The sequence below is a fragment of the Aedes albopictus genome, chromosome 3, assembly GCF_035046485.1.
Source record: "Aedes albopictus strain Foshan chromosome 3, AalbF5, whole genome shotgun sequence".
Classification (NCBI taxonomy): Eukaryota; Metazoa; Arthropoda; class Insecta; order Diptera; family Culicidae; genus Aedes; species Aedes albopictus.
Window position 1 is genome coordinate 264,338,961 of NC_085138.1, and position 144,179 is coordinate 264,483,139.

Consider the following 144,179-nt stretch of genomic DNA (forward strand, 5'->3'; position numbering starts at 1 on the left):
TTTTCGCCCACCCACTGGATTTTTTAAATTTTAAACACATTAAATCTGTTTTTGAAAGGTCAATTTTAATGACAATCAATAGTTTTACATTATTCCTCATCAAAAACCTAAAATTGTAGCATTATATTCTGAAATTGATTCGTAAATCGTATGCTTAAACAAACCATGCTTGACCAAGCCCTCAGCATATGTTGAATCACTAGAAATGCCATAAATGAAAATAGGCATAAATGTATGTATTAAAAGTTTTTCTTGATATTTTTTCGCTTATAACGTTGAATATCAATTAAATTATGTTTTAAAAGCTTTTTTAAGCGGAAATATTGTGATTTACTTCGCGAAATTCCATTTAAATCAGATGGCGAAAACTGGTACTCGAATTAAGACGCTGATCCATAATTTGTCCTGGGCGAATTTTCATATATTGTACTTCTCATATCCGCTGAGCCAGTTTTCGACCCTCTTGGGCGAATATTATCGAAAAGCTGTCATTTTTTTTTATAAAAGCAGTGAGAATGCCTAAAATTGCTTACAGAGCCCATACAGTCAAAGCGATAAATAAAAGCATTGGTATTCAACAAGACCATGCTGAGGGTGACGGGTTCGATTCCTGGTCAATACAAGAACTCTTCGGAATGGAGATTTCCTTGACATCCTTTAACAAAGGATATCCTTGTATCTGCCACTCGATTCAGAAATGCAAAATGATCATTGTCAGACAAAAGCTCTCAGTTAGTCAATAACTGTGGAAGAGCATTATACAAGCTAATAAACAGGCTTTGTAAATCATCCAGAAATATTGATACATATCAAACAGCTTGAAGTTTATTCAATGCAATGAAGAATTAAGTTCTCTTGGGGGCTATAACAGCCTTTTTTAATGCAACCTAAGCAACATCTGTAGGTAGAAAACGTCTGTATAGATAATTCATGTTGGCTCCGAATCAGAATAGGTTGTTATTCTGAAGTTGTATACCTATATGTCGGTGTTGTGTATGTATAACAAGACAAGGAGTTTTACCAAATGCCATATAGCGGAAAGTCATCTGGCCAAAAGGGTCGTTTAGCTGAATGCCGTTTGAACGAGTTATGATCAACAAAATTAAGAAGCGCTGACAAAATTTGGATAACATTCTAGTTGGAAATAATGACACATCCCACGCACTTAAACACCGCGGATTTTCAACTTCATCAAACGATATTTCCAGGCTCTTGCTATCGATTTTGATTCTTTCTGCACCAAAATGAACATTATTTTTCTAGTAGTATTCAAAACTTAAAAAAAAAACAGTTTCGAGAAAGTAGCAAATTTATTGCCGTTCAGCCAAAATTTGTATTTTTTTGTGCGATGGTGTTCCGCTACGCCGTATTTCTTGATTTCTTTTGAAATAAAAAGATCCAATTCCCAAAGCATAAATTGAATCTTCTAGTCAAATCTGATTGCTTGATGCGCTTTTTAGCATACTTTTAACATCATAAAAAAATTTTAAGCAAAAGTTTGATTCGCAAAAAAATAACGCGTGGAATGTGTTCAATATGATAATCAAAAATATTTCCTTCTTTGAATCATACGCTATTATTTTTAGTTTTGTCATTAAGGGATTAGTAGGCGTTGAAATGGTAAATATTTATGTCAGTTTTTTTCGTCTTTTCTGTTCTTTCGAATTTTACTGATAGTGAAAACAGTGACATGATCACTCAAGCTCATCATTTCCTTTTCGGCCAAACGGCATTCGGCCAAATGGCAATCGGCGAAATGATCCTTTCGATTAAATGACGTTAGGATAAATGGCATTCGGCCAAAAAGTACGAAACCGGGCCACTGTGTGGTATAAGAGGCAAGACATGGAGAATATAACAATTTAAAATTCAGCTCACTACTTCTGATCTAGTATTCCATTGATTGTGCCCTATTTTTGAACAAAAAAGTTGCTTCACTGGTTCAATGGAAGAAAAGTTTCTGTAGCAAATGAGGTCAAATCTGATTGAAAAAAATTAAAATTGGCGAAAATATGAGAATTTCTGTCATATGGGTACCCCGCCGACTATTCATGGTATATTTTTTTTAACAGGCAACACAATAGATAATAGTTATTTATGTAACGAGTTGCAAAAAGTTGATTTTTCAGCACGAGTCGTATATTTATCCAACGAGGCTTGCCGAGTGAAGAGTGCTGAAAAAATCGAGTTTTGCAACGAGTACATTAATATTTTAGTTCTCCTGCATAGAAATGCCATTATCTTAAGCATCAAAACATATATAGTGGGCGAAAATAGGATCAAGGGGGTCGAAATTAGGGACCTTGAGGTCGTTTTTAATTAAACCATTTAATCAAGATTACACGACATTATTTGTAATTTTTAGTTCCGTAATATAAAGAATACATGCGTTTTTACATATTATCGGAAAAATGTGTGATAGACTTGTTTTAGAAGTATGATTTTCTAGCTGTGGAAGATAAATTTACGCATAAACTGGGCGATTTCTGGGTGCGCTACCCTATTCACTCGCGCACTAAAACCCCAGGTCTGTTGGCGATGTGGCGATGCAAAGACCGACGACTCAGCCACAGTGGTTGGTTGGTTGGTTGGGTGGAAAGTTGCTCGTACGTTGGGTTTAAACCGGATGGACGCAGCAGGATGGAGAAAATTCCATTCAGCGTTGAAATGAGAGTTAGGAATAATAAGAAATCGCTGCCAGCGAGTAAGGAAACCCATTCTTTCGAGATCAGCACAAATGTTCTTTGTGCATCCATCGGATCTCCTGGATGAGCGGAAAAATTCTTCTCTCTGTCTAAAGTTCAATCTGTCGATGCTTGACTCGAACGTGACAAGTCTCCTGAAACAGGAAGATGAACCCATAGTGCACGGGCCATTAATTTTGCGAGAATACTGTTTCTTTGTTTCAGAGAGAGGTTTTATGCGATAAATGAAGGTTTTCATCTTTTTGGTGATTTCGTTAAGAAGCATGTCATCAAATACTAGACAGTTTATTGAATATACAAAACTGGATTCGTTCTTAACTCTAGGCAAAACCTATCAGAAGGCCGGCTCCAGAGGCACGTTATCCTCCATTTGGGACATTTGTGCCATCGCCATACATATGAGCCTATTTCATCATTTACCTGAGGGAGAATGGGACAAGGGATGGGAATTGGGAAAGGGAAAGGTGATGAAATAGGATGGGGTGCCCTAGAAGAGGGAATGAACGCATAAGCGCAACGAGAGCTCATAGCTCTTACCACAACGGGGTTAATCAGTGCCCTGAAAAGGACACTGTAAAACGCATAAGCGTAAAAAGAGCCTATAGCTCATTGGAGGTAGCTTGCGACGTCATGCGACATTCAATATGACATAGAAAGGCACGTCATCAAAAGCATCCTCAATATTCAAGAAATCACAAAAAACAAAAACTACGTTTGAGCGAGTGCTTTCTTGAAAACGTATACAACTTTATGTAAAAGAGTCACTGTGGACATCCCAAATTGGGAGACATGTGAGTTCACATGAACAGGCATGTTAGCCAGACGAACATCACAGATGTGATAATTGACAATGCGTTTCGAGCATTTCAGAAAGAACGACGTAACCAGATAAATCTGGAACTTATTCCTTCTTTTTACAACGCACGCACCCTTTCGGGATAAAACTACAGAGTAATTTCATGCCATGAAAATACCCAATAGAAAACTACAAGAGTTCAAAACATGTTTGAAAAACTCAAATCCCTCTGGAGAAAAATAGGACAAAGCCCCATTTGCTCCAGGAGATTTGAAGTAAGCAGAGCTTTTTAGTGCTCAATAAATCGATTCTATAGCTACAATCCTCGGGGTAGAAGCTAAAGATTCGTAGCTATACAAAAGACTGGTTTATACGAAGATATGTAGAACTTGAACAGGTCCGAGTTCCATTCAGGAATACCTCTTGCGGTCCGCACAGACCGCAGAGGACAAGCTTCTTTCAAAGCAGTAGCTATGGTATACCATAATGAAGGGCGTTGTAATAACAAAACCATAATGAAACTCTCTTGGAGCAGCAATGGAAGCGAGTTATCCATAAAATGTGATCGCAACCAATTATTACAGGTTCCCTAGCTTGTTGAGCAGGGACGCCTGAATACGCAAAGTTTGCGAAGGAACACTCCAAAGTGCAAAAAGGTCAAATGGAGAGTCCATGAACTGCACTACCTAAGTATTCCATCAAACTGAAGCATCTCAAATCAATGTTTGAGCTACTTCAGATCCCAAGTAACAATCAGCATGCCTTGAAGGTTTATTCATGTTTTATCCTGGTTTTATACGAGCATGTCAAAAAGCTAGTTGTTCTAAATTAGTTTTATGTGGTAGTTTTTTACTTTGAATTTTTGGCGTTCCATAAAACTATCATATAACTTCTGCTATAAACATCTTCAGTTAAAGACTTGCAAGTAGACATGAATTGGTTTTATCACTTATTATATACCATTTCAATAAAACTTGCATTTGCGGTTTGTTGTCGGAGAGATTTTTTTGTAAACAAATACACAAAACTGTGAGGCAATGCATAAAACCAACAAAAGATTTCGTGGCCGTATCATAAACCAAAAAAATGCTGTGATAAAACCGCTAGTTCTATCATGAGCTCAGTTATGACTACCTCAGGAGGGTTAGCCCTATTGGAGGAATCATCAGGAACACAGAGTTTCATCAGAAAAATATGTCGCCTAGCCGAGATAATTCATGTAAATACAGAAAAATTATTACTCCATTTTATGATTTCACGTACAGCATAAGATCAAATTAAACCATACAACACGTTTCCGTTATTTTATTTTGTCAAAAAATTACATAATGTCTTTTAAACTCCGCTGTGTTGAAAAAACCTTTTTTTGCACCCAATTCCACCGAGTAAATTAAATGCATTTAATTTCCAAATTATGCATAGTTTGTGTGGCGCACTTAGTTTTTGTCATTATCACAGTCACATTCACCACAAATTTTCCATGGCATGTCTCCTGACACGTATTAAATAGGAAAACAAATCTGAATTCCATATCTGCATCTTTCCAATTGATGGCTGGATAAACAACCGAGCATCATTTATTCTGATGATCGAACATTGAGAGTGAAAAATAATCAAAACAATTATCGCTACCGACACTACGGATGGACGCAGCAGGATGGAGAAAATTCCATTCAGCGTTGAAATGAGAGTTAGGAATAATAAGAAATCGCTGCCAGCGAGTAAGGAAACCCATTCTTTCGAGATCAGCACAAATGTTCTTTGTGCATCTATCGGATCTCCTGGATGAGCGGAAAAATTCTTCTCTCCGTCAAAAGTTCAATCTGTCGATGCTTGACTTGAACGTGACAAGTCTCCTGAAACAGGAAGATGAACCCATAGTGCACGGGTCATTAATTTTGCGAGAATACTGTTTCTTTGTTTCAGAGAGAGGTTTTATGAGATAAATGAATGTTTTCATCTTTTTGGTGATTTTGTTAAGAAGCATGCCATCAAATACTAGACAGTTGATTGAATATACAAAACTGGATTCGTTCTTAACTCTAGGAAAAACCTAAGAAATAAGGAACGCTAGGCAGCTCCGACTACGTAGCACAGCTTTTAGTGTTTTATATAAGGATGTATTTTTTTAATATTCGTGCTAAGTATGCCCCCATATTTATACCATTTTTTTTTAACAGGCATGTATTAGGAAAAGGATGTTGCCGAGCTAATACAACATGAGAGGCTGAGTTGGGCTGATCACACGGCAAAAATGCCGGAAAATATTCCGGCCGGATATCTGTTTAAGTACGACGTATTTTCAGCCGTTCCAACTCCTATTCGATTACAAACTGATGAACATACATACCTATCCTGTGATACTCAACTGTAGAGAAAAAACTTCATATGCATATATGGTTGTTTTGCTATTTGCAATTATGCAATCCATTTGCAATCACATATTGGTCGAAGCAGCATTTTACTATGCAACTATTCAGAACTCAACTATTGCACATCGAGCAATAATGAAAACGCCTTCTGCATCCTCACATCCTTCCTTCTAATCTGGATTCCTACCGTCTTCATGTACGCTCGCTCTCAAAAGCCAAAAGAGCCTTATCTTGTTACACACAATTTCGGAAAAACCAACCCGTAATACGATTAGTCCTTTCTCCGATTTGCAAGCAGCTTGGCTCCCCGGCATTCTGCCTCATACCGGCGTTGTCAGAGCTATGCTTCGATTCACATTGTTGCAGACATCGAAAAGTCCTCCCGCTTTTTGTGCACTCCTTTCCTCGCCTACGCTCTCCAGATACACATAGGTACATATTGTCACACAAATAGGTTTTTGCAACCTGGGGCAACTTTGTCGGTTTCGGGTCCCTCCGTCTATAGGTACGGGTTGCACAATTTGTTTGAGCAACAAGGAAACCGAGACTACTTTTCCGGACGAGAAATCTAATTGGTATCATAATCAAAATAGTTTATTGTTTGGATGGATTTTCAACAATGAAATTCTAATATTTATATGAGAAAAGTTTGGTATACAATAGAAAGGTAGGATTTTTGGCCACGAAAGTAATTAAAAGCTGGATTATATCCATCTAGGAGTAGGAAGGCGCTTGTGAAACGGAACATCTGTTTAGTTATGAACGTTTCGGACGATGTGATTTCTATTATTAGTGAACGCGAGAAAAAGCATACTCTTCTTCTACTTGATGTTATGTGATGCCACCAAGGATAGAAATCTAGTGATCATGATCAGATTTCGAATGTGTCGCGGTTGAACGGCATCGCGCAATCATAGCAAAAACGATAACATTTTGTCGTCAAGCATGATAACAAACTACGGTCCGAGAAGAATGATTCGCTCGGCATGTGCGGGCGCGATGCATTCGCTATCATGAAGTCGAAATGATAAATTCGCGATTTAATTCACTTTTTGAGTATTCTTACTTCTTTAACTTGAAAATATGCGTACGAATGTATTATTTCTAATAATGAATGCGGTTTACGGGTGCACAAGTGGCCTAAATTGTGATGAATAATATTTATCACGACTTGTAACATGATCCGATAACGGGTCATCACGCGATAAAGCGTGCATCAGATGCTTTGATTGCACGGCGATACGAGCACGGTGTGAGGCGTCGGCATCATGTTACAGCAAGAACAAGGCTATCTTGGATTATTCGTATCCTGTATCATTTATCGCTTGAAGTGATTTTCTTCCATCCTTGGATGCCACTACACATGACAAATATTTGGCCAAACAAGTCCAACAAACGACCAACACAACGTGAATCATGGCAATCTTGGATAAATGGCAAAAAGGGTCTTACACTATTTGGGCAGGAGCCAGGAGGACCTATTTTGACTTCAATTTTTGTTCAAAAATATATAGGGCACTGCATGGAATTCTTTCCTTCTCTTTCACTCTTACAGAAATTTTGTAAACAACAAGGCCAAGAAACTTCAAAATCCCATACAAATTCAAAACAGTGCAGTGCCCTATACTGCACGAATCTTACCGTGTTCCAAAAATCAAATTAATTGGTTCAAAATTGACTGAGCAAAAAGTGCCCAAAATAGTTCCCCGTGCCCAAATGATCCCACGCCCTATTTGGCATTATAACAAACAGTGAAATGGGGTTCCGGGTCATTTGGCCGAATGTCGTTTAGCCGAAAGGGGTTTCTGGTCAAACGCCGTTTGGCCGTATGCCGTTTGGTCGAAAAATGAATGATGAACTGAGCATGCCACTGTTCTCCACATCAGTATAACTCGAAAGAAAAACACATGATTCGAAGAAGGAAAAACCTCTGCCAAAAAATCACAATTTCAATGCCAACTGATTCCTCAATGGTCAAATTAAAAACAACAGTCTATGATTAAAAGAAAAAATATTTCCGATAATCATTGCGGCAGCTAGAATGTACTCGGAGTGTGCCATCACCTCTGTTTTTATTTAATCATAATTCGGTCAAACGGTGTTTGGCCAAACGGCATTCGGCCAAATGGCCGACACCTTTAGTGTTCAATGTACACTTTCACAGTTAATTACTGAGATCATTCTGTTCCAATGACCAGTTAGCTCAATATATGTCAAACAGAAGGATTTTATATTTTGAAGGAAGTCAAGAAAATGTTCATTGTGAAAAGTATTGCGGGTAACCAGTAATGGAAAATGATGAAGATTGCAGCTGAGCAGACACAAACCAAAACAAACCTACTCGAGAACAAAAGGGGCTCGAGAATACGCGCGCTTCTTTACTCGTGAGTAAACGAAGCTGGCAAGCACTCGCCTGTGATTCGCGAAGCTTCTCTGAGTTTTTTTGCATTTTGACGAAAAACGCACTTTTACTACAGGCAGTGCTGCTTTTCTGGAACAATGAAGCATAAAGCATTAGTGCGGGATAACCACCGCTAGTTCTTCACGAATAAAAACTCATGAGTGTTTTTGTTTTCGTTTTGCTTCTTACTCACAAAGCAGCCGGATGCGAATAAACTCACTCACTGTTTACTCTCGGAATCGTGAGTAAGCTTTGTGATAGAATGTTAGATTTTCACTCGCGAATTGCTTCATGATGAGAACAAATCCATCACTGCGGGTATCAGTAGGCCGTTAGTTATTTTGCAAAAAATTGATATGTTAAAAGTTAGTTATTGGAAAATGATTGTTTTGGCTTAAAAATGATCATGTCACAATTAAAAGTCCTTATGTCATTTCAAAGTAGTCGCTCAGTAATTCATTTTCGGCTGAAAAACATGCACTGAGACAGTCACGGGTAAAATTCTGCTCCCAAAAATCATAAAAACGGCTCATGATTTCATGAGCCTAGTGCATTTTCGTTTTATAAAAATTGTAACGATTTTGTACTTAAATTCAACCAATGTAATCATTTGCCATCTGATTGGCTGCAGTTTTAATTAACCGGCATCAGATTGGCTGATAATGATGTCATATGTTAAAGTTTTCTAGCCATTCACAATCTATTGCGTAGTAGATTAGTAGGGAAGCCTCCGCGCAAGTAATATAAATAGGGGCTTTAGACGCGCAAACGAGATCAGTTTCTGTGCAAACCTTTGGACCTGACGACAACGACCCAACAAGCAGTCTCCACAGTGGATAGCAGTTCCTCTACCTTCGAGATGAACCCTACTGTGCTTGTGTGTCCAGCAACACAGTACTATTCGACGGATGTTGCGCACAGCCTAACCCGAGAGCCACAACTTTTCGAAGCCGACGGCACCTAGCAAAAAGAGTTATTTTATATTTTCCTATATCGAGCTGGTGCCCGTCGAGCAATCTATTGTTTTCTGCCGGCTCAGTGAGATGTGTAATGGATCGAACCGACTGCTCAACAGCAGTCGGTTTTATTGCCAAGCTTATGAAGATCTCTCCATCTGGTGGTCCCGGACACCGTAGTTCCTGACGCATGCATGAAAATTGGTGAAACTACTAGTGTTTGCACGAAGATTAGAATGATTTTACATTTCTAGTATTTGCGCGTCAGTAGGTTATCAAATTGAACAATAGCCTTAAGAAATGAAGTAATGTGCTGAAATGGCCAAAATACATTATGTGTTAACATAGCAAAAGCATGTGATGGTGTGAACACTTAGCGAAGATTAAAGTTTTATGTTTGTGTGTCTATTTTGTTATTTATCATTTGTTTATTTTTCTTTTATTTTTTTTTACCTTTTTTTATTTTTTTCAACATAGTGCTTCCAACAATATCTTCTATTGAAAAGTGTTGGGATCGGCCTCACGACTGACCGACAGCAAGCTGGGCAACCTAAATTGGATTCTTGGCATTCCTACTTTGGGAATGGCGCATAAGCTGAGAGTATTAGAACGAAGAATTGTTGGAAACATTTTTGTGATTTTTTTCTATTGGCACACCGGGAGAAAACGTTACAAAATACACCATGATTTATGATCATGATAGTATGCTTTATTGTCTCGTAACGCTATCAATGCGTTACTTTTTTTCAATGATCATAAAGCCAAATAATATTTTTGAGATTTTGAATCATGGTGTCGGATGCGCATCGCTTATGACCCTAGTAGATTTTCTAGGACCATGAAACTAAATCATGTTGTTAAGATTTCGAATCATGGTTTCTGGTGCGCATCGCATATGAATCTGATGCATTTTTTAGGACCATGAAGCTAAATCATGTTATTAAGATTTCGAATCATGGTTTCGAGTGCGCATCGCTTATGAGTCCGGTGGATTTCTCGGACCATGAAGCTAAATCATGTTGTTGAGATTTCGAATCATGGTTTCGGGTGCGCATCGCCAATGAGACTGGGGGATTTTCTCAATCAAATCAGCTCGTAAAATGGACTATTGGCTAACATATTTTAGTTTTAATTTCGCAAAAATGGAATTATAAATAATGCACTTACTACGAAGCAAATACTTTCTTCGGAGACTGCGGAGTCAGAATAGGGTCGGTGCTATTCTGAAGTTTGGCCAAGCCGGAACGGGATCGAGCAGATACGGGACGAATAATGAAGAGGCCCGGGTGTAAGCAATTGGTACAGACACTGTCGAAACGGTGCTTGCGTCGTTTGTTGCTGCCGAAACAAGAGCAGAAAGATGCGGTCGGGATGGTGCTGGTGTCAGAACAGGAACGAAGCCGGAACGGGATTGGACGGATCCGGGGCGAGAATTGACAGCCGCAGCCGTTTGAGCTGGAATAAGAACGATGGCGTACAATCGGATATGAGTTAGAAATGATTTTGCACTCTCATTTGGATGAAATTTTTAACACGTTTTTGTTTACTCACGCGTCGCTAAACGGAGCCGAAACAAGTGTTGAATCGGACGCTGTCGGGATGGGGCTGGTGTCGTTTGACGGCGGTGAAACTCGAACACCGAAGCCGGAACGGAATTGGGCGGAGCTGAAACAAGAACGATGGCGTGCAATCGACTTAAGGAATGAGTAAAAAAAAGTACGTAAGAAAACATTTTCGGTTTTATTTTTACTTACCAGTTGCTTTGGAAGAAACGAGGAACACACTAGATCGCTAAAAACACAGAAAAAGTAACGATATAATAATTATTCCAAACTATATTCCCATTGAAATAATGGCTTTTTGCAATTTTTTTCACCATTCACTAGCGATGCCACACACTGAATGACCACGTTTTGACAGGTGTGCGGAGTGCGCGTAACGCTTGATAATTTACATGAGTTTGAGTTCATAAAAATGGTTGCAACAAATCATGGTATTAGTTGCTCGGATAATAATCATGAGCTCGAGCTCAGAAAAATGGTTGCAACGAATCATGATATTAGTGGCTCAGCAGGCATGGAATCCTCCTCAGTGCAAAACAAGAGAACAAAAAATCTGCTCCGCGCTCCCGCATTCAAAGCTAGAGCGTTTTCTCTCGTTTTGTTTCAGCTTCCTGCTTGTAGCTTGTGACTCCGAAAAACGTGCGGATTGATTGCTCAAAAAAGTGCGTTTCCTCAAAATTGAGGCACTTTGTGTACGCCGGGAGTAAACATGAATATGTTTGTGATAACAAATCATTTATTAACAATTACACAAGTATTTATATGTGCAATTATGACATACCACCCGATCGGCGAGCTCATACTGCGAACAACACCATAAAAATAGTCCACCAACTTACCGGGTTCCTCAAAAATGAGGCACAAAAAAGTTACACTTTGTGTTAATTCAAGTGGCTCGAAGTTTCTCTTTGTCTCGCTCCCGTTCTCTCTTTGTGCATCGCTCCCGCGCAAACGACTTCGGTAGGAACGCACAAAGCTAAAGAGAGCAAAAACGTTCATTTGAGGCACATTGTGGGAGCAAATAACAAGCCTGTGGCTCAGTTTATGAAATTGTGATTCGTGATCATGATTTCATAAAATGTCAAACTTCAATGTTTTATGATTTGTGAATCATAAAAACTGGATCAGATTTGTTTCCGTGTTTCTTATCAGCCTACGATCAAAGTTCCCACCGGGGATATTTACCCGGTTTACCCGATCTACCCTAAGGTTGCTCGCAACCCGGTTGGTGCCACGTGGATGCAGGGATAGGAGTTGCTGGGCAGAGGCTAATGATCTCAATGAGATATGTATTGCGCGAATTACCCAGCCTTTAGCGTGTACACTAGAATGGATACTCACTAGAGTGGGTCATCGTTTGTATGGAAAAATGAAAAATTCAATCGTATCCCATCAGATCAAAGCTTTTTTGATCCCATTTCAGGACCCAGATAAGTGTGCAAAATTTGAGCTCGATCGGTTACGTTTACGTTTTGCGCATCGCGTTTGAAGTTTGTATGGAGTTTTACATGAGAAAACATACTTTTTTGCATTTTTCTCATAACAAGCTCGAATTTTTCTAAAACCGTGTAACCGATAAAGTGAAAACATAGCCTAGGGTGTCCTGAAAAACTTTGTCGAAGACCTCGAAGTGATCTGATGCTTATGAAAAAAGTTATAGCGTTGGCATTGCTTGGCGAAACAGCATGATTTTGTTGCTATTGTTATTCCTTTACATGTTAAAACATAAACACATGCATGTGGTTCGTTGGTTATAACTATTTTCACAAGCATCGGATCGCTTTGCGGTCTTCAACAAAGTTTTTCAGAACATCCTAGGCTATCATTTTACAGTATCGGTTAAAAAGCTTCAGACAAACTTTTTCAACGTATGGCAAGAATGCAAAAAAGTATGTTTTCCCATACAAAATCCCATACAAATTTCAATTGCAATGCGCAAAGTGTAGACGCAACCGATCGAGCTCAAATTTTGCACAGATACTCAGGACCCGAAACGGGACCTAAAAAGCTTTGATCTGAGAAAACGGTTCCGATGACCCACACTAATACTCACTCATGAATGACTGTGCTTGTGAGGACCAGAGCTATGTTGAACGCTGCTTCTAGGTTGTTGACTCACCATTTTGTAACCCCCTAGCCAATTGGAGCCAGATTTTTTCACCGCTGTTGTCGCACCTCGTAGGCCTCGAACACGTTTATCATGCTCGGTTGTATCGTCGAAATCATGGAAATGTGACCCCTCGAGCACCTGAGGGTTTAATTGGGGGGGGGGGGGCTGATTTTTTTTTATTACGTGGAATGCCGGCAGGGTACCCGAGTACCCACGAAACTGAAATGATCATATTTCCGACAATTTTTCACCGATTTCAATTTTTTTGGCTCATTTAACTCAGAAACTCATTATATATCTAGAAAAAATGTGGTTGCGCCACATGATGACTGTAGTTTTCGGAAAATCTGGATTTTCGGGAGCATGTCCTTATATCATATTAAATCCCACATTGTTGAGCCTAAGATACCGTATAGTGGCCATTGCTAGCCATGACCCCACGGGAAGCCTGATCCGAAATCGCAGCTATAAAGTCAACACGTTTTATGATCGCAGGCTGGTCAGATACTATATGCTGAAGCAATTTTAGGATGATTGATACCGATATTGCCACTAACCTACCGAAAATTCCAAGCATTGTTTTGTATAAAAACATGAGCCCGGAAATCCGGATTTCCCGGCACCGACGGTGACCAGACCGGTCTAACCAAATACTATATCGATAGATAATAAGTTTGTGAGTTGAATGAGGCAAAAAAAAAATTAAAATCGGTGGAAAATTAACGGAGATATGATCATTTCAGTTTCGTGGGTACCCGGGTACCCTGCCGGCATTCTACGGGTGTTTTTTTTTTGCTGGCCACACTACGGTTAATTGTAATTGAAGTTTTTCGATCAAGCAGATTACACTTTGAAAAATCTGTATGATTATCTCGTATGTACTAGCATTTCGTATTATAGAGCTTCAATATCACGTCTCTTGAATTACAATTGTGCCAATCAAAACCTAAACAACAAGCAATCAACAATCAATTGAAAACTATAGTACGTACTATCAATCCTCACTCACCTCCTCAAATCCTTAGTTTCCGTGACGTGCACTAGATTACATGAGAATTGCATTCACTTCGTCAGTATATCCAATGATCCATGATTTCGAAACGGAAAGCAAATCGAATCCAAATGACTCACTTCGATCGGCTTAAATGTTTAAAGAATGGGGATTTCAACTACGAAAGAAAGCTTTGTTTCACCGCCCGACCCGGAACTTTGCGGCCGAAATAGCTGCTGTAGTATGGGTCGGTTGCGGTGGGTTCGGTCCGTTTGAAGCAGAACTTGGGTCATAATTTACAGGAAGAGCCCAGCGCGCGCGGTAGCGTGACTGGGACTGCAAACATTCGCCTTTCTCCATTGATTGCGCGCCTATCTTCGCTGTGTTGGCACAATGTTTATGTGAGTTTGTCACGGAATGGGAACTCTCGGAGCGACCGGTGGTGGTACCATTCGGAAAATCTGCTCCAAAAAAATTGTTAGGGTTACGATGACGGCGTGGGAGGAGGAAGCAGCCGCTGGCGGCAAAAGTCAGATGCCGAAAACGAAAACAATTTATGGGTTGAGCACTCAAATGGAACAGTTTGTCGGCTAGATGATCCATACGGAACTGACAATTTGATTTGGTGCTAGAAACACAATTTGTCCCCGGGAATCGGCCTGGATCCAACCCCCATCATCATATCAATCAAGCGACTATAACTAACGTTTTTTTTTCGTTTGGTTTCATTTTCCTCTTTCAGTATGTGCGGCGGTGAAGATTACGAGCCTTAAAGTGCCCTCCACATATCTGCTGGACAAAAATTCCAAGAATCCTGACCCGCTGATACTGGACTGTGAGTACGATGTGGACGAAAACGAGAAAGGATTCGTGCTGAAGTGGTTCCTGGACGGACAGCCGGTGTACCAATGGATACCGACGAAAAACCCTTTTCCATTTGTGAGTATAGTGCTGGAGATTTTGGACCAGAATATCTTTAAATTGAATTGAATGTGTTTTCTGGCAAAGAATTAATGAAAAATGGTTACTTTGCAAACGGTATTTTTTCACTAATTTAAAATACCCTCTTCAAATGAGTGTAATTAGTTTTGTTCCTTTTAATTTCTACCTATGTTGCTTATCCTTTGACAGATACGCGTATTTCGACTACCACATTTAATCCTCCTTAGTGGATAACTGACACTGAGGAAGATTACAAGTGGTAGTCGAAATACGCGTATCTGTCAAAAGATAAGCAACAAAGGGCGGAATTAAAAGGAACAAAAACTGATTACACTCATTCGAAGACTCCACAGTTGTTTTGCAATCCATGAGCTAACACTTAAACGAACACGCAAAATGTCTTTTTTGTTATTACACTTTTTGTAAGTGTGGGGTAAAGTCCCAGCAAACCAGAGATCACATAAGAATGGCAACTTCAAATCCTTTTTATGTACAGATCAAGTTGAAATTATAAAAGATGCAATAACTAATCAACTGCAATCGTTGACGAAGTCAGCAATTTCATCCGATTATGTTCTACGTCTTGTAAAACTTCAACTTCAAATGGACAATAATGTAATTTCAAATTAGCATTCTAATACAATCTCTTCTGCAGTTGTTGCGATTATAGTGCAATCTATAGAGTTTGATTGTTTATAAGTTCATATTTGTAAATCTGAAATTATAAAAGGGGAATCTGATTGCGGTGGCAGTGGAAAGTGAATGTTTTGATGTTTGCAAAAATTTGAACCTGAAAACGAAGAGAACTCAGGTGTTATTGTTCGTGCAGTTGAAAATCGGAATTTTTGACACGCGAAAATCGATGTTTCTCTTAAACCATGTATCGGACGTACGTCGGGCACAAAGCGCTGGATAGAGGGCCAGGTCCGCTGTCCAGCGCATTACGTCCGACGTTATGTTTCACGTATAGATTTTGAGAAAATTCGGCTGTCGGGTGTGAGGAAACTTCGGGTTTCAACCGCGACGACAATATTTCATTTTCCTACCTGGGTTTCCATTTTACTTCGACGCTGAACCAGGACCGTGCTGGCCGTATCGTGGAATTCCATTAGTGCTGATGTTGGGTAAGGTTTTCTTCTCCCGGACGGTCGTCAACATCAATTTTTCCATCACCTTCCGCCGGCAGCGTCAACTTCGGTTCGGTCATGTATTTATGTTTTAAGATCGCCCGTCTGCTGGCCTACTGGCCAGTCCATACAATACTTTTATTTGCCAAAATTCTGCATCCTACAACATCAAATGAACGGCTCAGTGGTAGAGTATCTGAATATAAAGCTATTGGTCAAAATATCAAGACTCGCAAATCGCTTCGCTTTCGTTTTTTATTTTTTGTTGTTTGTAAAAAGAAAATCATATTGATATCCAAACACAGTTTTAATCGAAGTTATATATCGCGACAGATCAATTCATCTGCAGTTATATATGACGGAATGATTTCAGGGAAATGTACGTATATGGCCTCCAGATTTGTGCGAATAGCGCAAATCTGTGCATTTTAAACAATCTTCCTTAATCGAGTAAGGGCTCACTTAGCAGAGTTGTAGTTGAGTAATGTGAACCAGTTTGTTGGCTGGGGTTCGAATCTAGTCATTTAGCAAGCTCCCAAACTGTATCATAATATTTTAACACTTAAGTGATAGAAATACATACTTTAAACCAGTTAACATTTGAAGTTGGACATGCACGTTTAAATTCGATCTAAATTTTACCCAAATTAATTAGCTACAACCCTAATACACCAGTTAGGGTGAAAATTAACAAACCGAAATTAAGTTGTTTTTTGGCAAAGTTCAGGTGAGAGGTAAATTGTTACAAGTTTGATCACCTGCTCTCACAAGCTCCGTTGCACACCTTTAAGAGTTTTTGGTTTTACATGAATCGAACTCTTCCCGGGTAGAGGAAGCACGTGATAGGGGCTGTCCATAAACCACGTGGTCATTTTTTTGGGACTTCTCAACCGCCCCCCCCCCCCCCCCCCCCGCGTGGTCATTACTCCATACAAAATTTTTTATTCGTCCATACAAAATGGTCATCGGCCGAACCCCCCCCCACATGACCACGTGGTTTATGGACAGCCCCATATTGGTTTGATTGATATAAGCGAATAAAGATCTGAAAATAATATCTGAAAAATGTTCCTGGAACATCTAAACAATATCAAAAGTTGATATTTAAATATTAAACGAATAAGGCCGGAACAAATCTCATTTTCTTCTTTTGTCACAATACTCCTTGGCTCGCTAAGGGGGAGGGCAATAAATAATAAATGTATTTGATGAAGAAATACCCAGACAATTCGGCAAAATCTATGAACTTATCGGATTTATTAAGAAATTTTATGTGCAACTCTAATTTCACCTTAAAATTTTGAAATTTCTTGAATAATTTATTGGTGTCCCCCCTCAAAATGTTGAATTTCGACCAAAATTTTCCGAGGGGGCGGTGACATAAGAGAAAATTAAAATTTGTGTCAGCCTAACTTGCTGCTATTGGTTAGATCTCACAAGATCTAAATATGATCTGATGATGATGTTCCAGGAGTGAATTTTAGATATTATTTTTAGATCTTTTATCTCTTAGATCAATTAAACCAATATCACATTTTGATTTCAATATTAAAATATGCTATTATTGAGCTCTTCTCCTCTACCAGTCAGTGGTCCCTCTGTGTGTTAACTTTTGCCCCACTTTGTGTAAAATATAATGTCCGTCCATATCTATTTTACAAAAAGTTATACATTTCAAAGCACCTTCAAAATAAACGTAGTTACGCCCCATAATAAAATACTGAATTCAAATTAATTGCAATTCAAATACATGTGCTAGATGCCACTTTAAAGACTTCAATTTTTTGGTCAACAACCAACATTTTGTCATAGCTTTCCAAAATATGATTAAATTCTCCTAATTTTTGGATTGATGGGCTCTTTTTTTTTCAGCTCAACGTGTCCTGCGACTTCTTAGGTAGTACCATTGGCGTAGCTAGAGGGGGGGGGGGGCTGGTGGGCCAGGCTCCCCCTCAGAATCCGCCAGCCCCCCCCCCCCTGAAAACCACTGTCGTGGTGACAAATATAAATCTATAATAGACATTTATTTGGCATGTTTAAATTGACAGTTATTGGAGACTATTCTCAACTTGTCACTCTTTGCAAGATCATTGTTCAAAATGGTCTATGTAATTATATATTTTTGTTTATAAATATTATATAACCAGAATTACATAAATAACATTGCTTTGTACATCTTCTTTTTTAAATCGCTGAAGCGTAAACGCGAGTGTATTCATTAAAACCATGCTTGAGGTGATTTCTAGTCGGTCACTATTAATTTCTTTTATTTCGTGGGCCAGGGGTATTTGTGTTTCTATAAAACAATGCACAAATTCAAATGGTCATTGAGGAAGTTTTAATATATTTAAAAGCTGGTGCTGCAAGGGGTAATCTTGAAGGTATCCATGATTGGACTCCTTGAAGATTTCTCGGAGATAATTGTGAAAGAATTCCTGGATGACTTCTTGGAGAATTTTTTGGCTTCTGTGTCCTTTTAAAATTATCTAAAAGAATTCTAACAACCGACCTGAATGACCTTAACGGTTAAAGAGTCGTTAAATAAAAAAAAATCTAACACAAATCCTCTAGAAATCCTTCAAATTATTAAAAAATCTACAAGTAATCCTAAAAAAAAACCAGGGATGAATCTCTGAAAAGATTATGAACGGATTACTGAAATTTTTGAACTAACGAAATTTTGGAAGAAATCATTATAAGAATTCTAGGAGCAATACCTGCAGGAACCCCTGGAGAAATTTCTGAAAGTATACCTGGAATCCTAAGAGGAATCCCTGGATAAAATTCCTGGAGGAATTCAAAGAGCAATTGGCTTCTTTAGCGGTGTTGAGATAATTCCATATTCGGAATCTGCATGCCAAACTGAGCCGAAATCCAAATTTTCATGAATTTTGGTGCCCGGGAACCAACTTAAAAATCAATTTGAAGTTTGTATGGGAGCGATTTGTCGGATCACCCCTCGTCACATTTTGTACTGGGCTGAGCTGTCAAGCAGTTACCCAGCTGTCAAAAGGTGATTTCAAAAACTATCTTTGAAATTGATTTTAGGCACCAAAATAAAGTTCTAAAAATCTGAAAAAAATCATAGTGGCTCAGAAAAAGTTGCTCTTTCGTATAAAATCGAAAAATCAATACATTTTTCTTAATTTAAAAACCCAATTATGCGAGGAATTTCAAGAAAAAAAATCTAAAGAATCCGCATCAGAAAATTTTAGATGAATTCCAAGATGTATTTCTGGAGGAAATCCTGGAGAATTTTCTGGACAAATTCCATGCGGAATCCCTGGAGATGTTCCTGGACTAATGCCTGGAGCATTAGGGGATTTTTTTATTATCGTACAAATTGTTACAATGGTTCTGAAGGTTGCAATTTTTTTCATAGGTAGGGATCATATATAAATGAACAAAAACTAAATTGAAAAAAAAAAAATCAGAGTCGCCTAATTTTCCGGAAAACTCCAGTGGAAAACAAACATTTTCCACAGGCACCACTTACTTTGAAAAATCATAACTCAAGAACGAAGCATCGAAGACACATTTTTTTTGTGAAATCATAAGCAAATTTTCTCAGAAATTCCTAGATGTATTTCTGGAGGAAATCCTGGAGAATTTTCTGGACAAATTCCTGGCGGAATCCCTAGCGAAGTTACTGGAGTAATGCCTAAAGCATTAGAGAAATTTCTGATGAAATTTCAAAATAAATTTTTAGAAGAATTCTCAGAGTAATTTCTGGAGGAATTACTGGAGGATTCTCACGAAAAAATCCTTAGAGGAATCCCTGAAGGAATTTCTGGTATATTCCTGGAGGAATTCCTGGTGGAATTTCTGGAGGAATCCGTGAAATAACTGCTGGACGGATTTCTAGAGGAATCCCTGGAGTTGAAATTCATGGAATAATTCCTGGAGGATACCTGCAAGAATTTCCGAAAGAATCCCTTGGAAAAAATCCTATAGAATTTCCTGAAGAATCTCCTGAAAGAATATCAGAAGCAATCTCTGAAGGATTTCCTGCAGAAATTGCTGGAGGAATGCTGTAGGAATTTCGGAAGAAATTCCTGGAGGGATTCCTGGATCAATTTCTGAAGAAATTCCTGTAATTATTTCTGAAGAAATACTTAGGGTAAATCTTGGTGGAATTCCTGGAGGAGTACCTGGAGATATGCCTGGATTAAATCCTGGTGGAATAACTGGAATAATTCCTGGATAAATTCCCAGAGAAATTTCTGGAATAATTTCTGAAGGAATCATTGGAGGATTTCCTGGAGGATTCCTGAAGAAATCCTTAAAAGAATTCCTAGAGGAATCTCAGGAGGAATTCTTGGAATAATTCCTGGAAAAACTACGGGATGAATTGCTGGGGGAATTTTTTAAGGAGCTCTGGAGAAATTCCTAGAAAAATTGCGGTAGTTATTTCTGAAGGAATTCCTATAGGGAATCCTGAAGGAATTCCTATATGAATTACTGGATGACTTTCTGAAGGAATTCCAGTGGTTTTTCTGAAGAAATCTCTTAGGGAATTCCTGGAAAAATTCTTAGAGAAATTTCTACAGAAATTCTTGGAAGAATCCCTGGGGGAATTCTTGGAAAGAACCCTGGAGGAATCCCTGAAACAAATTTCTGGAGGAACCTCAGGAGGAATTCCTGGAGGAACTTCCGAACAAGTTCCAGGCGAAAGCCCAGGAAGAATTTCTGGGATCCAGGAGGAATCCCTTAATCAGTTCTTCGAGGAATCCTTCAATGAATTCCTGGAAGAGTCTCTAGAGGAGTTCTGGAAGGAATCAATGGAGAAATTTTTGAAGAAATTCCTAGAGAAATTCTGAGAGGAAATTCTGGTGGAGTTGCAGGAGAAATTTCCAGCGGAATTTCTGGAGTAATTCCAGGAGCTATTTCAGCAGGAATTTCTGGAAGAAGTACTTGAGAAATCATCGGTAGAATTTCTGGAGAAATCCATGAAATAATTCCTGGAGGAATGTGTAGAGGAAACCGTGATGAAGAAATTTCTTGATTAATTCTTGGAAGGATTTCTGGAGGAATTCCTCGGAGGATTTCTGATGGAATTACTATACGAATTTCCGAAGAAATTCCTGGAGGAATTCCTGGATACATTCCTGAATGAATTCCCGGGAGTTTTCCTAAAGAAATACTTGAGGTAATTCCTGGTGAAATTCATGGTAGAACTCCTGGAGAAGTCCCTGGAGAAATGCCTGGATGAAATCCTTGAAGAATGCCTGGAATAATTCTTGAATAAATTCCGGAAAGAATTTCTGGGGAAATTAAAAAAAAAATCCCTTGAGGATTTCCTGGAGGATTCCTGAAAAAATATTTGAAGGAATTCCTAGAAAAATCTCAGGAGGAATTCATGCAGGAATCCCAGGAAGAGTTGTTGGAATAATTCGTGGATAAACTCCGGGATGAATTCTTGGGGAAATTTCTTAATGAATCCCTGGAGGATGTTCTAGATAAATTCTTGGAGAAATTGCGGTAGTAATTTCTAAAGGAATTCTGGAGGAATCCCTATAGAAATCTTTGGAGTTACTTCTGGAGGAATGCATGGAGGAACCCCTGGATAAATTCCTGGAGACATGCTTGTATTAATTCCTGGAGGAATCTCTCGAGAAATTTCTTAAGAAATCTCTGGAGAAAACTCTGGAGAATTTCCTTAAAGAATCCCTGGAAAACATTCTGGACTAATGCTTGGAGCAATCTCTGGATAAATTCTCAGATAAATTTTTGGTGGAGTTTTTAGAAGAATTCTGGGAGGGATCTCTAGAAGAACTCCCGGAGCAATCTCCAGATGAATTTCTAGAGAAATCCCGGGTAGAGTCCATGGAGAAACTCAAAGAAGAAAATTTCTGAAGAAACCTCTTGAAAAATTCATAGAGGAATCTAGAAAGAAATTTCTAGAGAAATTCTTGGAAGAATCCCTGGGAAAATTCTTGGAAAAATCCCTGGAGGAATCCCTGAAGCAATTTCTGGAGGAGCCTCAGGAGGAATGCCTGGAAAGTTCTGGACAAATTCCTGCAGGAAATTCTGGGAAGAATTCCTGGATAAATTTGTAAAGGAATTTTTGGGGAAATTTCGGGGAACTATCCCTGGAACAATTCCTGGAGGAATTCTTGAATGAATTTCTGGAGGCATCTCGAGAGAAATTCTGGAAGCAATAACTGGAGGAATTTCTGAAGAAATTCCAAAGGAAATTTCTAGAGGAACTTTGAAGGAATTCCAGGAGGAATTGCTGGAGGAGTTGCGGTAGTAACTTCTGAGGAAATTCCTATGGGAGTTCCTAGATCAATTCATGGAGGACTTTCTGAAGGGATTTTTGGGGTAATTCTTAAGAAACCACTTGAGGAATTCCTGGAGGCATCCATACAGGAATTTCTAGAGAATTACTTGGAAGAATCCCTGGGGGAATAATTCTTGGAAAAAATCCGGGAGGAATTTCCGATGGAATCCCTTGAGGAATTCCTGGAGGAATCTCAAGATTTATTCCTGATAAAATACAAATTTCGATTTCTGAGGGAAATCCAGGTGGAGTTTCTGGAGAATTCTCAGGGAAATACTGAAGAAATCGCTGAAATTCCTGAGGAAAACCTGAAATCCTGGATTAATTCCTGGGGAGTTTCTGAAGGAATCCCAACAAGAGTTCTTGCAGGCATTTTTTAAATAATCCCGGAATTTGTTTTTGAAAGAATAACAGATGAAATTTCCGGTGAATCCCTGGAGGAACTCTTGAAGTAATTTCTGAAGAAACACGATGAGGATTCCCTGGAATCAAAGGAGAGCTGTCTTAGCGAATACCTGGAAGAATTTTTGTTGGAATATTCCTGGATGAAAAAAAAAATTGAAGAAATCAATATTTGCAGTAATTGTTAAAGGAATACTAGGATCCCTAAAGGTTTTTTTGTACAATTTTTTCAAGCAATTCTTGGAGTATTTTTTTATAATCTCCAAGTAAAATTTTCTAAAAGAATTTCTGGAATTCATTCCTGCAGCAATTCAGATGTAATTATTGGAGCAATCTCGAGTGAAATTCTGGAAGGCATATATGGAGATAGCCCTGTAGATATCTTTGAATACCTGCAAAAATACCTCACAGGATCTCTGGAGAAATTCCTGAAGGAAATTTTGAAAAAAGCATTGGAACAATTACTGGAGGAACCTCTAAAGATATCCTAGGACAAATCCCCGAAAAAATGTCTAGATTCCTAGAATCCGTAGATGAATTCTTGATTGAATTTCTGGAAGAAGCCATGATGGAATCACTATGGAAAAAATCTTGGAATAATTGTTCGTACTCATATAGTTTACTAAACAATGAACAAATCTAAAACAGTCATTTTGATTACTCAAACCAACAATACCGATTTACATATTCACATATTGGGTGCCCATCCCGCTTAAAATCCATCTCAAGTCAGGCCCCCCCTGGGCCCCCTCCAGGAAAAAATCCTAGCTACGCCAATGGGTAGTACAGCAAGAATATTGTTCTGTACAACATTTAGTACATTTAGTAAATCTTACCTAAATTCTTCGAAATAATGTTCTCATTTCCAAAAATCATGATACTGAATTTCTACCCAGCAGTATCTTTGGGGATTTCAATTCTGAGATTAACATCATGCGTTAATGTATTACAACAGAATCATACAATAAAACATAAGCTGCTTCTATTTCCAAAAGAGATGTTTCGAAATGTACAAATTAATCTGTGGGAAATGGGAATTGAACTCGGACCTCCTGATGTATAGTCTCTCACCTTAGCACCTACACTACATGCAATTGTATACGTATACTCGAAAACTAGAGCATTACTTGTTGTGTTGGAATAGTCAAGAACATAAGTTGAACTAAGCCAGTATTGAGGCTGAAGAAGTATTGTGCACTTCACGAAAACATGCTTGGTTTAGCTGTCAAAAATTATTTGATTAAAGGTTGAACAACAGATGATTAATTCTGCATGTTGGTGTATGTTTTGAAGCTGGTTACACCATGGGTTACACAGATGAATAATATTCTATTCAACTTGATATTCAGCCATCTATTAATTTCTGATTCAAGAGGTAGAACTAGCCATACTTCAGACCAATATTCAGCTGTCATTGTGTTCAGCCACTGACAGCATTAACCAGTCACTGTTCAGCTAATACTCTCACTGTTCAGCATTCATTGTTACTTGGGTAGGCTGATGCAGTAAAAAGATCTAGGTAGCATCCAAATGAATATTGGAATAACTCGGAAGATTTAAAAAGGGCTTAAATTACAGTTGGCTATGTAATGTTATGAAATACCTAACATGTACTGTCACAGCTTTAGATGACATGAACTGGATTACATAACAGTTTGGATGACCCTAAAATACTGGCAAATGTATGTACAACAATGTTGATTTGCCTTCATGAAGGTTTAACAAATACATATGGTTGATAGTGTAACGCTGCTCATTGTAGCAAAAATGGCGTTAGGGGTCCATCCATTAAGTACGTCACGGTCCTCGCCTTTTTTATAAGCCTAAAAAGGACTTTTGTTTGGCCAATAAAGAACACGGCGGTTTTAAAGAACTCTATTAGCACGTGAGTCGTGTCTCATGGTTACTTGGGTCGTATGTTAAGAACTATAACTTTTACCGAACGGTGTCGATTGACCAGAGAAATCAAGAAGATCTTTTGATATATTTTGGATACGCTACATTTATCGAAAAATTTGTATCTTCATGTTCATACTAAACCAATTCTAAAATGTTCCCAGCACAACTAATAGTATTCCATCAATTTCAGCAATCTTTCAAAAACCGGGTGGACACCAGCTACGTAGTGTCACAGGAGCGCTTACACAAACACCGGGCGATGGCTATCATCAAGCCGCTGGCCAACTTCACCGGCGAGTACGCCTGCATGGTGCAAACGTTCGCTTCGATAGACCGGAAATCGGCCAAGCTGAAAATCATCGGTAAGCATAAGCGGCTAAAGCTGAACTCACCCTGCACCCCAATGCATGATGCCATAATACCTGCCGAAAGGTCGAAAGCATCCTATGGTTAATCTATTTCGTCTCTAATTGATTTCACAGTTCAGGAGTCAAAGTTTGATCTCAACTACTACCTGAACGGGGACGGTTACATAACGGTTGATTGCCACGCACGGGACATTTCACCAGAGCCAGAGCTGCAGATTCGGTGAGTATTACCTACACACACGCCCGGTCGCCCACATCAGCCCGGAAAAACTCCCATCCCAATCCGATTCCAATGCCCGCAGCAGCAATAGCAAGTAGTTGGCCGAACGGTTCCCAGTCCCAGTCAGTGCGGTGGTGCTCTGCAATGCAAATTGGAACCGACACAGTTTAACCAAGCGGAAGGCAGGACCTGTTTTGGAAAATGAGCGCAGAAAATTTGATGTCGTGATCCATTACAGGGGAAGGTCGTCGTAGCTTTCCATGCTCCAGCAAAGGTACGGGAACGTTCGGGTCCAACCCGACGACGATGCCATTGGGATAGGAGGCCGGCCCGGCCGTTGCGTTCCGGTTGACGTTGATGGATAGGCGTTCGCTTATCTCCGCTGATGGGCTGGAAAATGTAATTTTTTAAAGTTATTTTTTCACGCGAAATAAGGTTCACCCACGCTGAAAACCCAATGGATACCGGCGGTGGTGAGAGCTGAAGCATGTTATTGTAATTTCATGGAAGCAATAATAAACATGCTAAGTGAACGAAAACTGATAGCGGTTTGGTTGATGAACTATAGGCTGCATTTTGGGGTGGTGTTTCACCAAGCTATAGGTCTGAACCTTCGAAAATTCATAAAGCGTTGGTAAAGTGGATCAGTTTGTTAAATTGATCAATTTTGAAATGTTATTTATGAAAAGTCGTCGGAAACACCTGCGTTTGCTGAACAAGAGCCTAGCTAAACTACAGTTTTATCTTCCTTTTTGTCAACCTCTTCAGAGAACGCCGTAGTAGTGACGTAGTTTGGATATAAGTTTCTAGCAGTTCGTTTAGTTAAGCGATGCAAATACGTGACTCTCAAAAAAAACCTAACAAGGACCTAAAATAACATGTATTGGATTAAATTCGAACAAATCTTCAATTCACTTGCTAATATCAGCGATCACCTATAAATAACCTTGACTTAATTAAATTGGATCGAACTACAGAAATAATAAAACAACGGAGCAAATTTAGAAAGATTCTAAATTCGATTGCTGTATCAGGATGACGTGCCAAAATGCTGCCAGATGAGTAACAACTCCACCCGTTAAGGATTATAATACATAAGGTCAGAGTGCCCTTAATAATCTCACGCTCCCAAATTCATCCCATTCGAAAACAAGCGATTACGACACCGATTTATTACGTTCTTTTTGTTTTCATGCGTGGTCACTTTTAACAAGAATAAGAAACAAAGCAAATAGCGCTGCAATCCTTTATTTTGAGCTAGATGGAAATGGGAGCCACATGCTTAATAAGGGAACCAATACCCTCTTCATAGTTATTCTAATTAGTGTGGGAAGAATTTGTACTTGAAACTTTGTACTTAGTTCACGACCCGACCTCTGATCCACCCATTACACAGATTCTCGTTCAATACTATCACTATATATTTTGCTTCCACAACACAGCGTCGGCTTTGTTGAGTAATTCGGTCCGTTTGGCAGTCGGCGGTTTTCAAAATCGATCAACAAGCAAACCGATTTATCACGCAACTTGTTAGCTTTACCTTCGTCGACTCTGCTATCTTCTTGGGAGGTTGGGCAACCCCACTGGAACCAGCAGTATGAAGTGGTTGAATGTAGGGCTTCCATCTCTGAATGTTCCTGTGAGTATAATAAATGTCGGCAGGCGTGAATTAGCTGTGGACTCAGGTTCATGAATCACGGTTTTTAAGGTTCTCTCATCCGGGTGTCGTTCTGAGTTGTTAACCGATAAATTATCGGCAGTTAACTCAACGCAAACTCGATAACGATTAAGGTTGCTTGATAATCTCTCGATAACAATAATCAAACGATGAATCAACGCGGAGATCAACGTAACTTCGATAATTTTACGATAAATCTAGTTACCCTAGTGATATCACTATGCCATATGGCATCAACTACACCGTTCAGATCGCGAAGAAAAATATTCGGAGACGTTATCGAGTCGATAATCTCCACAGCTAACTATATCGCCGATGATGTTTCAGCCTGAAGTCGTTATCGACGATAAACGATAACAGACGTTAACTTTATCGGCGATATCGATAATTTATCGATCAAAAACCTTACTGGATATAGAGCTCCGAGCGCAAGGTTATAAATCGAAAAATTATCGTTATCAGTTCACAACTTCTCTTCGACCCACTAAACACTTTCCTATGGTCGCCAAACCCTTCGTCTCTCCGGAGCCACCAAGAAGGCATTAACACAGAAAAAAATAATTAAATTTAAACGACATGTAAATGGCAAACGCTGTGAATTTAAACGAATTTAAACTAAAAAATGATTGAAAATTGAGTCGAATTTGATGCACATAATGAGAGCATAGAAAAACATACAATTTTCCACTTTTATGAACTTAAAATTCAATGGCACATCAATTTTATGTTCAAATTGAAAAGTGAATTGAATAACATTTGATTTTCTGTTAATTAAACTATAAATTTCAATTGGCGTGTAAATTTACAGCGACACTCGCTTATCATCAATACAAATGGCGTCTTTGTTTCAGTTTTGTTCTGCCGACGACCGGAGGGAGTTGTTCATATGAGAAGCACCGGAAGACGCCCTGGTAGTTTGTTTTGTGCCGCGAATATCTGTTATTTGTAACACCTTATACGTACCCGAGTTATCATTGATACATGTGCAATCTTCCAACTAGAGAATGAAGATAAAAATCTATCGAGTTCCTTAAAAATCCCTCATCAGCAGCAGCACCTCGCAGTGCGTCTCCCGGTGCTCCATTTTGCGATGCTGTTGCCTCGAGAGCAATTGCCCAACGTTGATGAGGAAACATTTGCATGGCCGAACATCTGATTTATGTACGCTAAGTACCACATCGTCGCAATGATTGTCCTCACAAGACGCTTTTTCGAAAGTCGAAAATCAAATGCGTAAACAAACATTCATGTCAACATACAGAAGCGTTCGTAATTAATCGTTTAAATTTAAACGATGTTTAATTTTACACGACTATCACACGAGACATGAATCGTGTAAAATTAAAATCGTGTAATTTTTATGTCTAACTCAATTTTGCGTTTATTTCGATGCTCCAAATATGTGCATCGAAATAAACGCAAATTCACACGAAATTTTTAAGTGTGAATTGCATCAGAGAAGGGCTAGTGCACATCGCACCCTCAAGGTTAGCTACGTAGCCTGCAGCAACGAAAATCGATGACTAGCTTTGGAGAGTCCATCACGGTAGCATGCTAGCCAGTTACCCGAGTGGTCCTCACCACTCCCTTTGTCCTCGGAAGGCGGGCAGCGTCAACCCCGTCCACGCCTTACTGTTTTGCAGACATCAAGAACTAATGCCTAACTAACGTGCAACCCGATCTGACCTGCCCGCAGGGAAGGGTATTACTACCCATCAGGCCCTATCAGATGCACCAGAAGGTTGCTGACAGCAGGGTCCTCACCTGACCCGGCCCTTGCGGTGGACCCCTTTCCAACCGCGGGCTCGGATCTAACCCGGTAGACCTAGCGTAGGGGTACGTAGGGGCAGCAGGGACGAAAGTCCTGGGACCTGACGCACCCCCCCGCTTGCGAGTCAGCCGCGTAGTCGCCGGCTAAGAATAGGATTACTAACCCCAATTCAAGGTGTCAAGCGACCCGTGCTGAGGAATGAGTGATCGAGGGGGTGAAAAAGATGCTCGATCTTTAACGGAGCCTGTGGGGTACCTGGGCACCCCCCACAGTAAGCTGTCCCTTACCGCGTTAATGCAGGGCTCTGGCGTGGTGGACATTCTTTCCCGTGCTACTCGTGGGATTTAATCATGAAGTCAAATAAAAATCAGAATCTAGGTGGAAATAGTGGTGGGATCAACCCTTTCGCAAGAAGCGGGTTGATGAGATCTCCGACAAGGAGAAGTGAGGAGATAGGCGCTGGGAGTTGCGTACGCAGCTCAAGCGTGGGTGCTCCAGTCCACTTCCCGGCAAGCCAGCCGGTGGAGGTTATGGACGGAGCGTGGTTGTTGAGGGCCGTCAACCGAGGATCCAAAGGACGGTCCGCAATAGAGGTGGCTGAGCAGCAGCTTGGCAAAATCATCGACTTTGCGTCCACTAAGTCGAACATAAGCAAGGACCTGAAAACGGCCTTGCTTCGACTTAGGGCGTCGATCGACGATGCCAAGCAGGAGCACGCGGCACTCGCGTTGCTGACTGCTGCAGCAGCGGAGCCTGCAAATGAGAAAGTGCCGAAGTTTACCCAAACGGAGGCCTTCTCCTTCGCAGGAAGTCCGAATAAGGCGGAAGCGACTGCTCGCGACAAACGGGGCAAGCAATCGCAGAAGCGGGCGAGGCAACCGTCAGGCGAGGAGCTGTCTGGCGGTGCCCGCAAGGCCAGGCGAATCATTACCCCGAAAGTCGGTAATAATGCCGGAAGGTCGGACCCCAGCCAGGGTTCCCGGAAAGCTGGGAAGGGTGGGCCTGAAAAGGCTGGCCCGTTCCGGAACGATGGGAACAAGGGGTTGCGACCGCTAGTGGGCCCTCAACAGCCACAGAGTAGGGCGATCCAAGGGGAGGACCCCCCTTGGACGAAGGTAGAGCGGAAGAGGAAGAAGAAGGCGAATCCGCAGGTAGTAGCGCAGGACGCCAAGCCAAGGCGTAGGAAGGCAGGTGCCAGGCGCGAGAAAGGCGACGCTATCGTCATCAAGACGGAACAGTCCAAGTACTCGGACGTCTTGAAGATGATGCGAAGCGACGCCAAGCTTGAGGGTCTTGGAGCCGACGTACGCAGTATTAGACGTACTCGTACGGGCGAGATGATCCTGGAGCTGAAGCGCCAGAAGGAGCACAAGGGCGCCGCCTATAAAAGGCTGGCAGAAGAGGTCCTTGGTGAGGGTGTGCAGGTGAGGGCACTGACACATGAGGCGACTCTGAAGGTCAAGGACATCGATGAGATCACCGAAGTGGAAGAGCTCGTCACGGCACTGCGGCAACAGTGCGATGTGCAGGTGGCCGCCGCAGCCGTTAAGCTACGGAAAGGGCCAGCAGGGACACAGATAGCTTTGGTTCAGCTACCTGTGGCGGACGTCAAAAAGTCCGTTAAAGTAGGGAGCATAAAGGTGGGTTGGTGTGTATGTCACCTGACATTCCACGAGCCACCAGAGGTTTGCTTCAGGTGTCTGGAACCAGGACACAAGTCATGGGACTGCAAAGGCCCCGACAGGCGCAAACTGTGCAGGCGATGCGGCGCTGAAGGTCATAAGGCCCAAAGCTGCACGAGTCCGCCCATCTGCATGATCTGTACCGGGAAATCCTCGAACAACAGACATCCGATGGGTGGTCCAAGGTGCCCGGCCTTCAAGAAAGCCGCAGTGAGCAACAAATCACAGTGCAGGTAACGCAGCTGAACCTGAACCACTGTGATGCGGCTCAGCAACTGCTTTGTCAGGCAGTTTCTGAGTGGGAGACGGATATCGCCATCATATCGGACCCATACCGAGTACCCGCCGGCAACGGCAACTGGGTCGCGGATGGAACCAGAAAAATGGCGGCGATATGGACGACGGGTAAATACCCCGTTCAGGAGTTGGTGTCTACTACCTATGAGGGCTTCGTGGTCGCCAAAGTAAACGGGGTCTTCTTCTGTAGCTGTTATGCGCCTCCGCGGTGGCCGATCGAGCAGTTCACGCAAATGCTGGACCGCTTAACGACCGTGCTAACAGGGCGAAGGCCGGTGGTAATAGCGGGCGACTTTAATGCCTGGGCCGTGGAATGGGGAAGCCGTTTCACGAACCAGCGGGGTCAGATCCTGCTAGAAACACTGGCCATCTTAGATGTCGACTTGGCTAATGTCGGTACCAAGAGTACCTTTAGTCGAAACGGAGCGGAGTCAATTATTGACGTGACCTTTTGTAGTCCTGGCCTAACAAGTAGTTCGAACTGGAGAGTAGATGATGGCTACACTCACAGCGACCACCTGGCGGTTCGCTACAGTATCGACTACAATAACAGCAGACAGCGGATAGAAGAAGAGGCGGCTAGGCCAAGGCCAAGCCCTCGCAGGTGGAAGACATCATACTTCGACGAAGGGGTATTTAGGGAGGCGCTCCGCCGTGAGCGAAACTTAATCGGTTTAGACGGCGACGAGCTGGTAGCGGTGCTCTCACGTGCGTGTGATGCGACCATGCCTAGGCGAGTCCACCCTAGAAATGGGAGGCCACCGGCTTACTGGTGGACCGACGCGATTGCGGACCTGCGCCGCGCCTGCCTACGGGCTAGGCGGCGGATGCAGCGAGCACGATCAGAGGAAGAGCGAAACGAACGGCGGGTGGTGTTCGCCGCTGCAAAAGCCGCGCTTAAGACCGAGATAAGAGCAAGCAAAAAGGCCTGCTTTGAGGGTCTCTGTCAGAGTGCCAATACGAACCCGTGGGGTGACGCCTACAGGATCGTTATGGCCAAGACGAGAGGTGTGATGGCTCCTACAGAGCAATCTCCAGAGATGTTGGAGGGGATCATTGGAGGACTTTTTCCGCGTCATGATCCTAGTCCTTGGCCTCCTTTCGTAGGACAGCCGGGGACTGGGGCTGGCGATGAGGAGAGGGTCACCGATGTGGAACTTGCGGGGATAGCTAAGTCCCTTAGCGTAGGTAAGGCCCCAGGTCCGGACGGAGTTCCGAACTTGGCCTTAAAAGTAGCTATTGCAGAGGCTCCCGAGATGTTCAGGTCTGCTATGCAGAAATGCCTGGGCGAGGGAGTTTTCCCAGAAGCTTGGAAGAGGCAGAGCCTGGTACTATTGCCAAAGGCGGGGAAACCACCCGGAGACCCGTCGGCATATAGACCAATATGCTTGATTGACACGGCGGGGAAGGTGCTCGAAAAGATCATCCTCAATAGAATGTTGCGGTTCACCGAGGGCGAAAATGGTCTTTCGAGTAACCAGTACGGCTTCCGGAAGGGGAGGTCCACCGTAGACGCTATCTTGTCGGTTACAAAAACCGCCGAGAAAGCACTCGAGCCTAAGAGGAGGGGGATTCGCTTTTGCGCGGTAGTGACTCTGGATGTAAGGAATGCGTTTAATAGCGCCAGCTGGTCTGCTATTGCCGATGCGCTCTTGCGTCTGGGGATACCGGAGTACCTGTACAAGATTCTCGGAAGTTACTTTTAGAATCGTGTACTAGTCTACGACACGGAGGTGGGTCGGAAGTGCTTTCACATAACCTCAGGAGTCCCGCAAGGTTCCATCCTGGGTCCGGTGTTATGGAATGTCATGTACGACGAGGTGTTGAGGTTAGAGTATCCAGTGGGAGTGGTGATTGTCGGATTTGCCGACGACATTACGCTCGAAGTCTACGGTGAAACGATCGAGGAGGTAAAGTTGACTACCAACCACTCGATTAAGGTTGTGGAGGCGTGGATGCGGTCCAGGAAACTGGAGCTGGCTCACCACAAGACAGAGGTGACGGTTGTTAACAACCTGAAGTCGGAGCAGCAGACGGAGATTAGTGTAGGAGACTGTACTATCCTGTCAAAGCGCTCCGTCAAACACTTGGGCGTGATGATCGACGATAAGCTTACTTCGGTAGCCACGTCGATTATGCCTGTAAAAGAGCCTCCACAGCTATTGCGGCACTGTCCCGGATGATGTCCAATAGCTCTGCGGTGTACGCCAGTAAGCGCAAGCTTCTGGCTAGTGTTGCTACATCCATACTTAGGTATGGCGGCCCGGCGTGGGGCACCGCGCTAAGTACTAAATGCTACCGACGGAAGCTGGAAAGTACTTACAGGCTTATGTGCTTGAGGGTTGCGAGCGCGTACCGTACCGTGTCACACGACGCTCTCTGCGTCATTACTGGTATGGTGCCTATCAGCATTCTTATCAGTGAGGACATGGAGTGCTTCGAAATGCGCGGCACAAGAGGCATACGCAGGACTGTCAGGATGGCCTCTATGGTCAAATGGCAGCGCGCGTGGGACAGTTCCACCAAAGGAAGGTGGACCTATAGGTTGATACCGAGGGTAGATAGTTGGATTAATAGGCGCCATGGGGAAGTCACATTCCACCTGACACAGGTCCTTACAGGTCATGGTTGCTACCGACAGTATCTACACCGTTTCGGGCATGCGGATTCTCCAGAATGCCCAGTGTGCAATGGTTCAGAGGAAACGGCGGAACACGTTTTGTTCGTGTGCCCGCGTTTTCGCACAATGCGTGACCGCATGCTTGCCACATGCGGGGAGGACACAACTCCGGACAACTTGGTCCAGAGGATGTGTAGGGATGAGTTTGGCTGGAACGCCGTTTCAACGGCTATTACCCACATCGTCTGGGAGCTACAGAGGAGGTGGCGCGTGGACTCGGAGAATGGCTAGTCCAGATGCAGTACAAGAGGTGGTCCAGGGGTTCGGAGTCGGCTTCGTAGGTCATACCGGTGCCCTGCGGTCGAGATCGACCCTTACAACGATTAAGTGGCCGCGGAGAGGAAGTCCCGGTAGCGGTGCTGTCGTGGCGTCGGTCTACTGGGTTGGATCCAAGCCCGCGGTTGGAAAGGGGTCCCCGGCAAGGGTCGGGGCAGGTGGAGACCCTGCCGTCAGCAACCTACGGATGCATCTGATAGGGCCTGAAGGGTAGTGATACCCTTCCTTTGCGGGCAGGTCAGATCGGGTTGCATGTGGGCATCAGTTCTTGATGTCCGCTCAGCAGTAGGGCGCGGGCGGGGTTGACTCTGCCCGCCTTCCGAGGACAAAGGGAGTGGCGAGGACCACTCGGGAAACTGGCTAAGCGCCAGCATGCTACCGTGATGGACTCTCCAAAGCGAGTCATCGATGTTCGTTGCTGCAGGCTACGCAGCTAACCTTGTGGGTGCGATGTGCACTAGCCCCTCTCTGAAGCAATACCTTCTTGGTGGTTCCGGAGAGACGTAGGGTTTGGCGACCATAGGAATGGTTTAGTGGGTACGAGGAGAGAGTAGTCCTGGATTTTACTTTTGTTGTAGAAGACGGCCTGTCAGACCTACACTACCCTAACCTTCTGTTAGGGTGTCTGTTGAGCAGATTATCCCCCTATGGTTTAGAAGGAAAAAAAAAAAAGACCTAGCGGTAGACCGACACCACGACAGCAACACCTCCAGGACTACCTCTCCGTGGCCACTTAATCGCTGTAAGGGTTGATTTCGGCCGTAGGGCACCGGTATGACCTACGAAGCCGACTCCGAACCCCCGGATCATCTCTTGTACCGCATCTCTAGCCATTCTCCGAGTCCACGCGCCACTTCCTCTGTAGCTTCCAGACGATATGGGTGACAGCCGTTGAAACGGCTATTTGCACTCATCCCTACACATCCTCTGGACAAGATTGTCCAGAGTATTTTCCATCCCGGATGTGCCAAGCATTCGGTCACGCATTGTGTGAAAACGCGGGCACACGAACAAACCGTGTTCTGTCGATTGCTCTAAATCAACACAAACAGGGCATTCGGGAGAATCAGCATGCCCGAAATGGTGTAGATACTGTCGGAAGCAAGCATGGCCTGAAAGGACCTGTGTCAGGTGGAATGTAACTTCCCCTTGGCACCTATTAATCCAACTATCTACCCTCGGTATCCACCTATGAGTCCACCTTCCTTTGGTGGAACTATTCCACGCGCGCTGCCATTTGACCATAGAGGCCATCCTAGCAGTCCTGCGTATGCCTCTTGTGCTGTGCATTTCGAAGCACTCCATGTCCTCCCTGATAGTAATGCCGATAGACACCATACGAGTCAGTGATGACGCAGAGAGCGTCGTGTGACACGGTACGGTACGCGCTCGCAACCGTCAGGCACATCAGCCTGTAAGTACTTTCCGGCTTTCGCCGGTAGCATTCGGTACTTAGCGCAGTGCCCCACGCCGGGCCGTTATTCCTTAGTATGAACGTAGCGGCACTCGCTAAAAGCTTCCCAGCCAGCAATTTGATTGCTATATCGAAATTGCAACTGAAATAGTCACACATATGTAGCACCAAAGAAATCGTTTTCAATGCCCGAAACAGGCATATACATATTAAAGTGGAGGCCATATCGGAACATATGTATATACGATTACTGCGATTCCATCCAACATAATTTACGATTTCCCGAAAAATTTCTACGATTTCGCCGATTTTATCCGTCTATATATACGATTATTCATGATCTTATTACGATTGAGAGTACCAATATACGACTCAAGATTTTCAAATAAAAAAAAAAACCAATTGGTGATCAGTGGGAATCGAACTTAGGTCCTTTGATTGAGAACTGCGCGTTATCTCTTTTGGCTATATTGCCAAGTTGAAAATAGGGAGTTCAAAGTGAATGGCACGAAACGAATGAAAATTAGCATGATACGGTGCGAGACTTGTGGTGGGAGCGTTGTTGTTGTGCATTGAGTGGCACCAAAAGTAGTGCCGTGCAAGAGGCCCGGAATTCACATCGTTGTTGGAATCTACACATCACTTTTTGTAAGTCATCTATTAGTATGAAAATCTATATATTTGGTTGAAATTATTGCTCCCATGGTTGGAATGTGTCAACAACAACAAAAATACAAATTTGTGATAAATACCATTTTTTTTCTTTTTCTCCATCATACAAATATGTAAACAAAACCATTGACGATTTCCGAGATTAAGATTCAACTATTACAAGTGCAGTAGCAATCATATGCGACTGTAAAAATGAAAATACGATTTCTACGATCATTCTCTTCGTATGCGACGCAAGTGTGTCGCAAACGCCTGGCCAAGGGCTGAAAGTCTCTCTAATAAAGACAAATCAATCAATCAATGTGTCGCAAACGATCAATATACAACATTGTTATAGTTGTATACAATTTCATCGATTTTCATCATATCTTTAGGTAGCAAGCTCGATTTAGCAGATTCATATACGATGTGAAGCGACAATTTTCACGATTTAAAGCAATCATATATACGATGCTAGCGAACTTGCAGCTTGACACTAAGAATGTATGTTTTTTTTTTCACGATTCTATCCGATTCTGTGCGATCGAGATGGGAAAACTGATTCAATTTTGAGAGTGAATCGCTACCGATTCACTCTCAAAAAAGAGTCGACTCTTTTGATCGATTCAGTAACTCATTTCCGGGATTTGAAGAAAATGACGATTTTCGATGTGAGCCAACTTCTTTTCATACAAAATTCACTTACATGGCATGCTATGTTGACGATTTGCACAAACGTCTGAGCATAACGTAGTAAAATACAGGATTCGCAGGTGTTCGATAATCTCTCCGAAGAATCGAATCGCTGGTGCGAGCCGGCCATATAATATAAGTATGGAAACAAAATTAATTGTTAAAGATTGCAATGTTCTGCGTCGAATCATCATGAAGTGCGTAGTCATACTAACTCTTTTCGCAATCGTAATGAATATCAGCGAATCGTGACTCTTTTGAAGAGAGTCATGGCTCACTCACTCGATTTTGCGAATCGATTCTTTGAGTCGATTCGCGAGTGAGTTACTCATCTCTACTACCGATAGTATCTCGCACCTTTTATGATCGGAGACGACTATATGAAACAAAATCGCAATTGAAATTTAATTTAACATAAAATGCACTTTTACGCAATCATTGTCAACAAATATACATATTATTATACAATTCTGATTCAATATATGATAATATACGATTTTTTCCACACAATGATTTACGATATGTGGTTGGCTGGGTTGCGCTTTCTGGCGTACACCGCAGAGCTACTGGACATCATCCGGGACAGTGCCGCAATATGTAGTTATGGAGGCTGTTCTACAGGCATAATTAACGTAGCTAACAAAGGTAAGCTTATCGTCGATCAACACGCCCAAGTGTTTGACGGAGCGCTTCGATGTGATAGTGCAATCAAATACACTGATCACCGCCTGCTACTCCAACTTCCGGTTATTCACAACCGTCACCTTAGTTTTGTGGTGAGCCAACTCCAGTTTCCTGGACCTCATCCACGCCTCCACTACCTGTATCGAGTGGTCGGTAGTCAACTTCACCTCTTCGAACGTCTCACCGTAGACTTCCAGCGTAATGTCGTCGTCAAAGCCGACAATCTTCACTCCCACTGGGTTCTCTAACCTCAACACCTCGTCGTACATGACATTCCATAACACCGGACCAAGGATGGAACCTTGCGGTACTCCTGAGGTTGTGTGAAAGCACTTCCGAGAATCTTGTACAGGTACCCGGGTATCCCCGTTGCAACGTCGAAAGAAACCATCATCTCATTCACCTCGATGCATCACGATGTTTTCTGATTCCATCAGCTTTTGGGTGAACTCCTGAGTGTTTTTGTTCGAACTGGTGGGGAAGGGTTTTGGCATACTTTGGAACACTTTGTCTAACCATTTAGCCAATTTGTGGGTAGGGTAGGGTGATCCTTCAGCTGAAATAATCTCTTGTATCTCTTGACCGGGTTCGTGAATTTTAGGAATACCTTTGATCCGCGGAAGAATGAGATTTGCTTCCTTCAAACGAGCCTTTCCGATGATGGCTTCACTTTACAATCTTTCAAGGCCTTATCTGGCAGTCCGGGTAGTGGGTCTATTCGTAGATGTCCTTATGATCCTTCGTTTATCTTCTTCGCCATATGTTCGTTGTAGTCCTTCTTGTCCATAACAACCATCGCGTTAACTTTGTCTGCCTTCATGTAGTATAGTGGTTTCTTTTTAAGTTTCGTTAAAACCCTTGTCTCGTCTGTCCTTCCTGTTTTGGTGGCGTCTGCTACGGTGTTCCTGGCTGTATGATGGTCTTTGATGGCAATGTTTTGTGTGATCGCTGTTTCTATTCCACAATGATCTGTTTCACGTCTGGCTTCGAAGTAACCGCATATCCTAACCCCTTATTGAGGTGTGTCAATTGTTCCACTGAGAACTAATGCGTCGAACGGTTTACTACGAATCCTTCAATGGGTTGAACCCCCAGAATAAGTGGATGCTCTTCACTGCTCTGGTCTCGTTTCGTAGATTCGTCAGCTTCTCTGTGTGTAGTCGTCTCTTCCTGACTGCTTCACATTCCTCCGCTCGCTTTACCTTGGTGAGGAACAATGCGAAGCCTTCCGTATAGTCGTTAGCCAACTTTGTCCAACTTAGCGTAGTGGCGCTTGATGGTGTCTGCGGTGAACCAACAATCAATACGAAACTGGCGAATTTTTTGTGACGCCAGTCGTTCCCCCAGTAAATTCGTCCAATACTGTTGATTTGGGCGCAACGCTTTTAATGTCGGTTGGGTGACCATGACAACGAGAAAAAAGTGTGTTTATTTACTCATTACGTTCCGAGGGAGGAAAAAAAACCAACGCCAAACGAGAGAAATGGAGAAAGGTCACTGCTGTTGCAGTTGACCCACACGGCTGCTCCTTCACTACCGTGCGGCCGGAATCTCCTCGCCGGGCCAGCTCGCGATCGGTAGGTTTGGGACCGTACTCGGTCAATGGGAACCAGCGAGCCTAACCGGGTGCGATTCAGGTCTATCGGTCGATTACCAACACTGGCAACGGAGATGGATGGGAGAGCTTGTACACTCGATCGGTCGCAGTTGTCAGTACCTGACCGCCACGGGTGGCTTGGGCTGATGGGATGATTGCTCACCGTTTCCTCCAACGTGATAATATCCCGAGTTTTCCGACGTGGTTATCGGTCCCTGACCGAATACTCTGAATTAGGATAAATGGTGTTTGAGAATCTGAAGTTGTAGTCCGATCATTCATTAGGCCCACTTCCTGATGGTGTCCGGGGCTCTGCAGGGCCTCAGAGGGTCTGAATTCCATAAGGGGTCGTGCACAAATTACGTCACGCTTTTAGGGGGAGGGGAGGTTTTGCTGAACGTGACGACTCATACAAAAAATATTGTGGTCCCATACAAAAAGTGTGACATAGGGGGGAGGTGGGGTTGAAAAAGGTCGATTTTTGCGTGACATAATTTGTGCATTACCCCTAAGGATACCTTATGATAATTGACTGGGCAAGTTATGACTAAGTTTTATAACATAAATTTATAAAAAAAAATGCCAAACTGTGCAGACAACTTATCAAAATGATCCGTGCAAAAAGATTGTACAACTATGCAGACTGGAATCGAACCATAAACGTCGAGATCACTGAGCTCTTGTTTAACCCACACGGTTATCAACGCTTGAAGATATGGTGTTGCTAAATATGTATAAAAACCAATCTCTCTCGTTGTCATGGTCACTAAATTGGCGAACTCAGCCTTGCTTTGATGAAAACGGGCGGAGCCAACTGACATTGAAAGCGTCGCTTTAAGAAAACCAGTATTGGGCGATTTTACTGGGGGAAACATGGGGGAAAACTGGCGTCAGAAATCGAACTGAATTTGTTCCTGACATTTATGTCTTAGTATTAAGTCTATGGGTGAACTCTGCTTCGGCCTTCCTGGTGGCGCTGGGTGGGGTATGCTTCTTAACCTTAATCCTATGGCTAACGGGTGTTAGTTTCTCCTTTTGACAAATCTTCAGAAATGCCACGTCTTTCTGAATGCTTACGATGGATCTCTTCAAATCGATAAAATAGCTCTGCTCCGTCCGCTTGATTTGCAATACCATTTTTACTGCCTCATTGTTTTTGAACTGTTGAATGGTATCAATAATTCCACTAACCGATAGAGTGCTGACGTAGTCATTTCTTTCGTTGCCTTGATCTTTAATGTCTGCGTTCTCTGCACCATTCAAGTGTTCGTTGAAGTGCTGTTTCCACCCCGTCCATATCCTGGCATTCTGAATGCATTGGGCCTTCGTGATTCTTGGAAACGGCTCACAAATCCCTTTCCTCGCTCTCTTTTTGATCCTTCTACGTTGCACACCTCCTGCATTGCTACGATGCGGAACCCGCAGTAGTTCAGTAGATCAGCCGAGTATAATGGTGCTACCCGAGCAGGAGAAAATAGCTGAAGAATGCCAAACTCAGGTATGGAAAACCGAATACCTACAACCTGAATAAGGTATTAAGAAGCCCTGCATAAGAGGTAAAATACCTAAAATAATAACTGGTATATGTTCTGCGCATATCACATGAATAATGACATCAGGCATACAATACATACCTAAATAATAATCGGCGATTTTTCCATACAAATAGCTATTTTTACATAATTGAATAATACCTCAAGGAGTCCTCAACACCGAACCGATAACTCGTTGAGGTATTTTATCAATACTTACAAAATACCAAAATAAGTTATATTCAATACCAGGGTTACCGACCAATACCTTGTTTTGGTATGATACCTGACTGACTGCTACAGTTATGAGTCAGTTATTTATTCCTGCTCGGGTACCGATGAAGCTTAGCGATTGGACGTACCGACCCAAGCAGCACACAAGTCACAAAGGAGTGTCGACAGCGCAGGTTTATGGTTGTACAGGAGCTACATTCATGTAATTCTAACTCAAAGACAGAATAACTTGAAAATGACTCGTGTCCAACCAAAAACTTGCGCTGTCGACACTCCGTTGTGACTTGTTTGCTGCTTGAAGAGCTTCCTGGAATCAATCTCCTAACTTAGCGGAAGACCATGGTGCAAAGTTGAGCTTATAGTCTTGCTAGAAATGCCCATTGCAGATTATAGCTTCCCTATGTAGGATATATAATTGATACAAAAATTGTCTTCAAATGAGCAACGATTGGAATGTGAATTATAGGAACTAATTCGAGCTCCGCTATAAACAGGTTCTTTATGGCCCATGGCTCAACTTCATCATTGCAAACGAGCGAAACAAGACACATCTCTGCCCTTCATCACCATCTGTGACACCGACCGAGGTCTTGTCCGTTGACAGTTGAAACGGGGAAATTGAAACTGTTCTTCCGTGCTAACGTCCCACCCTCCTAACCTCATTCAGTCACCTCCGTTGCCATTTCAGTACATTTCCAGTGAAAGGTCATAAAATTGATAGTGATAGAATCCAATAAATCCTAATATTTTCATCACATTTCCTTTTGGTCCGGACACAAAAGCTCAGCAACAGACTCGGTCAGACATACTCCTTCTTCTTAGCATAATAGAAGAGGCCTACAATAAGGCCCAGTCAGTCGGATGCGGTTGCCATACTGTTGCCTGCCATTGCTGGAGGGACAGCTCCATAACGAGCCCCGAACCCACATCAAGAAAATGCTGTGTGATGATAATTTATTTCCATACCCCCGTGAACTGTTCGGACAGGACAAACCCATGAGCAATGCCCTAAATCAGGCAGTTTTTTTTTTCCGAATCGGAAAGTTGATAGCGTTGGTAGTGTGAAGGGGAGGAACTAAATCCCTAAAAAACATTTTGAGGTTGTAGTGGCATGATTATTTTCAGTTGTTCGCCAAAACAAAAATTTCTAGGAGAAAAAAACTTGTAAGACTCACATAAAAAACATTTGAAGTTATTTTTCGATAAAATATATGAAAGCGTAACGTGACAGGTTGGCTGTACCGTATTGTGAAGTGTTTGCAACGAAATTATTTTTTTTTTTTAGGAAAGTTATGAATAGATCCTGGACGCAGTGGACCGTCATTTGAAGTGAAGTTAATGAATGATTTGACAGTAAGGTACACCGGGGCAAGTTGAAACGGGTGGGGAAAAATGAAACACGAAGTTTTGAAATAGTTTTCAATACAATTTTAATTTTTTTCTTTCGCTGAAAGATTGTTTGAATCAAAAGCTATATGTTATGGCATTCAAGCTGTTTACCATCATAAGATAACATCATGTTAACCCGCTGTTTCATCTTGCCCCACCCGTTTCAACTTGCCCCGGTGTACCTTATGTAAAATATTGTCATATCTAAGACTCCTCCAGGAAAACTAGCTACACCAATGCACAGATAGAGTTTCTACCAGGAGTTTACAATTGGATCAATCCTAGCCACACCAGTGTGGAAAGTGGGTCTCCACTTCCATGGCCTGTCAACCCTCCCAAATGGGAAAAGACAGAAAATCGATCTAGATAATTGGAACTTCTTCCGCTTGAGGTTAATGTGTTGTTTTTCTCTCTCTCCCATCGCCATTCGTCCGGCTCCGGCGGCAGGCATCACTGGATTTCTTGCGAAGTGTTCGAAATAACAAATAGAAAAGATAACAAAAAACAAACTGATCACAGCATTTCCGCATCTGACTTTTCCGTTTTTTTTTTCTCTCTCTCTTCTTTCCGGCCATCGCACAACCACCGACGGAATCGGAATGCGACGCATCTGGCTGCCACCGTGCTTCCCGACTCAACTCGACTCGACCACCGCCGACAGAATCAACGATAAAATATTCGAAACGCCAAAGCCGAGGTCCGTGCTGGGTGAGAATAATTTGTACAACGTGTCCATCAGCGGCAGCATACCGAAGGAGGAGCTCGAAAGCCCCACCATGATCGAGTGCTACCTCACGGTGCCGGAGACGAACTACACCAAGAAGCGTTCGACGATTTATTACGGTAAGTGCCAGACATCACGGAAAGCTTGTTATTGTAAACGATTTTTTTCGCCGCCTCTTTTTGCTTGCTTTTTTCGTTTTTGCTGTTCCTGGTGTCGAAGAATGTTGTTGCGTGGGTATGTGACTTATGCTTTTCTTGTTGTTGTGTATGATGGAGTGTTTTTTGGGATTGTTTATCTATGATCATTTTTTACACTGTTTCAGTTACTCAATAGAACACAGTGCTGTGACCCAGTCCTGTTACATTTTATTCGTTTAAATCACGGATTCGTAAATTTTTCATGTGTAAAAATTCCAAATTTCAGAACCATAAGTATAAACGCTCTACATTTTTTTCATATTCATTTTTTTTTAATAATTCACTATAGAAACAAAAGTGTCGCAAACCAGATCACAAACTATCTTTAATATATTTCATCTTGAATAACAGGTTCAAGTTCTTTTCGTCAGTGCCGCAATTTGGGGTAACTTGGGACATGAGACACTGTTAAACGAACCCATCTATTTTCTTTTTTGTGCACCTATAACAACTTTATATAATAGAAGTTTACTTCGTCATATACGCTCATATCAGAAGGAAAATTGCACATAGTTGCAGATATTCGAACTTACCTTTGCCAATGGCTCATCAGATGGGATCAAAAAGATGTAGACTATCAATGATCAGCCTGGAAATCAAATAATTACGCGAAATTTCACGTTTCAATTTCACTCCACTTACTTCTCGTTTTGCGCACGACGAAGGCAATCACACCAAAGTAGCACAAAAACACACACAAAAGCTCTGTGGCATTTCAAAGTTAAATTGTATTGCTGCAAAATACAGCAAAAGCTGCTCAATTTTTGAAATAAATTGAATTTCCCCATCGGAAAATTGTAAAGTGAAAAGAGTTGCCTTCATGAAGATACAGCCAAATCAGGCCAAACATGTCTAAAGGTCCTATCTGCAGAAAAGAGACTCTGTTTGGTTTCCCTCTCTTTCGTTAATATCTCAGTTGTTTATTTGTATTATGATTGTCTCCTTGCATTGAACGATGGTCAAAACAATCGTCTTTTGATTTGTACTGCAAAAATAGTTGAAGAGTGTATCATTACATTACAATAATTGAAAGAGAAAGTGAACAAAGAAAGCCTCTCATATGCAGATAGGAGCTATTGAAATGTTTGGCCTGAAATGTGTGCGTGGATATTCTGTATACGAGACATCGTATTTCACAACCAAAGAGAAAGATTTCTTCGTTATATTGTGATGGCGTATCATGATATGATGGGCAAAAATATTAAATGAAATATTTTGGTCGATATTCCACAGATGCATCCATCTCAATTTAAAAGCTTTTTGCTCAAAAGTTCTTTGTACACCTACGGTAAATTCACATTTTTTGACCAACCTATGTACCAGAGTGTCACGTAGAAGGGGTTCCGGGAATTGAATTCAGGCTGTGCCCCAAAATAAACGTGGACCTTGACGTGGACTAGACGGAAACAGGATTCGAGGGAAAATTATTTTAAGAAAATTATGGTTCTTTCACAATATTTTTAAATAACATGGAAGCTAAATTACAAATTAGTGATTGATACCAAATTGGTCATGAGAGACCTTCAGTATTTCGGCTCTAGAGGAACGTTCTCCTCCATTCGGGAAATTTGTGCCGAGACCTTAGGCGAAGTGAAAGAATAAACTGAATCATTATTGGTCGGCGCTTAGTTAGGCGTGAACTAGATGAAAACCATATGTGGGATTGTTGTCCCACACTCCAACATTATGGTCTTTGTTGCGTACAGTTTCAGTACGCTTGCTGTTGAGTGGAACTGGTAACTCAAAAGCAAGAGAAGCGGCGGTGCGAAGGCCGACGGTGGTGATAATTTTACAACTCGGCAGTGTCGTTTGGTTCGTCAGGAAGATAGGAACTGCACTCCGGTTAGGAGATTCGTTTGTCCCGTGAACATTTACTACATTTATTGGAGCTGCTTGAAGTAGAAGCTGCTATCGATGTGTGGTTTTTGTTCCGCGACAAGTCGTCCTAACAATCTTCAATAAATGTGATACATCAGCCAGCAGCATCCCGCCATGGAAAGTACGATGAGAGAACTTTCCCTTCTAGAAGAGAAGAGCAAGCTATGGCGGAAGCATCACGAGGAGCAGAAAGATTTTTGGCGAAAGTATTATGAAGAGGAAGAACGCCGCCTCGAAGAAGAATACCAGCGAGAACTGGTGAAAATGGAGGAAGAATTCGAGAAGGCAGCACAGAAAATGAGGGCAGATTTCAGCGCGAAGAGGGAAGCAGTGTTACGGCAATACGATGGGAGCAACGTCAGCGAGGGAACGGCGGAGGAGCCGATTCCAAAATGTGACAAAACCCAGCCACAAAATGACTGCAGTAAAACATCGTGTTCGAAAAAAGTAGCCTCTTCATCTTCTGTGCAGCAAAGCGTCATCAGCGGTGATCGAGTGTGTACGACTCACACAAAGCGCAGCAAAACAATATCAGCTGATTCTACAGCTGTTTCGTTCATCAGCACCCGATATCTGACGTCATCGACCCACAGCAGCAATCGAATGTATATTAAAATTCAAGAGAGTGAGTCAAAATACGAAACTGAAGCCGTGGAAACAATGGTCTTTGTGATGTGTGATGCGTACGGGACCTGTGCAAAACAAAACGACTCGGATCAGCACGCTCGCCGCCGCCGCGGTAGAATGCGAGGCGATCGTCATCAATTAAAAACAATGCTGTTTGATCCCGGTGGGTATTGTGGTGAAGCAGTGGAACGAGTTGGCTCGATTTGGGTGTATGTACTACCGCAATGCGCATCACCGGCGGTACGGTGCTGCCATCTAGATCGAAGATGCTGAGTAGCAAAATGCTTTGCAAATTCAAGGGAGCATCAAACGAAAACTGGACCGCATTAAATAATTTGGAGATCTAGTTCGTCACCAGTTCCACGGGGGGGAATGTTGCGTACAGTTTCAGTACGCTTGCTGTTGAGTGGAACTGGTAACTCAAAAGCAAGAGAAGCGGCGGTGCGAAGGCCGACGGTGGTGATAATTTTACAACTCGGCAGTGTCGTTCGGTTAGTGAACGAGAAAGGGCACTGCAGTTAGGAGATACGTTTGTCCCGAGAGCGAATACCACATTGTAAGATTTAATACCTAGTAATGTAAAAATGTAATAATAATCGAATAAATAAATTGCAGTATTGAAGCTGCTTGGAGTAAGAAGCTGCTGTCGATGGGTGGTTTTAGTTCTGCGGCAAAGCGTCCCTAACAGTCTTCTTGCTGAATTCTCCCCCTCCATGGTTGCGTTCCCAGCCAACACAAAATCGTTTATAATGTGAAATAGGATGCTAACGTGGAGGCCATATGCGTACTTCCTTCAATTTAACTGTGTGTAAGGTGCACGCATATCGCCTCTCCACACTAGTATCCTATTCAATAGCATAGGCGATCGTGTGTTGGCCAGGGTCTCTGTAGAGTGCAGCATTCTCGCCGTCACAGACCGCCATAGTTCGTCATTTGCACTCGTTACACGAATTCTTCAAGTTCATCAATACTTCTTGTGAATCGAACTTGGACCAGCTCTCATGATCGTAGCGTTTTGTACGTAGTATATGTAGAGCTGGCCTAAAAATGAAAATGTAACAAGCCACACCCACAATTTCCAAGAGCACAAATTTGAAGACCCAAATGATGGTTTAAGATGAACAGTTCATCGATTGGAAACTCACTGGAAGCTGTCAGCCGTTGGCACCTTAAAGGTATCCTGGTCATCGTATGACACAAGTCGTTGGCGTGTAAAGACCCCGACAGAAGCAAACTCTGCAGGAAATGTGGAGTGAAAGGCCATATCGCCAGGGAGTGCAACTCGGCACCAAATTGCCTGATTTGCACGACCAACAAGAGACACACGACCGGTGAGCCTAAATGTCCAGACACGCAAGAAGGTTGAAACAACCGACGATAACACAGGTTGCACAACTAAAGCTGAACCCAAGGATGGGAACACTCACTTGCAGAGAGTTTCACTCACTTGCTATTTTCTCAGCTCAGAAGCGTGCAATCAAGAAACGATGTATGGACAACTTATGCCTCGTGATTTTGTCTAAAAGTTTGATGAATAGAGTAAGGGTTGCACACGAATCCTAAACTCGTGACAGAGCTGTGAAAGCGACTCTCCACGAGGTGAGTGTAATTTACATTCACCTCGTGGAGAGTTGCCTCCGCAGCTCCCTCACGACTTCTGTATGCGTGTGCGACCCTTACTCTATTCAGCAAACTTTTAGACAAAATCACGAGGCAAAAGTCGTCCATACATCGTTTTTCGATTGCACGCTTCTGAGCTGAGAAAACTGCAAGTGAGTGTAACTTTTTGCAAGTGAGTGTTCCCATCCTTGGCTGAACCACTGTGAAGCCGCACATCAGTTGCTGTGGAAGTCAGTATCGGAGTCAAGTACAAACATCGCCCTACTATCGGACCCATACCGCATCCCACCCGATAACGGGAACTGGGTAGCGAATAAGACCAAGCGGCGATCTGTACAACCGAACGTTTTCCGGTCCAGGAAGTAATCCTTATCAAGCGCACTAGAGGGTTTGAGTCCCGTGGTCATCAATGGAGACTTCAACGCCTGGGTGATTGAGTGGGGTAGCCGCTTGACTGACCCGGTGACGAACGAAGAACTCATTGCAATAGCGCTTAAGTTGCTTAAGTTGAACAAGGGTCCCGGGTCCGGACGGTATCCCGAGAGTAGTCATCAAAACGGCCATCGAGGCTAGCCCTGACATGTTCAGAATGGCTATGCGGATATGTCTACCCAAGTAACATTTTAAGTTTTGTTCGGCTCTACCAAAGATCTTCATGACCAATTTTATAAAACTTGCAATAAAACTGAATCATACATCAAAACCTCTTGATAATCTCTTTAAGAGCATCTTCCGGCTAAGTGGACCACTCTCGGAGAGGTTTTGCAAACCGCATTAAGAGTAGCAACAAACCCGTTTTAAAACCTAGCTGAAAAACTTTCCATTCTCGATTGTTGTTGTTGTTTTTTCAACAACAACTATGACAACTCAAGATGCAGAGAAGCTTCTTCGATGGCACATAAAGTTCAGGAGGATACATCATTCGTAAGTAAAAAGCGATCATTTCAAAGTAATATTTTAGTAGTTATTGTGCTGGTAGGCTTATGCGCATTCGAATTTACCGTGAATATTGGGGTTTCAGAATCATAAAATTAATGCGCTTAGAAAACAGTGAATATTATCATCTTGGAATAAAACAAACTGATTTGAATTTAGTAAAACTATCTCGAATCAGAAGAAAACTCAGCAGAGAGAGTTTATTTATGTGAGCATGTTATGAAAATGGTGGCAAACTATCAATTCATTGCTAATTTAAGAAAAAATAACTATTGTCCATTCACGTAAGCTTATTCTTCAATATGACCATAATCAGCGAAAATTAAACGACAGCAAGTCTACTTTTAAGATGACCGCAATAAACGTAGCAGTGTCGTAGTTTCTGCTTTTCAACAGATGTCGTTACTAATCGAACGGATCGCCATCTGTTGAGAGTTTTAACAATTTTATTGTGGTAATAATGATTGCTAGCAGTTTTACATATCGGAGGATTTTGTTTACTCTTAAAATCTGTCTTTATGAATATCTTCAAGTATATTATAAAACAAGTTTTAATTATTGATGTAATAAAATCTTAATAAAAATCAAACAAAACCAATTAACAATGGAATTGTTACTTGGGTAGACAGAGGCATATTTTCGCAGAAGTGGAAAAGATAAAGATTGATTTCACTGCTCAAATCCGGGAAGCCACCTGCCGACCCATCAACATACAGCCTTCTGGACTTCTTCTGTAGCTGTTATGCGCCTCCGCGGTGGCCGATCGAGCAGTTCACGCAAATGCTGGACCGCTTAACGACCGTGCTAACAGGGCGAAGGCCGGTGGTAATAGCGGGCGACTTTAATGCCTGAGCCGTGGAATGGGGAAGCCGTTTCACGAACCAGCGGGGTCAGATCCTGCTAGAAACACTGGCCATCTTAGATGTCGACTTGGCTAATGTCGGTACCAAGAGTACCTTTAGTCGAAACGGAGCGGAGTCAATTATTGACGTGACCTTTTGTAGTCCTGGCCTAACAAGTAGTTCGAACTGGAGAGTAGATGATGGCTACACTCACAGCGACCACCTGGCGGTTCGCTACAGTATCGACTACAATAACAGCAGACAGCGGATAGAAGAAGAGGCGGCTAGGCCAAGGCCAAGCCCTCGCAGGTGGAAGACATCATACTTCGACGAAGGGGTATTTAGGGAGGCGCTCCGCCGTGAGCGAAACTTAATCGGTTTAGACGGCGACGAGCTGGTAGCGGTGCTCTCACGTGCGTGTGATGCGACCATGCCTAGGCGAGTCCACCCTAGAAATGGGAGGCCACCGGCTTACTGGTGGACCGACGCGATTGTGGACCTGCGCCGCGCCTGCCTACGGGCTAGGCGGCGGATGCAGCGAGCACGATCAGAGGAAGAGCGAAACGAACGGCGGGTGGTGTTCGCCGCTGCAAAAGCCGCGCTTAAGACCGAGATAAGAGCAAGCAAAAAGGCCTGTTTTGAGGGTCTCTGTCAGAGTGCCAATACGAACCCGTGGGGTGACGCCTACAGGATCGTTATGGCCAAGACGAGAGGTGTGATGGCTCCTACAGAGCAATCTCCAGAGATGTTGGAGGGGATCATTGGAGGACTTTTTCCGCGTCATGATCCTAGTCCTTGGCCTCCTTTCGTAGGACAGCCGGGGACTGGGGCTGGCGATGAGGAGAGGGTCACCGATGTGGAACTTGCGGGGATAGCTAAGTCCCTTAGCGTAGGTAAGGCCCCAGGTCTGGACGGAGTTCCGAACCTGGCCTTAAAAGTAGCTATTGCAGAGGCTCCCGAGATGTTCAGGTCTGCTATGCAGAAATGCCTGGACGAGGGAGTTTTCCCAGAAGCTTGGAAGAGGCAGAGCCTGGTACTATTGCCAAAGGCGGGGAAACCACCCGGAGACCCGTCGGCATATAGACCAATATGCTTGATTGACACGGCGGGGAAGGTGCTCGAAAAGATCATCCTCAATAGAATGTTGCGGTTCACCGAGGGCGAAAATGGTCTTTCGAGTAACCAGTACGGCTTCCGGAAGGGGAGGTCCACCGTAGACGCTATCTTGTCGGTTACAAAAACCGCCGAGAAAGCACTCGAGCCTAAGAGGAGGGGGATTCGCTTTTGCGCGGTAGTGACTCTGGATGTAAGGAATGCGTTTAATAGCGCCAGCTGGTCTGCTATTGCCGATGCGCTCTTGCGTCTGGGGATACCGGAGTACCTGTACAAGATTCTCGGAAGTTACTTTCAGAATCGTGTACTAGTCTACGACACGGAGGTGGGTCGGAAGTGCTTTCACATAACCTCAGGAGTCCCGCAAGGTTCCATCCTGGGTCCGGTGTTATGGAATGTCATGTACGACGAGGTGTTGAGGTTAGAGTATCCAGTGGGAGTGGTGATTGTCGGATTTGCCGACGACATTACGCTCGAAGTCTACGGTGAAACGATCGAGGAGGTAAAGTTGACTACCAACCACTCGATCAAGGTTGTGGAGGCGTGGATGCGGTCCAGGAAACTGGAGCTGGCTCACCACAAGACAGAGGTGACGGTTGTTAACAACCTGAAGTCGGAGCAGCAGACGGAGATCAGTGTAGGAGACTGTATTATCCTGTCAAAGCGCTCCGTCAAACACTTGGGCGTGATGATCGACGATAAGCTTACTTCGGTAGCCACGTCGATTATGCCTGTAAAAGAGCCTCCACAGCTATTGCGGCACTGTCCCGGATGATGTCCAATAGCTCTGCGGTGTACGCCAGTAAGCGCAAGCTTCTGGCTAGTGTTGCTACATCCATACTTAGGTATGGCGGCCCGGCGTGGGGCACCGCGCTAAGTACTAAATGCTACCGACGGAAGCTGGAAAGTACTTACAGGCTTATGTGCCTGAGGGTTGCGAGCGCGTACCGTACCGTGTCACACGACGCTCTCTGCGTCATTACTGGTATGGTGCCTATCAGCATTCTTATCAGTGAGGACATGGAGTGCTTCGAAATGCGCGGCACAAGAGGCATACGCAGGACTGTCAGGATGGCCTCTATGGTCAAATGGCAGCGCGCGTGGGACAGTTCCACCAAAGGAAGGTGGACCTATAGGTTGATACCGAGGGTAGATAGTTGGATTAATAGGCGCCATGGGGAAGTCACATTCCACCTGACACAGGTCCTTACAGGTCATGGTTGCTTCCGACAGTATCTACACCGTTTCGGGCATGCGGATTCTCCCGAATGCCCAGTGTGCAATGGTTTAGAGGAAACGGCGGAACACGTTTTGTTCGTGTGCCCGCGTTTTCGCACAATGCGTGACCGCATGCTTGCCACATGCGGGGAGGACACAACTCCGGACAACTTGGTCCAGAGGATGTGTAGGGATGAGTTTGGCTGGAACGCCGTTTCAACGGCTATTACCCACATCGTCTGGGAGTTACAGAGGAGGTGGCGCGTGGACTCGGAGAATGGCTAGTCCAGATGCAGTACAAGAGGTGGTCCAGGAGATCGACCCTTACAACGATTAAGTGGCCGCGGAGAGGAAGTCCCGGTAGTGGTGCTGTCGTGGCGTCGGTCTACTGGGTTGGATCCGAGCCCGCGGTTGGAAAGGGGTCCCCGGCAAGGGTCGGGGTAGGTGAGATCCTGCTGTCTGCAACCTACGGGTGCATCTGATAGGGCCTGAAGGGTAGTGATATCCTTCCTTACGGGCAGGTCAGATCGGGTTGCACGTGGGCATCAGTTCATGATGTCCGCTCAGCAGTAGGGCGCGGGCGGGGTTGACCCTGCCCGCCTTCCGAGGACAAAGGGAGTGGCGAGGACCACTCGGGAAACTGGCTAAGCGCCAGCATGCTACCGTGATGGACTCTCCAAAGCGAGTCATCGATGTTCGTTGCTGCAGGCTACGCAGCTAACCTTGTGGGTGCGATGTGCACTAGCCCCTCTCTGAAGCAATACCTTCTTGGTGGTTCCGGAGAGACGTAGGGTTTGGCGACCATAGGAATGGTTTAGTGGGTACGAGGAGAGAGTAGTCCTGGATTTTACTTTTGTTGTAGAAGACGGCCTGTCAGACCTACACTACCCTAACCTTCTGTTAGGGTGTCTGTTGAGCAGATTATCCCCCTATGGTTTAGAAAAAAAAAAAAAAAAACACCGCCGGAAAACTGAGATAGCAGGAATCTGCTATTGCGCTATCAAGATCTACCAGCAGATATACTGGAAGAGGAAAAGGTACAACCAGTCGATAGCCAGAGAAGTAGCGATGCCGAAAAAGGCGACGGAAAGAATGTCTGAAAATGTTGGAGGAGGTAACGATAGCGATTCAGGAGGCGATGAAGAACCCACAGGCCAATTAACGGCGGGCTCAATATGCATCTTCAGCTTCCAGTTCAAGTACAAGCCTTCTATACTCTTGTACTAGAGTAACCCATTTTTGTTGAAGAAACACGGCTCTGTAAAGTTTTTAATGGAACAGTTGAGCCAACTAAATAAATTAACTGAAAAAAACATCCCTTGCAAGTATTTCTATATCAAATACCGCGCCACGTCCAGTGCTTGTAGCCATAAAGCCACGGCCAAAACTGCACTAGGAAGTTGGGGTGATGAAATCGCGACAATTTCCTCGTTGTGGTGATGTTGGGGTAAGAGTTTAAAAGAAGTGTGAGTGCTTCCGGACCATGTTTGTGGTTCGCATTTTGTTAAAACAAATGATGTTTTTGACGTAACATGGAATGATGGGAATTTATTGTTTTGACCGATAAACTGTGGGTAAGAACAAATAAATCTAACTTTGAAATAAGTAAATGCTCAGTATGAAAATCAACCATACGTTTTATTGTTTTAAACGAGCCTCTTTTTTCTACGTGTAAATATAGACTCACAAAAAGTATTGCAACAATATCACCGACGAACCGACGTGACAGCTAGAACAAATAAATTAAAATTTGTTGTCCGCGACGCCATGATGAAAAATAGCCGAACACTATCGCCACCTCTATAACGGCTCGCGATGATTTGCTAGCTCGACACCAAACCCCGTTCATAAAGGAAACGGTTCGCGTCTGCGCTGATTTGACAGAAGCGATCGCTCGCTTCGCTGGTCGACCGTTAAATTTGGGGGGGGGGGTACAGTTTTGAATCACCACTGTGACGTCGGTTCGTCGGTGACAATATTGCATTTCTGGAAAAACTAGTAATTAGAAGGCATGTTGCTAATTGACAAATTGAGAGACGAAAATTGTGAAAAAAATCGCGTTCTGGTGTGATTCGAACCCACGACTCCGTATTCGCTTGAGCGGCGCTTTAACCAACTAAGCCACAGAACAGGTAATGATTCTGCGGAGCAGAAAGCAAACTGACTCCGAGGCCACACCATGAACACTCCTATTTCACAAACCCATCTCTCTTTCGGCTTAGATGCCAACACACTCGCCTTTGTGCCCACTAACTACAAGTGAGAGCGAATTATTTTTATGAAGCCGAGTCTTACTCTCACACTTCGCATACCTAGCCACCAGGCAGTTTGTTTTGCTGGTGTCTAATTAGTATGCGTATTACCCTGACTCACCTCTATATCTCTAAAACAGGTGTTCTGGTGTGCCATGATGCCGCCTTAAGCAAAGTTGTTATTTTAGGACTTCTGTATAACTATACTGAAGACAGCATCATTGTAAATCCTCAGGTTTTGTACATATCGAGGTGAGTGATGCAATATTGTTGCAATACTTGTTGTGTGTCTTTACTTATGACGGGTAGTGTATGTGGTCTACATTACTTGTTACTTAGCATTTACCACGCTTCCACTCAGAATGCGTTCATGTTTAGCATGAGAGCCGATTTTCAAATGATCTGAAACAGATGAACATGCTTCATTCTTCATGATTCATTCTCCAGACTGGGCACTACATCTCTGCAATTGTTTTCCTAGAAAACAGAAAACTTATGAAATCTTGCCTACATTAGGGGATTTTTTTTTATTATCGTACAAATTGGGTCGAAGAGTCTGAGACTTTCATGAAACTTTTACCACAGGCAGGACTCATATATGAACAAAAAAAAATGCGAAAAAATCAGGGTCGTCTATTTTCTCGCAAACCTCAGGTGGCATTGTTTGTTTGGAAATTGTTTGGTTTCCCCTGACACTACCTACTTTGAAAAATGTACTTTTTTAAGTTCCTGAGTTATGGCCAATATTGTGAAAAATTACCATATAATATAGGCTTACATGGTCATTTTGGATTCCTGAGAAAATTTGCTTTCATTTTCATTAAAAAAATTTTTTTCTACGATGCTTTGTTCTTGAGTTATGATTTTTCAAAAAAGGCTTGTATGGCACATTTGGACATTTTTTCAACAAAATTGGCCATAATTCAAAAACGAAAAAATAAGTGCATTGCAAAAATTTCAGCGATTGAAGCTTTTTTTTTATTTTCCACGAGTTTGGGTTTAGTTTTCCCGGCTTTTCTTTACAAATTTTCTCAACTTTTGAAACCTTTTTCAGTTTGTATATTTTTTTTTTTATTTCTGAGAAAATTTGTTTTCTTTAAAAAAAAAACTTTGTACCGCTTCGTTCTAGAGTTATGATTTTTTAAAAAAGGTAGTGTTAGGGGAAAACAAACAATTTCCACCAGAGTTTTCCGGGAAAATAGGCGACCCTGATTTTTTCTCATTTTTTTTTGTTCATTTATCCATGAGCCCTGTCTGTGGAAAAAGTTTCATGAAAATCTGAGACCCATCGGTCCAAACCCGTACGGTAATAAAAACAAATCCCCATTAATGTAACACAGTTATGTAGATTCTAGACTGTCATACAATACCTTCGTTCCAATGTAGGTTAACTGTCTTCTCCTATATGAGTCGATCGCAATTAAAATTCGATTCCGACGCCGATATCCGTACGTAGGTGCCCCATGTCAGAAAAACAAAGAAGCAACTCCGATCCTTAATCTAAATTCGATTACTGGAAGCCTCAACAAAGGTTTTATTTTTTCAATCCAACCGCACATTCCTTGATTGTTTTCGCGCTCTCTAAAGCTTCCACGTGTTGGATCTCATTCAGCTGCAACCCCCAACCCAAGAGCCTGAAGGCTTCATTGACACGTACGTTCTGTCCCGCCGAAGAAGGCGGAATGTGTAAGCCCTCACGCGCCACAAAGTGCCCTTTTCGCTGTTTTTATTTCTTGTGGTGGAATCCTGCCGAGGCGTTTCGCGTTGGTTTGACTAATAAATAGCTCTCCTCCTGACGGACGGACGCATGGATGGAACCGCTGCCCGCGTAGTAAAGATATTTTTTTTTTGTTCGAGCGTATCTTGGGACAAGATTGATGTGTTATTTCAATTTGTTTTGCATGATATCTGGCACTGGTACAACAGCCACCGCTGGCGGTGTGGTTCTGGTTCTGCTTTTCGCAGAGGAAATTTTTATTAATTGCTTTACTTGTCCCGTCTCCAGCACTCCATCAATTACCTACGTCCTACGCTGCTTTCTCCGGTTCGAAACAGTTCTTGAACGACGCGTTCCTCTCCACTGATGTTGCGACGACTATACGCGATGCTCTGACATCGACGGTTAAGGGGAATTAGTTTCCATGCCGGAACGTGTTTTTCCGCTTTCTGGTAATTTTTCCTCTCGTTTAGTTCAACGCCTGTCGCAACCATTCACTTCTTGTCGGGGAAGTTAGTTTTTCCTTTGTTTGAGCATCACGTTACACTACTTGCTGTTGACAGGGTTGACCGACCCTCAGACCGAAACATGTTTGCAGGCATTATTGAAAAAGAAGCATTCCAAGGAATTCGTTGACCACCGTCAACCTTTTGAAGAAAATAGAAGATATAAGTTAGGAAGATAACATACGCAAATGTTCACTGAAGAACTGACTGTTTTTCTTAACGAGAAGTGGTAAACCTGACAAAACTTCAAATTCCTTTTATATTCTCACAACCAGCTCCTGCAACCACCATTTCCACCATTAACCAGACAAGCATGAAAATTGATAATTAGCTTGCACGTTTGCGCCGTCCACACCACGTTGACGTTGCCAACCATTGCCGCTGGCGCTGTTTAACGACCAGGAAAAACGAGTGTAAATGATCAATTATGCTTCATTAGGAATGTGCGGGGGCTTTCAACTCATTTAAGCACTACAACGCAACGTTCCATGATTAATGGCCAAAACAGCACCCGCGATGTAAGTCGCCCAATTTTTCCTCGTCAACCAGCCAGCGCAACCAACGTGCGGAAAACAGGGGATGGGTACCCGGTGCCTACTTGCTGAGTGCTCACAGCCATCATCATTCTTGTCTAAGAAGTAGCTGGCAGTACATCCACGCTGAAGTACTTGTATTTGAGATAGTGAAAAATCGTCAAGCTTAATGTTGGAAGGCAACGTGCGCCCGTCGCGTCGTCTGGAAGCTTTTTTCCTCGGGTTTCGTCCTTTTTAAAAGAATTGTTAAGTGGTAGGAGAATCATGGAAAGTGAAATATTATAACGTCCGCGGAAAATCATTTTCCAAACGGACTTGTTTTTAATTAGCATGTCTCTTGAGCAGTTTCCCATTCGTTTTGTTTTTTTTCTATGGGCTTACGATCAAAATCACTGTCATTTCCAAGAAATGGAAATAAAAATCAAACGTCCGGTGGAAAGGGAAGACTTTTTGTGAAACTTTGTACACACAAAAACGATCTGAATGCTCGTGCAATGGTAGATGAGGACCCTGGCAGTACGATGTCACTCACATCAGATCTCATCCAAACGTTTATATCTTTTCTGAAAAGACAATCGTTTTCAATTGATGATAAAAGTTATGTGTTTGCCATAGTGTTTGCTGTGCTATAGATGAAGCCAATCATTAAAAGACTGCGCATTGTAGAAAGTTATACCATGACGTCCTCTTAATTCTTAGCTTAGCTTGGCTTAGGCCAGCGGTTTTCAGATTTTTTCTTCGCGGTGCACTTTATGAAAATAAATTGCTACGCGGTACACTCTTTCAATGTTTCCAAAAGATTTTATGTGCTTGTCTCAAAGCCTTGGAGTATTTTTCGACGCTACTTCGAGGAGCTTCTAGGTACACTAGTATGGGAATGGGACACGCTTGTATGGAAAAAATAAATCCTTGCTCCAGTCGACTTTTAAGATGCCATTTAGGTCCCATATGAAGTGTACAAAATTTCAGTGCAATCGGTGAAACTATAATTTAGCGCAAGCGGCTCAAAGTTTGCATAGGATTTACTATGGGAAAAGTTACACTTTCAAACAAAAAATCCCAGAGGTCGCCCTTTGTCTCCTTAATTTAAATCGATCAACGTTTCTCGTAGAAAAATCATTTATGAAACTTTGCTTCGAAGACCGCAAAACGATTAGATGCTTGTGGAAAAAGCTATTGATTTATTACCGATTAATGATACAATGAACGGCTTCTTGTTTTGCTTTATTAGCAGCACTGCTGCTTCTGTTGTTGCATGTGGTGGCGGGGGGTATCACCACTCCCAAAAACAGCAGCAGCCAAGGCAGCAGCTACAGTGCTGCTAATAAAACAAAACAAAAAGCCGTTCGTTGGATCACTAATCGCCAATCGGTAATAAATAAATAACTTTTTCCACATGCTTCCAATTGATTTGCGATCTGCGAAGGAATGTGTCATAAATCATTTTTCGACAAGAAGCGTTGATGGTTTTGAATTAAGGAGACAAGGGACGACCTCTGGCAATTTTTATCTGAAAGTGTAACTTTTCCCATAGTAAATCCTATGCAAACTTTGAACCGCTTGCGCTGAATTATAGTTTCGCCGATTGCGCTGAAATTTTGCACAGTTCATATGGGAGCTAAATAGTATCAAAAAAGTCGACTGGAGCGAGGATATGATGTTTGTCCCATACTAAGGTACACTCGTCATGTCATTGATTGTTTTTTCGCCGATTATTTATCTGAATAGATTTTGTGTCTATATTATTTACTTGTCATGGCATTGCAATGCTGATGATTTTCTTCGAATTTTAGTCAAATCTTCAAGCATTCTTGACGAAATTTCTTTGCTGATTTCTGATGAAACAATTTTCAAATAATGGTTTTATTTGAAAAGTGCTGCCGAAGATTTTTAAAATCCTAGTTTTATACTTGGCAAATTTATCGATATTTTACAATGACCATTTTTTATAATTTTTGGAAATATGTTGAAGATCTTTAAATTATATCGTGTAAGATTTTCGGTAGATCATTCTGAAATTTCTTGACAAACTTTCAAGAGCATCTGAAATTATAAACATATTCTCTCTGATTTACTAGCCAAATTTCTTCTGACTTTTGACCTTGAAATGAATGATTTTAGGCGAGACCTATTGTAGATTTTTTTCGTCGTTTCTCCTTGATAGTCAAAAATTTCTGCAACTGAGACTTTTTACATAATCCTATCAGATTCTCTTCAGAATTTTGATCGTTTTAATTTATTAGAAATTTTGTAAACTCAATAAGCCCAGGGCCTATACATCAATTTCAAGTCTAATTAGCTATTGAGAAGGATTAAACAAACCCCCCCACCCCAATTTGTGGAACAAATTTTCAGTATAAAGCGCTTTTTCAACGCCGCTATTTTCTAACTACAGGGGATGGCCAAAATGTTTGGGATAGGCAACTTTTTTTCTCCCACAAAAAACAATTGCTAAAAAAACGTTCACATTCCGGCTTTGTTAGTGGCAAAAGTGCAGTCGTTGAAAACAAGTCATTTTTATGTTGAAACTACCAAATCTCTGTTTATTCTAACGAACTGTCAAAATTATCGACAAATAGAAATGTTTGTATTATCAAGCAAAGGAACAGCTCAGTTTAAATTTGAAACCAGTTTGTCGCTATAGTAAACTGAAAAATCGGTTTATTTGAACTAGAATTTAACCCTTGAGCGAATGTATTTTGCACAACACGTTGAAAAAACCTCGCTTTTTGTGTTCAGCATTAGCGTGGTGGCCACCCGCGCGAGTTACGGAAGGATAAATTTGTTTCTCTGCGTGTAGCATGATTTCCTAAACTTCAAAGAGAGCACCCTGGAAGAATCTTGGCATCCTAGCAATAATTTGTGTATGAATTTCAAAGGGAATTCCTGGATTATTCCTTGAGGAAATATCTAGAACTCTTGGAAAAATCTCTGGATGGAGGAACTCCAGGAAACGTTCCCGAAAGAATTCCAAGAGGAACTTTTAGAAAAATCCATTGAGATGGTCACAAAAATAATTTCTGGAGGAATACCAGCAGGCATTCCTGGAGGAATTCCAAGAAGAGTTTCTGGAAGAATACTAGTAGGAATCATGGATTTTTTTTCGTAGACTACCTTGGAGAATATCGGACACTTGGCATACCGACTGTCTTTACACCCTGGAAGAACCACTGCAAAAACTTCTGAAGAATCATTAGAGATCTCCCTGGAAAACTACTAGTAGGAATTTCTGAAGAAATTCGGAAGGGAATTGAACGAACAGGGTATGAATTAATTGGCAAATTATCCAGCAACGCATTTTACTGCAACTTTGCAGAAATCTCTAGCTTCATTTATGAAAAAGTGAGTTTCTATTTCAGTTTTATGTGGATTAGTTACATAGGTAAAAATTTCGAAAGAAGGAGTTTAGTATACAGAATAATCTTTTATAAGACACTATACCACTTGAGTCCTTGAAAAAGGTCCTGAATAGGGAAAATAGATTTGAACCTACATTGGGATGACAACGACTAAGCTGAGAACACCCATATCGGGACATCGCTCTACTGTACACTCAGCGAAGTAAACTACCGAAATTCATCAAAATACCTTATGAAATTTAGCCATAACTGTAAAGTATGTATGCCATAAGAATACCTTATGAAAATTGAACATGTTTATTATGACCTAATTACATAAGATAAACTTATGACAAGAGCAGAAAAATCACAAAATAATGCAGACTGGAATCGATCCATGAACGTCGAGATCACAGAGCTCGTGTCCAACCCACGCGGCTATCGACGCTTGAGAATATCGTGTTGCTGAATGTGTATAAAAGCCAAACTGTGAGTTGATTCTGCGTCATAGACTGACCTTATGAAAATCGTTCTAGCCGTTATGAATTGTTTAAAGGCCATTTCACAGGCCATTTACAACAGGCGGAAAATTTTCAAAAAAATATTTTTGAGAAAGTAATTTCATAAGCTTTGATCGCTGAAATTTTCGGAATGCACTTTTTTTCGTGCCTGAATTATGGCCAGTTATGTGAAAAATGGCCGTATAATATATGCGTATTTATGAAATAACTTTCTCTAAAATATTTTTTGAAAATTTTTTCGGGCATTGTTTTTCCGGCTTTTCTTTATAAATTTTCTGAACGGTGGAAAATTTTGTGAAAAACTTTTTCCAGTTCATATTTTATTTGGATTTCTGAGAAAATTTGCTTTCATTTTCTTAAAAAAAAAATGTTTCTATGATGCTTCGTTCTTGAGTTACCAGAGTTTTCCGAGAAATGTGGGCGACCCTGAATTTTTCTCAATTTTTGTTCATATGTCCATGAGTTCTGCCTGAGAAAAAGTTTCATGAAAATCTGAGACCCTTCGGCTCAAAACCGTACGGTAATAAAAAAATGCCAAACACCTGCTCAAAACGTGTTTTTTCGTCATATTTTTTTTTTTTTTTTTTTTCTTTAAAAAAAGACACTACACCGTCTTCAGCCAGAGGCTGCACAGACTGAACATTACTAACACGAGACAACGGACAACACACATAACACCCAGTGGCCCAATGGAGGATTTTCCGTTCGACGAAAAGTTTTCCCCGACTGGAGCGGGAATCGAACCCGCACTCCGAGGCTTACGAAACGCCTAGACGACTGACGCCGCTAACCGCACGGCCACGAAGCCCACAATTTCATTCAAAGGTATAAGTCGGGGCCCGTGGCGCAGTGGTCCACACGTTCGCTTCATAAGCGGATGGTCATGGGTTCGATCCCAGCCCCGGCACTTTCCCCGAGAGCAAAATGACACCTGACCCTCTTCGGAGCATATGGTCTAACGAACCCGGAAACTTGGATATCGGCGAACCGCAACTCATAATGGACGACCCTCAATCGGACTGGAAAAGGAACAGCAGCCACACATCAGCATCATCGTGCTCATCATTCTACCGTGGACAGAGTAGAAAAGCTGAAGCAGCACAAGGCACCAGTTCGATATAGTTGAATTATAATAGAATACATGTAGGCGCTGCACAAAGTGTAAGTGCAGCGTCCAATTGGAATCGCTCACGTAGTGCCCTAGTGGACAAAAGAGCTGTAAATTAGGTTAAGTGATTAAGAAAAAAAATCAAAGGTATTATGGCCATTTTTTCCACTTTTTTAGTACAAATTTTAAAGTACCAGCTATTAGCAGCTAAATTTTTGCATCAGCCGAACTTACTCATACACTATCGAAGCACATAAAAAACACTGCGGAATCGCGTGGGAGTCTTGAAAAAAAAAAATTCAAACAAACAACAACCTCTTTAAACCGCTTTTATCGGTGTAACTTTATTAAATTTTTAAACGTGTGTGATGTTTTGCAAAGTTGTAAAGGGTTCACAAATACATGTTTATGAAGAAGATAGCAATCAACTTACTCCTTTATTAAAGAGCCTTTACGATCACATTTGAGTTATGTTGTAGATAAAATCCAATAAATAGATTTCTATGTTAAATTTAAGATATAGCGCAATACTCACTGCCTTGCGCAAGAATATGTAGTAGCCTCTACAACTTTACTGAACATCAAATATATTTAAAAATTAAATCAAGAAAGTAACATCGACAAAAGCGGTTTGAAGAGGCTGTTGTTTATTTGATTTTTTTTTTCAAGAATCCCGCGCGATCCCGCTATGTTTTTCATATGCTTCGATATTGTATAAGTAACTGTTCGGGAGGTGCAAAAAATTGGCTGCTAATAGCAGCTATTTTAAAAGTTACAAGACTTTGTAATTTGTACTAAAACAGTGAAAAAATGGCCGTTATACCTTTGAATGATGAGATACAATTTTGCTGTCTTCAGAAAAGATATGCATTTTTGTAGTAGCTACAATTTACTGAACGCTGTAAACTCGAGAAAATTTAAAAAAAAGTTATGACGAAAAAACACTTTTAAGCTGGTGTTTCTTTTGGTGCACATAACTTTGTAAATTTTGGAGATAGAATTTTCCCGTCTTCGACAAAGTTTCTCAAAGTGACTTTATCTACAATGTTTCCATAGATGTTATTCGATTTTGGCCACAAAATAAAAAATATTTTTATTTAACCTAGAAAAAGCTACGCCTTTGAAAAATAAGTAAAAAACTAAGAAACTCTTCCAAAATCACCAAATGGCTATAACCCATGGTTTTGCTGCAAAACACAATGTCCCATTTTTTTAATTCGGCGCAGGTTTTTGTTTCGCAGTGACTTCTGCTGGACTTACTTCTAGCAAGTAAGTATTTCTTTTTTGTGGGTTTATTGACAAATATCGGTGACAGATAACGGAAACGGCATATTTCGCGTGACGTGTTTCGACCTACTATTTTTTCGGTCAACAATATTCCGAGAAACTCCGAGGCTTACGTAACGCCTAGATGGCGCTACTAACCGCACGGCCACAAAGGATCGCTTCTAATGAAAGAAGCAAACCCTCTGCCAGCGTTGTCAGGCTTGTCTTCTGCACTGGTTAATCAACAAACCAAACAGTCACTACAACAGTTCCTAATTATGAATCCACGCACTTAATCATGATTATCATTACGATCTGATAACTGTCCACAATGCTAATAATTGCGGTTGTCCAATCAAAAAATGTAATCAAAACAATAAATTTTCCTTCTGCTGCAATCCAAGGGCGGCAAATCCTATTCATGATCAATTAAATCACGCTCCGCTGGACCCATGGGAATCAGCCACGATGACTCGCTAACGGTTCCGTCTCCGCCCCAGCCTCAAATGTCCTGAGCCTTTGCAGGAGTCCAGGACCTGTACCAACCAGCTGGTAATAAATGCCGCTGATGGAAATTTGTAATTCAAATTTCCATTAGCCCAGTTTAGCATGTTATCGGCCGAGTTCACTCGTAGTCGTAACTCCCATCTGTTCCAAGGGGCTTCCTCGCCCTCTGTCTGTCTGCCGGCCTCACAAACCACCGACTCCGACGCCCAGGCCAACTACTTCATTTAGTTGGGGAAAATTATTTTAATAAATTAATTTATTGCTTCTCGCGATTGCTATCGAACCTTGTTTGCTTCCTGTCCGGGCGCGGTAGGCACCTAACAATGCGATGAAATAAACCAGTAGGTTATGGTGGCAGAATCATCGTTACATTTTGGTTCGTGTCTAGCGGTCCAGTGGATCTAATCGGCTGATTCAAGGCTATTTCAGGATGCAGCCCGAGTTAGGGTAGATAACAATTTATAGGGTGCTGAAACTTTGTGATGATATTCATTTCACCGTACGACCTTTTGTTATATATTCTGAGCCCATGTCTATGTCTGTAAGGGATTGACCACTTCCTAGGCCAGTCCAAGAAAGCTTTCCTGCTACACCATTGCACAAAGCTAATTCAAAGGCGTACAGATACGGCAAAGCTTACGATACTTACTTGTTCTCAGTATGCCTCCCTTATCCTGTGAAATACGGCAACTAACTTAGAGCAATGATAGCAACGATTATCATCGTTTTGTTCTATTGGAAAAGATCCATCTGATTAGTATCTCCTTCAACATCATTCCACATGAGCAGATTCTCCTTCGTTTCTATCGAATGGAAACTCAGCCGAGCGCCTGCTGCAGTGGATGACTACCCAACGACGTCCTTCTGACAGACCACATTGAGCAAATTTCGCTAATTATGAGCTCGACACAAAACAAGCTATCCTCCTCGGCTCGGCAGGAGCACCCAAACGGGCAGTCAGTGGTTTTATAATTAATGAAACTTCTCGTTGTCGGAAACAACCGGCAACACACAACTGCCTGAACGGAAAGGCTCAAACAAACATTCGTGACACCTTTGCATCAGGCCTGCCAGCCAGAATTGTTCGAATTTAACGTCACTCTGGCCCTGAACCGAGAATCCTGTGTTCCTCCGCAACGGCACACTCCAGTAAACAAGTTTGTTTGGTTATAAGCTAGGTCAGTCGTCGATGTGGACTGACCTCTACACGGTACAGAAACTTTCCCTGGCCGGAGTGAATGTGTGAGTTTGTGTGGCTTACTCACTATCCTGTTGTCAGTCGGGTGACTGGTGGCACGCCAACAGGCTATCTGACGTATTAGAAAGCATTAACTTCCCTCCCACCACCGACCGCCCAGCATGACCAGCGGATACACTGGGACTTCCGACACATCATGCGAATTATTCATTGTCTCGAAAAGTCATTTATCAAGCCGACAACAACGGTGGAATGATTGTGCCCTCTCCTGACTGCTGTACCAACCTAGTAGTGATGGCTGTGCTCACACGACCTGACAAATGCGTGCCCCGTTGTCTTTGATCACCGGCCAGCCGGAGTTGATTCGCTGCGTGCTTTCCAGAACTCTGCACCTGAAGCCTAACCTACAATGACCAGGCAGCGTTGATACCACCACCACCGAACGGGACACATTTGGCCGAAATGATTAATTGACATGTCGCAGTCAACTAGCTTCACTTGCTTAGTCAAAAGCCATCATCGCGGGTATCAACAGCCATCGCATCAGCCCGGTTTCAGCTGGGTCTGACCGTTGGCGGCAGTGCATTCAGCTTAATTTGGAGAATCTGTGAATGGATTGCAGATAATTAGTTAAATGAAAGTCATCTTCTTGGTATCAAGTGTACAGGTTGTTGTTACACTATCTGCGGCAAGGTCCAGTCTGAACTTTATGAACAATTGAATCAAATGATGTAGGAGACTTATTGTTGGCAAACTTCAATCAATGTGTAACAAACTATTGATACGTCCGCTGTGTCCGAGTCTGTTCAAGGTGGGCTAATTCCAGAGAACAAACCAAATAATTATTGCATTATAATGGCAGTTTTATTAACATGGTGTCTAGCATCCTCAAGCCATCGTAGCTCTTTTTTTTCTAAACCATAGGGGGATAAATCTGCTCATCAGACACCCTAACAGGAAGGTTAGGGTAGTGTGGGGTTAAGGCCGTCTTCTACAACGCCAGTAGAAGCCAGTACTACTCTCTCCTCGATCCACTAAAACACATTCCTATGGTCGCCAAACCCTACGTCTCTCCGGAACCACCAAGAAGGTATTGCTTCAGAGAGGGGCTACCCGAGCAAAGCTTGACAGCAAATTGAAAACTAATTTTGATGTTGTGATATTGCAAATTATGATAACTCAGGTTGTTGTCATTTTGGTCGTTTTAACGGTTAAAACATCAAAAATGAGAGCAGAAAAATGTTCCCGTAACAGCAAGTTGAAAACAATTCCTGCCATCAGTGATATCAAATTGATAACTGTTTTTGCTATCAGTGCGAAAAAATGAAAAATCGTTAAATGTATAGTTTTTCGAATGATATGAAAACATAAATGCAATATGTTAATTGCACTGATGGTATAGCATTAGTTGTATTATACAAGGTCGCCTAGAAGTTTTGAAATTACTTAAAAACTTTAATATTTATAATAAGTTGAAGTGACAGCAAAACGAAATCAAAATTTGAAATCAAATTGAATCAAGACAATCTGATATCAAAATGTGATATCAATTTGCTGCTGATTACAAATCGTGCTTTCGAAATGCTATCATTTTGTTGTTAGACTTTGCTCGGGTAGTGCATATCGCACCCTCAAGGTTAGCTGCCGTAGCCTAGCAGCAACGAACATCGATGACTCGCTCTGGAGAGTCCATCACGATAGCATGCTGGCGCTTAGCCAGTTTCCCGAGTGGTCCTCGCCACTCCCTTTGTCCTCGGAAGGCGGGCAGGGTCAACCCCGCCCGCGCCCTACTGCTGAGCGGACATCAAGAACTGATGCCCACATGCAACCCGATCTGACCTGCCCGTAAGGAAGGGTATCACTACCCTTCAGGCCCTATCAGATGCATGCGTAGGTTGCAGACAGCAGGGTCTCACCTACCCCGACCCTTGCCGGGGACCCCTTTCCAACCGCGGGCTTGGATCCAACCCAGTAGACCGACGCCACGACAGCACCGCTACCGGGACTTCCTCTCCGCGGCCACTTAATCGCTGTAAGGGTCGATCTCGACCGCAGGGCACCGGTATGACCTACGAAGCCGACTTCGAACCCCTGGACCACCTCTTGTACTGCATCTGGACTAGCCATTCTCCGAGTCCACGCGCCACCTCCTCTGTAGCTCCCAGACGATATGGGAGATGGCCGTTGAGACGGCATTCCAGCTAATCTCATCCCTACACATTCTCTGGACCAAGTTGTCCGGAGTTGTGTCCTCCCCGCATGTGGCAAGCATGCGGTCACGCATTGTGCGAAAACGCGGGCACACGAACAAAACGTGTTCCGCCGTTTCCTCTAAACCATTGCACACTGGGCATTCGGGAGAATCCGCATGCTCGAAACGGTGTAGATACTGTCGGAAGCAACCATGACCTGTAAGGACCTGTGTCAGGTGGAATATAACTTCCCCATGGCGCCTATTAATCCAACTATCTACCCTCGGTATCAACCTATGGGTCCACCTTCCTTTGGTGGAACTGTCCCACGCGCGCTGCCATTTGACCATAGAGGCCATCCTGACAGTCTTGCGTATGCCTCTTGTGCCGCGCATTTCGAAGCACTCCATGTCCTCACTGATAAGAATGCTGATAGGCACCATACCAGTAATGACACAGAGAGCGTCGTGTGACACGGTACGGTACGCGCTTGCAACCCTCAGACACATAAGCCTGTAAGTACTTTCCAGCTTCCGTCGGTAGCATTCAGTACTTAGCGCGGTACCCCACGCCGGGCCGCCATACCTAAGTATGGACGTAGCAACACTAGCCAGAAGCTTGCGCTTACTGGCGTACACCGCTGAGCTATTGGACATCATCCGGGACAGTGCCGCAATAGCTGTGGAGGCTCTTTAACAGGCATAATCGACGTGGCTACCGAAGGTAAGCTTATCGTCGATCATCACGCCCAAGTGTTTGACGGAGCGCTTTGACAGGATAGTACACTCTCCTACACTGATCTCCGTCTGCTGCTCCGACTTCAGGTTGTTAACAACCGTCACCTCTGTCTTGTGGTGAGCCACACTCTTAAAAAATTAGGAATTTACACGTGACGTAAACCATCAACGTACGTAAACATTCCATGACTGAATGGCAAATTTGACTCAATTTTACATCCATCATGTAAGTTCGAGTTGGTTGCACAAGATGTCAATAAACCTGTCTGACGGGATAGGTAGAAACAGTTTTACATTTATCGTTTGTCTCACAACTCGGTGATACAGCTGAGAGGTATAGTGCGTGCCTCACAATCAGCGGACCAGAGTTCGAATCCAATTCATTATTTTACTTGCATATGTTTTATTTCTCGTTTCGGCTCTAGCGATTGCTAGCTCGACTTTATTTGTGATAGTCTTATAAATTTGTGTCAAACGGGTCGCTCCTTTTATGTGCTTTGCTAGTAATTCAACTATACGACTATCTGATCAACTATGTACTCGTCATAGTGGGAATTGTTGGAACAAATCAATTTGAAAAGAATCAGGACAGTCTAGTTATTTATTATTGAATTACCCATATATTCCGAATTCTCTGAGGACCAAATATGTACAGTACACAGCAAAAAATTTCTTGTGATATCACATCATTTTCGCTGCACATCATTCGCGTCGTAAAAGTGATGTACAAATTACATCCTTCCCACGCAGCAAATTAGCCGCCGTAGCTTGAAAGTGAGTCTAGCAATCGCTAGAACCGGAACGATTGATGAATCATATATAAGTAAAATATTGGCATGGATTTGTACACAGATCCGTTGATTGTGAGGCATACCCCTTACCTCTCGGCTACTTCACCGAGTTAGGAGATAGGTGATAAATATGATACTGTTTCTAGGTATCTGCTGGAATGGGTTTGTTGACACTTTCTGGTGCCAACTACGGTGCACATGGTGAGTGTAATAATTGTTGGAAAACGATGTATCCGAGTGAGATTACGTTCGAAAATGGATACATCGCCAGAAATTACGCGCCTGGATATTACAAAATTATTTGCTGTGTAGTCACAGGTTTATGAGTCGATCCCCGTAACGTGGGTAGATCACCTTAGAATGGTGCGTTGCGGTGTAAGATCTACCAAATCAAATCAAATTTTGATCTTGATATTTACCGTATTTTTAAATATTCCAAGATCAAAGTTTGATGCTCTTTTCCTTGTGTTTTGTAGTATTTGTGTTTCAATGTACTACTAATTAACATTTTATTTCAGCAGGATTCAGGTAAATGTATCGTACGATATAAATAATATTTTAAAAATATGTAACTGTGGCGAGCGTATCACTAATATGTAGCTTATTTGACGTACGATGTTAATATTATTTTATATTTCAGATTATCAACCGAAGAATCTAGTAATTCAACCAAATGCCAACAAGATGACAAGGAAACCAGGATGAATTGGGCAGACAACTGATTCCAAGCAGTCTAACAATGGTGTGCCTGAACGTTAGCCAAGCGTATCCTTTGGAGTTTACCCTTTCACTAACAACACCCAAATTCCCGTGACACCTAGGCCTGAGAGATCGTAGAGTTGTCTACATTTTTCATAGGTGTCCAAAAATAACCATCCTTTCCCATTCCTCAGCAGTCGCAAGGACGTGGCCAGGACAGTGCTCGACCATTGGAGGATTGCGTCAGTCTTGTTTAAGAGTCAGAGATTAGTCCCAAATCTTTGTGCTTTGGTTCGGACGGGAAGGATGCAACCCTCATAACAGCGGTCTAGGACTGTACCACCTACGAATTTGTGCGACTCGCTTAATGCTAATGCTAATGCTAATGCTAACGGGTCGCTCCTTTTATGTGCATCCAAGTGAACTTAAATTTACATGATTTTTTCTAAGAGTGCAGCTCCAGTTTCCTGGACCGCATCCACGCCTCCACAACCTTGATCCAGTGCACAATGGTCCGAATCCACGTTTTAGCAGGAAAAAAATCCGTATCTCTGTTTTCGTTAATTTTAGGCGTTTGGTGTCTTCAGAGAAGTTGTTTGAATTTGTTTGCTGCATCTTTTCCAAAAATTTTTGATTAGGGTGGTCCTCGTCTTAACTCAAATCTGGAATAGAACTTTTTAATTTTAAGTCATACGCGATCGAGTTTTTCAGCAAAGTTGTAGGCAATGCTATTTCGAGCAACTTTGCCGAATACGTCGTTTATCTAGCTCTTGATTTGAACATAGTAGGTCAATTCGAAGTTTTGGCTTAGGGTGAGGCCTCCAAAAACGTTTTTTTCGCAATAACTTTTTTATTTGATTTTTTTCGAAGATGTGAGCTTCGGAGCATTTGAAGAGCAAATAACGACGCATATTTATTCTGAACATTGCATGTTGCTAGGTCTTGTCATTCGAATGTTATGGGCAATTTTGACTTAAAAACAACGATGTTTTAAAATGCTTTTATCTCATGGAGCTGGTAAAATAAAAAAAGGTCTTTAAGCGGCATTTGGAAGGTCACATAGAAAGCCAAATTTGGAGCAAAAATTACAAGAACGTTATTTTTTAAATTGGAATAAATCGACTCCAAAAATCCCCTTAAAAAATTGAAAAACTACATATAACTCATACAATTTTATAGATAGAGTCAAACTGTCTTCGGAAAAAATGTGGGTTTTTAATATACCTAAAAGTTTCCCATACACGACTTTTTTGTAAAACGTGAAACAAAAGCTTGAAATTGATAATTTGTTTTTAAAGAATATAGTCGTTCTAATTTTCTAGAAAAACATAACTTGTTCCTCTAAGAATCAAATTATCAATTTCAAGCTTTTGTTTCACGTTTTACAAAAAAGTCGTGTATGGGAAACTTTTAGGTATGGTAAAAACCGAAGACAGTTTGGCTCTATCTTTAAAATTGTATGAGTTATATGTACTTTTTCGTTTTTTAAGGGGATTTTTGGAGTCGATTTATTCTAATTTAAAAAATAACGTTCTTGTAATTTTTGCTCCAAATTTGGCTTTTTATGTGATCTTCCAAATGCCGCTTAAAGAACTATTTTTATTTTACCAGCTCCATGAGATATAAGCATTTTAAGACATCGTTGTTTTTAAGTCAAAATTGTCCATAACATTTGAATGACACGACCTAGCAACATGCAATGTTCAGAATAAATATGCGTCATTACTTGCTCTTCAAATGCTCCGAAGCTCACATCTTCGAAAAAAATCAAATAAAAAAGTTATTGCGAAAAAAACGTTTTTGGGGGGCTCACCCTAAGTCAAAACTTCAATTTGACCTACTATGTTCAAATTAAGAGCTAGATAAACGACGTATTCGGCAAAGTTGCTCGAAATAGCATTGCCTACAACTTTGCTGAAGAACTCGATCCCGTACGACTTAAAATTAAAAAGTTCTATTCCAGATTTGAGTTAAGACGAGGACCACCCTAATCAAAAATTTCTGGAAAAGATGCAGCAAACAAATTCAAACAACTTCTCTGAAGACACCAAACGCCTAAAATTAACGAAAACAGAGATACGGATTTTTTTCCTGCTAAAACGTGGATTCGGACCATTGTGCAGTGGTTGGTAGTCAACTTTACCTCCTCGATCGTTTCACCGTAGACTTCGAGCGTAATGTCGTCGGCAAATCCGACAATCACCACTCCCACTGGATACTCTAACCTCAACACCTCGTCGTACATGACATTCCATAACACCGGACCCAGGATGGAACCTTGCGGGACTCCTGAGGTTATGTGAAAGCACTTCCGACCCACCTCCGTGTCGTAAACTAGTACGCGATTCTGGAAGTAGCTTCCGAGAATCTTGTACAAGTACTCCGGTATCCCCAGACGCAAGAGCGCATCGGCAATAGCAGCCCAACTGGCGCTATTAAATGCATTCCTTATATCCAGAGTCACTACCCCGCAGAAGCGAATTCCCCTCCTCTTAGGCTCGAGTGCTTTCTCGGCGGTTTTTGTAACCGACAAGATAGCGTCTACGGTGGACCTCCCCTTCCGGAAGCCATACTGGTTGCTCGAAAGACCATTTACGCCCTCAGTGAACCTCAACATTCTATTGAGAATGATCTTTTCGAGCACCTTCCCCGCCGTGTCAATCAAGCATATTGGTCTATATGCCGACGGGTCTCCGGGTGGTTTCTCCGCCTTTGGCAATAGTACCAGGCTCTGCCTCTTCCAAGCTTCTGGGAAAACTCCCTCGTCCAGGCATTTCTGCATAGCAGACCTGAACATCTCGGGAGCCTCTGCAATAGCTACTTTTAAGCCCAGGTTCGGAACTCCGTCCGGACCTGGGGCCTTACCTACGCTAAGGAACTTAGCTATCCCCGCAAGTTCCACATCGGTGACCCTCTCCTCATCGCCAGCCCCAGTCCCCGGCTGTCCTACGAAAGGAGGCCAAGGACTAGGATCATGACGCGGAAAAAGTCCTCCAATGATCCCCTCCAACATCTCTGGAGATTGCTCTGTAGGAGCCATCACACCTCTCGTCTTGGCCATAACGATCCTGTAGGCGTCACCCCACGGGTTCGTATTGGCACTCTGACAGAGACCCTCAAAGCAGGCCTTTTTGCTTGCTCTTATCTCGGTCTTGAGCGCGGCTTTTGCAGCGGCGAACACCACCCGCCGTTCGTTTCGCTCTTCCTCTGATCGTGCTCGCTGCATCCGCCGCCTAGCCCTTAGGCAGGCGCGGCGCAGGTCCGCAATCGCGTCGGTCCACCAGTAAGCCGGTGGCCTCCCATTTCTAGGGTGGACTCGCCTAGGCATGGTCGCATCACACGCACGTGAGAGCACCGCTACCAGCTCGTCGCCGTCTAAACCGAGTAAGTTTCGCTCACGGCGGAGCGCTTCCCTAAATACCTCTTCGTCGAAGTATGATGTCTTCCACCTACGAGGGCTTGGCATTGGCCTAGCCGCTTCTTCTTCTATCCGCTGTCTGCTGTTGTTGTAGTCGATACTGTAGCGAACCGCCAGGTGGTCGATGTGAGTGTAGCCATCATCTACTCTCCAGTTCGAACTACTTGTTAGGCCAGGACCACAAAAGGTCACGTCAATAATTGACTCCGCTCCATTTCGACTATAGGTACTCTTGGTACCGTAATCCGGGGTCAAATTGATCACATTAAAACAACTTTTGCGGATAACATCAGTGCCTGTTCAAATATTGCCAAAAGAATTTCTGTAAAACCAGTACCCAGTGGATCTCCACGGAAGCATGTGACAGAATTTTGTTCAACAAATTTAAACTTAAAGTTAAATAACTCCAAATATCCAAAAATTGGAAATGCCATTTTGGGGCGAAATTGATCAGTATACAATTAAGCATCGGTTGGAAATGAAAATTTCCTTCACCGCTTAATTCGGCACCAACATTTCAAAAGGGCGTAACTGCTTTTGCAACCAATGCCTTCTCACAGAGCTGTAGGTCGTATTTCAATCATCTCACGCAATTCACATCCATTAATCGAAAGAGGAGGATTTTATCTTTCTATTTGTGCTAGTGGATTGCTCGAGTGGGATGGGATACGCTCCACAGCTTTGTGAGAAGGCATTGGTTGTAAATGCAGTTACGCCCTTTTGAAATGTTGGTGCCGAATTTTGCTCTTCTAAAACCGAATAACGCGTCAAAAATCTTTCAACTAGTGAATTTAATACTTTAAATGCAAAATTGAATTTCGAAATTTCCCTTCAAACGCCTAAAGGTAGGCAATTTCATTTGAAATTAGTGAGTTCTATCACAATAAATGACTATTTCTTCATAAAATGAACTTTGTATAACAATTTCATGTTCTGATTAGCTGCTTAACATTCCAACCAAGGCTCCACAAAAATGTTAAAACAGAGAATTCACGGGAAGAACTATTCGCAATTGATTGTTTAGCAGCAATGATTTCAGCTAAATGAGAAATACATTGCAAATTCCTTGAAAAAATAAGGCAAAACTAACTTTTATCTAAAAAATTATAAGTCTATACTAACCTCTAGACATCTATGAATCAGATGACGTAAAAAGTTTAAAATCATTACGACGCTTAAGAGTTCCTAGTATGGAATTACAATGTAGTACCCGAGTGATCAATTTAACCCCGCTGATCAATTTGACCCCGGTTTACGGTACCGACGTTAGCCAAGTCGACATCTAAGGTGGCCAGTGTTTCTAGCAGGATCTGATCCCGCTGGTTCGTGAAACGGCTTCCCCATTCCACAGCCCATGGGCTGCAGGCATTAAAGTCACCCGCTATTACCACCGGCCTTCGCCCTGTTAGCACGGTCGTTAGGCGGTCCAGCATTTGCGTGAACCGCTCGATCGGCCACCGCGGAGGCGCATAACAGCTACAGAAGAAGACCCCGTTTACTTTGGCGACCACGAAGCCCTCGTAGGTAGTAGACACCAACTTCTGCACGGAGTATTTACCCGTCGTCCATATCGCCGCCATTTTCTTGATCCCATCCGAGGCCCAGTTGCCGTTTCCGGCGGGTACTCGGTATGGGTCCGAAATGATGGCGATATCCGTCTCCCACTCAGAAACCGCCTGACAAAGCAGTTGCTGAGCCGCATCACGGTGGTTCAGGTTCAGCTGCGTTACCTGCACTGTGATTTGTTGTTCACTGCGGCTTTCTTAAAGGCCGGGCACCCTGGACCACCCATCGGATGTCTGTTTTTCGAGGTTTTCCCGGTACAGATCATGCAGATGGGCGGACTCGTGCAGCTTTGGGCCTTATGACCTTCAGCGCCGCATCGCCTACACAGTTTGCGCCTGTCGGGGCCTTTGCAGTCCCACGACTTGTGTCCTGGTTCCAGACACCTGAAGCAAACCTCAGGTGGCTCGTGGAATGTCAGGTGACATACACACCAGCCCACCTTTATACTCCCTACTTTAACGGACTTTTTAACATCCGCCACAGGTAGCTGAACCAAAGCTATCTGTGTCCCTGCTGGCCCTCTCCGTAGCTTAACGGCTGCGGCGGCCACCTGCACATCGCACTGTTGCCGCAGTGCCGTGACGATCTCTTCCACTTCGGTGATCTCGTCAATGTCTTTGTTCCCATCATTCCGGGGCGGGCCGGCCTTTTCAGGCCCACCCTTCCCAGCTTTCCGGGAACCCTGGCTGGGGTCCGACTTTTCGGCGTTACCACCGGCTTTCGGGGTTATTATACGCCTGGCCTTGCGGGCGCCGCCAGACAGCTCCTCACCTGACGGCTGCCTCGCCCGCTTCTGCGAATGCTTGTCACGTTTGTCACGAGCATTCGCTTCCACACTCCTCGGACTAACTGCGAAGGAGAAGGCCTCCGTTTGTGTAAACTTCGACGCATTCTCCTTTGCGGGTTCCGCCGCTGCAGCAGCCAGCAACGCGACCGCGTGCTCCTGCTTGGCCTCATCGACAGACACTCTAAGTCTAAGCAAGGCCGTTTTCAGGTCCTTGCTTATATTCGACTTAGTTGTTGCAAAGTCGATGATTTTGCCAAGCTGGTGCTCAGCAACCTCTAATGCGGACCGTCCTTTTCCTACTTCTTAGCTGATGGCCCTCAGCAGCCACGCTCCGTCCATGACCTCCACCGGCTGGCTTGCCGTGGAGTGGACAGGAGCTCCCACGCTTGAGCTACGTTAGCAGCTTCCAGCACCTGACTCCTCGCTTCTCCTTGTCGGAGACCTCATCAACCCGCTTCTTGCGAAGGGGTTGATCGCACCACTACTTCCACCTATGTTATTTTTTGAATTTTTGCTCATACTTATTCCCACGAGTTGCACGAGAAAGAATGTTCACCACGCCAGAGCTCTGCATTAACGCGGTAAGGGACAGCTTACTGTGGGGGGTGCCCAGGTACCCCACAGACTCCGTTAAAGATCGAGCATCTTTTTCACCCCCTCGATCACTCATTCCTCGGCACGGGTCGCTTGACACCTTGAATTGGGGTTATTAGTCCTATTCTTAGCTGGCAACTACGCGGCTGACTCGCAAGCGGGGGGGGGGGTGCGTCAGGCCCCAGGACATCCGTCCCTGCTGCCCCAAGCCATCGTAGCTCTAATGAACTGTGATATGTTGATACCTTGATACTTTTTTCTACAGAATGAGAACATCTGCTGATCAGATACTCAAGAGGTGGTAACTCGGTTTATTATAGGGATCGACCCACTAAAACTTATTTTCTCTCTTCCTTACCTTCGCGGCACGCCCGTTAGGGATGATTTCGAGAAGGCGAGACCGTACATGAGTACTCTCTTGGCGTTCCACCAGCTAAGTGGTCCTCTCTCCCCTGGAAGCTTGAGTCCTGGCTAGTACTGTAGACTACCCGTTGAACTCAAGGGCCAACTCAACTTGCTGTAGTTCGGCTCGCCATTTTATCTGTAGTTCAAGTACGATTCGGGAGACCGTGGAAGTAACGGAACCCCATTTGTCCACCCCCGTACATATCTTTTCAACAATGTTATCTGGAGTGATATCGCCTGACAGAAATTGCGTCAAGTATAAACTCACCTCGCCATGGGGCCTCCTCGTCCATTTAGACACGCTCGGTATGAGCCTGTGTGTCTCGACCATCTATCCTTGCTGGAGGAATCCCATTCCCGCGTTGCTCGAAGCACTCATCATCCTCTGCCACCACTAGTGCTATGGGCATCATGCCCGCTAGCACACATACCGCGTCCTTTGACACCGTGCGGTATACGCTGATCACCCTAAGGCACATCAGCCTGTGGGTACTCTCGAGTCGCTTCACTTTCGATTGACCACTAGCGCATTCGACCGTGCAACGGCGCCATACCATTTGTATGTAGACCGCTACTGTTACGAGCAGCTTACGCTTACTCGAGGCTATTGCCGAGTTATTTGACATTATCTTTGACAATGCCATTATCGCCATGCTTGCCTTTTTGCAGGCATCCCGAATAGGTGGAAAAATCTGATGAATAGCATATTCAGTTATGATTGATTGAATTACTGAAGAGCAAAAACTGATATTGGTTTGGTTGATATAAGAGGTAAAAAAACAGAAATAATAGCAAAATCTTATATGGTGTACTACTCGATAATAGCTCGTTAAGATATTACAAGATCAAAACAATAGCAGACAAGATTTGACACTTCTTTCTAGATAAAAAAAAATCAGCATCCAGCACCGAGCCTACGACATTAGGATTCACAGGCGGCGATGCTTACCACTTATCTGCGGCTCGCTGTTGTAAATAACATGGGAATAAGAGCATGCGGTTCTTCATTTCCACAGCTCAGAAAGGGGCACATGCCATTTCACTAACATTGAGCCATCTCTATGAGTGTATGTGTTCCATTTCGTGCAGAAGAGCTAAACTTGTTCTTATGTAGAAATTTTCAGCTATTTCGACAAGAACAACAACTGATACATATCATATCGCTTTGAGCTATTCGTGCGATATTCATTAGTTTTTTTAATAGCTCATCAAAATCATATCGAGCTATGACAGCAAAAAGTGTTCGATTTGAGATATGATTTAGATATTCTCGTCTACCCGCGATATTCTACGTGGTTTCCAAATTTCAGCTTATAAGCTTAACGCTATTGAACGCACTCTTTAGCTATCTCGAGCGTTTTGGTTACAGCCCTAATAGCGTCCACCGTCGATCAAAAGGGTTTCTGGTAGCCGAGCTGGTTATCCGAGAGGCCAGAGTCATCGGGTTTCTCGGTATAGACCATCAGCCTCGACAGAATGATCGTTCTAACAGTTTTCCGGCCGTGTCCAGAAAGCAGATAACATTTGCATAAAAAAATTGGCTTTTTGTATAAGCAAAATATAAACATTTTGTTATTTTTGTTTACAAAAAACAAACAGTTTAGACTCCTACTACACGACTTCCATCTACACGGTCACCTATTACATGGATTCCTATTACACGGCAGTCCGTGTTGTGGGATTCACAGAGCTTATGGGATTTCGCCTAATTGGTGGTGTAAGCGAATATCTCAGGCGTATTACAAGATAACACCATACTTTCTTTGGCAAATTTGTAGTACTAGAATAGATCTACCACACAAAGCCAACTATTTGGAATAATGCTGTCTTCGGCAAAGTTGTTACTGGAACTAACGGAACCTACTGAGATCAAAAACAATCTGGTATTTCAACAATTAGTTAGTGATTTTTCCGCTATGTGGCACTAGTTGTTAAGTTCAAACTTCGCGATCTCGAAATCCAGAGCAGATAGAAAAGTGCCGTCTTCGGCAAAGTTCTTCAGGAAGTCAAGAGAAATCTGGTGTTTCAACAATTAGTTGGTAATATCGCCGCTAGGTGGTGCCAGTCGTCAAGTTAAGCTTCAACCTTCTCTATCTGGAGATCCAGAGCAGCTAGAAAAGTGTCGTTTTTGGCAAAGTTCTTCAGGAAGTCAAGAGCTATCTGGTGATTCAACATACTTACCTTACCGATCTGGCTAAGGTCGGTGGCCTCTGCTGTACATAGTAGCCGTCTCCATTCCACTCGATCCATGGCTATTTGTCTCCAGTTCCGCACTCTGCGTAGGGTCTGTAGATCGTCCTCCACTTGGTCGACCCACCTAGCTCGCTGCGCACCACGTCTTCTTGTACCGGTCGGATGGTTTACGAGAACCATTTTAGTCGGGTTGCTATCCAACATCCTGATGACGTGATCCGTCCACCGTAGCCTCCCGATATTTGCGGAGTGGACGTTGGTTGGTTCTCTCAGCAGCTGATGCAGCTCGTGGTTCATTCGCCTTCTCCAAGTCCCGTCTTCCATCTGCACTCCGCCGTAGATGGTACGCAACACCTTCCGTTCGAAAACTCCAAGGGCGCGTTGGTTATCTGCACGTAGAGTTCAAAATTTGTTTTCAATTTGCTGTCAGACTTTGCTCGGGTAACCAGTCCATCGTTGTGTTTTCATCACCACTCTTTCCATGCTACCAACAGGATGTGCTTGTCCCTCTGGTGGTGGGTTTTGGAAACTGGTGGCGTAGTATGGTAGACTGTTCAACTACGGCCTAGCAGACATATCTAGCTAACGGAGAAAAACACAACACATACGAACACTTCCCAATTAGGTCTCCAATTAGCCTAGTGGTTAAGGCTATGGATCGCCAATCCGGAGACGGCGGATTCCCGTTCCGGTCGGGGAAATTCTCTCGACTCCCTGGGCATAGTGTAACATTGTCCTTGCCTCACAATGTACAAATTCATGCAATGGCAGGCAAAGAAAGCCCTTCAATTAATAACTGTGGAAGTGCTTAAAGAACACTAAGTTGAAGAGAGGCCTGCCAAGTTCCAGTGGGAAAGTAGAGCCATAAAGAAAAAGAAGAAGAAGAAGAATATGATCACTTCCCGCACTTTTTCATACAATACACGTTTCCAATTCATACAAAATGTCAAAAACACTCCACACTGAACTGCGAACGCTTACATGTTAATTCTTGAGTAAAATGAATACAACATAAGTTTGGCCTCACTTGAAATTCGATGCTGGCGTAAATCCTCTTTGTGTCGTTATCATCTGTCCGCCTCATAAGGTTGCCTTAGTGACATAAAAGAGCATTCGATTTCGGTCGGTATCAAGAAAATTAGAGCACGTGCACCAACCTAATCATCGGCAACCGTCACGGTCACTAAACAGTCAGTGTGGAAGGCATGGCGATGTCGTCGCCATGCAGATGGTCATCGTGGCACATATCCTCAGTCCAATCAGGCGCAGAGCTCATCAGCTCGGTAAGCACTCAGGTTCGGAGAAGTAAAGACTCCTTGCGTCGATAGGGAAATTGAGGTGGAGTGGCACATTAGTTGTTTTCTACGTTTCATATGTCTATTAGTATTTATAAAGTCTGCATTAGTACCAAAATTTATGGGGAGTAGGGCGAAAATCAGTCCAGTGCTTTGTTAGAAGTTATGGGTTTTAAAACCAGTAATTCATTTTTGAAATCTTTGTGATTCGTCAAAGTATCTTGGATGCCTTCAATGCATTGTCATTCCTTAAATGAAACTTTTGATAAATAAGCTATGATTAACCACAGAAAAAGTACCTACCGTGCACCTCCTTGAGTATGATTCCACTACAAGGAAACGCTTGGTACGTTTGCATATAAGATCCTCTACTTAATAATAGTACTTTAGAAATTGCCCCAGTTGAGACGTTACGCCAAGATAGAGGAGACTACACAGATAAAAATAATGAGATTTACACGTCACGTAAACTTCATTTTAGTCATGTAAACCTAGTGTTATGATGGTTTACATGATATATCATGTAAATTTATGTTATATGTCATGTAAAAACTCAGAGTCATGTGGAATTACATGACATATAATGGAAGTTTACATGATATTTTATGACTTTTACATGATATGTAATGTAAACTTCTGTGATATCCCACGCTCAAACATGTGCATCATGTGTCACATAATTTTACACTCTTTTTTCGATCTGTGTCCTTACTTGTGAATTACGAACTTTTTTGTCTGTATTAACGTGATTTTTACTTCCTTTCCGAAGGAAGAATTCACATTGAGTTTGTTGGGAGTTTCCAGATCCTCGGCGTGAATGTCACGGGTTTTACGAATTCTATATGCCAGTATAATTTACATGTAAATCTTTTAGATTGATTCTGCAATAGATCATCTTACTTCACGGAAGTATTTCGTACCTCGTTCCCCTACATACTACCTTCATTGGCAGATCTGGCGCTTAATGATGACATCGACTGCCGGGCGGCCGTGAGACAGCACACGCGCACGCACTGGCAGAGGTCTCGAAATTAGATGAAGTGATGAGTGGAATTATCATTCCGGAATTTGTGTGTGTTTGCCTCTAATCTGCACGGAGAAACGGCTTAATGGGAATTGACGCCCGGTTCCTGCATAAAACACGCACATTCGTCCTAAATAGTCGAGGTGTGTGTGTGTGTGCAAACGGTTCCTACGCAGGGTCCAGCATTACGGATTAGAACTCGGTCGACAGCATCACCGCACCACATCGAACGGGAAAGCAATTATTTCTGGGGTGTTGGTAATGCGGTTTCGCTGGTAGCGAAAGCTGGAACTAAGCACACTACCCCAGTTGTAGTCGAATTAGTTTTTGGCACTCCCGTGATGATTGTTTCCGCAAACTACGCTCACTCGCTCAGGCCTACTAGTGAGAGCTCCCTGCTTGCCAGTAGTGAAATAGAATTGTACGGTGAGGTTTGCGGTTTCATTTCAAATTTGCTTAGCTCAATTTAATTAAAATGATTATTTCTGGTTTCTGGCTTTGTTTAGTGGTGAAGTCTAATGAACAGTATCCGGATCGGAAATCAAGTTTGATTTGTTTCGGAGACATGGGGCGCCCAATAATCATATCAATACCAACTTTTGTTGTGGGACTGTGTTTGCTAGGGATGAATGTCAAACAATTGAGTTACGTGGTTATTGGTGAGCTTCAATTCGCCCCGTTGAATCTTCGCAGAATGAAAAATACTTGTCCACTAGACCAGGTCATGGGACAATTGTTTCCAATCTCCGCGCTAGGTGCCTCAATCCTCACAAACTGCGAGCAGCCTTCATGTGTGCGGCCTGTGACGAATTCGCCTATCTTTCCTCTTGACTAACTATTACTATTACGATAGTAATACGACGATGGTACCCGCTCCTTTGCATGTCAGCTCTTCATTTCTTACTTAGGAGAAATATTGAACATGTATCAGGTATCAGAAGGCCGGCTCCAGAGGCACGTTATCCTCCATTAAGGACGTTTGTGCCATCGCCAAAACAGTAGCCTATTTCATCATCTACTTGAGGGAAAATGAAGGAAATAAGGATGAGGATGGGGATAAGGACAGGTAGGGAAATAGGAAAAGTACCCTAAAAGAGGGTACTACCGCATAAGCGTACCACAATGGGTTCAAACAGCGCCCTGAAAAGGGCACTGTAATAACGCATAAAGCGAAAGAGTGCCTATAGCTCTTTACCACAGCGGGTTAAGAACAACAGAATATCCTGAATATTCAGGTCTCTGAAGTCAGTTTCACTTAATAAGTGTTTACCGAATACTCGGAAACGCAGTTGCGCAAAAACTGGACAGTTACGTATCAAATGATACGAAGTTCCATAATCGGATTCACAGCTATCACATACAAATGAATCAGCTTACTGAATATTCGCCATGTGGTAGCTGAGTCGGCAGTGGCCAGTCAATGCTTTGACCAGAATGCTGCAATTCTGCTTTGACAGATTTGTAAGATACTTCGCCACCCTTGGAGATGTCTCAGTACAATTTGGTTTGACGACATGACTCCAAACTATTCCTGTATTGTCTGTGTTGAGTAGCAGCCCAGGTGTGAATCTGAAGCTTTACCCAACACATCGATATCGGTCGATATCGGAATAGCTGGCTCAGGGCCAACGAGGTCATGTGATGCTCCAGTGCGAGCTAACTCATCAGCCAATTCATTTCCAGCGATGGAAGAATGGCCAGGTACCCATACAAGGTGAACAGCGTTTGCTGAATTCAGCTCCTCGATTTGAGTTCGACAAGCGATAACTATTTTCGACCTGGAGTTGGCCGAAGCAAGTGCTTTAATAGCAGCCTGGCTATCTGAACAGAAGTACAGGGGATACTCAAAATAACTGGGATAGGTAAAATTTTCACTTTTCAAAAAATATTCAACTCGCTGTAACTTTTCGAAAATAGCATCAAACATTCTCAAATTTCTACTGTAAGTTCATCAACTAGTTGTGTATCAGTGGTTCAAATTTGGAAAAGATCGGGCCATTCTACACGAAGTTATAAAGGTTCTAGAAAAAGGTATAGTTACCCGATAGCCAACTTTGAGCTGTTATATCTCCGGATTCAATGAACCGAATGCAATGAAATTTTGATCATTTATGACTAATATAATGAACTTTAAAAAAATAGTTTACAAATTTGAAATTATTAATAAGAAAAAAAGTTATGGCGGTTTCATTTATTCTATGTTTTTTTAGTAAATTTATCTATATTTCATATGCATCCCATTACTTTTTCAATTTAATGCCGGTTATTTTGTTACTTCCTTTCAAAACATATTCATATTGAAGTCAATTAGAGGGAATTTAAATGAACTATAATTACTATTTCGAATTTTGAAGCAACGATGAAGTTTTGGATAAATTGATGGTATATTAGAAAAATAATCCAATCGTAATAATTTTCTTTCGTGTGAAGAATTTTAAGTTAAGTCAAAAGTTTTTAATAGCTCATTATATAAGTCATAAATGATAAAAATTTCATTGCATTCGGTTCATTGAATCCGGAGATGTAACAGCTCAAAGTTGGCTATCGGATAACTATACCTTTTTCTAGAACCTTTATAACTTCGTGTAGAATGGCCCGATCTTTTCCAAATTTGAACCACTGATACACAACTAGTTGATGAACTTACAGTAAAAATTTGAGAATATTTGATGCAATTTTCGAAAAGTTACAGCGAGTTGAACATTTTTTGAAAAGTGAAAATTTTACCTATCCCAGTTATTTTGAGTATCCCCTGTATATTACTTTGCCCATTACGTGCTGCTGAAGCGCTAATTGCACTCCGCACATAAGAGCAAAGATTTCGGCCTGAAAAAGGTGCAGTGTCTACCAAGTGAGTAAGACAGAAACAGCCTTAGCTCACGAGAATAAGCACCAGCACCTGCTCGACCTTCGAGAAGGGAGCCATCAGTGTAACATACGATGCCGTCTGAAATACTTCTTTCCAGATATCCAGATACCCACTCTTCCCGTGAAGGGAATTTCGTGGAAAATGTCCTATATGGAAAATTACAAGCATTTATAAGATCACTTGGAGCAAGGACTACTTTGTCCCAATTCACCAAAAGTGGAAACAATGTGGTGTGTGTTGAACTGCGGTTCACAGGAGTTTCCTCTAGTAAACCGAGTACCCGTAACCGGTAAGTGCAAGAAAGTGCTTCTTGTTTGAGATGGTTGTGTAGTGGAGCAACGTCAAAGAGAACTTCGAGCGCTGCCGTGGAAGTTGAAGAGAACGCTCCAGACATCGCCATTAAGCACATCCTTTGCAGATGGCCTAACTTTGATTGGGTCGTTCTCATTTCGCCCTTTTGCAACCACACAAGACATCCATAGGCCAATATTGGCTGAACAACAGTTGTGTAGATCCATTTGATATACTTGGGTTTTAGACCCCAAGTTGTACCAAAGGTTCGCTGGCATTGCCCAAAGGCCATACAAGCTTTCGTGATTCTGAACTCAATGTGAGGTGTCCAGGAAAGCTTGGAATCAAGAATGACTCCAACATACTTTACCTGTTCAGTCATATCGATTTCAAAATCAAAGAGACGCAAAGGTCGAACGCCATTACGGTTTCGCCTTTCCGTGAAAAGAACAATAGATGTTTTACTCGGATTAACCGAAAGGCCATATTGGCGACACCAACCCTCAACTACCTGAAGGGCGCTTTGCATCAGGCCGAAAAGGGTGGTGAAACACATACCAACTAACAACGCTAGGTAGTCGTCGGCAAAACCATAAGTAGGAAAACAGCTATTATTGAGTTGCCTCAATAGCGTATCTGCTACGAGATTCCACAAAAGCGGTGACAAAACTCCCCCGCATCCACAAACACTCAATTTCCTAATCCCTGTTAGATGCGCAATGTCGAGAAGAGATATCGGTTTTTGAGCATTTGATAAATCCAATTGGAAATCATTGGAGATATACCATGACTCCGTGCGGCTTCCAATATGGCATCGAACGGCACATTGTCAAAGGCACCCTCGATATCTAAGAAAACACCCAAACAAGATTGCTTTTGAGCGAATGCTTTCTCGTATCGTAAACAACCTTGTGTAAAAGAGTCATAGTGGACTTACCGGATTGGTAGGCTGTTGGTTCACATGAAGAGGCACGTTGGCCAGATGAACATCACGAATGTGATGATCGACAATGCGTTCTAAGCCTTTCAGAAGAATAGAGGTCAAACAGATAGGTCTGAAGCTCTTTGCTTCTTCATACGACGCGCGACCCATTTTTGGAATAAACTTTGCAGTAATATCCCGCCATTATTTGGGAATATACCCTGTAGCAAAACTGCAAACAAGTAGTTGTTTCAAAACATGTTTGAAATGATCAAATCCCTTCTGTAGCAAAATAGGATAAATCCCATCTGTCCCAGCAAAGGAGCAAAGTTATTAAGTGCCCATTTAATCGATTCTAAAGTTATGATACTCCGAGCCGAAGCTAAAGAATCATAACTACAAGAAAAGACATCAGGCTCATCCGAAGATGTAATATCGACACATCCGGGGAAGTGTGTACACAATAAACATTCCAAAACTTCCTCATCAGAGGAAGTCAGATCGCCATTTGGCAAACGAAGTTCGTTCACCCGGAAATCCTTAGATTTCGCAAGGATTTTGTTTAACCGACTGACTTTACTCAAGCTGGAAACATTTGTACAAAGGATTTTCTAGCCGGATCGTTCAGCAGACCGGAGAGCTTTCCTGTAGGCCTTGCGAGCCGACCTGAAAGCCTCCGAACTAGCCGAACGTCGTCTGTTCCAACTATTTCCACATTGTTTCCTGAGTTTCGCCAGATCAGAGTTCCACCAAGAGGTTCCTCTTGTGATCTTCACAGAGGGCATGCTTCTTCAAAAGCTTCCATGATGAAGGTCGTTGTAGTATCTATCATCTAAATCACTTGGAGTGTTAATGGATGGTGACTATCCATGAAATTTGACCGCAACCAAATCAGTAAAAAGATCCCAGTTTGTTGACCGAGGAATCCTGAAACGCAATGTTTGCGAAGTATCATTTAAATGTTCAAAAAAGATATAGCGATGTTCAGATAAAGATTCGTCATCTGACACATGCCAATTGGTCAGCTTGTGACTAATTCTGCTAGAGCAAAGTGTTATATCTGCTAGAGATACCATGAAGATTGGGCGGTTGCCTATGTTGAGTAATGCGAGATCTGTACTACTTAAGTACTCCATCAACCTGGAGCCTCTCAAGTTAATGTCTGAGCTGCCCCAGATGATATGGTGAGCAGTAGCATTACTGCCAACAATTAGCGGAAGGCCTTTTGAAGTACAGTATGCGATGACTTGTTTGAAAGCATCCGTAGGGGATGGTTCATCATGCGGTAAATAAACCGAACAATAGACGTATTTCCTGTTGAGGTTTCCAACAGATACATCAATTGTGATGGCACATACATCTCTGGTGGTGAGCTCAGAGACGAGTGTAACAACTATTGCGTTGTTGACAAGCACACAGGCTCGAGGCATGACACGCGAGTTTGCCATTTCATGTTTACTGAAAGTAGCAAAAACCGGGTTCACAAGGTTTCCTAGATAGAAACTTCCCTTACGAAAGTAAGGGTCTTGTACCAAGGCCACTTGGGCTGTACCATTTTGCATAAGTCTGCAAAGATTGATCGTTGCTGTTCTTTTATGCTGAAGATTGATCTGAGCTATCCTAACCGTAGCCACCACCCAAACTAGGTAAGATTGAACTTTTCGCAACAACAGCTCAACAAAGAACAGCAACAATAAAACCGAATCGGTATCGATTGAAAAACGCCAAAGGCGAGGATACACAGAATACACTGTGTAAATCACATAATGCGAAACCATATAGGTGAAAATTTAAACTAATTAACAACATCTTCATAATCCCGCCTTTATTTAGCCTCAAGTGAGACTAAAGAAGGGCAGCTGATTGTCTCGGAGAAATACAAGGTCCACTGCACCATTGCTCCGGTTAGCGCAGTAAGGGCTACATACTGTGGAGGGCGCCCTGGTACTCCACAAGCTCCGTTAGCAGTTAGGTTTTTATTAGACCCGCCTAGCCATTCATTCCTAGGCACGGTAACCATAAAGCCGCATTACACCATGAATTAGGGGTCACCTGTTGGTGGACTCTTACCACCGGAACAGGCAATCCGTAGTGTTATTCTTAGCCAATTGAGACAATCGCTACCGACACTACACAGCTATCTAGGCTGATCGAGAAAAGAAGTTAATATTGATGATCAACTTCATACGGACTCGAACAGCCGGCAAAACCAAACCTTCCTTCATCCGCAGACATTTCTGTGACATTTTCTTACAGATTGCTTCAGGAAACTTTCAGAACTTTCACTAAGAGTTTTATCAAATGTTTTTCCTCAATTCATCAATTAACTTTTCCAGATATTCCATCAAGGCTTTTTAAAAGGAATTTATCTAATAGATTCGTCAGAAACTTATTCTGGGATACCTTCAAAACATTTCCATGGATTTCTTTGAGATTCATTTGAAAATGCTAACAGAGATTTCTTCAAGGATCTTACTTTAGATGTCTGCAGAATATGGGATTTTTTTCATAAATTCTCGCTCAGGTTCCTTAAGATTATGTTTAGTGATTATTTGAAAATATCTCAAAAGATTAAGTTTTCTGAAGGAATCCTTGATACTCTGGAAAATACCTCTGGTGTTTATACATTTTCTGAAGGGATGAATTCACAAAAATCCTTGAAGAACATAGAAAAAATCTGAAGGAAATCCTGCACGGCTTATTTGGGCCAATTCATTAAAGAGCCCCTGGCGAAACTTCTGAATCTTCGAAAGAATGCCTGGCAGAACTAGACAGTCTTCTTCTGGTATTCATAGAAGAATTTTCCTGAAAAAAAATGCCAAGGAATAGTTCGTGGAGTAATTTCTGCAGGAAATCCTGTGTGAATCTTCAAGCGTCTCCGGAAACCTTTCTCCAGCATTACCCGGAGGAATGCCTGAAGCAGCTTCTGGAGAACCCACTGCAGGAATTTCCGGAAAAATCTCTTGCAAGTTTCCTATTGGAAATTCTAAATAAATGACTGAGAAAATTCCTGAACATATGAGAAAAAAATCTGATTTTCTAAAGGATACCCTTAGACGAATTTCCGAATGTCTATGAAAAAATCTCCTGTAATTGCACCTTTTGAAGAAAAATATGGACGATTTTTTTAGAAACCTCTACGGAAATTTCTAGAATAATTTTGTGAGAATTTTCCAGAAGAATCCTTGGGGAAATCCCAAGTTAAAGAATATATGTATCACTTCGGTAGCATTCCTTGAAGGAATTTTCTAAATGGTCCCTGTAGGAAACCCGTGGACTAGAGAAAATGAATCTACCGAAAAATTTCTCAAGCATCTCCTGGAAAAGCGGTGGAGGAATTCTTTAATGAATCTCTGGAGGAATCCCTGAAGATATTTTCAAAGAAAAACATGAACATGAATACTAGCCTGGTACACGGTTTATATGGGAAAATACAAAAAATGGAAAAACTGTAACTCCTGTATACTTTTTGAGTTCCTCTTTGGTCCCATATCAACTGTGCAAAATTTCAGATCGATCGGAAAAACTATATTTTAGCGCCCGCCATTCTTAGTTTTTCATACGATTTACTATGGGGAAACTTTACATCTGCAAAGAAAAATCGCTAGGAGTCACCCCTAGTTCCCAAAAAATAAGTCGATGAATGATTTCTGTAGAAAACTTCACTAGGAATCAGACCTTCGAAGATCGCAAACCGATGCGACGTTCGTGGAAAAAGTTATTAAGCCTCACCCGATTGATAAAATGACAAGATTTTATTATTTATTGTTATTCCTTACATGTTAAACAGCATTGGCATGCCATTCGGTTTTCAGTTAATAACTTTTTCCGCATGCCTTAGATCGCTTTGCGGTCTTCGGAGAGTTGGTTCCTCGTAAAATTTCCAACTGAAATCATTCATCGATTTATTTTTAGGGGTTAAGGGGCAACCTGTGGCGATTTTTTTTTTGAAAAAGTGATTTTCCCCATAGTAAATAGTATGAAAACTTAAAATGGCTGGCGCTAAAATATAGTTTCTCCGATCGAGCTGAAATTTTGCACAGTTGATATGGGATCAAAAAGGGACTCAAAAAGTGTACAGGAGTAAAATGTCTTTCGGTGTCCCACTCTAATGAATACATTGGAAACATTCGTGCCCTTTTCAAAAGTTACAGAAAATTATCGTGAAAAAAATAATTCCAGGAAAAGTTTCTTTTTTATGCGGGTGTACTAGTATAGGGGGCGCTGAAATTGGGAAACCTTGATAAACCAGTCCTGATTTGACCATGAGAGCACTAATAGGAATACAGTAACTAAGAGAGGTTGCAAACTCAGACAATTTTTAATGAATTGCTGGTTCGATTTCAACGAAAATTTATTATAACTGATCAACTATAATCAAATCAAATGATTTGGCCACGGCCCACGGCCATTTGGGGTAGTTGTTTTCAAGGTAAGAGAGTTCGGGGTAATGGAGCACAGCCATTATAGAATACATATTCTAGGCCAGATCATTTTACTGGAAATGAAGTTTGGTGTGCCAATCAATTCACCAGTTTGATGTGCACTAACTCAATAGATGTTTTGATATTATAATATCATGATCAAATTGCAAAACGCATTCTCGCTGTTTTCACTTCTAACAACTTCATCACGATTCCGCAACGTCATGTCAATAAGTGCACCAGGAAATCTGACACCCCATTCAATCGATTCACCGTCAGCATGAAAACGGCAAAGCATTTATTGGCAACAAAGCAGAACTGTTGCATTCATATCCAGGGCTTCTCCATCGCGCTGTCGTCGTTAGCCAGTCGCAGCCATCGCGCATTCATGCTTTCACGCCATGCACACGCCGGCCATCCCCACCCCGCTTCAAACATAACCTAACCAGTAGCCACCAAAAACCACCCACCTTCCTATTCGTTATGTTGTCCGTACTCCTTTTTTGATTCCAGATAGCGTCAACTTCTACCGTGAGCACGTATGGCTTACTAAAATCATTCCATTCGAGGATCTGCGGTACCTTTCCCGGCTTTGGAAGATGGCCCACGTAGACCAAGACCAAGGTTGTTTCATATAGTTCCTACCGCTACCGTGCATGGAAGCTTGAGGATGTTTGGTTTTTCGGTTGGCAATGTGCTTGATATTTCCGGCGAATTCATTACTCGGCCATACTGCTTCGCAAAATGATGGGACTTCCTATGAGATCGGAGATTTTGGAAAACCTTTTACTAAATATAAAAATTTTAAAATTGTTTAAAAAGATAAACTACTCATTATCACAACTACTATCATGTCCCACCACATCAGAAAGATACCTACCCTTGATAGGTACACTACAGCACAGCTTTACTTCAGAACTGAGCGTACAGAAGAGTACCGTTTCCATGTGATCTTAGGCGATGTTGTAGACCCAAGACAGGAAATCATTCCTAGAAATGAGATATGTTTTTCTTACAAAACTCTGAAAAATTTCTATCCACTTGGTACAAGGCCGGAATTGGTGTGGCACACCATTGACAGCTGCATAAGACTTCCGCATATTGTTCCGATCTATGCTTTCCGGCACTTCAGTGCTACCGTTTCTTGCTGTGGTAGGTTCGTTTCTTTTCATTTTGTGGCACCCTGTACCCCTTTTGTTGAGCCAAGTACCTGCTGAAGTTGGCACTGCTGATGCCAACTTTTTTGCAAAAATGAATGTTACAACAAGCCGCAGACCAGTATCGTTGGTAACGGTTTGAAGAATTTCCTTTGTCTATTTGCACATTTGCATCTCCGATAATTCATTTTAACATCTTGACTTGGGCACTTTCCGTAGTCTTGATAATGGCTCTCATATACATAATTTATGTTTTAAGACTTCGGGCTTATTTTAGTTTCTTGGTCAGCGTGATGCAGGTTTAATGATTTCCTTAGGTAACCACTGATACGATACAGTATTTCATACTTAGCGTTTGGAGGCCACAACAGACGCTGTTTGAGTCATTTTCCAGCTTTCAAATTCTGTATATTTCTGTTGGGTTTATTGCTTATATTGTACCAATCCTTAGTATCAATATAGTTGCTTCTAGACCAAACAGTTACCAATTACCAACGAGGTTCAAATCATTGTGAAAAGCAGTATCCCATTTTTTCAGCAATCCTTCCCGCTTTTCCATTGATGTCTGCATGTTGCTTTGCCGTGTCTTTTCGGTCGGTCCACTACGTGGAAAATCTGCCATACTTTCGCAAGTCATATCATTTTCCTGGCATTTCTGAGCAACAAAGAACAGCCAAACGATAACCACTGATTTGGGTTCTATTTCTGTATTTGAAACTCAATCAAAACCACATTGTGTGACGGAGAAGCAAACAAACTTGGAAACACTTGCAACAGAAGAATAAAAAAATATTCTTGTGCACGGCTTCCGCTCAGTTCATCAACTGTACATGAACCGTTTTTATTCCATGAACACGAACAGAGCCAGTCCTGGTCGAGATTCCCCCATCCCCCTCCACACCAGCAACTAGTGCAAAAGCCAAGCCAGCAGCATAGAACGATAGCATGAAAATCAAACAAAGCACAAGATGAAAGCTATTTATGATTTACTCAATACCAAATCAGCCACCCCATCCCCAAAGCACATATTTTGCTCGAACAATCCTCCACCCGACCGACCCCCCTCCCGATACTCGGCATCAATTTCCAGCACATCCTTCTACCAAGTCGGCACGGGACCCATTCCATCCGTGACCAACCGCCGCCGCCGCCGTGCGCGAGTTTGTTCTCCCAAGAAGCGTTGTTTGATTTTTATTGCTTTTCCTGTACGTACATTGTTCGAGCCGAACCGATTTACGCCATTGGCAGATATAAAACAGTAGGTTCTAGGCGTACAGACAGACAGACCACACAGCCTCACTCCCATATCGCTTTAGCCTTCAGCTAGCAATGGAACTCGCTTCGTTCCAGATTTGCCGGCAATCTTATCAACAGTCGCCAGCAGCAGCCCCGCGGTTTCAACAAAGAGAAGTGTGCTTTAATCAGCAATAATTGAGAAAGATTTTCTTCGGAATTGAGAAGCGAAGAAAAAAATCTGCGATAGCAACAGTTTCAAATAAGCTTTGGTTGTAATTATAGGGGAGTGATACGATTTCCTAGGAAACAGATTAGACAACTTTCTACCCTAGGATTCAGGGCTATGGCTTAGGTGTTTTTTAATTGGACTTCGCAATTTTAATAATGTCACGACCTAAGTCTATAAATTCTAAACCAAATTTTATATTATGTAAAAATGAATCTAGTAAATCAAGAAATATGAAGAAGCATCACCAGGGGATGTTATGTCAACTATGGGTGCTAGAAGGAACTGCGGTAAAAACATACATCCAAAGGTGCCATGTACATAACGCTAAAAAGATCGATGGAGATTTTTTTTGAAATCGCCTTTTGACAGCTGGACATCTGTTTGACAGCTCCACCCAGTACAAAATGCTATGAGAGGTGATTTGACAAATCGCTTCCATACAAAGTTCAAAATGATTTTTGAATAGGTTCCAGGACACCTAAATTAATGAAAATTTGGATTTTGGCTCAGTATGGCATGCAGATTCAGAATATGGAATTATCTCAACACCCTTCAAGAAGCCATTTGCTTCTGCAAACCTGTTCTCCAGAAGAAACTGCTCAGAACAGTGCCAGATCCCCATGTTAGGGTGGGCCTAATTTTGAAAAATATCTCCGGGATATGATTCCCCAAGTGAAAAGTGATCTACTGGTCAAAATAAGTAAGCTGTCCAAAAATGAGCGATTTTGGTTGATATTTAGGGGTGGCACAAAGGGTTTAATTAAAATTTATGCTAGAGCAAACATATAAAAATCATTTCAAATTTAATTTACAAACATAACTTTTCTAGATAAAATCAATGAAACAATTTCATCTCTCAATTTGCCAATTAATCAACATTCTGTGCATCCTAATTTTCAAGTTTTTAATAGGTATTTTTATGCACTTCAAATTTGTGCACCTTTATATGTTCTGCCAACCAATATTGTGCCAGAGAAAATACCATAAGAAAGTACCAGAAGCTTTTAGGAGCGTTTCAAAGGAGTGCCAGGGGTTTTTTTGTGGGTCTCAGTGGATTCCAGGGGAGCTGCAGAGGCTCTCAGGAGAGTTCCAGAGAGAGGGTTTCAAAGGCATTTCATGGGGTTTCACGGGGTACCAGAATATATCAGAAACTTCAAAGGGGTCAAATGGGGTTTTAGGAGGTTTCGGGATGTTTCAGGGGCGTTTAAAGGAGTCTCAGGAGAGTCTCAGGGAGGTCTAAATGGCTCCAGGGGGACTGAAGGGCGCTACGGAGGCGTTTCAGGAATCAAGGGGTCAGGGGATTTCAGTGACACTTCAGGGGGTATGAAAAACAGCCCAAGGGGTCTCAGGGGCGTTTTAGCGGATCCAAAGGGGTTCTAGTGCAGTATCTAGAGGTCTGAGGAGCATTCTAAGGGGCTTCAGGACTCTCAGGGGCGTTCAATGGGATCAAATTTTGGGATATCTTACAAGTATTTCAGAGAGTTTCAAGGACGCTTCAAGGCGTCTCAGGGGGATTTCAAAAGGTTTCCAGTCATGGCTAAGGTTTCATCCTGCCTTCACATACTACATTCATTCTACATTCGATACATGTATGTTATTTACCTTGAATAGATCGATTGTAACACAAATCAAGACGACGAGAGTTTGAAATGACAGTTTCGCAATGTAGACATGAAGTTCCAGTGGTTCCAAAAACTATCAAAAAGTCATGCGGGTAACTCTAGAACCGGCAGTGTGAGAATGTGATGACATTGATTTTCGGAACATCTTTCACGGGCGTTTTCGGGGATCAGAAGGGGCTTTTGAAAGCTTGCGTATTTTTGACGGGTTTTGGAAGCGTTACAGGTGAGTTTTCGGTAGTTTTGGAGGGTCTCAGATGCGTTGCATGGGTGCGGTAGGGTTTTAGAAGGACTTCTGAGGAATTTCAGTAAGTTTCAGAGGATTTTGGCGAGGTCCAGACCCGTTATGCAGACGTTTTTAAGAGTTTCGGAGGGTCTCAGGTGCATCACATTGGGTCCGGTAGGGTTTAGGAGGACTTCCGAGGCATTTTAGAAAGTTCCAGAAGATTGTCGGCAGGTTTCAGAGGCGTAACGCAGGCGTTTTCGGGGGTTTCGTAGGGTCTCTGGTGCGTTACATGGGTCTAAGGGGGTTTAAGGGGGTTTCGTAGGCGTTCCACAAAGTTTCCGAGGATTCACGGCGGGGTTCAGAGGCGTAACGCAGGCGGGTTTCGGAAGGTCTCAGAAGCGTTACATGGGATCAGAGGAGGTTTTACAGAAATTTCGGAGGTATTTCAGGAAGTTTCCGATGATTTTCATAGACTCCTTCACAAATACCTTTGAATCCCCTTGAACGCCACTGAAACACCTGAAATCTCCATTGAAATCCCATTGAAATGCCCGTGAAATCCCGATTATTATTTTAAATGTCGCTGAAACGCTTTCGAACGCTTTAAAAAAAACTCTGGAAACCCTTTTGGAACGCCCGTGAAATGCTATCTGTATAGGAAAAAAAAGATCGAATTTCCCATTGATAATGCTCGTGTTTGTTGGTGTATCCGTGAAGTTCCATAAGGTTTCAAAGGCTTATGTAATAAAACTTCTCGGAACACCCTTAAAACGTTCCTGAAATCCCCTTGAAACTCTCTAAAATGCGTTTAAATTCCTCTGTAACCCCTTGTAACGCCCTTTAACGTTTGGGAGCCGGATGGTTTCAGAGCTGCTGCTGCAACCTCGCTAGTCTCAAACACGCTTGTTATTCTGGGTTTCATCGCCGGAGTCGGTCATATATGATCCTCCGTCTCCAGAGGATTAAAGGCTCCTGAGACTTTTTGAATCAAACCCCTTGAAATGTCCCTAAAGCCCCCTTAATACTATTGAAACGCCCCTGAAATTCCCGTAACCCAGAGCGTTCATGATTAACAAATTTTTTAATCATGATTAATCATTGATGATTAAAATTCCAATTTTGGTGATTATTGATTATGATTAATGATTAATTTGATTTTGAGGATGATTAAAGATTATGATTAATGATTAACATTGGTTTTATCTGTGATTATTGATTATGATTAATGATGAAAAATGGCTCATTGATTGAAAATCATGATTATTCATGATTAATCAATCACAAAAATCTGGAAATGATTAAAATATACTTTTTGTTTAACATGTTTCTGAAGTTTCAAAAGTAAAAGGTAACTCTGACCGGGAGATTTTTAAAAAATGAATCATAAAATATGTTATTTAGAACAGCATTTGAACCAATTTAAATTGGATCATAAATTTTATATGATGAATCATTTTTGTGATGAATGTCTGATGATTGATTAATATTTTTTCTTATGATTATGATTACTGATTAATGATTAGATTGCAAAAATAGTGTGATTAAGATTAATGATTAATGATTAAATGAGATTTTTTGTGATTATGATTAAGGATTTTGATTATTCTTAATCATTAATCATTAATCATGATTAAATTTATGATTAATCATTAACGCTGTGTCGTAACCCCATCAACACGCCAATAAAACCTGGCGGCAAGGATGGGAACACTCAAAGGATGGGAACACTTGCAAAGTGTTACACTCACTTGCTATTTCTTCAGCTCAGAAGCGTGCAGTCAAACAATGATGTACGGACGACTTTTGCCTTGTGGTTTTGTCTAAAACTTTGTCGAATCGAGTAGGGGTCGCACACGCATACCGAAGTCGTGAGGGAGCTGCAAAGGCAACTCTCCACGAGGTGAATGTAAATTACACTCACCTCGTGGAGAGTCGCTTTCACGACTTTGGGACTCATGTGCGACCTCTACTCTATTCGGCAAAATTTTAGACAAAACTACAAGGCAAAAGTCGTTCATACATCGTTTCTTGATTGCACGCTTCTGAGCTGAGAAAATAGCAAGTGAATGTAACTCTTTGAAAGTGAGTGTTCCCATCCCTGCCTGGCGGAACGCCATTGAAAGGCTCCTGAAATCCTTTGAAAAAAAACCCTTGAAACGCCCTTGAAGTTTCTTGGAACTCTTTTTTTTTTGGGTTCTTTGGGAACTTCCTGGAAACTCCCATGGTTCCGTCTCAATTACCCAAGAGCAAGACCTGTTCTCGTGAACTAGATTCCTACATAGAAGCGCTTACTTAATTTTTAATTTATGCTCCCCCGATGAATGGCATATAAAAAGGTTCCAGTGTATTATAGGGTAGAGGAGATCGGGGTATAACGACCCCCCTTCCCCCCCTTAAGGATTGACTCGAGTTTAGCCATAACAAGAACAATAATGTCCATTATTGATGGATCCACTATGATTTTTTTTTTAAATTGATGGTTCCCGTACGGGAAAATGCAAAGCTAAATATAACACGCCAAGAAATAACGTGATTTGGGTTTTGCCTTCATCACGGCGTTTACTCGATGTTAGAACGGGAGGTAATAACGCAATTAATGTACATTTGAAAGGTTCTGATTTTCGGCTCTGTCTGTGTTACTGCAGTCATAAATCAAACGCCAAGAGGTCATCTATTAAGTACGTCACTGTCCTAGGAGGAAGGGGGGGGGGGGGGGGGGGTGAAAGTGTACATTCTTGTACATTTTTTGGACAACTAATTTCTGAATTGTCATATCTCTGAAACCAGTGTACCAAATCGAATGAAATTTTGAATGTATATCAGCGACATCATAACATGTTATATTTTCTGATTTTGAATAAAGTTATATCGGTTTGACATTTTCATCCACATAGGGGAAAATAGATCAAATTTACATCAAAATTTACATTTCATAGAAGAATTTTCCTGAAAAAAAATGCCAAGGAATAGTTCGTGGAGTAATTTCTGCAGGAAATCCTGTGTGAATCTTCAAGCGTCTCCGGAAACCTTTCTCCAGCATTACCCGGAGGAATGCCTGAAGCAGCTTCTGGAGAACCCACTGCAGGAATTTCCGGAAAAATCTCTTGCAAGTTTCCTATTGGAAATTCTAAATAAATGACTGAGAAAATTCCTGAACATATGAGAAAAAAATCTGATTTTCTAAAGGATACCCTTAGACGAATTTCCGAATGTCTATGAAAAAATCTCCTGTAATTGCACCTTTTGAAGAAAAATATGGACGATTTTTTTAGAAACCTCTACGGAAATTTCTAGAATAATTTTGTGAGAATTTTCCAGAAGAATCCTTGGGGAAATCCCAAGTTAAAGAATATATGTATCACTTCGGTAGCATTCCTTGAAGGAATTTTCTAAATGGTCCCTGTAGGAAACCCGTGGACTAGAGAAAATGAATCTACCGAAAAATTTCTCAAGCATCTCCTGGAAAAGCGGTGGAGGAATTCTTTAATGAATCTCTGGAGGAATCCCTGAAGATATTTTCAAAGAAAAACATGAACATGAATACTAGCCTGGTACACGGTTTATATGGGAAAATACAAAAAATGGAAAAACTGTAACTCCTGTATACTTTTTGAGTTCCTCTTTGGTCCCATATCAACTGTGCAAAATTTCAGATCGATCGGAAAAACTATATTTTAGCGCCCGCCATTCTTAGTTTTTCATACGATTTACTATGGGGAAACTTTACATCTGCAAAGAAAAATCGCTAGGAGTCACCCCTAGTTCCCAAAAAATAAGTCGATGAATGATTTCTGTAGAAAACTTCACTAGGAATCAGACCTTCGAAGATCGCAAACCGATGCGACGTTCGTGGAAAAAGTTATTAAGCCTCACCCGATTGATAAAATGACAAGATTTTATTATTTATTGTTATTCCTTACATGTTAAACAGCATTGGCATGCCATTCGGTTTTCAGTTAATAACTTTTTCCGCATGCCTTAGATCGCTTTGCGGTCTTCGGAGAGTTGGTTCCTCGTAAAATTTCCAACTGAAATCATTCATCGATTTATTTTTAGGGGTTAAGGGGCAACCTGTGGCGATTTTTTTTTTGAAAAAGTGATTTTCCCCATAGTAAATAGTATGAAAACTTAAAATGGCTGGCGCTAAAATATAGTTTCTCCGATCGAGCTGAAATTTTGCACAGTTGATATGGGATCAAAAAGGGACTCAAAAAGTGTACAGGAGTAAAATGTCTTTCGGTGTCCCACTCTAATGAATACATTGGAAACATTCGTGCCCTTTTCAAAAGTTACAGAAAATTATCGTGAAAAAAATAATTCCAGGAAAAGTTTCTTTTTTATGCGGGTGTACTAGTATAGGGGGCGCTGAAATTGGGAAACCTTGATAAACCAGTCCTGATTTGACCATGAGAGCACTAATAGGAATACAGTAACTAAGAGAGGTTGCAAACTCAGACAATTTTTAATGAATTGCTGGTTCGATTTCAACGAAAATTTATTATAACTGATCAACTATAATCAAATCAAATGATTTGGCCACGGCCCACGGCCATTTGGGGTAGTTGTTTTCAAGGTAAGAGAGTTCGGGGTAATGGAGCACAGCCATTATAGAATACATATTCTAGGCCAGATCATTTTACTGGAAATGAAGTTTGGTGTGCCAATCAATTCACCAGTTTGATGTGCACTAACTCAATAGATGTTTTGATATTATAATATCATGATCAAATTGCAAAACGCATTCTCGCTGTTTTCACTTCTAACAACTTCATCACGATTCCGCAACGTCATGTCAATAAGTGCACCAGGAAATCTGACACCCCATTCAATCGATTCACCGTCAGCATGAAAACGGCAAAGCATTTATTGGCAACAAAGCAGAACTGTTGCATTCATATCCAGGGCTTCTCCATCGCGCTGTCGTCGTTAGCCAGTCGCAGCCATCGCGCATTCATGCTTTCACGCCATGCACACGCCGGCCATCCCCACCCCGCTTCAAACATAACCTAACCAGTAGCCACCAAAAACCACCCACCTTCCTATTCGTTATGTTGTCCGTACTCCTTTTTTGATTCCAGATAGCGTCAACTTCTACCGTGAGCACGTATGGCTTACTAAAATCATTCCATTCGAGGATCTGCGGTACCTTTCCCGGCTTTGGAAGATGGCCCACGTAGACCAAGACCAAGGTTGTTTCATATAGTTCCTACCGCTACCGTGCATGGAAGCTTGAGGATGTTTGGTTTTTCGGTTGGCAATGTGCTTGATATTTCCGGCGAATTCATTACTCGGCCATACTGCTTCGCAAAATGATGGGACTTCCTATGAGATCGGAGATTTTGGAAAACCTTTTACTAAATATAAAAATTTTAAAATTGTTTAAAAAGATAAACTACTCATTATCACAACTACTATCATGTCCCACCACATCAGAAAGATACCTACCCTTGATAGGTACACTACAGCACAGCTTTACTTCAGAACTGAGCGTACAGAAGAGTACCGTTTCCATGTGATCTTAGGCGATGTTGTAGACCCAAGACAGGAAATCATTCCTAGAAATGAGATATGTTTTTCTTACAAAACTCTGAAAAATTTCTATCCACTTGGTACAAGGCCGGAATTGGTGTGGCACACCATTGACAGCTGCATAAGACTTCCGCATATTGTTCCGATCTATGCTTTCCGGCACTTCAGTGCTACCGTTTCTTGCTGTGGTAGGTTCGTTTCTTTTCATTTTGTGGCACCCTGTACCCCTTTTGTTGAGCCAAGTACCTGCTGAAGTTGGCACTGCTGATGCCAACTTTTTTGCAAAAATGAATGTTACAACAAGCCGCAGACCAGTATCGTTGGTAACGGTTTGAAGAATTTCCTTTGTCTATTTGCACATTTGCATCTCCGATAATTCATTTTAACATCTTGACTTGGGCACTTTCCGTAGTCTTGATAATGGCTCTCATATACATAATTTATGTTTTAAGACTTCGGGCTTATTTTAGTTTCTTGGTCAGCGTGATGCAGGTTTAATGATTTCCTTAGGTAACCACTGATACGATACAGTATTTCATACTTAGCGTTTGGAGGCCACAACAGACGCTGTTTGAGTCATTTTCCAGCTTTCAAATTCTGTATATTTCTGTTGGGTTTATTGCTTATATTGTACCAATCCTTAGTATCAATATAGTTGCTTCTAGACCAAACAGTTACCAATTACCAACGAGGTTCAAATCATTGTGAAAAGCAGTATCCCATTTTTTCAGCAATCCTTCCCGCTTTTCCATTGATGTCTGCATGTTGCTTTGCCGTGTCTTTTCGGTCGGTCCACTACGTGGAAAATCTGCCATACTTTCGCAAGTCATATCATTTTCCTGGCATTTCTGAGCAACAAAGAACAGCCAAACGATAACCACTGATTTGGGTTCTATTTCTGTATTTGAAACTCAATCAAAACCACATTGTGTGACGGAGAAGCAAACAAACTTGGAAACACTTGCAACAGAAGAATAAAAAAATATTCTTGTGCACGGCTTCCGCTCAGTTCATCAACTGTACATGAACCGTTTTTATTCCATGAACACGAACAGAGCCAGTCCTGGTCGAGATTCCCCCATCCCCCTCCACACCAGCAACTAGTGCAAAAGCCAAGCCAGCAGCATAGAACGATAGCATGAAAATCAAACAAAGCACAAGATGAAAGCTATTTATGATTTACTCAATACCAAATCAGCCACCCCATCCCCAAAGCACATATTTTGCTCGAACAATCCTCCACCCGACCGACCCCCCTCCCGATACTCGGCATCAATTTCCAGCACATCCTTCTACCAAGTCGGCACGGGACCCATTCCATCCGTGACCAACCGCCGCCGCCGCCGTGCGCGAGTTTGTTCTCCCAAGAAGCGTTGTTTGATTTTTATTGCTTTTCCTGTACGTACATTGTTCGAGCCGAACCGATTTACGCCATTGGCAGATATAAAACAGTAGGTTCTAGGCGTACAGACAGACAGACCACACAGCCTCACTCCCATATCGCTTTAGCCTTCAGCTAGCAATGGAACTCGCTTCGTTCCAGATTTGCCGGCAATCTTATCAACAGTCGCCAGCAGCAGCCCCGCGGTTTCAACAAAGAGAAGTGTGCTTTAATCAGCAATAATTGAGAAAGATTTTCTTCGGAATTGAGAAGCGAAGAAAAAAATCTGCGATAGCAACAGTTTCAAATAAGCTTTGGTTGTAATTATAGGGGAGTGATACGATTTCCTAGGAAACAGATTAGACAACTTTCTACCCTAGGATTCAGGGCTATGGCTTAGGTGTTTTTTAATTGGACTTCGCAATTTTAATAATGTCACGACCTAAGTCTATAAATTCTAAACCAAATTTTATATTATGTAAAAATGAATCTAGTAAATCAAGAAATATGAAGAAGCATCACCAGGGGATGTTATGTCAACTATGGGTGCTAGAAGGAACTGCGGTAAAAACATACATCCAAAGGTGCCATGTACATAACGCTAAAAAGATCGATGGAGATTTTTTTTGAAATCGCCTTTTGACAGCTGGACATCTGTTTGACAGCTCCACCCAGTACAAAATGCTATGAGAGGTGATTTGACAAATCGCTTCCATACAAAGTTCAAAATGATTTTTGAATAGGTTCCAGGACACCTAAATTAATGAAAATTTGGATTTTGGCTCAGTATGGCATGCAGATTCAGAATATGGAATTATCTCAACACCCTTCAAGAAGCCATTTGCTTCTGCAAACCTGTTCTCCAGAAGAAACTGCTCAGAACAGTGCCAGATCCCCATGTTAGGGTGGGCCTAATTTTGAAAAATATCTCCGGGATATGATTCCCCAAGTGAAAAGTGATCTACTGGTCAAAATAAGTAAGCTGTCCAAAAATGAGCGATTTTGGTTGATATTTAGGGGTGGCACAAAGGGTTTAATTAAAATTTATGCTAGAGCAAACATATAAAAATCATTTCAAATTTAATTTACAAACATAACTTTTCTAGATAAAATCAATGAAACAATTTCATCTCTCAATTTGCCAATTAATCAACATTCTGTGCATCCTAATTTTCAAGTTTTTAATAGGTATTTTTATGCACTTCAAATTTGTGCACCTTTATATGTTCTGCCAACCAATATTGTGCCAGAGAAAATACCATAAGAAAGTACCAGAAGCTTTTAGGAGCGTTTCAAAGGAGTGCCAGGGGTTTTTTTGTGGGTCTCAGTGGATTCCAGGGGAGCTGCAGAGGCTCTCAGGAGAGTTCCAGAGAGAGGGTTTCAAAGGCATTTCATGGGGTTTCACGGGGTACCAGAATATATCAGAAACTTCAAAGGGGTCAAATGGGGTTTTAGGAGGTTTCGGGATGTTTCAGGGGCGTTTAAAGGAGTCTCAGGAGAGTCTCAGGGAGGTCTAAATGGCTCCAGGGGGACTGAAGGGCGCTACGGAGGCGTTTCAGGAATCAAGGGGTCAGGGGATTTCAGTGACACTTCAGGGGGTATGAAAAACAGCCCAAGGGGTCTCAGGGGCGTTTTAGCGGATCCAAAGGGGTTCTAGTGCAGTATCTAGAGGTCTGAGGAGCATTCTAAGGGGCTTCAGGACTCTCAGGGGCGTTCAATGGGATCAAATTTTGGGATATCTTACAAGTATTTCAGAGAGTTTCAAGGACGCTTCAAGGCGTCTCAGGGGGATTTCAAAAGGTTTCCAGTCATGGCTAAGGTTTCATCCTGCCTTCACATACTACATTCATTCTACATTCGATACATGTATGTTATTTACCTTGAATAGATCGATTGTAACACAAATCAAGACGACGAGAGTTTGAAATGACAGTTTCGCAATGTAGACATGAAGTTCCAGTGGTTCCAAAAACTATCAAAAAGTCATGCGGGTAACTCTAGAACCGGCAGTGTGAGAATGTGATGACATTGATTTTCGGAACATCTTTCACGGGCGTTTTCGGGGATCAGAAGGGGCTTTTGAAAGCTTGCGTATTTTTGACGGGTTTTGGAAGCGTTACAGGTGAGTTTTCGGTAGTTTTGGAGGGTCTCAGATGCGTTGCATGGGTGCGGTAGGGTTTTAGAAGGACTTCTGAGGAATTTCAGTAAGTTTCAGAGGATTTTGGCGAGGTCCAGACCCGTTATGCAGACGTTTTTAAGAGTTTCGGAGGGTCTCAGGTGCATCACATTGGGTCCGGTAGGGTTTAGGAGGACTTCCGAGGCATTTTAGAAAGTTCCAGAAGATTGTCGGCAGGTTTCAGAGGCGTAACGCAGGCGTTTTCGGGGGTTTCGTAGGGTCTCTGGTGCGTTACATGGGTCTAAGGGGGTTTAAGGGGGTTTCGTAGGCGTTCCACAAAGTTTCCGAGGATTCACGGCGGGGTTCAGAGGCGTAACGCAGGCGGGTTTCGGAAGGTCTCAGAAGCGTTACATGGGATCAGAGGAGGTTTTACAGAAATTTCGGAGGTATTTCAGGAAGTTTCCGATGATTTTCATAGACTCCTTCACAAATACCTTTGAATCCCCTTGAACGCCACTGAAACACCTGAAATCTCCATTGAAATCCCATTGAAATGCCCGTGAAATCCCGATTATTATTTTAAATGTCGCTGAAACGCTTTCGAACGCTTTAAAAAAAACTCTGGAAACCCTTTTGGAACGCCCGTGAAATGCTATCTGTATAGGAAAAAAAAGATCGAATTTCCCATTGATAATGCTCGTGTTTGTTGGTGTATCCGTGAAGTTCCATAAGGTTTCAAAGGCTTATGTAATAAAACTTCTCGGAACACCCTTAAAACGTTCCTGAAATCCCCTTGAAACTCTCTAAAATGCGTTTAAATTCCTCTGTAACCCCTTGTAACGCCCTTTAACGTTTGGGAGCCGGATGGTTTCAGAGCTGCTGCTGCAACCTCGCTAGTCTCAAACACGCTTGTTATTCTGGGTTTCATCGCCGGAGTCGGTCATATATGATCCTCCGTCTCCAGAGGATTAAAGGCTCCTGAGACTTTTTGAATCAAACCCCTTGAAATGTCCCTAAAGCCCCCTTAATACTATTGAAACGCCCCTGAAATTCCCGTAACCCAGAGCGTTCATGATTAACAAATTTTTTAATCATGATTAATCATTGATGATTAAAATTCCAATTTTGGTGATTATTGATTATGATTAATGATTAATTTGATTTTGAGGATGATTAAAGATTATGATTAATGATTAACATTGGTTTTATCTGTGATTATTGATTATGATTAATGATGAAAAATGGCTCATTGATTGAAAATCATGATTATTCATGATTAATCAATCACAAAAATCTGGAAATGATTAAAATATACTTTTTGTTTAACATGTTTCTGAAGTTTCAAAAGTAAAAGGTAACTCTGACCGGGAGATTTTTAAAAAATGAATCATAAAATATGTTATTTAGAACAGCATTTGAACCAATTTAAATTGGATCATAAATTTTATATGATGAATCATTTTTGTGATGAATGTCTGATGATTGATTAATATTTTTTCTTATGATTATGATTACTGATTAATGATTAGATTGCAAAAATAGTGTGATTAAGATTAATGATTAATGATTAAATGAGATTTTTTGTGATTATGATTAAGGATTTTGATTATTCTTAATCATTAATCATTAATCATGATTAAATTTATGATTAATCATTAACGCTGTGTCGTAACCCCATCAACACGCCAATAAAACCTGGCGGCAAGGATGGGAACACTCAAAGGATGGGAACACTTGCAAAGTGTTACACTCACTTGCTATTTCTTCAGCTCAGAAGCGTGCAGTCAAACAATGATGTACGGACGACTTTTGCCTTGTGGTTTTGTCTAAAACTTTGTCGAATCGAGTAGGGGTCGCACACGCATACCGAAGTCGTGAGGGAGCTGCAAAGGCAACTCTCCACGAGGTGAATGTAAATTACACTCACCTCGTGGAGAGTCGCTTTCACGACTTTGGGACTCATGTGCGACCTCTACTCTATTCGGCAAAATTTTAGACAAAACTACAAGGCAAAAGTCGTTCATACATCGTTTCTTGATTGCACGCTTCTGAGCTGAGAAAATAGCAAGTGAATGTAACTCTTTGAAAGTGAGTGTTCCCATCCCTGCCTGGCGGAACGCCATTGAAAGGCTCCTGAAATCCTTTGAAAAAAAACCCTTGAAACGCCCTTGAAGTTTCTTGGAACTCTTTTTTTTTTGGGTTCTTTGGGAACTTCCTGGAAACTCCCATGGTTCCGTCTCAATTACCCAAGAGCAAGACCTGTTCTCGTGAACTAGATTCCTACATAGAAGCGCTTACTTAATTTTTAATTTATGCTCCCCCGATGAATGGCATATAAAAAGGTTCCAGTGTATTATAGGGTAGAGGAGATCGGGGTATAACGACCCCCCTTCCCCCCCTTAAGGATTGACTCGAGTTTAGCCATAACAAGAACAATAATGTCCATTATTGATGGATCCACTATGATTTTTTTTTTAAATTGATGGTTCCCGTACGGGAAAATGCAAAGCTAAATATAACACGCCAAGAAATAACGTGATTTGGGTTTTGCCTTCATCACGGCGTTTACTCGATGTTAGAACGGGAGGTAATAACGCAATTAATGTACATTTGAAAGGTTCTGATTTTCGGCTCTGTCTGTGTTACTGCAGTCATAAATCAAACGCCAAGAGGTCATCTATTAAGTACGTCACTGTCCTAGGAGGAAGGGGGGGGGGGGGGGGGGTGAAAGTGTACATTCTTGTACATTTTTTGGACAACTAATTTCTGAATTGTCATATCTCTGAAACCAGTGTACCAAATCGAATGAAATTTTGAATGTATATCAGCGACATCATAACATGTTATATTTTCTGATTTTGAATAAAGTTATATCGGTTTGACATTTTCATCCACATAGGGGAAAATAGATCAAATTTACAGTACCTCACAAAAATTACTGAATGTGTTCTTCCGTTAATCCAAATAGGCTCTAATGTGTCTTATTAGAGATATCTTGAGAGTAGAAGTTGAAAATGTTGGATATCAATACTAAAATTCAGTGACATTGATGTAAAAAATTACCTTTTTTCGAAAATGTTCCAAAAAGTGTCAATCCATCAAAACATTTTTCAACGTTCAAAAAGTACCTATGTTTTGACAACTTGTGAAATATTAATATACACACCAAATTTTTTTCGCCGAAAATCAGCAAAGTTTTGCTGAATTTTGCCGAGCTGTAATTTCAGCAAACCATTCAGTAAAAAAATCTACTGAAATTTTCAGCAATTTCGGCTGTCATCGTGGTTGTCAACGGTTTACTGACTGATCAGCGAAATGTGCTGAAATTTCAGCAAACTCGACCGTCACCAGGTTTGGTAGCGCTTTGCTGAAAGGATTCAGTATGGAAAGCAAAAAAAAGAGATTCAGGTTTCAAATTCAACGAAAACAATGAAAAAATAGGGGGAACATTTTAACTCGTTCAGTTTTATTAATTTCGTGAAACTTAAACACTGAAACCGTCGAACTCGAAGATCATTTCGCGGACTCTTTGAAATTAGCGATTTTTACTTTGGGGTTGCACCTGTCGTTCAAAGAAGACATTGTTACTCTAAAATTAGGAGCTATCGTTTAAAATTTAAATACCTACCTTATTATTATATCTCAAATAGCCAGGATTGGCCAACTGTTGCACCGTTACATACTTAGTTTCATCAAAAAACGTTTTAAACTAGTGAAATAGTTATTATTATTATTATTATTTATTTATTTTTAACTAAAAATTTGGAAGAGGGAAAAACCCCTTTGAGCGATTTCCATTTGAAATACTTCTCAAAAAGGCACAAAACCTCTTCATCTTTTCAAAAACATTATAATAATAAAGTTAAAAACTAAAGACTCAAACGGCAAAAAACCATAGCAGAGCCAGCGTCTTGATGCATCATCGATTGGAATGAAATAGTTATGATTTATGCGCGCATCAAACAACGTATCGAACCAACGGCAGCGACAGTGTTTTCAATTTTGACAAGTAGCCGACGTTGCTGACGATGGAAAAATTTGCTGAAAGTTCAGCAAACCGGATCAATTTACTGAATTTCAGCTAATAAATGCAAATTACTGATTTTACAGTAAATTTTTTGTTTGCTGATTATTGCTCAGCAAACCATTTTGCTGAAATTCCAAATCGATTTTTGGTGTGTACACACCAAATTTTTTTCGCTGAAACTCAGCAAAATTTTGCTGAATTTTGCCGAGCGATATTTTTGTATATCAAGCAGCATGCCGATTCGGTTCATTTCATATCGTTTTTAATAATTGTGCATTCCACAAGTATATTAAGCAGCATTTAGTTGGATCTAAGTTGAAATTATAGCACGAACGATGAACATGTCCCGATGTTTACTCAGCCAGAATGCTTCAGTCACTTGTCGCACTAAAATGGAAAATATAAAAGTTTATCCATTAAATTGTACGGAACTACTTACCACACTTTTCCGGTAACAATTGCGTTTGAAATGTAGATGAATACTCGCTATTATCGCCGTTTTCCACCAAATTTTCCACAAGTTTTTCGCGGACTCAAAAAATCAATGTTGCAGCAGCCATGTTTTTTTTTGCGATGGAGCTGACGGCGGACGGAATTCACTGAAGTTTCAGCACTCCTCACGAGTTTGCTGATTATCAGTACATAAATGCAAACCACTGATTTTTCAGCAAAAAATTTGATTGCTGATTTATCTTCAGCAAATCAGTTTGCTGAAAGCTCATTTCGATTTTTGGTGTGTATGTTTGATACACGTTCAAAATATCATTCAAATCGGTTTACTGGTTTTCGAGATATGACAGTTCAAAAAGTACTTGAAGCGCGAAAGAATCGAGCTGAAGTTTGTTCCAATGATGCACATATAATAGGTTGGCAAACAGTCAGAATTTAAATTTTTTTGATGTACTCTATGAAAAGATACAGCGTGTTGAACTTTTTTGTGAGCGAAAAAAAAGTTGCCTATCCCAAACATTATTGCCGCTCCCTGTAAATGTATGTATGCTTGTATGATCGCTTTGCGAAAAATGGCGTGATTAGCATTGAACGATTATGTTTTCGTGAAGACGATTTTATTTGCAATATGTTCTGTTGTCTATGATACAACACACTTGGACGCAACACTTATACCTTCTTTAGCATCTTAGAGATTCAATAGACGTCTTCGCGGGAACCTATTTGAAAATCATTTCAAAGTTTGTATGGGAGCGATTTGTGAAATCACCCTTCGACGCATTTTGTACTGGGCGGAGCCGTCAAGCAGTTGTCCAGCTGTCAAAAGGTGATATCTAAAACTTTCTTTGAAATTGATGTTTTTTTTTTCCTCCCCTGTTGGGGAAATTAAGCCACTGCCAAATTGATGTTAGGTATCAAAATAAAGTTCTATAAATCTGAAAAAATCATATTGGCTCAGTAAAAGATGTTCTTTCGTAAAAAAAAGAAGTTTCATGAATCATTTTTTTTTTTTCTCAGTTTTAATTTCGAAAAGCGCATGTTTTGCACGTTTGCATGATTTTTGTTCACACTAGTTTACTATAACCTCAAGTTAAACCATCAACCCAACTGCCTTGTGGAAAACGCATTTCTTTATGTCTTCGGTTGCCATGTTTACTGTACAAAAAATTATCTGTCTATACTTCTCCGCTCATTAACGGTCATCATTTTTCGATTTGAATTTTCTTCTTTTTCCACATAACAAACCCTCTATCGCAAAATCAAATCCAATTTGAAGCGCGCAAAGCAATAACTAACACTAAACCGCTTCCAGAATCGCATCTGAGAACCACTACCAGCACAGTAGCGACCACAACGATCGTTGGCATGCTACAAGCGGCTCCGGAAAACCTCCAGAAAAAGGGTAAGGAACATTCCGTTTGAAACGAAACCACCTTATACAGAACACCCTCTGTTTAAATGATTCAAACCATGATTTTTGCATTTCATTATATAAGTTTTGGTTTTGATTTCGTTTCATGTTCCTTACTTGAGTTACATAATATCAATGTTTTATTTTACAAGTTGTTCTGTTTTGTTTGTTGTTTGAAGATGTTTGCTCAAATTGTCGTCAACCGCCAGAAGCCTACTTCCGTACAAATCCGTGGCTTCCGGGGTGGTCACAACCTCAGTCCCGACTTGAGTGGCGGCAAAAAGGCACTACCCACAAAAAAAAAACATAAAATTGTTGCGGTTCTTTTTCATTATGGAAACAAAAATAAAACACGGAATTCCGACCTTTCTTTTCGTTTCTTTTTCTTTGTTTTCTCCTTCCGGTATATTTCAGCCGAATCGGATACGGTGATTGCTGAGGGCAGCCAGCATGGTAATGAGATTTTATGTTTGTGGTGTGCGCCAGATTTAATTGCTTAATTTGAATCCAGCGAAGGCAGAAAAACGAAACCAATTTCGTCGGGATGATGTTGTGTGGCTTTACTGGAAGCAGACTAACGAACTGTTTTATATCGTCTGGTGAATTAACTGTTTTATGGGTTTGCCACTCGAATGTCTGCACGATTCGAGTAAACGATTATTGGAACAAATGATAAATTAGTGCTGTTGAGTTGAGTCGCTGGGGCTGGAAGCTATTAGACTAAGTGTCGTTAAGCAAAAATTTTGCAAACGCCTTAGGGGAATTGAAGCAAAAGTAAATAAGGAGGGGCTAGAGGGGGCCTAGACCCCTTCAAGAAACACATAAACCTCCCCTGAAAAAATCTTCAAATTATACCGTAGAGTCTAAAATTCACACGTAGAATCTGAAATTCACACTGCACCCCCAAGGAAACACCCTCGATCTGATCATCTCAGGAGCATTCGCAATGGCTACATTTAAGGTCCGGTTCAGAGTTCTATCCAGATATGGAACCTTATTTACGCTTCTTACTTACGGATTGGCCAATTCCCGCAAGTTCTTCTTCAGCGAGATGTGGGGATGAGGGGAGGATCTCACACGTCAATCACCAGTCTCATCTTCGAAAAGGAGGTCAAGAACTCGGGTCATGATGCAGGAAGAGCGCTTCCTCTCCAGCATCTCTGGAGACTGCTCGGTGGGAGCCATAACACATTGTGTCATTACGATCCTGTAGACAGCCATCACTCTCAAGCAGGTGAACCGACACCAGTCGTTCATCCTGCTCCTTATCAGTACGTGCTCGCTGCATCCGTCGCCTAGCCCATAGACTTGAGTTCACCAGTACGCCCCGGTGATCTCCCATTTCTAGGCTGGACTTTCCTAAGTATGGTGGTACCATATGCACATGAGAGTACTGCTAGCAACTGGTTACCGCTTGAGATTTTTTTCAGGAGATCCTCTGGGAGTTCTTCAGAAAAATCTATCAAAAGTTCTTTCGAGAATTTTTCTGGAAATTCAACCAAAAATTCAAGTCTCTTTCTGGAATATTTTTGAGAAATTCTCAAGAGCTCTACTATAGTTCCTGATGTTACTTTAAGAATATTTCCCCTTAATTCTGCAAATATTACCAATAGCTCTTTAATGTTTGTCAAAATCTCATAAAGCTTTCGAACATTCGTACAAAAGTTCTTCAGGGGATTCTTCCAAAACTTCTCCGAGATTCTTCAAGAAGTTCTTACGTAAGGTCTTCAAGATGTTCATCCTATTTGTTTACTTAGTTCTTCGATCAATAGGCTTAGCTAGCCCTAAAGATCTTACTATCTTACTGCTAGTCACATTGTTTAAATAAACATAGTACAGGAAGCATAGTTTACAAAACACTGTGAATACAAAACCAACGCAATTCAACATTCTACAGAACAGCCCAAACAACATAATTCAACGGCACTCTAAATGTTCATGGATCCCAATAGCAGAATGCACGATGTTCCAACTCTCTACACCACCGGCCAGGTTGAGTTCATCAGGGCTTTATCTCAATATACTGACAATCAACGCCAACTTCGAATGGATGAAGCGTTGATTTCCATGATTGCTCCAATGCGGTACCAACTTAACAACTTCGGGTTGGCCATTTGGCTTCCAGAAATGCCTCTGAAATTCTTCAAGAAGCTTCTCTTGGAATTCTTTTGAAAGTTCTTCTGGGAATTCTTCAGAGCGTTGCTCCAAGAGTTCTTCTAGATGGAAGTCTATCAGAAGTTCCTTGAAGAGTTCTTCCAGCTGTTTTCCATCAAGTTATTTCAGAAGGTGTTCTAAGGCAGCATCCACAAATGGCGTTATATTTTATGACTGATTTTCAATATCTGCTCTCCCCCTCGTAGCCTATTTTCTCATACCTAATACGTGGTTCGTAGCAATTTCAGGGACTCACCCTCCTTCCGAAAATACTACGTCAGTCTCTGATAATTCTTCTATCAATTTTTTTGAGTGTTGTTGGGGACTCTTACCGGAACTGTTCTGGAATATCTTTCAGAAGTTCCTCTTAAAAATGTTCCCAGATGTCCTTTCAAAAACTTTTTCACACCTTCCCGAGATGAACTAGCCTAGGGCTAAAAATCTCGTCAATACAGATAAAAAAAACTTTTTCAGACGTCCAAAAAGTCCTCCCGATGTTCCTTTGGCAACTAATATAGGAATTTCTACGAAAATTTCCCAGGAATTATTTCAGGAGTTTCCCCAGAAAATGTCGCAAGAGTCTCCCGAGCTGTTTGAATTTATTTTTTTTTTCACAAATTCTTCAGAGAAAGAAGGACTCTCTTATTTTACTAGTTCTTGCGAGAATTTTTAGGAATTCTTTGCTCTGCTCTGCTGTTCTGCTCCTGGAATTTCTCCTATAAATCCTCTTGAATTTTTTCTAAGCATTCCTTCAAATTTTTAAAAAAATTGCTTAGCTTTTTTCAGAATTTTTATAAATAGATTCAACTTGATGAGAAAATGTTTCCTTGATTTAAACAAGGATGTCCATAAATTCTGTGACGTATTCCTCCAGCAATAACTCACAATTTCTGCATGAGTTCTTCCATGGATTTGTCTAAAGCCTCCTTTATGATTTTCTTCAAGGGTTTTGCCCAATCATAGAGGAGATTTTCCTATGATTCTCTCACAGGATTTTTTTAGGAATTTCTTCAATATTTTTTTTTAAGATTCCTCCAGTTTTTTTTTTGCAAGGATTACTCCAACGTTTTATCTTAATATTTCTTCAATTGTTATCCAATTCGTGGAAGAATTTTGCAGATATTCCATCAGCTATCTCCCTAGAAATGTTACGATGAACTTATATTTAGAGTTCTTCAGGACCTCTCCTAGGATTCCTTCTAGATTTGTTCCAAGAATTCCTGAAATAATTATTTCAGCATTTCCTCCATAAATTCCTCCAGAAATTTTTCAAATAATTTTCTAGGTTATTCTCCAAAGGAATCAACCACAGATTTTTCATGGAATTTTCCAATTTTTTTTTTCTTGAGATTTACATTTCGAAACCTCCAAGAACGTCTGCAACAATTTTTCCAAAAACCCTCACATACAAGGATTCTTATTGGAATGCTTCCAAAGCCTTGTCAAGAAATTATTTTATTCAGATTTTTTTTTCAGAAATCACCGCAAAAAATATTTTGGGAGTTGTTTCAAAGGAATCTTCTAAAACTCTTCAAGGAAACCACTAAGCACTTCAGCAAGAGTTCTTCCAAGTATTTGTCTGGGAATCCTCAAAAATTTTCTAATGGATCCTCCAGAAAGAATTCCAGAAATTATTTGACAATTTCTCCAGCAATTACAATTATTTGATGATGGAAGAAGATCGTCCAGGATCTCTTCCAAAAATTACTCCACAAAATATTCCGGAATTTCTTCATCCGGGAATTCTTGCAGCATTTCTCCTCTAATTCTATCAAGAATTCCTTAATTATTTCTCCAATAACAAGAATTACTCCGGAAATGACTCCAAATTCCTCCAGGAATTGCTCCAATGGCTTCTTATCAAATTCTTTATCCAAGTGTTTCTTCTAGAGTTCTTCCTAGGATTCCTCTGGAATTCCTCCGGGATATCTGCCAGGAGTTTCTTCTAGGATTCCTCCAACATTTCTCCAGGAATAATTCCATGAATACAACCAAGGACTCATGCCAAAAATCACCCACCGATTGTTTTAAAGCATCCCTCCAAGATTTTCTTCGAGAAAACTCACAAAAGTACTTCTGAAGATCGTCCCTTAATTCATAATAATTAAGCCACTCTAGACACTCTAGAAAATCAAGAAAGAGGGCGAGTTATTTCGAATCCTTGTTTCTCCAATATCAAGGATTTCTCCGGAAATGCCTCCAAATTCCTCCAGGAATTGTTCCAATGGCTTCTTTTGAAATTCTTCTTCCAAGTGTTCCCGCTAGAGATCCTTCTAGGATTCCTCCGGAAAATCTTACAGGAGTTTCTCTAGGGTTACTGGAACATTTCTCCAGGAATAATTCCATGAGTACAACCAAGGATTCTTGCTAAAAATCACCCACTGATTGTTTTACAGAATCCCTCTAGAAATTTTTCAGGAAAACTCACAAAAGTAGTTCTGAGGATTCTCCTTTCATTTATAATAATTCATCCAATAACACTCTAGAAAATTCATAATAATTCATCCAAGTTATTTCAGTAATTTCTGCAAAAAAAAACACTGGAAGCATTTTCAAATCTTCAAGAGAAATCCCAGATATCATAGTAGAAGGAATCCTTGTATAAGAATTATGAAGATTTCCAAAAATCTTGCAAGAATACTCTTAAACTTTTTCAATGCAAATTATTTTTATGCACTTCTAATTTATGTACCTTTTTATGCCCTGCATAAAAAGAGGGTGAGTTATTCAGAACCATTATTGTGAATATTGTGAATAAGAAAATGTTATGATGGTAACCATGGCATCGCCGGCCAGGGGGCGTTTATAAAGAAGTGCTGAGGGAAGTTACAGGAGCGTTTCAAGGAGTCCCAATGGGTTGCAGAGGAGATACCAGGAGATCTCAGAGGTGTTTTAGTAGGCCCCAGCGGGTTTCAGAGGGGCACCTGAAGGTCTCAAGGGAGTTTCAGGGGGCTTCAGGTGGTCTCAATGAAGTTCCAGGTGGCCTCAGGGGCGCTTCTAGGGACTGTCAGGTGTTTCCGGGGGATTCCAGGGGAGTTCCAGAGGGTCTCATGGACGTTTCAGAAGAGTTTCATGGGATACCAGGAGATCTTAGGAGCGTTTTAATGATGTTCTAGGGGGTTCCAGGAGGATAGCAGGAGATCTCAGACGCGTTTCAAGCGGTCCGAGTGGATTTCAGAGGGATACCTGAAAGACTCATGGGAGTTACAAGGGGATCTCAGGGGATTTCAGGGGTACGAGTAGGTCTCCGGTGAGTTTGAGGTTATCCCAGGGTCATGTTAGAGGGTTTTAGGGGGGTTCCATGGGAAATCAGGGGCTCCGCTACAGGGATTCAGGGGGGTTTCTACGGGGCTGCGGAACAATTCAAAGGGCCTCAAGAAGTTCCATAGGACTTCAGGGGTCTCTAGGAGCGCTTCAGGGGCCTCAGGCGTGTTTCTGGGGGTTACAAGGGGATACCAGGAGATCTCAGAGGCGTTTCCAGGGATTCCCTGGGAGTTAGAGGAGGTACGAGTAAGTGTCAGGGGCGTTTAAGGCAGTCTCACAGTCTTCTCAGATGGCTCAGGGGGCCTCAGGGGCGTTTCAGGGGATCTAACGGGGCTCAATGGGGCCTCACCAACCCTTCAAAGAGTTTCGAGGGGCTCAGGGAAGTAACAGAAGATCTCAGGAGCGTTTCAGAGGATCTCAGGCGTTTCAGGGGGTTTCTGGAGGTGTAAAGTGAACTGGAGGGGGTTCCAAGGGGTTTCAGGGGGTACGACCAGGTCTCAGTGGCGTTCAAGGGGGTTTCAGGGTTACCTCAGATGCGTTTCAGGGAGTTTTAGGAGATCTCAGATGCGCTTCAAGGGAGGCCCAAGGGGTTTCAGAGGGATACCAGGAGACTCCAGTGGTGTTTCAAGGAGGTCCCATGAAGTTTCAGGATCTATTGTTATCCCCTAAAACCCCCTGAATCGTCCCTAAGACTCTGGAACTTCCCTAGAATCTCTGAGAATTTTCGAAGTCCCTAGGAACCCCCTTAAGATATCCTGAATCGCCCCTGAGATATTCAGTTACCCTCTAAAACTCCCTGAAACGCCCCTGAGAGCTCTTGCAGCACCTATAGGTCACATGTATCCCCTCACTGCGATGCACATAAAGCCCCATCGGACTCCCTTGAAGGTTGCAGTGTAGTATCATGAAGAATCCTGGGAAGATTTATTCGAAAAAACAAATCTATAAGAAAACCTGGGGCAATCTTTATGTTATGATATCTTTATTAACGAGATTTGTAGCCCTAGGCTAGTTCATCTCGGGACCCACGCTTTACTTTCCTTCCGAAGGAAGAACTCACATTTTGCGAGTTTTTCGGGAGTGGGATTCGATCCCAGGTCCTCGGCGTGATAGTCATGTGTTCTAACCATTACACCAGGGCCGCTCCACGGGGCAATCTTTGAAAAAAATATTTAAAAACCAGGTTTTAAAATTTTTCCCAAAATTTTGTTTTAAAATGGTTTTTGTAAAGCTGAAAAAACTTTGAAAATGTTTGATAAAATATCAAAAACCAAAAATGCAGAAATGAATCTAGTTTCGCCTTCACCATTCTCCGCGAGGAAGTAGATTGATTGCCAAAGTTGATAGTCGCCGTTGCCAATTTAGAGCCTGGCAGTGATACTTATATAAACAAAGATCGTTTAACATAGTTCAACGATAACTTCGCTATTAGTCGTTGTTACAAATCAGATAAAATCTGATAATGAATAGTGATGTTTAACAATTAATAATATTGAGCATTGTTTAGTTTTATGTATTTTCTATGTTTGATCACCGCATGACTTTATCACAATTATTTTTTATGGGCTTCTTTCGGTAAATCTAATACTACTCACAGTAGGAGTGAGTAACTAAAGTAATGAAAAAAAAACGGTGGTTAAAATCGCAAGTGTGCGACGAGAGACATTGAATATAAGCTGAAATTGACGGAGGGCCAAAATTGAACAACACAATCTCAACGACGACCTTCGTGCCTAACGTCCTGGTAGTAGTAGACAAAAAGATCGTTGTTGTGATCTGCTTTTTGTAGTTTGGCTTTACTTTCGGCAATTTCTCTCGTTGAGCATTTGCGATTCTATCTACCGTTTCTTTCATTACTTTCGTTAATCTCTTCTATTTCGAGTACCATTTGGTTCACAAAAAAAAACAAAATAAGTTTATTATAGTATAAAATTTTGTTTAACATATTAATTGTTCAGTTATTTTTATCAAATACATTTCCATATGAATTATTACACATAACAATAACTGTCACTAAACTGTGTTCAGCAAAAAACATAATTTCAGAGGTTTGCGGTCACCATACTAGCCAGAGTTCCTACATATAACGAACTCTCCAAATTCCCTAACAAAATATTCAATTACATCTATCTCCCGCAGAACTGAACGCCACCGATGGCAACAGTGCCACCGCCCTGCCGGACCAGATGCGGACCACGTCCGGCCTAATAGTGACCTTGGTGACCATTTTACTCATCTTCACGTCGACGCTTTTGTAGACGAACTTTAAGCAGTACACCGAGGGCGAGATTCGTGATCGATATTTGCATATACATTTTGTCCAACATAGATAAGCAACAAGACACTCTTTCAAAAGATGGGCGTTCGCGCTCGCGCTGTGGCTGCATATTCCGATGCAGAGCTGGAATGTGGATATCGAACTTCCTGAATGTGTGATGTGAAATGTGAGTGTTTGTGACAAGTAAACGAAACGTCTGTTAGGAAGTGCAAAAAAGATGTGTGTAGATATCGTAGAGGATTCGCGTCGTGTTGTGTTGCACAGAACTAGGATGGATAGAGAGTAAGTCAGGCCGGGCCTATGCATAGTCCAAAGATAAGAAGCATGCTTACGGGTGGGGAAGGGATTTGCGTTTCGAATGTTGTTTTGTAGACAGAGTTCATTTGAATCAATTGAAAAAATGTCTGAAAATATTTCCAATATTTTAACTCACAACACAGTTTACTGTTACTTCCTCTCTTCTCTATTCATTTATTTTTTTCTCACATCTGTTTCTCTACTTATCTTTCATTATTTCTTACGCTTCTGGGTCTCCTTTCAATTCCACAGTTTAAAATGAGATATGCAATCAAAGTGACAGAAATGTCTATACAAACTCAATTTCAGTTAAAAAATGTCCCTTCTATAACTGACATTCGAAACAAAAGTCCCCTTCTTTAGATAAAAGAAACTCAATCTTAAGATATTCCAAAAGCATGTAAATCAGCCAACCAAAGCTCTGTCTTCTGTAGTCGTACATGTAAGTGTTGAATTGTGCTAATTTTTCTTTCCGAACGATTACCATGTAGTGTTTAAGTTTATTGCAGTCATTGTTTAAACGTCACTTGTAAGATTTCACTGTTCGTTTTCAACCCTTGATACCAAAGCTACGCACTAGGAAGTAACTCTATTCCCCCGATACCAAAAAAATACACTACCAAATATAAGGAAAACAACACTCAAAGGGTACGAAAAGCTAAATAGTCATTCGAAAGTAAGTAGTTGAATGTTTTTTATATAGATTTTTTATATTTGTACAACGGAACTCATCTCATCAATCTGTCTTACCACCAGAGGAGGTCTGTTTTTAGGTGTTACTAACCAAACGACAACACTCATTCTCGGAGCGCGCGTAACGAATGCATACATGAGGAGAAAACGACAACTGACATATACAGAAAAAATATGTGGACGAAAAACACAATTATGAAAGTATTTTATGATGGAAGGAAAAATATGATGCCTTATGAACTATATATTAACGACAAGTTTTTTATGCCACTCGAGCATTGCGAGCCGGGATAAAATGCATGAACGATATTACCAAAAAAATGATTACTATTTAGGTAAGGCGCGCGCTGATAATTTTCAAAAAATTGTCACGCTCAGTGTTCTAAATCGATGCGGAAAAAAGAGAAGAGGATACATTACTAACTTGAAGAACAAAAAACATATGCAACTATATATAGTCATAAATTTATATATTTAAAACTTTAGAATAAGCCTGAAGTCGAAATGAAGAAAAAAAAAGTCACATTTAGCGAATCGCCTGTTCAATCGGAAGAAAAAAAACGCAGCCAGTTCTAGATATGTAAAACCAAAGTAAAAATCACTTATTTTTTCGGTTTTTGTACAGAGACAGCAGAGGAACAAACCATTTGTCGGAAATAAACAAAGAAACGATACTCGAGATAAGCTGACTTGAAAGTTTTGTTATTTTCATTGTGAAAGACCTTCATTAACGCAATAGCCATGAATCGTTCCAGCGTCTTCGGTAAGGTGTGAAAGCTGCTCTAGCAAAACGAAAAAAACCAACAAAATTCATCAAAATACCTTATGAATTTATGCCATAACTAAAAATTATGAACACCATAAGAATACCTTATGAAAATTTATTGTGTTTATTATGACAAATTTCATAAGATAGACTTATAAAAAGAGAAAAAAAATCTTAAAATGATGCAGACTGGATTCGATCCATGAACGTCGGTATCAATGAGAACGTGTTTAATCTACACGGCTACCGATGCTTGAGAATACCATGTCGCTAAATATGTATAAAAGCCATATGTGAGACGATTCTGCGTCATAGAGAGGCCGTTTCATAAGCTAGGCCTTATGAAAATCTTGAGTTTATAACTTAGCACTTTAGGGGGGAGAAAAGAGTTTGGGATTGTGTGACGAGCCATGTGTTAGGTATGGGAAAACATGCTACGTGGGGAGTGGGGAATAAAAAATCGGCTGTGCAATTTCAGGATGGTTAATGTCTAACGAATGCACTGTGAAGTGAGGATCAAATGATGCATGATAGAAGTCAACTTCCTTCGCATTGGAAAATGCACCACTGAATGTGTAAAGAAGAGTCCATCGTTCTTTACATAATGGTTTAGACGGGAAGCTGGTATCTCCACTCTACCCATCCACAACGTATCGACTGGCAGCTCTGATTACCTTTCTTCGCAAGAACACGGTAAGTATAATATCATATAAAATCATATTGGCAAAACAATAAATAGTAGTGGATATAATCAGAACAATCACCAATTATAGACCAGCTTAGTCTTCCACCGTAGAGAAGATCTGGCGATAGTGACATGGACAATCAATCCTTTCTTTTTTAATACTTTGATGATCCAGCTGGGCTGGAATGGAAGCGAAAACTATCACAATTTCCTTGATTTTAATGAAAAAAACAGCGCCTGCCCTTTTCCGGTAATTTTGAGCTCATCGTTGCTTCTTCTTATTCTTATCTTCGGGCATTGTAGGACACGGAAATGGTCCGGGTTGTCCGGATCACCCCAAAGTACCTAAGCACACACACGGATAAAAATAATTAGTGAACACAACCACAATACGGTTTAAGCCAACCAAATTCTCGTAACTCAAATTGATCACTTTAAAACAACTTTTGCGGATAACATCAGTGCCGATTCAAGTATTGCCAAAAGAATTTCTGTAAAACAAGTACCCTGGCGATCTCCATGGAACCATGTGACGGAATTTTGTTCAACAAATTTAAACTTTAAGTTAAATAACTCCAAATATCAAATAATTGGAAATGCCACTTTGGGGCGAAATTGATCAGTATACAATTAAGCATCGGTTGTAAAGGAAAATTCCCTTCTTCGCTTAATTTTGCTCTTCTAAAACCGAATGACGCGTTTAAAATCTTACAACTAGTGAATTTAATGCTTTAAATACAAAATTAAATGTTGAAATTTCCCCTTAAACGCCTAAAGGTAGGCAATTTAATTTGAAATAAGTGATTTTTATCGCAATAAATGACTATTTCATCATAAAATGAACTTTTTTATAACTATTTCATGTTCAGATTAGCTTCATAACTTCCTAACCAAGATTCCACAAAAATGTTAAAATAGAGAATTTACGGGAAGTCCTATTTGCAATCGCTTGTTTAGTAGCAATTTTCAGCTAAATGAGAAATTCATTTCAAATTCCTTAAAAAATAAGGCAAAACTAACATTTTTCTAAAAAAGATAAAGTCTACACTCATCTCTAGACAGCAACAAACCAGAAGACGTAAAAAGTTTAAGATCATTACGACGCTTAAGAGTTCCTAGTATGGAATTACAATGTAGTACCCGAATGATCAATTTCACCCCGCTGATCAATTTGACCCCGGTTTACGGTAATACATTTAGGCGATGTACAAAGTGTATGTACAGCTTCCAATTGGAATCGCTCACGAAGTGCCCAAGTGGATAATAGAGCCGTAAATTAGGTTAAGTGATTGAAGAATAAAAAAAATATCATGGATTGAAATCACTATTTCCCGGTTTTCTAAAACATACAATGTGTTCATTAGAGTGGGTCATCGTTTATATGGAAAAATGAAAAATTCAATGGTATCCCATCAGATCAAAGCTTTTTTGATCCCATTTCAGGACCCAAATAAGTGTGCAAAATTTGGGCACGATCGGTTATGTCTACGTTTTGCGCATCGCGTTTGAAGTTTGTATGGGATTTTACATGGGAAAACACACTTTTTGCATTTCTCTCATAACAAGCTCGAATTTTTCTAAAACCATGTAACCGACAAAGTGAAAACATAGCCTAGGGTGTCCTGAAAAACTTTGTCGAAGACCGCGAAGTGATCTGATGCTTATGAAAAAAGTTATAGCGTTGGCATTGCTTGGCGAAACAACACGATTTTGTTGTTATTGTTATTCCTTTACATATTAAAACATAAACACATGCATGCGGTTCGTTGGTTATAACTATTTTCACAAGCATCGGATCGCTTTGCGGTCTTCAACAAAGTTTTTCAGAACATCTTAGGCTATCATTTTACAGTATCGGTTGAAAAGTTTCAGACAAGCTTTTTCAACTTATGACCAAAATGCAAAAAAGTATGTTTTCCCATACAAAATCCCATACAAATTTCAATTGCAATGCGCAAAGTGTAGACGCAACCGATCGTGCTCAAATTTTGCACAGATACTCAGGACCCGAAACGGAACCAAAAAAGCTTTGATCTGAGAAAACGGTTCCGATGACCCACACTAGTGTTCATTGTTTCAAATTACACTGATTTTACTCCATGTAGTAGATAATAGATTGGCTGCAAATTAGCAAGTGGGTAAGAAGAGCGTCCAACAAAGCTCTGACCCTCACAAGTTCCTATTTCATGCTTCCACAGGGCAGGCGATGACAAAGACCGCCAGCTAAGAGTTGTGAGCTTAGCTGATAGTGCAGCCTAGACTCTGTTAATTAACCTTCTGATTCAGCTAGATTGAGGAGGTACGTACACACCAAAATTTTTGAAACGCTTCCAGCAGAAAAAAAATCAGCAAAATAAATTGCTGAGTTTCAGCAAAATTTTCAGCACAACGTTGCTGAACAACTGTCAAAATTGCTGGATGGTTCAGAAAGTTGAAAAATAACACAGCGCAATATTTTTTTTTTTTTGTTTCAGGAGCAAACTTATGTGTCTGCGAAGGATTTTGGGCCGCTGAATCCGAATCCGGGTTCAGATTTGCTCTAACACGTTACAATTTTGAACTATACCTCAATTTATAGGGCAAAATATGCGATTTTTAGCTTTTTTGACTGCAAGCCATTAAGCTTGGAAACATATTTTTTAAGCAATCAAAAGGTTAATTGGTCAATTAATATCTAAATTAACGGCTCATGCAAAATGTTTCGTTTTACCTAATCAAATTTGATAGATTTAAGCATTTGATGTTAGTATGAAAACTTGCATGCAACTTTTGGAGGATGACTTGTATGGGAAATATCTTACCTAACATAAATTGCTTAAAACTATCAAATTCGATTTGGTAAAACGAAATATTTTGCATGAGTCGTTAATTTAGATGTTAATTGACCAATTAACCTTTTGATTGCTTAAAAAAAATATTTCCTTGCTTAATGGCTTGCAGTCAAAAAAGCCCAAAATCGCATATTTTGCCCTATAAATTGAGGTATAGCTCAAAATTGTGACGTTTTAGAGCAAATCTGAGCCCGGATTCGGATTCAGCGGTCCAAAACCCTTCGGAGACACATAAGTTTGCTCTTGAGACAGACAAAAAGTTAATTTTTGTTACGCTGTGTAATTGCTGATATTCAGTAAATTTGTATTGCTGAATGAAATCAGCACAAAAAAAATCAGCAAAGTTTATACCAGTAAACAAAATTTGCAGTGTACCGAGCGTCTGTTCACCAAGGAGGTGTGGCTCAAACAACGTCTGTTCTGGCATCCAGCAGCTGAGTATGAAATGCTCCTCCACCGGAAGCTATACCTAAGGTATCAGCCCCACCACGGTGGATAGGGGACTTCAGGCCAACGGACTACTGTTCTCGAATTGAAACCCAAAAACCATTACAGAAACCGAAAATGAAAGATTACGAACATATGCAACGGCAACGCCTTTTAGCGCGAAACATCGGACAAGAATTGAAACTTGGAATGTAATAGACGGGACAAAGAGCGTGGGCAGTCTCCCTAGCCGACGAAGGCAAGAAAGCCACAAACACCGGCGGCATTCGTCTCCTCTACGATGTCTCACGTCGCCATAGTGGGACTAAGATGAATGCTGCGATGCCCGATAGATACGTCTGGACAGTTACTGACCAGTTGAAACTCTGGTTCGAGCACTTTGGAAACCTTTTTCAAGTGTCGACCACGCTATCAACACCTCAGCATGATCCGCCAAGGGTTTGACGCATTACCCGTATCAACACCGAAGCTCCATCAGTACAAGAGATAGAAACAGCCATCCGTATAATGAAATCGAACAGGGCTGCAGGGGTCGATCGCAGATACTCAAAGCTGACCCCGTGGCATCCGTACAACTACTGCATCAATTATTCTGCAACATATGTGAAACCGCGACATTTCCGGCCGACTGGATGCAAGGCGTTAGTAAAGGTACCCAAAAAGGGTGACCTGACTGTATGGGATAATTGGCGGGGCATCATGTTACTGTGTATCGTTCTTAAAGTCCTCTGCAAAGTGATCCTTAACCGGATACAGGAGAAGATTGACGCAACTCTCCGACGGCAGCAAGCAGGATTCCGTGCCGGACGATCCTGTGTGAACCATATTGTCACGCTCCGTATCATCCTGGATCAAATCAATGAATTCCAAGAGTCTCTCTACCTGCGTTTATTGATTACGAAAAAGCTTTCGACCGTCTCAATCACGGAAACAGGCGCAAGGGTCTCCCTGAGAAAATCATCGGCCTCATTGAAGCACAGTACAAAGCATTTTCGTGCAGAGTACTGCACAACGGTGTTTTGTCCCATCCCATCCGGGTTGTTGCTGGAGTGAGGCAAGGATGTATACTATTACCGTTACTGTTCCTCATCGTAATCCTGGTAGGTGCGATTGACCGTGAACCAAATCGTGGATTGCTGTGGCAGCCCATTATCATGGAGCACCTAAATGACTTTGAATTGGCTGATGACGTTGCTCTCCTAGCTCAACGGCGCTCTGATATGCAGAGCTAGCTCGATGCCAATCGCTCCTCGGCGGCAGGTCTTACCATCAACCCCAACAAAACCAAATCGTTGGATGTCAATGCGGTCAACCCTTCCAGCTTTACGGTAGCTGGGCAATCAATGAAGAATGTTGAAAGCTTCCAAAATCTTGGTAGCCAAATGGCCGATGGCGGCACCAAGATCAACATAGGTGCACGGATGAAGAAGGCGAGGGCTGCTTTTGCGTGTTAAAAAAAATGTATGGAAAAACAGCCAGATCAGTCGACGCGCCAAAATAAGAATTTTCAACTCGAACTTGACATCTGTGCTGCTATACGCCAGTAAAACCTGGTGTGAACACTCAACAGCTGCAGGTGGTTATCAACAGATGCCTGCGGTATTTAATCCGTGCATGGTACCCTCACAATTGAATCTTCAACATCGAGCTCCATCATCGATGTCATCAAAAGCCTATAGCGACAGAAATTCGAGAGCGAAAGTGGAGATGGGTCGGCCACACTCTACGCAGGAGCGGAAACGAAATCTGCAAACAAGCGCTAGACTGGAACCCAGCAAAAACAAAATCAAGCAAGTCGACAGAAATTTGACCTGGCCACTAGTATGGGACAAACATCAAATTCTCGCTCCAGTCGACTTTTTCGATTCCATTTAGGTCCCATATGAACTGTACAAAATTTCAGCGCAATCGGTGAAGCTATAATTTAGCGCAAGCGGTTCAAAGTTTGCATAAAATTTACTATGGGAAAATTACACTTTCAAACAAAAAATCCCAGAGGTCGCCCTTTATTTCCTTAATTCAAATCGATCAACGCTTCTTGTAGGAAAATCATTTATAAAACTTTCCTTCGAAGTCCGCAAAACAATTGGATGCTTGTGGAAAAAGTTATTGATTTATTATCGATTAGCGATCCAACGAACGGCTTTTTGTTTTGTTTTATTAGCAGCACTGTAGCTGCTGCCTTGGTTGTTGCTGTTGCTGGGGGCCATTAACTCATTTTCGACCAAAATGCAGATGGGACTGACTTGCGATTCACGGCAGTATAGCAGCAGCAAAATGTAGTGATCTCACATTCAAATTAGCACACCATTTTATAAACATAGACAATGTTAAAATTGTGCACTATTCTTGTATCTGATCTTACCACTGCAATGGGATTCGTTCACCATACCCTATAACGGAAGGCAGTAGATTTCTATTACACCCGAACCATATTGGAGCACATAAAAAACTTTTCTATTACTCCAAGTGCAAAAACTCACATGAAACCCCCTTGCACGCAAAAGCAAAACTTTTCCTTATGAGCTGTATATTAAAAAGTTCCTCCGTCGAATGGCTCCAGCTCGAGGAGCCCACCGGCGAAAATGCGAAAATATGGTGAAAACAAATTAAATCCGATTTATCACACAACTCTCAAGTGTGACATCGGAGTAAACAAGTAGTACGTACAAGCAGACTGCAGTCAGGCAGGGTGGTGGCAATGTTACGCTAAGGCGAAAAACCTCCCTGAGCTTTGCGGGAGCAAAATATCTCATTGTTGGGGAAGGTATCATAAAAGTTTGCAAAGAAGTTCTTCTTCAATGCCCCGGCCCGGCCCGGACTTGTGCCTCTGCTAAGCTGCTGCAAAAGTTGCCACTCCGGAATCGACAAGCGTCGTTGGTTCTGTGGGGTGTAACTACACACACCAAAACCAGACCTTCGGCGGGGTGTCCGGAACACTCCGCAAAGGGGATCTCCGGGAGGTATATTTCAAATTGCTGCTGAGTTTGGAGTGAGCATCGGTGGGATGATTCGTGAAAGCGTACTTACTTCATTCACACTGTTATTGTTGTTTGCCATTTGAGGGAGCACGGTAAGACTTTCTTTTTGTTAATGGAGTTGTAAAATATGTTATACTTTTGGGGGGGCTCAGACAACATACGTATGATTATGCTGATAAATTACGTTTTCTTTCGCGGTATGAAAATTATGTCATGGATGTTGTACCACTTTTCCAGTTGAAGTTTTTTTTCTACTGATGAGACCATTCTTAAACCTAATGCTCCGTAGAGTTCTCCTAGTTGCATACTACATGAATACATTCATTTGCTCAACATCGCAGTCACGATAAGACATAATAAACACCCACTAAACATTTTGGTATGTATAATTTGTGTTATACACTATTCCATCGTATAAACTGCACAAAACTGCTATATACGTACCAAAGTGGAGGCCATATACAATATACATACTTCTGACGACGTTTCGCGATTTCATATGATCATCATTACGATGTCCCACATAATCGATCGAATGAATAAAATACGACTTCGGGTGATATGTAATACGATGTCCGAAATTAGCTATAAAAAAGTTAACACCTAGCCTAGAACACGGCACCCTGAGATTGTGAGTCTAAGCCCATACCATTGTAACTGATATGCCTTGAGCAGAGCACAAATGTTTGCCAATAATAACTAAAGCTTTCTAAACCACCCTTGAAACTTGTTTTTGCCTTCCTATATGAACGCTGATATGAAGAATTGGCTGCTTTTTTTTCTAAGTCATTGCGATTCCATTTATCACAATGTTGTACAGGCGGTGCACAGTGGGAAAAATCGACCCAAAAAACGGATCTTTTAACGCCGCTGGTTTCGGTACATGAAGTAGACCATTTCTGACGTAAAAAAATACGAGAAATCGATTGGTGCTAAATTCATTCACCGCACGGCACGGGAAGTGGTCCATTTTGCCCCATTTTGCCCTTTTTTCATACAATAAGAGAATCAAAATGTACTTTCAAACATCAAGCACGACTGTAGATCGTTGAAAATAGCTGCAGGTGTAATTAGAGGTTCATAGCAATCATTAAAATACATGGAAGATCCTTTAAATTGCTTATTTTGCCCCATATGCCCCAACAACTGCGAAAAATTCACACTTTTACCTAATTATGAATGGATATTTAATGTTACTGTTTTGAAGCTGATTTTTTTGGCATAAACAAAATGCACTGAATCTATTAACACCAGAATCATATTCGGGAGTTGTCCAATTTGCCCCATTTTGTCCTATTTTCATAGAAAAAGGAGATTTAAAAGAAACAGATACTGCTATGGAACGTTGAAATTGATTTTAGGTCCAATTGGAAGCTAACAGCTATCACGCACATATATGAATGATATTTTCCCTATTTTACCCTACATGCCCCTAAAACTGCTGGATGATCACATTTTTGTATTGTTTTGTAACATCACCCTACATCATGGTTGCAACATGAAGTCATTGATCATTTTTGATACATACAAATACAGTTTATCGATTACGTTTAGAATCATTCACGGGAAGGTACAAACAGATGTCCATTTTACCCCAATTTGTCCTGATTTTTTGTCGTCTCATGAATAAATTGATTTCTCGTGTTTGCTTTTGTCCTAATTAATTGACATCTGGTACTGAAACCAATGTAATCAATAGGACAGGTAAAATATTTTACTTTTTTCTAATTCTTGCTTTTGGTGGGGAATTGAGGGCAAAATAAGCAATAATCTTAATCTTAATATGTGTCAAACATGCACCAAACTGATTAAATGTAGCATCTTTAATATTTACACATTGGTACTTTAAGACGGCCTATTTAATCAGTTTTGATCATATTTGACACATTTTATCAAATGCTTATTTTATCCTTAACTCCCCATGAAAAGCTGAAGTTATAGAAAAAGTCATATATGTATATATGACTGTATTTTCGATTACATTGGTTTCAACACCAATGTAAATAAGGGATAATAATTTAATTAATTATAAATACATTACATAACAAAAAAAAATCAGAGCAAATTGGGGTAAAATGGACAGCTGTTTGTACCATTCACGGAATGATTCTAGTATTGAACGATAAACCGCATTTGTATATATCAAAAATTATCTAATTCATGTTTTGCAATCAGTAACATTACAAAACCATACAAAATATGTTATTATCCAGCAGGTTTTGGGGCATGTAGGGTAAAATAGGGAAAAGATCTTTTATATACGCACATGATTACTCTTAGCTGCCAATTGTTCCTTAACCTAATTTCAACATTCCCAACAATATATGCTTCTTATAAATACATTTTAAATATCCTTTTTATATGAAAATAGGGCAAAATGGGGCAAATTGGACAACTCCCAAAGATGATTCTGGTGATAATAGATTTAGCGCTTTTTGTTTATGCCAAAAAATCAACTTCAAATCAGTAACATTAAAAATCCATTCATAATTAGGTAAAAGTGTGAATTTCCAGCAGTTGTTGGGGCATATGGGGCAAAATAAGCATGTGAAGGGAATTTCCATGTATTTTTATGATTGCTATGAACCTCTAATTACACCTGCAGCTATTTTCAATGATCTACAGTCGTGCATGTTGTTTGAAAATACATTTTGATTCTCTTCATGTATGAAAAAAGGGCAAAATGGGGCAAAATGGACCACTTCTCGTGCCGTGCGGTGAATGAATTTAGCACCAATCGATTTATCGTATTTTTTTACGTCAGAAATGGTCTACTTCATGTACCGAAACCAGCGGCGTTAAAAGATCCGTTTTTTGGGTCAATTTTTCCCACTGTGCGGTGATGAGCAAGGAAAGTGGAATGTTTTTTTACATTTTGCATCCAACGCCACCCAATCGCCTGATCGCGGTGCCGGAATTCATTAAGTCATTACGATTCCCAACCAAACTTTACTAACATTATATATGACTGGTAAGCGTATGCAAACAGTGACGACTTCAATTAGCGCTATTTATGATTTGCTTTATATACAACAAACTTGCTCTTAAACCAATCGCAGCAACGATTTATATACAACTGGGATTGATATTTATTATCACAAAACACAACGGTTTTTACGACTTTGATTTCTGACAGCGAGATATACGATTTTGAATGCACTTCCCATTACGATCTGTGGTTTACTGGGCAATAATACACCACAATAAAGGTAATCACGTTCAAATGCATGCGTGACTCTTAGGTATATGTAGTTGTGAAACTCAGAGGAACACAAATGCATCCTCACCAGGGATGGCAACACTCCCTTAGAAAAAGTTACACAAACTTGCTAATCTCTCAACCCAGGAGCATGCTCAACTAGTCTAGTCTAGTCTACACTTACACAGCCATCACTTGGAAAAATACTGGAAAATAATAGAATAGGCTACTTCTATCATTTTTCGTGTCATTATCAACAAGTAAGTCATTATCAACATGTAAGTATCGAAGATGCCTTACAAGTATAGAAGCGGTCAGGCCTACCGTATTTGATTACAATTGAATAAAACCATTGAACCGCGACATCTCGTCAGCCGCTCCATATACTAGGTACATATGTGCTGGAAACAAAAACGTTGGGAGTGACGTTGCTAAGAAAGTTAATGTCACTCAACTGAAACTCTTCGTCCTGAGATGCGACATACACGGCAATCTCGATGTATTCAGCGTAAGGAGTAACGTTCACGCATGCGATCGAAAAGACAAAAGATTTCAAGAAAATCTGAGTAAGATTTAACGCAAATCTGTGTAACACCGGTTCAGCACATTATTTGTGTTGATCCAGTCGTATATGTCCACAAATAGGATTGAAAAATCCTTTGTCTTTCTTAAGTTACTCATTGCGCTGTGCACGTTCGTTTAAGGGTGTAGGAATTTACGCCTGACGTTGTGCCTTGGAAACTGTGAATTTCCGTCTGGAAGTTTCCGCCGATTGCTGTTACTCACCGCTAGGCTTAAGCGCCATTACTCGCTCTCCGAAATGAGAAAAATAAAATATGGCATCCCTTTCTCGGTTGTATTAAATAACCCAGGTTGATTTTTGCTGGCGTTTTCGGGAGAGCGGATACAGAAGGCCGTCGCTGGACATCCAGTTGGAACGTCGAGTTAGAAAGAAGAAGAAGAAGAAGAAGAAGAAGAAGAAGAAGGAGAAGGAGAAGAAGAAGAAGAAGAAGGAGGTGGAGGAGGAGGAGGAGATGAAGAAGAAGAAGGAGAAGAAGAAGAAGAAGATGGACGAAAGAAGAGCAAAATTGATCGCCAAATGATCGCCTTGCTTGTGTATTTTCCTCCGTTGCATTGATCTCCCGTGCCTGCGTTAACCTCGTCAATTAGGTGCACATCGAAGTGCTACGTCCACCTTTCAATTGTCTCACGTCCTTCCGTTAAAAGACTCCCGACCTTATCCTGTACATTTCGGCTCACGGAACGATGCGGGTTGCATTGATCTAGTATAACTTAGAACTTCCGTGTTTCTTGAGAAAGGCACAGCATTCCCTTTCCTCGGGCTTGTCACATTTTTTTTTTCGAGCCCCGGTTTCCTTTTGTTTCGCGTTTTGATCGGTGATTTGGCTGGTGCTATGCCTTCCGGATCGTTCGCTTGTGAGTCTACTTATACATCCGGTAGACGCGTGTTCCGAATATTTTTCGTCGCATTCTGTCCTATGCATGGCAGCACCCTCATGTGGATTGCAGTGGCTTGTGACATTACAGCGGGTGGTTCGGCTGCTAGTAATACGCCACCCCGGGAGTCAGTGCTATGTATTTTGCGGAAAAAAAAATCGCGAGGTCGTCAATTGGCCTTTTTAGTTAACAAATTCTATTGGAAATTGTGTAAATATGATCCTGTGGCTGTTATGTTATTCTTCGGAAATGCTTGGATTCCACCCAGACCAAGATCCAGATATGCTGAAATACTCGGTGAGAATGTTCCTTTTCTTATTTTGTTTTCGAGTGCAGTGACGGGCCATTTTCAACTGGTACTCCGACACCCGGACAAGGAAACCGTTCTCTGCCGTACAATATATAGGGTAAATGATGATGGTTGGACCAGTCCAAAAACTGATCATGGTTGGACCAATTTAAAATAGTAACGATTTTGTTAATATTTTCAAGGAAATATGGTCAGATTTGTTGAGACAGTCAACAAAAAACTATTTCTTCAATGAAATTGTACTGAATTTCCTTAATTTGTTGGTAAATCTGTTGAAAATTGACGACTTTGAAGAGACCCACTTTTGGCACAATCTAGACGTCAAAATAACTTAATTTGCAACACCCGCAAAATATATATTCTCCTTCAAATTCGTAAACTTTTTGAGTTATACTGTTGCGAAAATTTATGATCTTCACATTACTGCATTACAAATTTACTATTTTCCATTAAAAATCTCATAAATTAGCGAAATTGGGCACTCTGATATTGATCATGGTTGGTCCTACGTATGATTATGGTTGGACCTAACCGTTACCATGATGGTTGCTATGACCGGTTCAGCTTGTTTACAGCTCTTTTCGCGCGCTGACAATTGAAAGTTTCAACGCGTTCACGGTTTTAAGTAAATATCAAAGTGCTTGAATTATAAATCGAATGTTCGAAGCTGTTCTAAGCGATCTTTTAGAATGTCGTGTGCCGTGCGATTTAGTGTGTGATTGTACCATGTCGATATACACCCACGGAGCGGTCGAGAGCACTCCTATGGTCCGGTGCTTCTGTGAAATAACAACCAACCTTATTGCATGCCCGGATGTTGGTTTTGCTTTTATTGGGTGGCAGGATCACCAACGCCCCACGCTATTTGGGGTACCCGGTTTGGTGTTGGCCCTTGTTTTGGCCCGAAGAAGACCGAGGAGGACCGATCACGGAAACAGAATCAGACAACGACATTATAGAGTGATGGCGGAAGCTGCTGTTTTATATTTGGGCACCTTTTTGAAGAACCTTATAAACTACACATTTCCAAAATAAACAAATAGAATAATAACCAAACCATCTTGTTTTCTTTATATTGGCTTCATCGACTAGTCAGCAAGCGGTAATTGCCGCCGTGACTTCAACTAAGCAGCTGGTATGTTCTGATGTTTTTGGGGATCGTCAACGGTTGGTGTGTTGGCGTTACCAAACGTTGGGTGAAGAGATTAGGAGGGGAATTAAATCTCTTCGATTTTCCATCAAGAAACTTCAAAATTTCAACCGCTCAGAAGTACTCTGCTGCTACTGAATAGCTGCATCAGCTGCTAGCGGTTGAGTGAACAACGTCTTAGTGTCATTCTCATTAGGATCAGATCCCAACCCCGGAAAAGAAAGGTCCACGCGCGCTTTTGAAATTTTTAAGATAGTGCTATATTTCAATTATTTACTGATTCCCATGGGTATGAAGTCCCTGTTATATTTTAATTGTTTGGAATAATAAATATCGATCGATGTAACAAAAGAATACACTATTTTTTCGGTTGGTCCAACCATGATCAAAGTTTTGGTCCAACCATAATCAGTGATGGTCCAAACAAGATCAGATTTCTTTGCTTAATAAAAACTATTTATATAATTATTATTTAAATAAATCAATGTTTTGTCGGCCTTTTTGAAAACTAGAAGAGTAGAGCTTTCCATCAATTCCAAGTATGGAAAGCAAAAAGTTTACCAGCATATGTAAAACTTGACTTGAATTCCGACTACGTATTAAAATACCCCAAATTGGTCCAACCATCATCATTTACCCTAATCTTCTGCTTTGTTTTCGCGAGTGTTTTTCCGTCACCAGGATGCTGTCGGGTAATTTTTTTCAAATGGCCACGCCGCTTCTGAGCTGGCGGAGTTCAAAGTAATAACGGAGTTGTGTGAGGCAAATAGTGATATATATATATATATATTCACGCATCTGTAAAGTTTTCAAACGGACCCGGAGGCCTTGCGCAACGGACATGAAAGGGAGTGTAGAATTGAATCTGGAGTAATCTAAACTAATGACAGAGCCTCCTTGTTTTTTTTCCCGCAATGTTGTAATTTTGGTTCGTTGTGATAATCACAAGATCCAAACTTGGTTCAGGAAGAAATTGATTTATATTTAATGATGTGACTTTCGAATCTTATCATATCATAGTTTTCTGATTGAATGGCATATTTGTAGAAATTTCGTATTTTAATGTACTTACTATATGGGCTTCTTTTTCTGTACTTTCGGGGAAGGGATCATTATATTTTTTCTCGTTTCAGAGAGCGAGTAATGGCGCTTAAGCCTAGGCTCCAAAGCCAGGACACATGGACAAATGCCTGTGTTCCATCCCAGGAGAAGAGACGCCAACTTAAACGGAGTGTGCATTAACCTTCTTAGCCGCACCACTCCCAACGATTTTATATTCAAACACCATTCCCCTAATACGAAACGGCTGGTACGGTTGTCCCCGTTTCTTCCTTTATTCAATTCAAAAAGGTTTGTCAATCATGTTATTCACAAGTGGATAACCTGATTGCCTTAAATTTTTGAATTATTTTCCAACCCATTTGTCTGCACAGTGGGCCTGGCCATTTTAATATTTGTGTCACGTCTCTGACATGCTGCAAATATTAATGTTGACAAGAAAATATCAGAAGAAATTTTGATATTTCCAGGATGCTTTTCAATACTGGCTGTGCAAGCACTAGAATAGAATAGAATAGAATAGAAAGGCACAGCATTCCCTTTCCTCGACCTTTGCACTTTCTTTGTCGGGATTCGTAATATAAAAAAAAACACCAAATAAGCAAAGTAAAGATAACACAGGCCAAAAATGTCTAAAGGTCCAATATGCAGAAGAGAGGCTCTCTTTGGTTTACCTGTATTTCGTTGAAATCAAAGCTGTTTATTACTATTATGATTGTCTCCTTGCATTGAACGGCGGTTAAAACAATCGTCTTTTAATTTGTAATGCAAAAATAGTTAAAAAATGTACCATTATATAGCAATAATTGAAAGAGAAAGTGAACAAAGAGAGCCTCTCAAATGCAGATAGGACCTATTGAAATGTTTGGCCTGAACAGTACACATCGTAGTTGCTACTCCGTGATTGACCAGAACAATCGAAGTTACACAGAGAACCAATGAATGTGAAAGCTTGGGACTAGCTAATCATTCTCAATGTGAACAATTTGAGAGTTCAGTAATTCAAAGTCATTAACGGCGCTGGCCACGTCCTTACGATCATCAGGAGAGGGAAGGAATGTTAGTTCGACAACCGTTGCTACTAGAAACCGTGGAATCCGCAGCATCCCCACAGTTGTCACGGGAAGGCGTGGTGGTTAGTAGGGTAAGGTAAGGTGTAGATCTAGGAGCCACCTCTGGTAGGTGATATGATCCACTAGTTATATGGAAATACACGTCACGGTCTTCATCACGATTATGATTTATTTGGTCACGATGACCATATACGACAATGGTCGGTCATTCAATATCAAACGTGTCAGCGCATTAATCGTTTACTTAACCGTGAACACGGACCTTCCCAAGAAAATTGTTAAAATCATACTGAATTCCTGACCATTCCTGTCCCGAAATCCTATTTCCTTTCTATTTTTTCGAGGGCGTCGGTGAGTCGCTGGCAGCTCAATAAATAGTTATCCCTTCCCTACTATCCTTTCCCATCCACATACCGTGCTTCTTATCGTTTCAGAGACCGATCAATGGCGGTTAAGCCTAGGTTTGTTAGCCAGGACACAGTGTAAATGCCTGTGCCCCATCCCGGAATCAAAAAGGCACTTGGAGTGACAAAATTTCTTAGCTATGTCACTTCCAACGTTGGTGTTTAAATATACTAAAACACTTTCACTCACTGCAACACATCTACTCGATTTACTCAAATACACTTACACAATCTGAATCTTGTCGCATCACTCGCTTATAGTGATTCCTAAATCACCCCATTCCAAATATCCAACTCCTTGACACCTATGGGAGTGTCGGTGAGTCGCTGACCTCTTGTAAAGTAGGTGTCATATCATCACTTCCTTTCCTATCCTCGTAACGGAGAAGATGGGCGTGGCCGGCAATGGAAGTTCTCATGTCTTTTTTACTTCAACCTCTGATTGGATAGCTGTTCCTTCGCGAACAGCATTCCATAAGCAATCAGAATAGAAGTATTAAAATTTTAACATGACAACTTTCAGTATGAAATCTACGAATTACTCCGTTACCACGCAACGCAACGCAACGCATCGCAACGCAGCGCAACGCAACACGGACCTTCCCACAATATTGTCACGCGATTCTGATCTCGGATTTTTCGCTCGCGATTTAATCGCCCTGCCGAGAAAACCGACTGACCAACAAGGGTCTGTCCATAAACTACGTAGACTCTTAGGGGGGGACGGGGGGGTCTGGCCAAAGTCTACGCTCCATATAAATTTCGATAATTTTGTATGAACAAAAGTCTACGAGGGGGGAGGGGGGGGGGTCTGAGATGGCCTAAAAAAAAGTCTACGTAGTTTATGGACAGCGCCCAAATATTGCAGCGCGATTCTCCATAATATTAGAATAAAAACCCAAATAGCTCTTTTAGTTGAACTTCATCTTATTCACAATTCAAACTTCCATATTTACTACGGCAACTTCATTCCACGTAAGCGACATGACCATGGGCTGCTTCGTTGATGGCCGCTCTAAAGCAGCATCCATTCATTACGTAACATGGCAATGTGACCCATTTTTTGACCACTCCTCCCTCTCTGTAACGCTTTTTTGTATGAAAATCCTAAAAATGTTGAATGCGCCGTAACGCTCGGCCCCACTCTCCCTGGAGCGTAACGTAATTTATGGACAATACCTAACTGTACTCCAGCAGTCCTCTATAGAGGGGGTACATCGAGATGGATTCAATTCAAGTACTTCAATCTTTATGAGCATTGTAATTGATACCCAACTAACAATTGTAAAACACAAACAAGCAAGCTTGCTGAATTGTTGCTTAATAATGGTAATGATAGCTGAACTAAAATTATGCTCTACACATTAATGTTTAAATGATTTTTTAATTGAGAAAATAGTCAATGTTCGACTTTCCTCATCGGTATCAACAATGATAAATTAAAACACTTTTCAATAGTTTAACAAGAAATTTATTCGACAAGCATTGATTCCTTAACAAAATAGTTTAACAAAACATTTGTCTGCATCTTATTAAGCTGATGTATCGATAAGCATATGCTCCTGAACAATGTGCTTTTCACTTGTCAAATAAACGCCTTCAGCCCGTCATAGTTTGACTCGGAACTTTGTTCGGATTATGGGATAAATCATGGCTAAAACTGTTTAGACAACCAAGGTATTAATGAACCAAAAATTTAAACGAATCACATAAAATAAAACGGATTAGAATAATGTAGTTTAACATTGAGTGCCAAGAGACGTAATCAATGTAAAAATGAGGAATTTATTTATTAATATTAGTCTGTAACAAGATATCTTGTACCTTGATTATTATATTTTTTTTTATCTTCCGCAGCAGTTCGATTGTACGAGACGCTTGGATCGATGCATTTGACATTTCAGTGCTGTCGTGTTTACTGAATATTGTTCCCACAGTCACCTAGATAACCAAACAGCATTCAGAAATCGACACATTTCAAGTATCCCTAAACATCCTTATGCACGATTTATTGAACATAATATCAAGATTCCATGACAAAAGCATAAATAAAAAAAAAATCTTAACGGATCTTCGACTGAGCATGAGTAGATTACCTGAACAGATGCTGTGAATGCACCATGTCCAAGACCATACCGCACCACATATTGTCATACATTTTTAAAGATCGATATTTATTAATAAAAATGAAAACATTTTCATACCGCAATTATTTCGTCTGGTAACAATATCTTCAATAAGGACCAACACTTTTTGGCCGCATTCGATACGGTGAGAAACACCGTGCGATAAAAATACTGACAGCGAAATCAGAATGGAAAACACGTGTTTTGAGTTGAACAGCGGTTGAAGTATAAGGCGTTGTTCAGTTGATTACCGCGTGCTGTGCTAATTCACCACTGCTGAACACAAGTTCAGGAGTGATCATTATTGAGTCATGGGAAGATTATGTTTTGCTTTGGGTGCTGCATCTCCCCATCTCTAGGATGGCGCAGATAGGAAGGCATGCGGCTGGCAATCTACAGGTCTCGAGTTCTAATCCGGATTTAGGTAATTTTATATGTAATTCTTATTTCATATAAGGTGTTCTCAACATGAGAGCAAATAATTACTCTCGTGAGAGTTCAACATTTTTGCATTTTATTTATTTTCAGTCATTTTTGCCAAAGCTTAATAACAACTTTCTTGTCATTTGTAAAATGCTTTGAACAGCAAAAAATTAAGTTGGTGTACAACATGATGCTTAATAACTTCTCCAAATTTGTGTGAACAAAACCCGAACATAGGTTATACGCGAAAATAATTCAAATGTTATTCAACATTATGCTGAATTAATTCGTCATAAAGGTGCCTGTTAAATGAGTGATTTTTAGTTGGGTATATAGTCTAGATTATTGATTTTGTATGGACCATATAGCCAAGGCGGTAAGTGAGGTAGTTAGAGCATGCTCAGTGTAACGGGGTTCATTCCTGGTTAATCAAGGAGCTTGTCGTAAAGGAAATTTCCTTGATATTTTTGGGTTTAGAGAATTTTTGTACCGATACTTATTCACATGCAAAATGGCCATTGGCAGAGGAATGTTTCGGTTAATAACTGTGAAACAGCTCATATAGAACACTTAACTATGAAGAAGGCTGAATCCTAGTTGACACGTTACGCAAAGAAGAAATTGTATATTGCTATAAAATCGATTGTTTCACCTTTCTCAAGGTATTTAACGACAATTGGCTTCTTTAGTGGTGTTGAGATTATTCCATATTCTGAATCTGCATGCTAAACTGAATTTTTAAGAATTTTGGTGCCCGGGAACCTATTTTATAATCATTTTGAAGTTTGTATGGGAACGATTTGTCGAATCATCCCTCGTCGCATTTTGTACTGGGCGAGCAGTTGCCTAGCTGCCAAAAGGTGATTTCAATAAATAAAGTCCAAAAAAATAAAGTTCAAAAAATCTGAAAAAAAATCACAGTGACTCAAAAAAAAGCACTCTTTCGTATAAAATTGGAAACTCAATACATTTTTCAAAATTTGAAACCCCAAAACACCAAAGATGTTGGGCACTGGTTTATTGTATTGTCTTACTTTGAGAAAAATACGAATAAAATAAGGCATCGTACCATGTAGTGATTCTTAGATACTAAATATTTGCCCAAATTCTAACAAAATTGAAATTCATATTGTTGGATGTACATATGCTCATATTTTGAATATTCTGCACACCACCATCAATGGCATACATTATCCCTGTGCACTGAATCGCGAAATTTACATTTACATCGAGCGCCACAGTTTTCAAGTGTGCAACTCTCAGCACAACTGCATGCCATCAACATCAACTGCTAACAGTAAGTTACAATATCAGCGAAACGAAAAAGCCAACTCTGCATCAATTTCAGATTTCTCCCTAACATTTGCAGCCGGAGCTCGCTATGAAACCAACAACGGAACGGAGTTCCACTTCCCGGTTGTGTACAGTTCCGTCTAATATGCTACTGTCAGTATCAGCCTTGACACTGCATTGAGTTTTTGACAAGCTCTCGCTATTCCACTTGAACGGCGAGGTTGTAGGGTTAGTTCTTTCGCTATATGTTAATGTGTATAGTGGTAGTGAACATTCTGATGCAGAAATGCAGATTGAACAACTTTTTCCGAAAATGGAATCTGGTTCAGTTGTCCCGTCATGTACAGCTGGAGTGGTTGGCAATATCCGTGTAGTCAGTCGATCCAAGAAGGGTTTGTTATAAAATAAAAATTCCGAAACCGCAATGTCGAACTGCGCTATGACGACGACAACGGTTGCCTGAAGGACCACCAGCATCACATCGCCGCCGCATCATCTCGATTGCTATACCTCTCTCTACAGCCTCAGAAACCAAAGGATGACGATTGGGGCGAAGATTTCACAGATGAAATATTCAACGGAGCTCTCATGAATTTTAACAGGTTCTCACCTCCACGAATGGTGCTCGCGATTTTGGCACGGATTATGCAGATTCTTTGCTGCGAAGTGAGGACCATTTATTTTTCATTTATTCAGGAGGAAATTCCAACTGCTTTTTAGTGGTAGTGAGGAATAGGGGCACAGCAACTGATTTCGGGTAGATTTTAAAACAAAAACAGGGCCCAAGCAGCCGATGCGGTGAACGCGGTGGTATTCAACTAAATCATTCTGTGAGTTGCAGCGCTGCCGACAACTTACAAACTTTTCTGGGCCCATTTTTATAAACGCTGTTGTGAGATTTGAAGGCGTTTCCTCCATTACCTTAGTTTTTCGTGCCGAATTTTTCCGCGCCACTTAGGTGCTCATCGAAATGCTGCTTCCACCTTTCAAACATCTACCGTTCATCCGTGAAACATAGCTATTGCAGGATGCGTTAAACTTATAGTAGAACTTCCGCATCTCTTCAGATCGGCAGAGCAGTTTTATCTCTTAACACTCAACTTTTGGAGGTAGACCTTTTCTTGCAGAAGCATCTTAATCATATCTTTTTCTCAATCAACATCTTATGAACTATATGCAAATGACATAGCGCAGCACGTGCTTAATGGAAATCAAAGTTGCACGGAGATCGCTCCAATAACTTCCCTTTCCGGCGGTTGCCGCTAAATCAATTTTCCATTCAATTTCATTTTCATGCGGATTCCGGCAAGAGGTGATACAAGGGAACGCGATTAACGCCTGCAGTCGTTCGGGTGCTGCGGTCGAACGTTTGAAGATGAAAAGCAAATTACCATTTCAATGGATTAAGTAGCTACCTACCTACTTGCCTGCGATAATTATTCCGACGAATTAATATTCTAATGGATGCGCTGCTGGTGTGCTGGCTAAGTCAAAGGCTTCTGGCAGCCATCAAGCGAACAATGTTTTATCACAGACAAACGGACGAGTTACTCTACTTGTTTTTGTCGTTCACCTTTTGAACTTTTAGCTGTCACATTACATATTCGTAAAATTGGCCCGGCCTTTATTGGTACATGATGCGATGTGTGAACATTACAAGCCTCCAACGTCCAAGCCAAGACGCATCCAACATAGCTCTGACCTTCCCAAGTTTCTACCGCATGCTTCCACGGGTCAATCGATGACAAAAACCGTCAGCTCAAAGTTGTGTACTTAGCAGGTAGTTAAGCCTACACGGATCAAGAATGCGAGGGCTGCTTTTGCTAGTTTGAGTCAGATTAGTCAACGCACCAAAATAAGCATTTTCATTTTGAAAATGAAATCCATGCCGTTGTACGCTGATGAAACCTGGTGTGTATCAGTGGAGAACTCTCAACGGCTACAGGTCTTCATCAATAGATGTCTGCGGTATATAATTCGTGCATGGCGGCCTGACAAATGAATCTTCAACGTGGAGCTCCATCGTCGATGTCATCAAAAGCCGATAGCAACAGAAATTAGAAAGTGAAAGTAGAGGTGGGTCAATCACACTCTATGCAGGAGCACAAAATGAAATCTGCAAGCAAGCATTGGAACGGAACCCAGCAGGATATCGCAGAAGAGGCAGGTCCAAAGGCTCATGGCGGCGCAGTCTCAACAAAGGACGTCGACAGAAATTTGATCTGGCCACAGGTCAAAGCGATGGCGGGCAATCGTCCAGGATGGAGATCGTTCAATTCGGCCCTCTGCATGGATGGTGGGTGTTCAGGACTAAAAGTAGAGTAAGGGTCTGTGTCAATTGGCGAATTAAAATTAATTTTTACTTAAATTTGATAGTTCAACACTTAAACTTGACAGTTTTCCTAAGGAAATAATTATCGAACTGTCAAGTTTAAGTGAAAATCAATTTTAATTCGCCAATTGACACAGACCCTAAGTAAGCCAACTATACGCTCGGCGCAGGAGTAAACCTTTTACCGACTTTTCGAACCCTCTTAGCAGAATCCCCTCTTCGATTAAGTTTAATCAGTTATTGTACCATTTAAATCCGCCCTCTTTTGCTTATCCTTTGACAGAAACGCGTATTTGGACTACCACTTGTAATATTCCCCAGTAGATAACTGACACTGAGGAAGATTACAAGTGGTAGTCGAAATACGAGTATCTGTCAAAGGATAAACAAAAGAGGACGGAATTAAATGGTACAATAACTGATTCCCAGGGCTCTTGGCGTAGTGAATATAAGTGGATGGCCATGGGTTTGAACCCAGCCTCAGCACTTGCAATTTTTCGTCAGTTGTTCTTCTTCCCGAGAGCTACTGATGCCTGGGCCTCTTCTAAGCATATGCTCAAACGAACCCGGAAACTCGGATATCGGCTAATGGCAACTCATAATGGACCCCCGCACCAATCGGACTAGAAAGGGAAAAAGAGCCACACATTGATTTTTCATTTTACAATTTATTACTGCCTTAATACTACACAGAAAAAAAAATATGTAATTAAAATTCAGCGAGAAATCATGCACATAAAGGGAATGCTAGAGTTAGTGCACTTTTACATGATATATAATGTAAAATTACATTACCGTCGTGTAAATTTCTGCCAACCATCGCGTAAACCATTATGTACTCCAGCCGGTTACGCGACTATTCGTGAAAATTGTTAAATGTTTTGAGGCGTTTATAAGATGTTTTGATCATTTCAATGGTAAATATTTAGTTACTCATCATAAAATGTAAGATTCTAAATGTGTTATAATAATATACAGGTATGGACCTTGGTTTTCGACAGCTGATGCGGTTTACTTCACGTTACGTGATCGAGTCTGCACTGAAAGCAGAAGCTACGATGTATGAAAGTACCGTAAACTGGGGTGTAGTTGATCAGGTGGGTGAACTTGATCACTCAATTACCCGCGGATATCGACCTTGAAGGAAGCAACAATCCTATTTTAATTATTCGCAATCCAATGGCGTAACGAAAAAAAGGAATGGTAACTTCGATGAAAGCCCTGATAAAAAATATCATAAAAATACAATAGAGCGATTCCAAGCAACAGCATCAAAATTAAGGAAATTTTTTAATTCATGATTTTCTATTGAACTGAAACTTTGCACAGTTTTTCAGTTCCATCTAAATCGCCATTTTCCGATATCAAATTTTTATTTTGAATCACGACTAACTTTTCAAAAGGGTGTATGTTAAAATGGTTCAAGAATGTTCAAAAATCTGCACAGCCAAAATGGTTCGTTCGATTGCTATGAATTTTTCAGCAAAGTTAGATAACTAAATGGTGATTCGTAAGAAAATATACACTGTGAAAAAAAAATCTTTTTTAACATTAAAAAATACCATTTTTGTCACAAAAACTCAAATATCTCAAAACCCTATCTTTTTACCAACGTAATTTTTTTAGGGAAGATGGTCCATTGTATTAGCAATCTACCATAAAAAATTGGTGATGGTAAACTAATAAACAAAAAAGTTATAACATTTCAAACATTTCACAATTTTCACATTTGGTAAATATTTTTTTCTGTGTAAATTATTTCGGTCACAAATCGCAGTTTGATGCTGATTTTATTGTTCAGCAAAGTTAGATAACTAAATGGTGATTCCTAAGAAAATATACACTGTGAAAAAAAATCTTTTTTTAACATTAAAAAATATCATTTTTGTCACAAAAACTCAAATATCTCAAAACCCTATCTTTTTACCAACGTATTTTTTTAGGGAAAACGGTCCATTGTATTAGCAATCTACCATAAAAATTTGGTGATGATAAACTAATAAACAAAAAAGTTATGACAATTCAAACATTTCACAATTTTCACATTTAGTAATAATTTTTTTAGTGTAAATTATTTCGGCCGGAAATCGCAGTTTGATGCTGATTTTATTGTTAATGGCCTTGCGTGAGTAAAACAAGCTGTTTTTATTATGTATTATGTATATTATATGTACAGTAATGTTCCGATTTTATCACGCCCTCCGCGCATTAGTCGTTTATTCATTAGTTTGCTGTTACATTTGAGGACAAGTGTTTTCCCTCTCCTTCAAGATGAATGTTGAAAGCGTGTTTTGCAGCGTTAAACATATTGAAATGGGTATAGATGTTGAAGTATATTTCAAAGCGTTTTTGAAAAGGGGCGTGATTAAATTGTTTAAACAGATGTCGCTGATGGTACGGTGGCATGACTCTCTGCACTTAGCACTTCTGGCAATTTCTCAGTTGTTGTCGTTTTCGAACTTCCTGCGCCCTGCTTTACCGATGATATACAGATGGCTCATTTGTCAAAGTCTAGACGGCAGGACGTGCCAGTCTCTTTCAGTTTATCTATGGTGCTTTCGGTAAGATTTCGTAACTCTTTTGAACATTGTTTTTCATCAAACGGTCTACAAGAGAGCGTTGAGTTGAAGACCTTTGAGAAAGCGACTGTTCATGTTGTTCGTTAGATTATAATAAACAAAATCACTTATTAGTTTTAACTGACTAGTTTGGTGTTGTTTGCTTGGCTGAAGAAAAAAAATACTATACAATTTTTAATATCCATAGCGGTAGTATTTTTTTGCTTTTTCGTGAGCATTGTCATGGTATGTATACAGACCCGACCAGAAGTTCCTAACAAGATTTTAACAAAATTATTACAACCGTTGTTAGAAGTAACACAATTTCATATAATTTTGTTGTAAAAACAAAATTATAACAAAACTTGTATTATTTATTTAAACAGATATAACAGCATTTGTTGCACTGTGCATATTAAAATAATTGCTTATAACAAAATTTCGTAACACATTTATTGTTGTATTTGCAAAATTTTTTGTAACAAAATAGTTTCAAAATTAGTTGGGTTTTTTGCACTGACGCGAAATAGTCTGATCATTTTTGTAATATTGATCACTCGAGCCAAAAGCCATAAAACAAAACTTATAGCGTTTATTTAGAACGCAACGCTAAAATCAACGCTAAGTCTATGCTAAAATCGTCATGTTTTAACACCCCCTCCTCTTCCGTTACGCTTTTTTGTATGAAAGTCCTAAAAATTTTGTATGGACCGTTACGCTCGGTTGCACTTTCCCCTCTCTCTTGAGCGACGCTTAATTTGGGGATGGCGTCATATTTGTTTAAAAAAAAATGCAACAAAACTTGTTATCATTTAGTTATAATCTGCCAATTTTTTTCCCAAATCAGCAGTGCTTTGAAGTTACTATTGTTATGCGATATCATTACAGCTGGAAGTGTAATAAAAAAAACTGTTTGGATATCACCATGGCTTGTCGGATGTAAACATTATTATCAATTCAAGCTGTAATCAAATACTTTATAGCTATCTTTTTTCTATTTTTGGGGTTCTTTTATTGTACTCTAATCCAAAACCGGAATAGTTCCCGGATGATGTTCCAATCGAATAAAAATCCTCGCCAACAAAACAGCTGCTTTCATACACACTAAGTTTTTTTCGTCGAATCTCGGCAAACCAATTGCCGAGATTGGCACCGCCGACTGCTCGGCAAACAGCTCGGCAAAAATTGGATTTGCCGGGACTTCAGCAATCACAAAATTGGTTGGTCCATAAAATTATGGAAAATATAGAATTTGTTGCCGCAAACATTCATTCCTCTCAGGGTTCCTCCTTTCATTTCGAGATTGGTTCATATGTTGAAATACTCCTCAAAAACGGCTCCTTGACAAACAGCTACACATAGGCGTTACCGCGATTCTAGAATAAATTGAATTTGAAGCAAATTAGCAATAGTTTACTTACAGAGTGTTTTTAATTCTTACACATTCACGCTAAAACTGCTCAGCACTAAAATGTGTAAGACCTACTCATAAGTGCATAATTTCCAGACCACACAAAAATGTGTGACAGTTACACATTCTTAAAAACCAGCTCGTACACTCGTCTAGATGTGAAATGTTGATTTTTTTCTGTTTTCCAAGGTCACTAGTAATCCTAGCTAGATTGCTGTACAAAAATTTTTGCGAATTTAACGATTTTGCGGACATTGGAGCTGATTTTGTAAATGTGCAAGGGTTACACATTTTTGGTGTAGTCTGGAAATTATGCACTTTAGTGCTGAGCGGCGTTAGCGTGTTTGGACTTCGTTTAAAAAATGCACTTCATGTGCCTTCAGCACCACACACCACCGCTGATTTGTTTTTTTTTTTGCCAAAACATGGCGGCTCCAAAAATGACAGTTGTATTACTGAAACTCAGCAAAAGATGACTTGATTGCTGAGATCTCGGTAATCTCGTTTACTGATGCCGGCAAAATCCGTGATCACTGCCAGAATCAGCCAAAAATGCTGTCACTTTTACAATTTTTCAAGCAATTTGCTGTCATTTCGGCAAAATATTTTGAACAATCTCGGCAAAAACATTTTGTTTGCCGAAATGTCAGCAAAATTATGAATTGCCGTTATGGACCAGCAAATATTTCTGCCGAGCTCGAGAATCAGTTTTAAGTGTGTAGAGTACGTTTAGGTACTGTTATAGCGCTTTGTAGCGTTTTAACCCTTTGGAGCCGGAGGGGTCATATATGACCCCGGCGATGAAACCGAGCACAACAAACGTGTTCGACACCAGCGAGGTTGCGTCGAGAGTGGCGAAAAAAATCGGCTCCAAAAGGTTAAAGAACATTATTTCTGCTGGAAGCTGTGGCGATGAACCTGTAGACGCAACAGCACAGTATTTTCTAGATAATGTTGGGTTAGTTTTGTGGTACAATTGTAATGTCTTATCTGATGTAAAACAAAACAAGTAAACATTGACAAACTTCCCCTTCGTCAGATCATTGGGTTTTCTTCCTTCTCTGTTTACCTTAGTTTTCCAATCTTACGCGATAGATAGTCGGGTAAACAACGTGAAAAAAGGTTTGGAACTTTTAATCAGACCATTTTCCAATTTTAGTAGGTTGTCAAAGATACAGTAGACGATAACTGCAACATGTTTACGTTTCACTTAGCGAACAAAAATTCGATAAATGGAACGCCTGACAGTATCAACAAACCATCAACTGACGTTAAATGAACGTAAATTTCATCCGTCTGTTCATTTGGGCTAACATGATGCACCATTTTGACATTTGGCGGTGCGATAACTGTAAATTTGTTGCACTTACCGGACTTGCAGTTCAAAAGCATAGCAGTTGAACCGCTTGCACTGACCGAACATCTACTGTAATAACCTTTCTGAAAGTAACCGTTTCCGAGATATTCGGAATTCAACTTCATAAGTCTCTCAATATGTAAGAAAATGCGCTATTTTCATAAGTTGTTCGATTCTTCATCAACAACATTATGTTATGTCCAACACATTGTATATCCCAAAAACAATC

The 144,179-nt window shown here is 41.3% G+C and overlaps 1 protein-coding gene across 1 annotated transcript; it reads left to right on the forward strand.

Annotated features, from left to right (window-relative positions):
• The first annotated feature begins 14,382 nt into the window (after window positions 1-14,382).
• Window positions 14,383-116,776, forward strand: LOC115257876 (uncharacterized). The gene is made up of 7 exons (XM_062857911.1): window positions 14,383-14,474; window positions 14,601-14,832; window positions 24,737-24,908; window positions 25,029-25,134; window positions 42,374-42,555; window positions 107,303-107,392; window positions 114,959-116,776. The coding sequence occupies exons 1-7, from the start codon at window positions 14,383-14,385 to the stop codon at window positions 115,075-115,077; spliced, it is 993 nt and encodes a 330-aa protein (XP_062713895.1). The 3' UTR covers window positions 115,078-116,776.
• The last annotated feature ends 27,403 nt before the right edge of the window (window positions 116,777-144,179 follow it).

Bases quoted from the DNA above. Each gene is read 5' to 3' on its own strand.
- LOC115257876 (XM_062857911.1), top strand. From the start codon at position 14,383: ATGACGGCGTGGGAGGAGGAAGCAGCCGCTGGCGGCAAAAGTCAGATG. The intron at 24,909-25,028 runs GTAAGCATAAGC...TTGATTTCACAG, and splicing joins GGCCAAGCTGAAAATCATCG to TTCAGGAGTCAAAGTTTGAT. The intron at 25,135-42,373 runs GTGAGTATTACC...CACCGCCGACAG, and splicing joins GAGCCAGAGCTGCAGATTCG to AATCAACGATAAAATATTCG.